General features: G+C 40.8%; 6 protein-coding genes and 1 long non-coding RNA gene across 11 annotated transcripts; 1 reads left to right on the top strand and 6 right to left on the bottom strand.

Moving 5' to 3' along the window:
* Positions 1–36,749: 36,749 nt before the first annotated feature.
* arl4aa (ADP-ribosylation factor-like 4aa) lies at positions 36,750–40,068 on the bottom strand. Of its 2 annotated transcripts, none has more exons than XM_079693148.1 (2): positions 39,929–40,068; positions 36,750–38,156 (listed from the first exon to the last, which is right to left on the bottom strand). In XM_079693148.1, exon 2 carries the CDS (start codon positions 38,050–38,052, stop codon positions 37,450–37,452), a length of 603 nt encoding a protein of 200 aa, XP_079549274.1. In that variant the 5' UTR covers positions 38,053–38,156; positions 39,929–40,068; the 3' UTR covers positions 36,750–37,449. The 2 variants fall into 2 exon arrangements, with proteins under 2 accessions (XP_079549274.1, XP_079549273.1); XM_079693147.1 differs by lacking the exon at positions 39,929–40,068 and adding an exon at positions 39,235–39,365.
* On the top strand, positions 39,503–69,809 carry vwde (von Willebrand factor D and EGF domains). 3 transcript variants are annotated; one of them, XM_079693146.1, is made up of 32 exons: positions 39,503–39,623; positions 40,737–40,800; positions 50,973–51,163; positions 52,509–52,740; positions 53,384–53,458; positions 54,557–54,786; positions 55,229–55,318; positions 55,566–55,713; positions 55,815–56,029; positions 56,148–56,221; positions 56,420–56,693; positions 56,911–57,107; positions 57,722–58,569; positions 58,971–59,107; positions 59,783–59,947; positions 60,386–60,490; positions 60,819–60,933; positions 61,591–61,841; positions 62,875–63,094; positions 63,376–63,513; positions 63,659–63,898; positions 64,483–64,830; positions 65,157–65,252; positions 65,652–65,747; positions 65,841–65,936; positions 66,642–66,737; positions 67,032–67,127; positions 67,742–67,837; positions 67,938–68,033; positions 68,243–68,338; positions 68,526–68,623; positions 69,157–69,809. In XM_079693146.1, the coding sequence occupies exons 3-32, from the start codon at positions 51,143–51,145 to the stop codon at positions 69,169–69,171; spliced, it is 5,004 nt and encodes a 1,667-aa protein (XP_079549272.1). In that variant the 5' UTR covers positions 39,503–39,623; positions 40,737–40,800; positions 50,973–51,142; the 3' UTR covers positions 69,172–69,809. The 3 variants fall into 3 exon arrangements, with proteins under 3 accessions (XP_079549272.1, XP_079549271.1, XP_079549270.1); XM_079693145.1 differs by lacking the exons at positions 39,503–39,623; positions 40,737–40,800 and adding an exon at positions 48,937–49,122 and having other exon boundaries at positions 63,686–63,898; XM_079693144.1 differs by lacking the exons at positions 39,503–39,623; positions 40,737–40,800 and adding an exon at positions 48,937–49,122.
* Positions 40,367–43,417, bottom strand: cUnh7orf78 (chromosome Un C7orf78 homolog). The gene is made up of 4 exons (XM_079693149.1): positions 42,239–43,417; positions 41,937–42,021; positions 41,667–41,809; positions 40,367–41,349 (listed from the first exon to the last, which is right to left on the bottom strand). Exons 1-4 carry the CDS (start codon positions 42,677–42,679, stop codon positions 41,263–41,265), a joined length of 756 nt encoding a protein of 251 aa, XP_079549275.1. The 5' UTR covers positions 42,680–43,417; the 3' UTR covers positions 40,367–41,262.
* A 4-nt stretch (positions 69,810–69,813) lies between the features above and the next one.
* seraf (Schwann cell-specific EGF-like repeat autocrine factor) lies at positions 69,814–73,636 on the bottom strand. Of its 2 annotated transcripts, none has more exons than XM_079693142.1 (6): positions 73,599–73,636; positions 72,331–72,560; positions 71,844–71,939; positions 71,414–71,518; positions 70,555–70,650; positions 69,814–70,135 (listed from the first exon to the last, which is right to left on the bottom strand). In XM_079693142.1, exons 1-6 carry the CDS (start codon positions 73,619–73,621, stop codon positions 70,023–70,025), a joined length of 663 nt encoding a protein of 220 aa, XP_079549268.1. In that variant the 5' UTR covers positions 73,622–73,636; the 3' UTR covers positions 69,814–70,022. The 2 variants fall into 2 exon arrangements, with proteins under 2 accessions (XP_079549268.1, XP_079549269.1); XM_079693143.1 differs by lacking the exon at positions 73,599–73,636 and adding an exon at positions 72,665–72,973.
* A 4,097-nt stretch (positions 73,637–77,733) lies between these two features.
* Positions 77,734–79,099, bottom strand: LOC307012912. Its single transcript, XR_013800765.1, has 2 exons — positions 78,995–79,099; positions 77,734–77,852 (listed from the first exon to the last, which is right to left on the bottom strand). It is a non-coding gene; the product is annotated as an uncharacterized lncRNA (long non-coding RNA).
* A 20,371-nt stretch (positions 79,100–99,470) lies between these two features.
* On the bottom strand, positions 99,471–105,927 carry tmem106ba (transmembrane protein 106Ba). Its single transcript, XM_079691844.1, has 8 exons — positions 105,773–105,927; positions 104,344–104,536; positions 103,978–104,041; positions 103,673–103,832; positions 102,918–103,058; positions 102,441–102,490; positions 102,303–102,356; positions 99,471–101,479 (listed from the first exon to the last, which is right to left on the bottom strand). Exons 2-8 carry the CDS (start codon positions 104,522–104,524, stop codon positions 101,359–101,361), a joined length of 771 nt encoding a protein of 256 aa, XP_079547970.1. The 5' UTR covers positions 104,525–104,536; positions 105,773–105,927; the 3' UTR covers positions 99,471–101,358.
* A 6,261-nt stretch (positions 105,928–112,188) lies between these two features.
* Positions 112,189–115,480, bottom strand: LOC307045857 (uncharacterized protein). The gene is made up of 4 exons (XM_079691843.1): positions 114,797–115,480; positions 114,247–114,524; positions 113,790–114,124; positions 112,189–113,654 (listed from the first exon to the last, which is right to left on the bottom strand). Exons 1-4 carry the CDS (start codon positions 114,979–114,981, stop codon positions 112,845–112,847), a joined length of 1,608 nt encoding a protein of 535 aa, XP_079547969.1. The 5' UTR covers positions 114,982–115,480; the 3' UTR covers positions 112,189–112,844.
* Between the last annotated feature and the right edge of the window lie 24,520 nt (positions 115,481–140,000).

Here is a 140,000-nt window from a genome sequence, read left to right as displayed (position 1 = left end):
CGCTTATACATCTCACTAATTAACACGTTGCATCTTGTAAGAACGTCAATGTGAAATCGAATAGAAATGCCGGTCTTTATGCTAAGATAAGATACTCTTTATTCATATAGAGCACTTTTCCACTGTAGATAAAATATGTAGGGATGACATGGCTCAGGAGATAGTGTGCTGGACTTCGAATCAGGGGGCAACAAGTTCGAGTCCCACTGCAGTCAGCATGTCGTTGTGTCCCTGGGCTTGAAACTTTACCTGCTCCTGTGGGGATTGTCCACAGTACTGTATGTAAGTCGCTTTGGATAAGAGCGTCTAACAAATGACATGTAATGTAAAAAACAACATTTGCAAAGTAATTGGGGACTTAAAAGGAGAAACGACAATCAGTAATAAATACAAACTGCATAGCAAAATAAGGTCATGTAAGGTGGTTAAAGTTACTAAATAAAATTCATTAAACAACAAATTAAATTAAAGTAAAATCATTTGTAATACTTAGCAGATTGGTTTTACCTACAGCACATACACAAAGAAAAATGCTGATGTAAGTCAGACATTAGTTAGACTGTAGATTTAAGTTATTTTGTATGTTTATAATTGATCTTTTATTTAGCATACCAACTAAGAAGACAGAACAAATGGAAACAACATTTTTAGAGAGAAAACATGATGGTCACATAGGAAATCATTAAACAAAATGTTTTGTAGGGATCTATTTTTAGAAACATGTTCATGAAAGAACAAACCGGAGATTTCCTTCTCAGTTATGTCCATTAAGGTTACTGTCTTAAAATATATTTGTTCAAGTGTTAGACATATTTTTTAAGTGGAAAAAACGAATTAGAGCCTATTAAACAAGTTTGATTAAAACTATACTGAAACTGTTTTATCAGGAGAAAACCACATATCATGTAATGTAAAAATGCAAATGGGTATTGTTTTGCAGATTTTGGTTGGTAGATTTGCATCAGTTTTAAGTTTTTTTTACTTTTTTCCAAATATTTTCACACAAACAGGTGTGTCCTTGTGAGCCTAATGAAGATCACCTGGGAGCTCCTACACCTGGTACTTGTTGCTCGTTACTGCTCCTGCAGTATAAAGGTGTCTGTCTGTCACTGCTCTGTTTGGAGCTCAGACCTGAGAGGTGCACCTTAATTCACTTTGCGGCACGCTACTTTCTGATGATTTCTTTTTCTTTTAAGTCTCTTGCCAACTAAGCAACTTCACCTTAACAGTGAAACATATATTTAATGTGGAAATTCCAACTGCAGCATGTATTTGAGTCACAAAGTTCAGAGACTATTTGCAGACAAAACAATAACATGAGATGGGAGCCTGCTGCTCTGCCCATTGCTGCCCTTGGTTAGGGAGTGGTGAGCAGCGGTGACTGTGTCCTGTGCTGATTACAGTGCTGATGGGCCTCCGTTTGTCACAGCTCTTGCTAGCTCCAGCGCCGAGCAGCAGGGTTCCCTGATTACTTAATTGCTTGTAAGAGCTCATTAAAGCTTCCTATCCATCATAAGTCGTATGGCGAGTATCAATTTCAGAGTGAGAGAAAGAGAGGGAGAGATGCTCAGAACTCTGATGAGCAATTACTGACGTGAAACGTCTTTCAATTGTTATGGCTTCATTTCTTTGGGAAATATGTGGAATTCATCACATGGATGGATGCTGCTGTGTTACCAAGTGATAAACACATCCCTAAGTTCTCTCTCTCCTACATCTCCTAAAAGTTTTTAGACTGAAGAAACCAGGAAAACTGGGCTTTCTTTTTAGATAATGAAGGATAAACTTGTGTGTGATCCAAGGAAACAAAATGTATTTTCTTTAGGCATATTCCAACAGACTGTTTTTGTATTGGTATCATATTGTTGCATCCGGATAAAAGATTCCACACAAGCATTTTTCCCCTCTGAAACCTCCTCAGCCAAATTCTCTCTTCATATCTGAAGCACATGAAAACATCTTTCTAGCTAAACGGTCATTTTCATGGTTTCCACTAATGCCGGTCTTGATGGGTTATGGACTTTTGCCATCTCTTTTTTTTATTTGTATCTGCAAGCCCAAAAAGGGAGGGGAGAAAACATCCAGTAATTTGGATGCATAGCTTAGAAGAGCTTTACAAGATACTCACAATCTTACCAGGTGCAAAATTAGAATTGGATGCTGTTCGTATTAATTGGTGATCATTTGCAAAGCGGGTGGAAAAAACGTCTTTTGCCAAGAGCAAGTCTTACAAGCCCCCAGCTGGGGTTGTCAGGGGCAGGCTTGTTGGCATTGTGGCAGCATATGTTTGGTGCCAAGAACACCATTGATTTGCATTTCTTTTATATGAATTTTACAAAGCAGAAATGCTCTTTTGTGCAGAAGTGATCCCAAAAGTGAGTGTTGCAATTAATCACAAGTGAAATTTATCGGCTGATGAAAAGCCATAATTCTACTTGCAATCTTTTTTCTTTTTTTTTTTTTAAGAAAAAGTGGCAGCATCTGCAGTGCACTCGCACTCGCTTTTTGATGAATGTGCCTTTAAAGCTGTGCAGTTTGGCTCCATTTAAAACTGGCTTGAAGGAAGAAAAACAGCAGTGCGATCTTTGAGATACTGCAAACGCCATAAGTCATAAAAATAGTTCTTCTGTCTCAAAAACAAGCACTGCATAATGTCGTCGAGTGACGCAGACTTTCAAAAGTGCTTGCATGATTGAAATGAGATTGTGACATGAGCAAATTAATATTAAGTACTATTTGAAACTTGTGTAGAATTGTCTCAATAACGTGTGTTGGGGATGCAAATAACTCTCAGCCTTCAAGAAAGCTGCATACACCAACCACACAATCCTTTCAAATATTGATTCAGATTTAATTCATAATTATTTGATTCACCTACCGCACATCACCAAGACCTATTGGGACATCTAATTGATCCAATTAAGCAATTAATTATTTGGTGGGATTAGAGACGATCAGGCTTGTATGTGTAGAGCCGGCCCTGCCAAGAGATGGACAGGCTCCAGGTTTTCGCTTCATCTCCAAGACGGCTCCAGATGGGTTGGGGGCTTGAGACTCATCCGTGGCCAACTGGTCCAAACCTCACACTGAGACTAGCCTACAGTATCATAGGCACACAGTCCCTAAACAATGCTCTGCCACATTTTCCTGCATCTCGTTGTCAATATTGGAAAATCATTATTAAATGATGCATCTCCCTGCTGATCTCTCTCCTCTCTGCTTTAAGGGCCCTATGGAGTTTACTTGTAAACAACAAACACCAAACACACTGCATGTATCCTCAAGGTCTACTGTATGAATGAATAAATGAATTTCCTTCCCAATTCAACATAAGTTAAGGCATTTTTCAATGCTTTAAACCAGTCTTTAACCAACCCTTTCCTTGGTGAAAGCCCAATGTTTTTCTGAGCCACCCATCCATCACGACTTCCTCCCTAAGCAGACTTTCACTGCGTCCTAATTCCCATACTACTAATTCTAGAAGAATGCATGAGAGAATGGGAGCACTTGATGGTTATTTTTCACCTATACTGTAGTTGGGCATGTATTATGGCTAGTTACGATAAAACCTGGAGTTCTGTCAGAGTTCAGTAGGCTATCTCTTTAATTGGGATTACAGGTAACCGGCAACCCAAAAATGTGACCAGCGCTATCTCTGTCGGTTTAGTGATAGGAAACTAAGGTGACAAGCGCATTTTATTTATTTTTCTTTGGTTAAAAAACATGCCTGTGATCTTGTTACATCTGGTCACTCGGCTTAAACAAACCTTGGCAATATTGGGAATATTTTAACAAAATGGCTGACACAATGTGGAACTAAATCTTTGAAAATTGTTTTGCATAAAGATCCAAAACGGTTTAAAGATAAACAAAATGTGGTCTGAGAGTATTCATTATGTCACATTGTTTTTCAAATTACTTTAGGTTTAGTTGCATTACAAAGGGAATAGGTATAGTGATATTAATCCCTAATATTATAGAACAAAAGTGAATGTTATAAAACTGAAAGGCAGATATGGGGCAGTAAATGACTCTGCTCATGTAATTGAAAGAACATTCAAATATTTGTGACACTTCTGAGAAAGAGTACGGAGAAATGTTGGTCCAACAAACTTTCCCAGCCTACTTTGTGTCCTCCAAGAGATCCCCAGTGATCAATATTAAAGAGGGGAAGGACAGAGTTCCACCAAGGGCTCCGTGGATAAAACTGCACCCGTCCTCCCCCACTGGAGCGACTCTCCGAAAGCCTTGAGTTATATTCCTGTAATTAGCTAAGTATCCACACCAGCTCTCTCAAACAGAGACTCCTGCACCAGTCCCTGTCGGCTCCGAACGCTCATCCCTGTAGATAGAAGATGCAATCAGAAAAACAGCAACACAGGGCTGGGGGAGCGAAAAAAAAATCAACACATCAAAAAACAAACTTTAAACAATGGCCGTACTTCTCGCCTGCAACTTTTCCCCTTACACCTAGCATTTTTTCTTCTGTCACGAGTATAAGGGGCAAGAGCGATGCATCCCTTTTTTCCTCTTCCAAGGATAATGATTTACAAAATGCCTCTCATCAAAGAATTCATTAACAACGAACGTTAATTAAAAAATAAATGAGTAAACATCAATATCAAATCTCAGCACTGTGGAAGGGAATACATTATGCAGAGTAATGATGTTTGAAAGGGGCTTTAGCACCTCTGTGGGACTCTTTTAAACCCCTTACCTCTTAGGCAGTTGCTTATTTTGCAACCCTTTGTTGTTTAACAACAAAGAGAATGGGCTCTCATAATGTTATATTAATCAGCGGATTAATATTTCAATTTGATTTGCTTTATAGTTGAGGTGCTGTTGGCATTTCCATTTTCCCTCCATATGTGCAGCGATGTTAAGTGGTATCATTACCATTTTCTACCTGGGGGTTCAAGGGAGATAACAGGCACCAGTGATAGCTCTATTCTGCAGAGGGAGAGGGGGGTTTTTGGGGGGCACTCATGCATTTTTAACGGATGTGTTTGGTGTGCCTTCACATCCATTATTCTCCAATGTTGCATGCAAACAGCTGAGTCACAGCCTTTCTGACCGCCACAGGACAACATGAAACAATAACGACCTCATATTCAAAATGAGAGTGCCCTGGTATGAAGGTGTCTAGTCAAATACCATTAATTCATTCTAAATTGTGTTTGACAATAGTGTTCCTGCAGGAGTCTGCAGATGAAGTCAAGTAATGTATTATAATTGAACAAGACACAGAAAAGGGACCCTGTATGAGTTGGTAGTGTTGGATGAGGCTTTCTGTGTTGTGTGTCTTTAAAGAATAATAAAGTTTATTTTCTGAAGTTTCAAGGGCTTACTTGTGTTTGTATGCATTGCCCATAAAAAATAACCTACAGTGAACTAGAGTCATGAGCAAGAATGTAATGTGTGAGTCATGTGAGTAATGTGAGTCGTACGTTTTCTTCCAAAGTCAAGGTGTTTCATATTATGATTTGAAGTATATCAATCAAAGTTAGTAATCCACAACTTTCGTATTTTTTCTGATATAAGAAAAAGAAAGTCGGCCACTTGTATGTTTTCTTTTCTGTAAGGTGTATTTCCAGTAACTCAGAGCTCCATGTTGTGACACCTCTATAACAATGCACACATTACTGTTGTGTTACAATTTTGAACAATCTTTTCTGTGTTGTCTCACGGCATTGTAACCTCCTTAAAAATATCATAAAGCAGCAAATTCCTCTGACTAATGACTTGGTTTTTAGTAATTATGAAAATGTGTAGGCGTTGATTTGTTGAAATAACAAAATCTTGTTTGTTTTATCAGGACGTAAATACATCAACAACCCAAATTGAACTGAAAAAACCCTCAGTAATATCAGAAAGTTTTGTCATAACAGTATAATAAAGTGTGCTCTCAGATCTTCAGAACATTCTCTCCTTAATACTGCGTTGTTCATTTATTTCCATGCTTCAACCAACTGTTTACAGCTTTAGATTGCCACAAAATGTGTACAAACTAAACGAGGATCTGGTTTGGACAATTCCAATGTAGGTATGCAAAGAGCAAGCAAACAACGCAAAAGTAGCTCCCAAGACTCAATACAATCTCAAAAGTCCGCCCTCTGCTGCTAAAGATAACCAGTATGATCAGTGCCGACTTTGCTTTACTCTTCAGCCTCCAGCTAATCACATCCTATCAGCACTACACGTCTTAAGGAAAACAGACAAGCAATTAGGACATGGATTATTTGTCATAAACACCATTCACTGCCATGCAAATGCATCATAATTGCCCAGCAGACCTTGAGTGACAAGTCATTAGATGATTGTTCACAACGGTTGATTACGATGTGACAGGCGTGTCTCACTGGATACATAACTGAAGTAAAGTGTTGACATCATTTTAAAAGGCCTCTGCACATCACATCCAAACCCTCGATAAACAGCAACGTTTCTGAAGCACAAATATTTCCTTTTCGGTTTTATTATTTGTGCAACGTTTCGTTAATCAGACATATTCAAGTTGTAAGGATAAGGGCAGTGCACATTGCGTTTGACTGTGGGTTGAACTTCTTGTTCAGCTACGATTTGAGGTTGTTCTCATCAACATTGTGATATTTTATATCAAGGTAACTTAGGTACCCAATTTTAGCACAATTCAGAAGGATCATGCTTGACTACCAAGAACCAAATATCTTCACTCACATATTGAACCACATGACCTCAATAGAAAATGTAACCTATGTTATCACATTAACGTTGGCTCTGTTCTTTTAAAGTGTTCCTGTAAGAGTGACTGAGAGCCAGCAAGCACAATACCATGAACCCAATACCACTCATTCTACTTTTCTTTTTTACTATGACATTTCGAAATGTCTTCCATGATAGGGGCCTGTCTACCTAACACTCAAAGCCACATTTATTTCAAATCCACTGTGCTGGATAAGTATTTGCAGTAGATACTGTTCATATTAAGTTAATAATAAAAAAAAAACATATAAGGTAATAATAAGAAAACAAATTAAGTGCCACAAAACAATGAATCAGTGTTCAAATAGTACAAAGTAACAACCATATAAAGCAGTAGCAAGAGCATTTCAAACCTGGAAATAACGTTTTTAAATACAATAATATAGTAAATTAAAATGTCAATCTAGGCAGTGAACTAGATTTGTCAAAAAGTTGTAAGTAAATCAACAACAATGTAAGCAGAAAATATGTGTAAACATGCATGCAGTCATTAAACAAATTATCTTTCGAATCAACTTGAAGTTTCTTCGTTCACTGTCCGACGCACACGCTCCATTTGTGTTTCTCCATCTTGATACAAGGAGCAGATGTGTGACAGACACAAACAATTGTAACAGATGATTATTTGTGACAGTTTGATTTGTTTTTCCTTATTTCTAATAAGTGTTTTCTAAAGGATTCCTCAGGGTCACCATAAACATCATCCTCCAATAAACCAGTCATTCTTACTGAACACTGGAGTGACCTCTGTGTCTACATCTATGAATATGTGTTTGTCTATGAGCCTGCATTTAAACGCCTGTGAACATGCATGTGTGTGTATGAGCACGTGCAATGCTGCCCTTCATAATCAGGGGTCTGAAAGAGCCCCCACTCTGCAGTGAATTGCTCACAGCTGTGGGCCCCTTGTCGCGCTGGCAGCCTCGGCCCTGTCATCGTGCGTCCGCCTATCTGACCTGCTAATTTGGAGCATATGTAAGTGCTCTTAAAGTGGCGGGCCTTTTGACATGCCACAAACAGCAGCTGTGGCAGCTGCCCCGAAGGAAAGCTTTATTTAATTCAATTACATCTTTTGGAGATATGTAAACGAGGAGCTAAGGGGCTGGGAGAGGAGGGAGGGGGGGGGGGGAAAGGTGGGTGACAGAGGAGGACGGGGGTGGTCTGTCCTCCCTACCTTTGCTCATCACAACCCTCTTCCTTCTCTTGTCCCTAAAAGACCCTCCACCCAGCCTCCTCCTAACCATCACCTCCTCTCCAACTTGAAAGTGTCGAGGCCCAGGTGGCTTGATAGGCAAATGATTGGGTGAGTAACTGTTGCAAAAAAAAACCTGAACACCCCTCCCCTCCCTTCTCAGACCCCCATCACCCCCCTAACTGCTCACTGACTCTAGCGGGGGGAGTCTAAGGGGGGATAATCAGGGTCAGGATCCTCTGCCACACTGATCAGTACGTCTCAACCCCCGGGCAGCCCTGCAATTAATGCACCGTTGAAAGGGAGTGAAAATATTCACCATCTGGCAATTAGGGCTCATAGGCTCCCTCTTTCTGTCTCTCCTCCTCTTCTTTCCCTCTCTGGGCTTTAAATGTAATTGTGATCTTATTCTTGTTCCAGCTCCAGTGCCTCGCACTGGCCCAAGGCCCATTTGCCGCTCTGAGGGTCTATATAGGAATGAACGAACGCAGGAGCGCAATCCAGGGCAATTCAGAAACCCCTCTCAGTCCCAAAATGGAGACATAATAACGACCCTTCTTGTCATTTTTCACCCCCACCTCCTCACTATGTGGAGGATTCATCCCATCTCTTGCTCTTCCAGCCCCAGCTGCTGCTGGCCTGAAAAGGGGCTTGAAAGAGACTGGTGTCATCATGATCAAATTAACTCTTTCTCTCTGGATGGGAGCAAAGGTTGTCAATGGTACTGTCGTCTGTAGTCGTTTTTTTTTTAACACTTTCAATGATGTTATGATTAGTCCTTTTGCTGCCGACAATGGCCGCCAAATGCGCGTGAATGCCCTTTCCCGTCAAAGAGGAGCGGAGGGCTGTTGAAAGACATTGATTTTGAGAGGAGTCAGGAATCTTTCCAGTTTTTTGTCTCCCTCCTCCTGCACACAGTCATTGTGAAATTCAAACCTAGGGATGACAAATAGAGTGATTACGCTCACCATTGATCTGGCTAGATTTGAGTTGCAAATGTGCAACCTCGAGATTTGGCTAGTGCGAACCAAGGTCTCAGAGACAATGCAGAAGCAAATTTGAGGAAGTAGTAGGTCGCAGATACCACACACAGACAGCAGAGAGAGATGCTGCTCACACAAGCTGTGCATGTCACAACCGAGGCCAAGAGGCTTTCCCATTAATCAAGAAATGTATTTGTTGTATTATCAGGACATAAGGATGTTCAAACTGTTAAGTTAAAAGAGGACCAAAAAACAAACTCCCTTTTTCCTTCATGTCTCTCATGTAAGGTCAGCGTTTGTCGACTTTCCTTGATCTGCTGACCTCAATGTCTCTCGTTTTTAATTGCAGCACCACGATCCCTACAGCAAGCCGCCGCCATTGTGCTTTCCTGTAAAGCGATAATTACTCATATTGAATTATTAACAGTCATTATCAAAGACTTGTGCTTAACTTGTTTTGTTGTAGCGCAAGGTTCCTGTGATCTCGGGCAGTCATTACTTATTAACAGACTGGATACTTTTTCCCCAGTTGCCGCATGTCGACGTTAATGACGCGCTCATCCTGTTTGCCCCCGCTTTGGCTCCGACTAAACGGCAGAAATAATATTGGGGTTACACTGAGGGAAAAAGCATTGCAAAAATGACTATTTATTGGCTCAGATGGAATCATTATCATAAAGGCAGATTAATTAAACCCGTATTTAGAATCAACTGTTTACATAGCAGAGGAGTGGTTTTTATGTGGGCCCGACTGATATTAAATGGCCCCAATTTCTTCAGGGAGATGCCCGATTACCATTTGAACGAAGGAGAACGACTAACCAGTGCATTAACATACAATATAACGCTGCCAGGGAAAGTTAAGAGTAAATGATTAACACTTAGCACTTGAGTAATGCTAAAAGTAGATGGATGGATAAATAGGTTAAAGTAAACTAATGAAGCCAAAAGTAGATAATGTGTTAAAAATATAAAATAATTGATAAATGGTCAAATAAAATGAATAAACAGTTGAAATAGTTAGCGAAAGTAACAGATATATGGTTATAATAAATAGCTTAGAAAGTTATGACTCCGAAAGTTTTAACAGCTCAAGTAGTGAGCTGAAAGTTAAGACAGTGAATTGAAGTAGCTGACATGGTTGAAATAAAAAAATTGATAAATGGATGTGTAGTAAGTCAGTAAGTAGTGGAATAAGATATAAGTTCAAAGTTTTTAATGTAAACTGAAACAAACCGACTTAAAGACTTAAAATAATCATAAAGTTAGTTTTTAAATAATATTCAGTTTAAAATCTACTCAAAAGAACATAATAGGGAGAACGGTGAAAATCAATTAGGGGTTGGAAATCACTGTAATAGAGAAAATTATATTTCAGTCACAACTCAAATGTACAATATTATTTTAGTGTGCTCAATAATTAGTGCAAATAACTAAATGTAGAAGTTTTTACCAAAGCCAGTCCTCAAACTTGGATGACCAACAACAAGTCACATTGTACTTTTATTGGACATCAACACATGTGTCAAATGGCACAATAACTTGCAGTGTATCCTCAACCATCATCTTTTTAAAAATCACGTCGGGGTGGAACGTATGACCACAGACTTTCTGTCTGCTCTTAGTTTGTCCACATTTAACCATCCCAAGGTTGAAAACAGTCTTGTAAAAGTCTGCAAGTTGCAAGGTAAAAATAAATCTTCACAAACAGCCACTCGGATTTGATTACACAAAATCCTCTTCTCTCAAGAGCATGATTCATGTAAAACTTACGACATGTGCACATGGAAGAAAACAGGCGGACTCAAAACAGGTCTTAAAGCTTTGCCTTAATTTAGGCTCTCATGTGAACGTTTGTGGACAGGTACTCCTGAAATGACCTTCAAAACTAACCACCTGGCTCTAAATGCAGCCTCATCCAAATGCAATGAGAGTATGGAAATAGAAAGACAAACATTGAGGGCAGAAACCATGACAGACAACTGTACAGGGAGGGGTTAGAAAATGGCGCGGAGGTCACAGAGATAACTCCTGGAAATAAACTGGAGCCTGGAAAAAGATGGTCTTCCATGTCGAAACAGCATATCAGGTCTGAAAGGGCAGACTGTGGCTGAGGAGCTTTCATAAGCACTTAAACAAACCGACCACACACACTGAAGGTGGGGAGGGACGCACTTCAACACAGGGCTTTTCTACACATGCAAATATGGAGCTGGTGTGAGTGGCACGCCAAGCTGCAGCCAGGCGGAGGGAGAGCCAGGCTGAACCCTCACCTGCAGGACCTCCACCCAAACCCCACAAACCACATCCACTTTGTTCTTTTATTCTCCTTTCCGCTCTTTTGTTGCTCTAAAATTTGGTGTGGACTTAGAGATTAAGCCTGATGAATGTCACCAACGATCAACAATGGAGGAATTTTCTTTCAAGTATAATAACGAAAGTGTTATCACAATTTATTTTTGGAGATGTACGCATAAAGGACAATGTCCTACTTTCAGAGTGATATGTTGTATTATACAGTAATATGTTGTTACTGATGTGTTAATATGGCAATAGCATGTTAGTGTTGTAATGGGTCATGGTGGAGATCATTTGATATACTTTAGGTTGTTAATATATTAAAAAAAAGCTAATTATTTTTCAAGCTGTTTTGCATGTTAAAATGTATCTGCAAAGCAACTATAGATGACAAATAAATGTAGTGGAGAAAAAAGAAAGTTGTTTCCCTCGGACCAGTAAAAAAGTAGAAGTTTAAGTAAGTAAATTAACTTTCCACCAACACAGTATATGATTAATATCTGGAAAGTGTTTCACTGTTAATGACTATTTATCAAAAACGAGAAACTGACATTTTAAAAGTATTACTACTTTGTAACAGAAGCTGTTTTTTAAATCCTTCCCTTTTTATCGTTTTGTCATCTTTCATTCACTCGACAAAGTCCTTTTCATTGTTTGTCCTTGGATCGCTCCTCCTCTTCACTTTTTTCTGACCTTCCGTGGTCCTGATCTTTTGTCTTCACCTCCTTTTTTCCTCTGGATCTCTCCTCTCTGAACTGCTCCCACTCCTCTCTCCCTTCCGCTCTCTGTCTGTCTCCCTCTCTGTGCTCTCCTTTGCCTGCGTTGAACAAATGGGTAATAAGCGACACTTTGTACCTCTCTCCTCTTTTAGATCCAGAGTGAAGAGTCTGATTAAATAATCATTGGAGTAGCGGTGTGCGTGCGGCTTTCCCCCTGCTCCTCACCTTGGGGACATATTGTCCCCTGTCACTGAAACCTCGGGGACAGAAGGCTCCGCCGTGGGGAGGCTCAGCAGGGGAGCGAGGGGCTGATGAAACGAAGATCGGGTAATGAAGGCATGGCCCATGGCTTCCGTGGCTGTGCCATATGTTTCACCAAATGCAAATTGCCCCCAATTCAAACAACTTTTTCATCTTGATATATGCAAATGTGTTTATAAATACTGGCTTATAAATATAGCATTACAGTTTTTAAGGAGGGAGCTTTGAGTGATTTTCTCTCTCGTGCTGCTGTTGTTCTGTGTGGCAACGGCGCAGCGTGACAGGCTTTAACGAACAGGCTCGGACCTGGCAGCGTCTAATGGTGTCCTGGGGGACAGGAAGTAAGGGGGTCAAAGGGAGGGGAGCCTTGACTGGCCTGGGAACCAATGAGAGCGGCCCTCCTGAACGCCTCATCCAATTACAATTAGCCAAATGATCATACAAGCAAATGACAAATCAAAGAGGGCAAGTTAACAAATGAGTGCTGGAGGTGAGGTGGCCACCCATTTGAACTTTTGACATTTTCACAATTTGATTAATTTAACAAACAGTAAAGCATTTTGAAGCTTTGCTTGCAACACAAAATCAATAATCTATACAAAAATAAATCTAAATAGCAAATAAAGAGTTTATTAAGCTCTGCCGAGAGCCTGTTTGGCAACACTTAGAGTTTTGTGTGTGTGTGTGTGTGTGTGTGTGTGTGTGTGTGTGTGTGTGTGTGTGTGTGTGTGTGTGTGTGTGTGTGTGTGTGTGTGTGTGTGTGTGTGTGTGTGTGTGTGTGTGTGTGTGTGTGTGTGTGTGTGTGTGTGTGTGTGTGCGTTTGTGTGCGTCGCTCAGAGCAATGAACCCAAAACATCAACATCAAAGAGGCAAAATGTTAAATAATGATAAAGCCTTGATTGCAGTCTAATTAGTCTGATTGAGCTAGCTAAACTGCTTATACATTTATATTCTGACCTGGAAAACTTTGTGGCACATCTTCATCGTATGTTGGGACAAAAACTAATTCAGTTCAGCAATTTAAATCATTTTGTAATTGATTATGTGTCAGTTATCCACTTTTGGTCGAAGACAGTTAATGTACATCCTATAGGCGCTCTGCTCTCGTGTCACATCGGGTCACGTGCCGTTCATAAGCCTCCTGTGTCTCTGTCGTTCAGCTCGGTGAGGACAGCTGACGCCGTTAGCCGCTCCTGTTGGGGGTGCAGTCAGGTGTCAGTCGCCGTGGTGATGATCAGATTGTCACAGTCCCGCTGGTTCCCTTGGAGACGGCACCTGAGTCGATGCCTGTGCCAACATCTTCATCATCAACCGTGGTAACAGCAGCTGGCGGCTCTGGGCCGGACCGTATGGCCAAGTGGGTCAGACCTCACTGAGGGAGGCAGTCCACCACCAGGCCTGTGTAGAGTCTGTGCTAGTGCATTGTGGGAGGCCTGACTGCATAGAAAAGATTGGCAAATCTGCTAATTAAAGTTTGTCCAATTAGTGTTTTTTGTTGGAATTCCTCACCTGCTTAACATGTTTCAACACCTGGCTCCCACATGTGGACCATAAGTTATCCAGACAAGTATTTATCACTGCAATTCTCAAATTTGAATCAACAGAAGTGTTAATTTGGGTAACTGTTCACACATCTCAATTTAGGATGTTAAAATACTAATAATTGTAACGTGTTGTAGGCCTATTTGTAATTTTACAAGCAAAAAGTGATCTGTTCTTTCTTAAAGGGCGATGGTTTGTGAGGCGTACACTTTGGCAACAAAAGAAACTGTGACAAAATGTCTCCGAGCCTCAATTTTAATGTCCATCAAAATTGTATTCAAGATTTACTTTGAGGTCCAATTAGTTTGAAGCTTTTGATCATCATAAACAATCTTCATCAGCAGTAAGAGTGTGCACAGTTGACTCATATTGTAGGTATTAAAAAAATTTTTTTTCTTTGTTTAACAGCTCAAGTTCAAAGTTCATTAATGAACTTTTAAACAACTGTTTCCAAACGATGTCACCATAAGGTCCAGAAGACCTGCTAAATTGTCCCAGTGGTGCGTTATTAAATTTTTTCCAATATCCTGAATGAACTTTGATCCCCTAAGGCCATGATTGTATTTGTACAGCACTGCCTATTCATTGCCTCTTCACTGAACAATATTTACATCTAAAAAACTGTCGACCAAACACCTCCTTCTGCAAACTATGAAAGTTATGGTCTTTGTAGTTATCCTTTTTTTGTAATAGAGGACAGTTAAATATAATATTATTTTTAATATTTCCCCAAACGTATATGTTTTTATTTATATTTCTTTGCTAATAATTTGAATAATTTTGATGTAGGCCACCTAGTGACTGATGTAAAAAGTAGCAGATAATGTAAATACTCAAGTACAAATACCTGAATATTTGGACTTAGGTATTGAATTAAATGTAACTAGACACTCAGGTAGCTCAGTGAATATCTGCTGACATCTTTATATCTCACACACATAACACACATATTGTCCAGCTGATCAGAGGCCTGTGTGTGTCCCTCTGTCCTCGGGTCTTGACAGATGAATTGTGCTGGTTACTGTAACCTCGAGGTTCACAGTCAGCTCATTAGCCCGAGTGCTCTGCTGCTAATTCAGGGGGGGTTACAAACTGGATACTAATTAATCACAGACAGAGACGACCTGGCATGCAACTGCAGACAAAAGCAGTGGTGAACGCTGCAGCCGTGTAGGCGTTAACGCGCAAGTGTTGTTTGTGGGCGAACACAACAAGCTTTACTGTGTACGCAGAGGAAAAGATGATACGGAGTAAACAAAGAAAGCAGCCACTGTGTGATCACAGGGAGTTTACAGGAGAATCTAGTTAAAAAGGGTGTGATTGAGGCCTTTTATTTAATCTTCATGAGAAAGTAAAGTTGTGAAATAGATCCACTAATAATGATAAATTCCCTTCTTTCAAGTTTCAAGGTGGATCTTGGACTAATTGATCCCTAAAATAGCCTTCATGCTTCAAAATCCTGTTTCGAAGCCTGTACAGTGCAGAAGATACACAGAGCTGCAATAGAGTGTCAACTAGGTGAAAGTTAAATGCATCATTAATTAACCACCGGGAAAGCTAAATGCACCAAGCTCGACATGTTTCATTATTCTTCATTATTTCAATTAATGCTAAATGAGGTTGTTTGACTTCAAAAACTTGAAAAGCATATTCGTTTTTCCCTGTCTGTCAGGGGCCGCTAGATTGAATTTATTGTTCCGTGGTTATATTACCAAAAAAAGGTTTCTGGTTTACTCATGTTTTGTCAGAGAACATTTTTTTAAAAGGCATTTATTTTAAAAGCAATATTAAATCCATTGTTTTCTTCTCCTTCCTTTTTTGTGCACAATATATAGTCTCTGTCATGTTCACCAAGTTGTTGCTAACTTTTTCTGTTGAGGGCCGTATCTAAAAAATAGGTGAAAGACCCTTGAGGTACAGTAATTGCATAAAAGGACAACAAATACCGCTTACATTTCACACTCTTTTTTAATCTAGAGGAGTGTTGTCAAATTGAAATTCAGTCACTTTAATATAAGACTGTCTGTCAGACAATAGACACAGCAAACTGATTTTAGGGATTATAAAACATGGGGTTTTGCCCTACTGTATGTGGCTCTACAATGACTTGTCAAATTCTAAATGAGAAGAACATTAACATACAAATGCGTTTCGACTCCTGCATACACTGTATGAAATATATAGGTTTTTAAACTGAAATAATGTGGAAAAAAAGATAACACGGTTAACGTTCGGTAAAGGGTTAAACAGGCGTTAAGGATGTGACAAAAAGTGGGAGCTGTGTGTTCATCAGAGTTACAATGGCTCCCTCTTGAGGGTTTGATGTGAAGGAAACAAGAGGAAGAAATAATCTTCTTCATTATTGTCGGGCATTATAACCCCCACTTTTAGTTATATATTTTATGTCCCTAGCCAAAATCTCCCTTACATCCATGCTCTTCCCATACATGTTTCCCTTCAGCCTTGCCAAAAAGTAATAGGCTTTACAGTAACACACGTTTAGCTTTTAGTGTTCTTATCCTGTGTCATACTTCAGTTATTATGCCTAACACTTAGCTTGAAATAAAAAGTTTTTTAATTTTCATTATTTTTGAAATGTTTGATTAAAGTCTTTACAAGTCGGCCTGTTTGGTGACAGAATAAAACCAATTACTAACGGTTAGACTATCTATTTTACAGTAAAGTCATTAACACTAGTAATAATATAAGAGGAAAAACATGTCTGTCATTATATTCAATGTGGCATATTAAAGATATTAACTGAGCGGTAAATTAAAGTAATTGATGGATCTTTACACAGCGGTTCAGTGAGAATACACACCTACGTGTACAGTAGTTTGTGCAAATAACTGTGTGTGTGTGTGTGTGTGTGTGTGTGTGTGTGTGTGTGTGTGTGTGTGTGTGTGTGTGTGTGTGTGTGTGTGTGTGTGTGTGTGTGTGTGTGTGTGTGTGTGTGTGTGTGTGTGTGTGTGTGTGTGTGTGTGTGTGTGTGTGTGTGTGTGTGTGTGTGTGTGTGTGTGTGTGTGTTACAGCGGAAATTGTGCGACAATGATTAATCTGGTATTAAATGTATCTTTTGAAATTAAATGAAATACAGAAATGTGCTGCTTTCAGAAAGTGCCAACAAGTAAATCATAGAGCGGGTCATCAAAGTGTACACCAGAGGGCAGCAAATAACAGCATGTCAATTTCAGTCAGGCCTGTTGGTATTTAAAAGCTTTTGTAACATGTCAATAAACACATTGGGTTTTTTTCCCACTACTTGTACTACTGCCAATATTTCAACTACAGCGAGTGGGACTATAACAGCACCAATTTACTTAAGCTCCTGTTACTGCGACAGGAGAAATAATAATGACCTATTTGCTACCTTCTTTAGCAAATACACTTACCATTTATTTAGTTTAACTTAAATTGGACTGGATCACGTGTCTTAATGTTAGAAAATAATGCATGTCCAAGCTAAAGCAGATGAGTCGTTGAGTTTATGAAAAGGGAAACCTTCTTGGCCGCTTTAGAGGAAGGTCAGAGGTCAGAAGGAGCACTTTTGTCGGTGGGGTTCATTGTTTCATTCAAGGAAACTTCAGAAAGGCAGATGCTCGTTAGACTGTAAACAAACCAATGAATCCAGCTAATGGGTTTATACTCACACCCTGCTTCAGTGGAGACGACACATGCAGTGACCATACACTGTGTATCACAAAGTGTTGGAAGTCTACAAAATCAATGCTTCCATGTTATTCTTTATCAAAGCAGTATTCATTCATTTCTATTGTTGACTTGGGTGCTAAGAAAAAATATTTTGACACATCTTTTATCACCTTTTCAAAGTGAAGATTTGACGAGTTTTGTGGAAATATTTGAATTTATCTGTAGTATTTATATTCTGTCCACCTCATGACTGTTAATCCAATGTTTACTCACCTTTTGGCTCTGCTTTGAACTCTACTAACTTTTAAAGGAAATATCAGCTCTTTACTGTAGCTGCTAAATGCTGAGCAGGTGTAAAATATTCTGTTAAAAGTTAAATTAGCTGCTAGAAGATGCTCAAGAGATACTGTATGTAGAGATGAGTGTGTCTGGTGATAATTCTCTGTGGGTTCATGTCTACGATAGACACTTTTAGCACTACACAGTTTACCCGCCAGTGAAACACAAAAGTTCTAGACAAAGTATTCTTTATTTTATAATCCCCGGCCCACAGGTGCCTTAAGTTAATACGCAGAGCCTGACTGTACAGTGCATAAATTATCCATTCAGCTTTCCTCTGCTCAGGGTGCTTAGAGGACAAGAGCACTGAGACTCAGTGAAGCGTTGGGGGAGCAGCTTTCTGCTCAGGCACTCACCAAAACAAATGTCTTGACTATCAACATCCCCCCAGTGCACGACTGCTGTTAACCCCCTGTGGATCAGGAGGCTGAGCTACAACTCTCCATTTTATTCCACACACACACACACACACACACACACACACACACACACACACACACACACACACACACACACACACACACACACACACACACACACACACACATACACACACACACACACACACACACACACACACACACACACACACACACACACACACACACACACACACACACACACACACACACACACACACACACATGCATGTAAACACAGTCACAGAGCCATGTGCAGTTTCTCTTCTCCTTTCTCACATTATGAAGAATTCCCTCCAGACACTCATGTATTAAACAACCAGGGAGCTGAATGTATGCATGGGCTGTAATTGGCGGATTATAAATTCCTACACACTTTGGCACTGTTGACTTTGCCATCTCTGATCCCCGGGTGTATTCATTTCAAAGGCCTCTATTTGTAGCCTTTTGGTGAAAAACCACAGTTTAATGTGAGTCCTGCAGCCCCAGTGTGGTGAAATACGCACATATTATAATTGGGTCCTTTTACACAGCGATAAATTATGCATGAACTTAATGGTCGGGGTTTGTGGCCCCTGCTGATATGGAAACTGCAAGGGTTTTAAAACCTCTGTGGGGAATCAGAAAAATAAATATCTACTTTAAGTATGCATTTGTATTCATTAAAATCATATGTGGTTACTTAACTGTATTTTCTTGACCATTACATTAAAAAAAGCAATGTGACATTTTACTTTCTCGCTTTTGTCAGTTTTAAATGCTAATGTATTTATCCACATGTGATTCATTTCAACACATTTACTGCACTTGGCAAATGAAACCATGCTGTTTCTGATTGCAGCCAGCAGAGCTTCTCTCAAATGTGTTCAGATGAGAATAAAACTGTAGCTCCAATCGAGCCTGACAGCGGTTACAGAGCAGAAGTCAACAAGAAATAATGACCATCTTAATTGTCATGTAAGATTTGGGAAACAAAATGACTACCCAACATGCAGAGACTTGCACACACTTCAAAAACAACCTCTGTGCCACAAGCAGGGTGGAGAAACAACTACCGGCTAAATGCTGTGAAAAATTGGCTGTGACAAGTTTTTCTACTTTACCAGCCACATTGGTCTGAAACCAGAAATTATCTGCACGCCCTTTTCACTTGTTAAAAATTATATTCGGTCATTAAAAATAGTTAGACTGCATTTGAAGATAACTAGCTGAGACTGATGGAAGAAAAAGCTGTTCCCCTGCTGATCACAGGTCACATTTTAAGGGTCTCAATAATTCCTTTTGAAAAGTGGCTGAAGAAAACTCACTCATGAAGACATTTGCCGCTATATTACACACATAATTCAATATTCATGCCAACGTCTTAAGTTCAAAGCAATTCACTGTACACCGCATGCTTACGTTGTTTATTATAAGTATGGGTGGCACCAGGAGAGTCATATTTGTGGTAAGTGCAGAACTGAGCCAAGTCTTACATGAGCAGAGTGCTGGGAAACTGGCATGTTATTTCAAATCGATGTACACAGTAGAGAAAACACATTTTGCTTCTGATGATTTATTTTAGTAAACACAAACACAGTCATCAATATCTGCATATTATTTTATTGCTGAACATCCAGAGTCTGACTAAAATACAAGAATATGTACATTTCCCTCTTTGTACCATGGACAAATTACAGTGGCATGTGATGTATAGGTTACATTTTTCATGTTTTCAACCATTTGTTAATTTTAAGAGTTCTTTGACATGATGACCTGCCAACTGTACCAAACCTTAAAAGCTGGAAAAATCGTGATTAATATTTTCAAATTAACAATAGATCAAATCACTATGTAATAGAAAGGGTTGACTCAGGGTGGCATTTGATGCATTGATTATACTCCATGTCTGATTGATGTGTTTGACCATAAACGTCAGCTGACAGTAAATCAGTAGTTATGTCAGAGACTAACCTGCCAAACATTATTACTGCCACAGAGCATGGAACAGATAGATACTGATCTGTATCTATTACTCACTGACTTAGATTCAGATTGTAATCTCATTTCAGGCATTTACTCTTGGCACAGAAAGAGGCCAGTCAAGATGTCAAATACTCCAATCTACACACATCACCTTCACTGGCATCTGCAATGAGAAAAGCCAAACAGACCTAAGCCATGAAAAAAGGCTAAATCAAAAGTTTTATAAGAGACTTCAAAGCTGTATAATTCCTGCTTCAACAGTTGACTTCAATCAAAGCCACATTTTTCTCCCAGCTGACTGTACTGTGCCTGCCTCAGTGTATTACCATCCACACTCCCCACCTCTCTCTCTTTCAACCCAGTGAAAGTGGGGGGTGCCGTTAAAGAAGGGAGGGCCACTGCTTCAGATTTACAGTGCAACCATCATGAGGTCATGGGAAGTCCTCACGTTTGACCGATCACTTGATAAGTCAAGCAAACACTTGATACGTTTATCATAATTCTCTCAGTAAAAGAAACTGTGATTCACGCACAGAGAATTACATAGTTATTTTTAAAGGAAAAAATATATAAACTATAGAATATACTATGGCAGGTTTAACATTAATCACTTTTTTCAACAAATATGGCATGTTCAGGATCTTCCTCATTTAGAGCGTTCCTGTTTGGGAGTTATGCTGTACTGCATGTGATTAACCACACACACTCACACACATACCAGTTACACTATCCTCACAGATGTCTTCGCATGAAAACTTCAAATGTAAAAAATAAAAGGTTAAAGGGACACTAGGTCTCTCTCAAGATCAACTTTAATAACATTGGTGAATATTTTATCTAGCGCCAACATCTGTTCAACACTTGAATACTTCAATTTATGGCTAAAAAGATCTGTGCAGTTGTATCCCTAACTGTACTTTGTGTTAAGTGCAAACCAACAATAAACAAAAAATAATAATTCGCTGTTATACACATGTTAGCATATTTTACGCATCTTGGCTTATATTGACTTTAACATAGTATGCAAAACATTGAGACAGTTACTAAATGTTGATGAAGTTAGATGTTACTCTGTTTTTACCCGCCCAGGCAAGAAAATAAGAAATAAATAATCATTCAAATAAAATAAGGACTATTTGTATGTTGGGTCGGATATTTGTATAAACCCCTTGGAAAACCTAGGTATATTTTGGGGATTTGCAAATCTGTTCAGTTCAGCAAGGAAAAAATAAATACTCTCTGGAGAGAAAATAGAAACTGAACTACTTTTTAAACTGACCTCAAAGCACAGTAATAGCTTTTGTACAAAAATACAGAAATTGCTGTCATTATGGTATTGCACGATCATGTGTAATGATGCACAATGACTGTTTTGGCAATTGAGACGACATCACTGTTTAAAACATATACTTAGAGGTAATACTGGTGTTGATCCTGTGTGTGTGTGTGTGTGTGTGTGTGTGTGTGTGTGTGTGTGTGTGTGTGTGTGTGTGTGTGTGTGTGTGTGTGTGTGTGTGTGTGTGTGTGTGTGTGTGTGTGTGTGTGTGTGTGTGTGTGTGTGTGTGTGTGTGTGTGTGTGTGTGTGTGTGTGTGTGTGTGTGTGTGTGTGTGTGCGTGTGTACGTGTGTGTGTGCGTGTGTTTGTCTGTGTGTAAGCAAACGGTAACCTGTTTTCAAGTTGAATGCTAGTCTCTGTCTCCCTGTCCACATTTTTAAACATTCAAGCTGCTGTCTATAAAGGCATAGATTCCCCAAAGTTAACTAATGAGTAAGTGATCTCTTGTCTTTTTCTTCTCTCTTGAAACAAATAAGCATTTTTTTAGACATCGTAGATTCGAAAATAAAATACATAAACCGATCAAGTGAAAACTAAATGAAAATTCAGTCCCATATTGATGCTCTTGGATTACATTACAAGAGGAAATATGCTTATTACAAAAAGGTCAGGAGTATATCTTTCTTGATCAGACAAAGAAAAAAAGAGAATTATTTATTCACGACAGCTGTCTTTTTGACCCTCTCTCTCAGTTTACATCTACGTGTTCATGTGTCCTGCTCATTCACATGTGGTTTCAACCCTTAGGTCAAAAACAATGATCATACATAACGCATCTTCCTCTTTTTAAACTAACCCACTACCTGTGACAGACCGGCAGACAAACAGAGCTGTAATGCTTGTTGTTGCTTGACTTCACAGCCCATAATTTAGGGTTTTGAGTTACACATTTGTCCCCGCACAGTACGTTCATAGCAACTGCTAAGAGAAACATCAACAAACTGTGATGCAGGAAGTGCTTTATAATGAGCCCAGTGGCTTTTGTGACTGTGTTTGCTCAGTGACATCATGCTAGGTTATCAAATGAGCAATGGAGCGTTGTTTGTTGAGAGGGTGTACCAAGAAAGAAAGAAGGTTAGGCTCTCAGGTATTTTAGTTTTCTTTCTCCCTCTTGGATCCATGGATTGCTGTTTGTCCACCGTTTTGGTCCACACTGAAATATCTCAACAACTACTGGAGGCGTTGGCGTACATTTTCTTTACAGATATTCATGGATCCCCTGGCTTTTCCTTTAGGGCCACTACATTTACAGTCGTGATTTCAGTCTTAAAAACGTTTGGATATATTGTTATGCAATTGTGTAGAGACATTCATGCTCCCTTCAGGTTGGATTTTTATAACATCCTTTGTTTTTCTTCCAGCAAGTACGTACATCATCGGGTCATAATGTTGAGGAGCACGTACCTGAAAAACGACATGCTTTCCACATGATTAACTCAAATGTTAAACATTAGGCTGTGCTTGTTACACATTGACATATACGCATTGTCATTGTGAGCATGTTAGCTTGTTTACTTGTAAGGTCTCAATAGGTCGCTAGCATAGACTCTTCTTTAAATTAAAAGTACTTTTAGATACAGGAAGTCTAATATTGCATATTTCTCTTAAAGATAGCTGTCTATTCTTGGAGCACTTTTCAAAGATAGTTTCCCATTTCTCTTTACTGATATATTCAGTGGTTCCTAAATACCCATCAAATTGTTTGATTGAACAGGAAATGAATACAGCCTGACCTGCCATGTTGTGCTTGAATAATTCAGGTTTTCATTTGGGGAGTCCACTTGCAATCAATCAGTAGCAGGAGGGAAGGTACATCACTATAATGAAATGCAAATGATTGGAAACTTCCTTTTATATTTTATTTGACTGACTTGATTTGGTGAGTTTTTGTGTGTGTTTCATTTATGGCATGTTTGCCAACAAGCTTACTAAGAGCACTAGACTACACAAATAATCAGACAATAGCTCTGATTAAAATGTCTTCCCATCCTTATCACCACTAGGATCCCATTATGTAATTGTGTAACCCCATTGTGTTTCCTGGTCAGTGAGCATACTAAATGAGAGAGAGAGAGTGGATTTCCCTCCACTCTCGCTTCATTAGGATGCAAGTGGGGCTGAGGTCTCCGATGGATGTGAAGGCCTTTTGTTTGGGTCTGAGTTGAAGTGGGAGCCATTTGTCCCGCTGTCTCAACGGGGACACAGGAGTTTAATAGCTGGAGGTTGACCTAGTTGCTTCGTCTAGCCTGCGTTTGTCTCCGTGAGCAACTAAGAGTAAAAAGGGGGGAGAGGGGAGAGAGAAAAAGAGAGGAATTAGGGTATGTACCATCCCCTGCTGAGTGATGGGACAGCTGAGGGCAACTGCGTGGCAGCAAAACAAACCCACATATTCTCACTGCTCCCGCTGCAGAAATAGAACAGCAGCCTCCATGAAGGCATGTGCGCCAACTGATGCTAGCAAGTGAGATGCTGATGCAATTCTTCTTACTTTACAAGCAATGGCAAATTCCATGTTACAATTACTAATCATCATGTCAGTTGAATAGAAAACATTGGTATTGGTGACATCCTTTTGCAGCTAAACACGATGCTAGAATCACCCTCTGATCAAATGAGAGTTGTTGCCCAACTCTGACCAATAGTCAGTTTTAGCGTCTTGTTTTGGGAATAAAGAGCTTTTATTGTTTTGATGCACTCTCATCGTTCTCATCAAACTTGTACTAAGTCGTAGCAAGCCCCTGAAACTCAGTCCAATTTTCATCAACTTTCACATCTATTCATTTATTGTGTTTGCCTAAAAGTACGTACGTACGTACGTACGTTGAATACCAAATATACTGGTATGAGCCTATAAACTAGGCATTTTTCTTTTCAAATAACAAACCCCCACATATTCCCACAAAACACAATACAACACAAAGGACTGAGGCTCATAGTCCTCAATTGTATCTTTGGCTCTGGAGACAAAAAATAAAATGCAACAATATGAAAATACGTGACTTTAACATGTTTATTCCAAAAACTATCAAAAATAATTACTAACAATTAAATTGTACTGTAGCCATCAGGAAGCAATTACCTTTTTTATCCTGGAGATAATGTGTTTCCCTTTAATAATGTGTTTTAAAACTTATTTCTCTTTTCTGCACTGCTAATAATGATAATAATGCATTTCGTTCTGGAGTCCTAAAAAGTGCATTGTAACATATTTCAGGTTCATGTCAGACCACAATTTTCCTCAGGTTGTTTTAGGGAAATGTGCTGTCAACTCTTAAATTCAGATGTCAAATGATGCTTCACTCTGAATTTAAAATCAGCCCCACCACTCATAGAAACGCCAACATACTATGAGACAAAAGCGAATCAAATAGGAGATATTTTGTCAGTATTCCCAGAAAGGGATTAGGACTGAGAATACAGAGAAAGCCCTACAAATGTCACATTCTGTGTCATGCCACAACATGTTGCATGAAATTATCTTGGCAGCATCATTGAGTTATGTTTTTTTTTTTTATCGCTGAAATGCAGATGTTGACAATGGCTGACGACGGATTGTTTGCTGCAAGGTTTTCCTTCCCAGAACGGCCTCTGCCCACGTGTTTGTCCACCAGAGAGTGTGCGGGGCCGGCAGTAAAGACTTCCTGCAGGCCACGGATACACCTGCTCCGTCAAACAGGTCTACACCGAGCCAAACACGTGCGTCACGGCCGTTCCCTGTAGAGAGAACTTATTGTTATAAAAGCTGCTGAACGTGTAGAACACTATCCAGTTGTCAAGAAACATTGTCACACTGTTCTGTTTTTTTTCAACAAAGCAGGCTTACCACTCTGTCTTTAAAGGGCATATCTGGACTCATGTTGTTTATCGTTGTTTTAATTAAAAAACATATGCAGTGCTTTTCTTCTTTATTTGCCTTTTGGCATCCAAGAACCTAAAAGGACAATCTATGATTTAAGGATATTCAAATTAGGTATGGATACACAGTGAATCATCATAGTATAAATGCGTCATATTACACATTTTAAAGTGCCGGAGGTGTATTATCCTTTGATGGTGTACCGCCAGGTCAGATTTGCATAAATCCTTGCCAAAAAGTACTAATTTGCTAGAAAACTTAAATGTTGCAATGCTTTGGGAGTCTTTCTCAATCATAACCTGATATACAGACTGAGTTGCGTCTGCCTATAGGGAGAAGCACATATTTATGCTCACACATGCTAAAATAACACAGCTGTAAATGAGCGATGTTGCTTCAAAAACATATCTGTAAACTATAATGTCACTGCACAGGCTACTTTTCCTCCACTAGTTTTACTTCCTGTTTCTTCATCATTCACTCTTCCTTCCATTCAAGTTTTTCCAATGTCAACATCCATGACATGCGCTGATACCCGCAGCTGGACGAAAGCAAAACTTCCCCTGAAATCCCCAGATTGAAGTTCCTGCAGCATTTTTGACATGTAGATAAAAAGCTGTTGGACTCAAGCCAGTCATTACATAAAAATAAGTTTTGAAATAATGTATTTTGTGGCTTCAGATGCTCAGGGTAATCATTGCAGTGATTTTGGGGGACCATTGAAATGTAGTGATTGCTCCTCATGGCGAACAAGGAATCGTCTGTCTTCTCTGTGGCTTCAGAGGCAGGTGGAGGTAGACACTGGCTACTTTTGAAGTCTCTTCTTTCAGTCCTCGCTGTGTCTCTGAGCTCAGGGGCCCCGCTGCAGCATATCAAACGGAGCCCAAAGACAAAGCTACTTTGTGGGTTTTTTCATGGCCGCAAAGATAGATTGCTAATGAGGCTCCAGTCTGTAACGCTCAGATCTAGCTTTGGGACTTGTCTCGGATTTCAGCTCACATTGCAAAAAGAGAGACTTTATCAGTCTGCTCTTTTTTTTACTGCGACTCAGGTTAGGCAGAGAAAGGGATTTCTAAAGCTCTTTTTGGCTGGTTTATGGTTCCTCTGAATATATAAAAAGAGAAGGCCTGCATCAGTGTTGAATTTTATCTTATGCATTTGCTTTAGCTTTGCACAATACTGTTGAAATACTCATACAAACAAAACATAAACATTTCCTCTATAATCCTCATTTCAATGTTGATTATATATAAGTCATGAAGGAATATCAATTTCAGCGCTGAATATTGATAACTACACTTAATTAATAATGGTGTAGTCTGTCATTTACTGTATTAACAATGGCTTCTTGTGTTTTATTTTACAATTTGTATTGTATTTAAGGAAAAAGAATAATTAGAGTTTATTGTATACGCATAAATCACATATAATCATAAGCATATAATCATTGATATATGTCATTGTAGCTGTATATTTCTGGATGACTATAAATGCAGAAACAAACACTAAATCAGTAGAGCAACCTGTTCAAAGGGGGATTATAACAAAGCCTTTCATAAGGGAGCAAATGTGTCTGTTAATGCAGACAGATGTGACAAACGGGTTCTGCAGAGTTTCTTGCAGATGACCTTTCTTCAACTGCCAGTGCACATTACAGGAGGAGCTTAACATAATATTAAACCCAGTCTCACGGCATTCGATTTTAAAAGCAATGTATTTCTAATGTGTTTCGTGCCTGCACCACGTCTTTTTGTCCGGGCGGGCTTTGGAAGACCAGAAGCTGTGTGGTTCATAAAAACATTTTCTTACTCAATATCTTACCCTAAGCCTAACCCCTTTTATTTTAAATTGTATAATGTCAGAGTTTTTTTTACCGTCCGCGAGGAAAAGAAATGGGGCTCAGAGCCTCAAAATACTGAAATCTGTCTTTTTTGTCATCTTTTTTCCTCCTAATTTGTTATTATTTGGTGCAGGCACGAAACATATACTACCAATAGAAATACATTGCTTCTAAAATCTTTCTATGTCAGAATACTGAAATCTGTATTTTTTAAAATCTGTTTTTCCTTCTAATTTGTTATTATTTACATTGCTTTTAAAATCGTTCTGTGTTACACGAAAAAAATGGCGAAATCGTGTTGGTGAACACGAATCAATAGATTAATTTCGTGACACGAAATGCCGTGAGACTGTGTTGCAATATTGTGAATACCTAAGCATTAAAACACAATCAATCAACTACTGCAGTGAATACGTTCTTTGTAATGTTCAAAATGTGGATTTCAGTTTCCAACATCAAATTTCAGATGTTTTACAGAAACCGCCAAGTAAGTTTCTTTAAAAAAATCACCATTTCTTCAAGGGGTTCCATATTTAGAGCATTTTAGATTGTTGAAACAAGCATGGCTGCGAACCAAAAATAACATTTTAACTATTTGTCACCAGACAGTAATTGTTGTCACAAAGCATTTATTGAGAGGGCTCTATATGGCAATCACAGACTTTGAAATGAATTAATTATGCTAGATGATTCTAAATTGAGAAGGTAACATGTCCATGGGGGTCACTCAGTAGCATGAAGGACATAGCTAATTATATGTGAAGGATGGAAGATTACTCTGCTTTAACTGGACCGTCAGTCTTTTCTAAGGAGATCAGGCAAATCTACGAGGAAGACCCTTCAGCTTAACCAAAGACTCACTGAGTGTCAGTTTATTGGAGAAGGTCACAATTAGTAATTTAAATACTTTACTGCAGCAATTCAGCAGAAAACTCCAATCATCTGACAGAGTCATTTACAATATTAAATGACTTCATTATGAGGGATACAAACCTATCTCTGACGATACAAACCTATCTCTGACGATATTTATCATGTTTTTTAGACTGTATTATCACATGTTGATGGGTCATTTTTACATGTAAGCATTGGAAAGCAGTGAAGTGATAAAAAAAAACTCTGACATGCAAGGTTTAACTGAGAGTAAGACGAACAAAAGAGCACTGTGGGAGAGGCAGTGATAAGAGGCTTAACGTTGGCTCAGTTCAGGGAAGTGAATTTACTGCCATGTGAAACAGAGTAGAAAAAGAGAAGGGAGGTGGTGCAGGGGGTTCTTACTGTAACTAAATCTGAAACAATCTGTTGTTTTAAATGGTTACAGAACAAGTTCACAGTCAGTCAGTTGTTTTCCACTGGATGGTCATATGCTCGCCTTTCTTTATACAGTAAGTCAGCATAAACAAATTATTTTTAATGTGTGTGGAATACACTTTCAAAAGTTATGCATGCAATGAAAGCTTTCCAACAATAGCTACAGTTTTTAAAAACAGTTCCAGTAAATTAGTAAAAGCTTTTGGACAGTGGCATACATTTTGGAAGGAAAAGCATGCATTTTGAAACTATATTTTTATTTTAACATAATGAAAGTTTTTCCTAAACAGTGAAACCCCTGCAACTTTCAGGTGTAACCGTCACGTATTGTAGCTAACTGAGCCAGCTTACACAATTAATTTTAGCTTGCTAATGTGTTAACTTGTACAAACACAATAATACATTAAAGGGGACCTATCATATAAAGTGTCAGAAAACACAACCCTCTCTATTTTCCTCCATACCCAAATCTCTAAAAAAAGGGGCTGCAACGGATCTGATAAAAACTGATCCAGATTTGAACACTGTCCTGACGTCAGGACGGTGGCGGTACGGTTATTGGGCCAACCCTCCACCTATCAGGGGAATGAGAGGTTGGGCCACGGCCGGCCATTGCCGCTCGAAAGCGCTGGAGACGCTGTAGTACATATGCCAGGCCTGTAAGTGGCCCTGTAGTCTGCCACAAAAGCAGCGAAGAAGACTTCCCGCGCATTAGCTGCCCTTTATTCTCCGCTGTGGCTCTTTTTCTCCCTCCCAGAGGCAAGCGTTTGCTCCCGCTGCTGTAATTCAATGCAATCCCTCCCCGTCGAGGCAAGCACTGTAATTATCTCCGGTTAGTCCACCAGCAGATGACAAACACCCACCTCTCCGCCTCTTCCAAGGAACAAGGGGACCGTGCGGCAGAGTTTCAGTTGTCCGGTAAAGTTTCAATCTTTCGGACAAAATTAGAAAAGTGCCGGTCAAAGGTCTTCTTTGTTATTTATTGAGCTTTAAAACAAATGAATAACGACTCTATATAATAATATAATAAAACACGGAGGACGGATATCTATTTTTCTCCCCCTCTTCTGACTTGATCAGAGCACGCTCCCCTCTCCTGCAGGGGGGCGTGGTCAGCTGCAGCTCACAGAATCAGCCCCCTGCAAAAACAGGGCTGGAGAACAGCAAACAGAGCGAAATGAGGCATGGCTAAAATGCATGATCTTTTTGGTATTTTGAAAACAGAAACGTTTAAATATACCTTATATAGGTATGGCCCTACAATATATCATTTAAATATAACATGATAGGTGTCTTTTAAATACATGGGAGGCGTGTGGCGCAGTAGAGCCAGTGGATAGAGCTTTGGTGTTGGGATCAGGGGGTCACAGGTTCAAACCCCACTGCAGTCAGCATGTCGTTGTGTCCCTGGGCAAGATACTTCACCCCAAATTGCTAACAAGTCTAACAAGTAACATGTAAAAATACAACTCAATACGAAAAAACGCTAGATGAAATGATATCAAAGAAAAAGATTTCTACAGGTGTAAATAAACACATCATCAAGTTAACTACATTGGAAAGGATCATCAGTCAAGCTAAACATATCATTTGTGGGTTTTTTTTGGATGATGCTAGATAACCCATTTAAGTCTTTTAATAGTTATAAGACATCCCCAAAGCCACAACATATTTAGACTACATATACACATTTAGTGATGGATTCGCAATTAACTGGTGCAACACAGTCCTGTGGACCATATGTGGCGGGGGAGCCTGCCTATAATTTATTTTTGATTTATGGCTCTGAGGGCCAGGGGGCGTAACCCAGTCCACCCCTGCCCCCCCCCTTGAAAATGTTACACCGTGTAGGAGTTAGGAGTCTTGTTCTCATAGAAAACTCCAGAGCCAGACCCATACAGCGGCAGGGGGCATTTGATAAGATTTCTGATCACCTCAAAGGTTGACTTTTTGGGTTGTTTTTAAAGATAATGACCTGATCTACGTCACACGTTCTGACACCCTGCAGCTGACAAGACAAAGTACAGCCTCTTAACTCTCAGAGGTGAGACGGGTACCTCCAGGCAGACTGTGATACAGATAAGAGGAATGCGTGCACACAGACAGCCGTGAAACCCAGACTCTCTAAAAGCCTCATCAATCCTTTCTTATCTGCACTTCACCGTATCTCAGGCAGAACACTTCTACTTTATGAAACTACAGGCTCCTGCTGTGAAGGGCCATCTCAGATCGCCATGGAAATGAAAGCAGATTGGAAAACTCTGACCAGGGGTGTTATTCATTGAGTTACATCAATATAAAAAACACAGCGCCTTCCTCATGCCTGCTAAAGAAAACAGCCCAGTTCATTATTCGGCCCTCACTTTTCAGTTAATGAACTCCTCCTGGAGACTCCTCATGTTGTGGCTGTTTAAATACCTCAGTGTTATTGCCAATATCATGGGAGTCATGCTGTTTGTACCGAGAGGAGGTCAGCAGCGCCTAGCTTCATTACACGAGGTGAGTCGAATAAACAACACAGCAGTTGAGAGACCTCTCATTTAGAGTTGGAATAACATGGAGTGTTTAGGTTTCCCTGCTGATTTGATTAAGGTCCAATGTGATTCCAATCAGAACAATTAGAGTTAGTGGTTATGTGAAGTAAGAGCAGCTACATTTGGTCTCAAGGTTTAAGTAAGAAGCAGAAGTGGAGATTTTGAGATCAGTACATTTAAATTGGTTGCACTACAGGATTTAGTTGAGATTCATTATTTACACCAACAAAACACTGTGAGAAAAATGTGAGCTTTAAGATGTGGACTGATGTGATCAAAAGGTTTCCCTTACTAAAAAAAATGCTAATTTAAACTGGGATGGAACTGAGAAGATTACAAATCATAATTCACATATACCTATATAAAACTGTAACATGTTACACCAATTCCCACTTGTTCTAAACAGCATGATTACCACTAACTCAGGAGGGAAATATTTCCTTCCTACTTTAAACACAAACACATACAAATCTAAATAACAAAGTCTAGAGTGTCCATGCACTGTGAACATTTAAAGCCACATATGACCTGGGCTGCATTTCATTTCCCTCCTCCTGACTGTACCCTCTCTCATGAGGCAGACATGAAATTAAAATATCTAAATAGAGCAGACATGTGCATGACCGCCATGTGAACCCTTTCCAAAGGCTTTTTCCTTTGCTTTGGGAATTAATTTCAGGGCTGACACTGCTAAGAGGCGTTTAGGTGAATTACAGACAGTATCTGATTTGAATGTTATTCTCACACAGGGGGAGCGTCTACTTGACACAAATGTCCAGTTATTTTTTTCTCACAAAAAGACATTATGATAAGGGTATCAGGCTGAAACAGATGCATTGCAACATTAAACGGAGAACAGATTATAGTATTGTATTATTTTACAACGAAAAAAAGGTTCCACGGCAGATTATCATAAAATGTTGTTTTAGAGACAGAGACCGTTCCCTTAAAATACACATTGATACTACATTAAAGAATATATCCGATAATGTGTAGTTGTTGTTAGAGGAAAATCAAATTATTTTGTGTTTCTTCTTTCTTTTTTTTCTTCCTTAACTCCTCTTCAAACATTTGAATATTTCTTCTAAAGGTTGTTACTGTGTTAATGAAGTTTCTGTTCCAGCAAACTGTGTTATGTTATTCCTTTCTGTTTTTAATGACACATTGAGGAACTCTAGGATCCTAAATCGTTAAACTATTCTGGGACCTCTCATCTGTTGACTGATGAAACTCCACTGGGCCCACAGCTCGCCATGAATTTCCCCATCAGTCAGTGTGTGAACACAAAGCTTTGGAGACCGCAGCCTAAACCCACCGTAATCCCTCATGCCCAAACAAGACCAAAGACAGATTTCACAGGCTTGTGCTTCACAATACCCAGTCTGGAGGGGACACGGCTCTTTGTGGACCACTTTTTTTGTCTGGACATGGTTGCGTTGTGGATGTTGAGTGGGTATAACTGTGTGGCCCAAGGTTCAAGGTCAAAATGGTATGAAAAAGTAATTTGCCCGTAATTTTGTGCACGCAGACAGAGAGTGAGAGGTGACCGAGCAATCATCACCTCAACAAAGAAGCTTTCACACAGGCTGAGCCCAGGAATGTCAATCCATGAACACTGTCCCCCATCCGTGATGAAAAACAATGTTGCAGCACACAAGGGATGTCTTGTAGCATTATTGTAATACAACTACATTTATCTGTGCAAATGATCAAAGTAACTGATCATTTGTGTTTGCTTGAAGGCCAAAGGGACAGTTTATCAGAATTCAGTGCAATGTGTCTATATTTATTATTATTTATCAAAATAGCCTTACAGCTAGTGTTGTACAGTTATACAGTAGCTGATTAGGTTACATATCCTCTTATGACCCCCTTTCACTCTGTTTTTGACACAAACCTGTTTTCTCCATTCAGTGTATCAGAGTACAAGTAAAAGGCTATAAAGTTGAACATTTGTGTGCTGACTTTTACTACTCAAATCCCCAAAATTGAGAAAAGAAACGTAAAAGATAAAAAATAAAAAAATGTGAACATTAAGTTAATAAATGACTGAATTTCCCGAAAGTCTTCTTGGACAGCTTAAGTAAAAGACTAAAGTTAAATAAGGACCTGAATAACGACCTATGAAACATATTAAGCAATGCAGATCATTTGGTAGTTTTAGGTGTACAGTACTTGTGGGAGAAAATGTTGTGCAGTTTTTATTTTTAGGTATGAAAATAAAATTGAGCAACACTAAGAGAAAAAAGTCCTACAGGCATCACAGCGCTTCTAACTGATGAAGGATCAGTATTCAGGTGAGAAAAAAACGCCTGTCTGTTTTTCCTGTGTTCGTGTTGCCACAGCTCACTCTCTGTCTCCATGGATCCTGAGGATTAATGAAACCGGCTTCTCTTCTCTGCACCAAAGAAAACAGGAGTGCACTTCTCCAGCTCCTCAAACAGCGTCTCCCTCCTCCTCCTTTTCCCCCCCTCTCCCCTTGCAGGTGGCCCCGTTTGCTACTTTGAGCGAGGCTTCAGGGCTACGGGAGGAATTCACATGTAAATAGGCCACTCGCTCTCAATAGACTGGGGGAAAAGAATGAATCCCATCATGATAACCTTGCATAATAAGCAGGCTGGGACTGTGCATATTATTGCTTTCTTCTTTTTAAGTACACATGGGATAAATCTCTAAACTCAGCAAAATACGAGAACCCTTTGGAGGTGGATTTATGGGAAAGTGAAGTTGTGCATTTTGCCACAAACATCGCTCTGACCTGGCCATGCAGATAAACAGCTTTAAATGTAAAACGTACCTAGCAACAGCATCACAACAAAACTAGCCTATTTTCATAGACAGAAAGATTTTGGTTTTTAAAGAATTTCTTGTGTCTGAGCATGCATCTCATATTTATTTAAGTCTTTTTCCTTGCATGGACCATTTAAATGTATCCAAATGCAATCCTAATTTTCCAGATAAATTCAGCTTTGAGTACTCAATTAAATATCTTATTGTCATCCTTTTAAAAAAACAAAACAATGAAAAGAGCTTAGTTTATCTTAAGCGTGGACACCACCGGCTAAGATTCATCAGATATGTTGTTGATGAATGCTAATTTATGCTTAAAAAATAAATTACACATTAAACTTTACTAGCCAGAACAAAATTGATTCTATTTATTTTTACAAGATAAAGATAATTAACTTGTTCTATGCCTTGTCTTGGTAAGGCTAAGGAAGATGCATAAATCCACATTGATTAACATCTACTCCACAATTAGTGGCTGTTCCCAACCTTATACAGTATGTGTGGGATTTCTTTTTTCTCATTCCTGTTATTATTTTCTTTATTTGAAAAGGCAATATTATTTACTTGTTGGTTGAAGCCCTTTCTAGGCTTGTTTGAACATGAAGTTCACCCGGTTGAATCACCAAAACATGTTTATACAAAACATTATTTTGCAATACTCGTTTCGTAATTTTCTATTTTGCTGAGAAGCAAAAGGTACCTATACATCTGCAAGCCAAAAGTCAACTCCAATTCCCAAGAAGCATTTGAGATAGAATCCAATCCAGGTTTACAGAATGGGTCAAAATGTTAGTTGAATTTGTGTGGTGTTTTGTCCTCAATTGAAACAAAGCTTTCTGAATCTGCTCTTATTAAAAGTGCTGAGGCAGTAATGGCTAAATATCATGGGTATTGTAGAATGAACAGCCATCTGCCAATATCATTTCCTTAAAAGGTGGGTTTAAATAATTATAATGGATGAAGGCAACATTATGTAGAAGTATACTTGAGAGTCCATCATAACTCTTTTCTATTTTTGAGTGTTTCCAGGGTGTGACTGTTGAGGAACACTGAGGATGTCATTAAAATAAAAACTTTGACGTGGAATTTACAGAGTAGGAAATCTTCTTGGACTCGTCATCCAATCCGTCATTGCTTCACACACACGTCTTCACAAAACACAAACACTTTTGAACATTGTGTACAGTATTCATCAGCTGTGTGTGGCCCAACCTGTAAAACTAAGTGCCAGACTCGATCAGGCCCTAGGCGTATCTGCAGTACAGCATGCTATCATAGCAATAATGAGAGATAATTCCTTCATGGATGAGCTACTCTAAAGAAGCCCAAGAAGACACTTCAATGTGCTTTTACTTCTTGTCAGTCGGAGACTTTCGTGCCAAGCACCCCATCTGAGGTAAATGGGTTAATGCATTGACCTTGGACACAAGATTTATTCCCCCTAATCCACCTTTCACTAAAGACATTACCAGAACATGGATAAAGGCTGAGATAAAGGATGGGACTGAAGAAAAATGTTTAAAGTTATTAAATGATCCGGTAAAGTAATTGTTTTAAGTTTTAATCTCTGTATGTGGTTTTAGACATATTAAACTGAGTCAGCAAAAGACAGGTAAAAGGCTTTTTGCTTTACCAAGCCAATAACCAACGGAAATCCTCTGGTGAGTGTTTCAGCAGATCAAAAATAATTGCCCTAAAGTAAATACAAGGCAAAGCAGGACAGGACATGTTCATTGATTTACAAACACACTAAAGGCTGACGTGGCTTTTAGAGATAAGGAAATAGTATCAGGAAAAGTGTGAACGCGCCTTTGACCTTTGAGTTTCCTTCCTTCGAAAACAAGTTAAGAAGAGGCACCTTTCTCATAAAAAAACATGATTCATAAACTTGAGAAAAAAGGGGCATTCTGGGAATCGACACTATAATCAAAGGGTCAGGAATAAAAATGTTTTGTAATGCTTTTAACTGTATGATTAAGGCGTAAAAAGCCACACAAAAAAATGTTTGAAAACGAGCGCTAAGGATATAGTTTCTATTTTCAAATGCAATAGACCCCCAGAGATACAGCACCAAAACCTCAAATCAAGGCCATAATTATCACATTTAACTGGAACAGATATTTATATGGCGAGGATGTTTGGCCATTCAGCCTGTGAGCATTGCAAATCTGAATCACAGTTATGTTTGAAAGCCAGCTGCTGCAGGGGCCTGTCGGGCTTCACAGTCATTAATTGTTTCAAAGGAATGGGAGAGCAAATGGCGTTAAAACACTGAGCTACGTATCCACCCAGCTTAGTCCAAAAATACTCTGTAATGCCCCTGGCTTCAGTGTCCTGCCCCAGCCAGTTGCATTGGGTCTGGTCTCCAGACCGCCCTGGCAACATTTCCAAGTCCTGATTCTGTATGTGATGAATCCATCGCTTAACCCTTTACACTGCAGCAACCGATGGTGGAAGGACTCGCTTTTTTACTGTGAAGAGCTTTGGGTCGTTTTTAAGTATTTGTATGGCTGACAGCAGCAGTGTAACATCTGTGTACATGTTTCTCATTACACAACATGCAAGTTGTTCCAGTTTAGTGTGTATTTTTTGTGAGAAATAAAGCTATGGTAAATTAATCTCAACGTTTCCATTACTGACACTACAGCTCTTCACTCCAGACATAAATCATTTACATGGACCTTCAGGTTGTGGGTGTGTACCCGTGTGAACATGAGCGAGCATGTTGCTTTAAAATGAAACTGAGGACATTTTAAGGATAGGTTGACTGAGCATGTTTTTTTTCCTCTGTAACCCTTTGCATTACATACACGGGTGACAGCACAACGTTTAATGTTAGATATACAGCAGCTCCACTGGGGACACTGCTGGCTTAGTGCCTTTTTTTAAAGGGCACATTGACATCTTTGAGTACCTCCTTTTTAAACTCCTAAACAACAAAGTTGACATAATAACAGCCTCCATACCGCCACATTGCTCTAAATGCTTTATTAAGCAAAACATAATGCACAACTTGTCTAATGACAATGTGGTCAAATTGGACCAACTACAGTAGCATCTGTATTTTTTTTTTTAACACAATATGCTGTATTTAAAAACTGTAAACTTCATATGAAGTAGAAATCTAAAGTGCTTATAAAAAATGATATAAGACAGCAAGCAAGTCGATAATAATGCAATAATGCACGATAATACTTTTCTTTCACAAAGAAAGTCCAGTGTAAGAATAATAAGATATAATAATTACATATTAAACGGTGAAATAAAACACTTTTCAATATTTACAAAAAAAACCTTCAACTTGTCAAAGCCTTTTCCCAAAGTATTTTTGGTGATATTGTTTAGAACAGCCATTTCTGAAACATACAGCATCCTTTAATTCTATCGCCCTTCCAGACCCCGAACCCTTAGTGCGTTTAAATCCATATAAACCTTGTATATCATATCCACACATGTCTGAAACTTTCTCATCTTCATACTGTATTCCTTTAAGTGTCACTTCCTGACCAACCGCATCATCACAAGACCAAGACCGGCAGTCATAAATCTTTTTCTTCACTGATAAAACTCAGCACTTTGAAACTGGACCTGCAGCGGATGCCTCTATCCACCCAGGACAATATCCTTCACATATAAGAGCAGTCGAGTCACATGTTTGTCTTTCAGAACCGGTCTATCTCTTTTTCCTCTGCTGCCGCTGCACCTTTCTCCTTTTAAGGATCATGTCATAGAGTCTATCCAAGCCCTCCCTTAGTCCATCGCCTATGATCGCGCAGGTTGGCTGCAGGTGCCAGGGAGTTGCAGGGCCCAGTTCTTTCAGAGCCAGTAATTTCTCAATTTCAGCAAGTCCCAAAGAGTGTCTCAAGTCCTGTTTGTTGGCTACCACCAGCAGGGGCACCCCCTGGTTTTCAGAGGTCTTGGCGATTTTATGGAGCTCCGTTTTGGCCTCCTCCATGCGCTCCGCATCTACAGAGTCCACCACGAATATGATGCCGTCCGTGCATCGCGTGTACGACTTCCACAGGGGGCGTAGCTTCTCCTGGCCACCTACATCCCAGAAGTGGAACGTTACAGACCTGTGGCCGCCCAGAGACACTCTCACCTTCTCCGCATTAAAACCTTTGGTGGGCACCGTGTTCACAAACTCATTGAACTGCAGTCTGTACAGAACGGTGGTCTTGCCTGCAGAGTCCAGGCCAAGGATGGCGATGTGAAATGACTGGAAGAATGAGACGTTTGAGACGAAGCTAGGTTGTTCAGACAATCCATTCCCCATCTTTCCTCATGAGGGAGGATTGGTGGTTTGGGAGATTTGATCCTATTCCAGTCCAGCAAAAATCCTCAGAGCTGCTGATATTCCAAAAAGGCTCCAGCAATTACCTGAAAGCAAACTGCAAGTGTTATTGTGGGTGAAACAGAAGTAGCAATTAAAGCAAGACTATGTTACTTTGACTGTGGCCAACAGTTGCAATTACAGGATAATGGAAGATCACATTTCCCTACATCCACTTGTGTCTTTTGCTTTATCATTGGGTAAACATGACCACACATAAGAGAAGAGTCATAAAGTCAACAAACTTAGAAATGAAAGTTACAAAACAACATCTATCTAAACTTTGAAAACCTAAGCCACCATCAAATTATGTTAATACTAGATCAAGTAGGACTGTCGCAGCATTAGTATAGAGGGAGATTTTTTTAAATAATCAATGGCTCAAATCCCTGTGAATAACTTGATAGTGTCTTTATTACTTGCAAAGCAAAATGAGCATTAAAATCATCATGACAGTAATATCTTAGTGTTTTTTTATGAACATGATAACATTTGAAATCTGGTGAAGTTCAATCAGATTTCACCCGCAGTTTTCTTGTTTTTGCTTTGAGAAAGGGGACATATAAGGACCAAAACAAATGGGCATATTCATTTTCCATGTCACTCAGTCAAAGTCCACAATCCACAGTTGTGCGTCACCTAACATCCTCAATGACAAGGAAAGACTTTTGAGCAATAAGCAATATAGTCTGATAACACAAAGTCATATATGCTACACAGCTGTATTAGAGCCAAATAATTAGCCAATGTACCATAATTTCACACAATGAGGAGTTAACAGCCACCATACATCGAAAATAACTTCTTCATATTCAATGTAACATTCCTACAGTAACCCTGTTTGCTAGTGTGGCAGTGTGTTACTGTCCTTTTAGTATACAACTACATCCCTAATTATATTTTAAAATAGGGCTTATTTTCCAGTCAATCTGTATTTTACCCATATGAGGTAAGACTACATCTACAGAGGATTCACACGACAGGTGAGCAAAGGCATTTCAATGTACATTCCACATTGTGCTACCTCTCAATCTGAGCCATCTGTAGAGAAAACACAATACACCTAATACTTTCTGAACAGAAACGCAGTCCTTTATCGTGTAAACACACCAAAATTCAACTCACAGTGTATTTACGCCTTGTATGTCGGCCACAACGACAGCAAATCCTTCCTCTGAAGCGGACACAACCCTCCCTGTCTGTCCTCTGTGTCCCAGTGTGAATCCAACGCTGATGACACTGCTGTCAGTCTGGATAAACGCCCACACGAACACTGCGGGTGCTTTCTATTGGTGCGTTTACTAGATTCGCCGACAGGTGATTGGCTAAAACGGCTGTCAATCACATGTCTAGCCCGGGAACTAGGATCACCTGTTGCTCTGTCTGTCCGTCACACTACTTTACTTTTGAACATGAATAATGTATCGTTATTGATCCAAGATAAATGTGGTAAGGGAACCCAATCTTTTTTAAATCGATGTTCTTTGTTAAAAACGACTGAAGAGGCAACAAAGGTACCTTTCATTTAAAAGTTGTGAATGCAAATGCTATAAAAAGGCACTTTTTACGTTGATCAGTAATGCATTGTATCACCAAATGTCCAATACAGTTGATCTGACAAAAGATGTCGTCCAAGAGCCCTGAAAACACTTCTAAATACCAGCCATTTTACAAGCTTGATCCTTCACAACATTCAGGGTATTTCTAGCCCACATTCAACCACACACGGACATTCAACTGGCATAGAAACACAACGGTATTCTAGTGGATAAGCTATCTTAATAGCCACACCAGAATAGCCGTTAAAATTAAAACGTACCGTAGGTTCAGCGTGTGGAGTCAGCGTGTTTTCCCTTTTCTGTCCGTTTTTGTGTAGAGAGAGTGCAGTGTGTGCGTGTGTGTGTGTGTCTGCAGAAACAGCGCCGCCCCATGCGTGTTTTTGTTTAAAATGATTGGTCAGAAAAGCAGGAAAAGCACCACGCTACTACGACCCATCATGCATGAAGGAATGGATAACAAACACCAGAGGCTTACATAACCTGTCTCTGTTTTTAAGCTCTTGTGTAGCCTTTGTCGCAAATTGTTTATTTTCACGCATAAATAAGTACTTTAACAAGAACATGGTCCTGTTGTGGAAGAAACTACTCTTTTAATAGTCAGAATACAACAGTGTTGACATACAAACAAGTTAAATTAATACATTTCTTAAGTTAAAAAGTATTAGCACTAAAATATATTAGAGTACAACACACAACTTATTATTCAGAATGTATATGGTCCAAGTATAATGAGTATTATTTATTATTTTAATTATTGATTAATTAATGCATTCATTACGGTATTACGGTATTTTTGTTTCTAAGCTAATTAGACATGTTAAAAATTGTCAATTTTAAGTCATACTGACCACTCTTAAAATCTTACATATAATGGAAAATAACAAGTAAGAGCTGAAACCTTTCAGATTTTGTTTAGGGTTTATTACATTGTTTTGTTTGCTTTTTCTTAAGTAGTTAAGTGCTAATTTCCTGAAGCTTACTTTATAAGAGGATTTAACAGACTCGGATTAAGTTTATTGTTTTTCAAGGATTTTTCTTAACTTTACTATCTGTGTTTTCCTTTTAAAGATTGTTCACAACTGCCAAAACACGTTTGAACGTTTGAACCTATGATTTGAACACAACAGCTCTGGTAAGTATCTTTATTTGCCATGCATGAGATGGAAGATTACATTACATTTTTCAGCATTTGACTGGATAACAGGGGATTAAAATAACACAAACACACGGCTGCGTGTGGGTCATGAGGTTTAATACAGTGACTGATATTCTTTTCATTTTATATTTAGTCTGCGAGTTATGCCCAGAGTCACGGATTACTCCTTGAACGCATATGTTCAGCTATTTCAGATATGCTTCGAACATGTGCAGGCTTGGCGTGTTTATAATTCTTGGGGAACCGGGTGAGCAGCTGTCCGTGGTCAGTGGGCGTCTTAAATGTGGTTCTATGACCTTTATGACCCCCAAAGTCCCTGCATGTTGACAGCCAGAACCTTAAAGCTACTAGATGTCCAAATATGTCCCTATTTGATCATTATCAGGGATATGTAGGCTACATATACATTTAATTTTTAAATAAGTAAAAAAGACAAAGTTAGGATCTATTTTTCCATGATCTTGAGAGTTTCTCTTCCACACGGTCCAAGAATGCACTGTACGCTCCTCTTCTGCATCTGTGTCTCTGTGAAACAAATATTCAACGTCAGTATTAAAACAGGCGAAGCCCCAAACTGTTGAAATTGCAGTTAATAATAAATATTACAATTATATTTAAATAATACAGGCAGCTTCAGTCAGGAGATCTAAATTAACAGGGCGTGTTTCCGCTTTCACCAGATACCACATGCTTTTTTGGTAGGAGTAATCAGTAGGTTAAATGTAAGTAGAGCTTTTATTTCATTTTCTATACCACACTATAAGAGTAATCTATTTCAGGAAAACCAACTAACTGACACAATTAGACATAGTATTTTTGTATGATGCCAAAACACCACTGACAGTATAGGAAGCTGATTTTGGAGGCCAGAGCAGCGGAGGGAGTATGAGCCTCGCATCCCATCTTGGCTCGGAAGCTCTATATGTGTCCATCCCTTTCTTGGTATCCCTTGAAGTTAGGTCTGACCTGGTGGTAGTGTTTTGAACTGGAAAAATGTAATATATTCATTCTTTCAGAACAGCACACATGGAAACATTCAGAATACCATATTCTTAGACTTAGATTGATCGGAACACTCGAAAAATAACAAAACATGAAGTTAATCCACTTACTAATGTCCAAGTGCTTCAACTTCAAATGCAGGTTACCAGGATCTCTTTCGTATGTAGTAACTATGTCTGGAAGGTCCTCATTGAGCTGAAATCAAAGTTGTTTTATTTACTTCCTTTTGTGTTTAGCGCCATCTTGTGGACGAATCAAACACTACACATGCTCTATTCTCAAAAGTAAGAGTATTACCCTGCCTGCTTTTTTCGATTCATCCTATGTGTTCCTCACAAATATGAACATTTAAATGTACACGAGAAACTTACAGAAGAAGTTATAAAACGTATTATTGTTTGCAGACACTTACCGGTCTGAAGTTATGTGGTTTTGGGTTCTTGTAAGGCCCACAAAGGTACTTCCCAGTCTTGACAAACATCAGCTCGGACTCAAGAGAATCGGGAGGCCTGTATGATGTGAGGAACTTTGGAGACTGTTCTCTTCGGAAACCCTCATGTAAAACCCTTGGTAGAAATGTTCCAGTTTTCCTCTGTGCTTTACTTGAAGGTGGTACTGCTGGATTTGAATGTGTCTTTCTTTCTTCCTTCTGAGGAACTGACAGAGACCTGTACAGTTTAAGAGAGAAATCTGGTGGTTTGATGCTCCACACGTCGCTGTGGCTCTCAGTCTCGGGGTCGGGGAGTTGAAACCATTTGCTCCTTGCATAAGAGAGAAGCTGAGTAGCAGAGAATTCCGTTTTTTCTTCCAAGCACACTTTGGACATCGGATGCAATAAACTGTATGGAGCCATGATTGTTGATTAACAAAGGTATTTGCTTACCTTGAATTCGCTACAGATATCTTTTGATTTGTCTTAGTTTGAATCCAGTTTGAGCTTGTATTGTTAGGATGTCAGGAACACAGTGAAAGGAGCAGACAGTGGTACAAGGGTTGATTACAGGCGCAACATATACAAAGTGCTGCTTGGTAACGAGTGTCTTTAGTCTTCTTAACAAAAAGTGGGCTGAGCCCAGTGGGACAATAAAACAAAAACGTAGCAACTGTCCAAACAAAGGCCCTCCGAATAGAAGAAATCATGGCATCTTCTGTATTTATAATCGTTCTTTCAGGCTTGACAAAATAAATCTTTAAATTTAGTTTCACTTTTACACATTGAGAAAATTATTTAAACAAATGCAGGACAATATAAAAAGATACTTACATCGTTTTAAGAAATAAAAACAAAGCAAGACATGGAAAGATATTGAGAAAAAAGATAGTAGTAAAGGGGCAATGTGAATATACAGACAATTAAATCATTTAAAACAAACAGACAAACGAGTAAATAAAAGTCAAGATAAACAAATATAAAAGCTATAGAATGACCTCAAACTGTCCTGAAGTACATTCATTATGTAGGTGCCCACAGAAAAAAGTGTGTATTCATTTGCCATTTTGGGATCCTTCCATTAGATGGCAGCATATCCTTCATTTGGTTGCAGTCAGAGTAAAGCTCATGCATTGAAAGTATAAAGAGATACCTTGAATTATTTATGGGAATTATTTATTTATGACAATGGTATTGTCCTTTTCTAAACTGTAGTTGTAAAATTCTGACTGAGGCAGAGAATGTAAAGCACTGTAAACTAGGATAGAATTAATGAGATAATTGTTTGAGATAAACTGCCCTTGTTAACTTGACCAACATCATAAGTGCTTACAGTTAGCAAAGTGCAGCGGCGGGCCAGGACTTGGCGTGTAGAGATGATGGTTCTTCCAGACTCAGGGACCGTAACGCTGATGTCTATAATCACTAGATTTCTACTGACTGACCCTCAACAAAGGACAGGGACAAAGTCTGGAAAGGAGCTTAGCTTGTATTGCCTCATAAATAGCCAAATATAAATATACGGTAAAACATTACCGTACTATATATCTAACTTTTTTACCTTCATTCTTTCACATGGTCCTTTGTTGAAGCAACCTTACCTTCTATGATGGATTTAAAATATGTTAGACATGCCTCTTCTTTACATTTCTCTGGATGCTATAAATTATTATTATCCCGTTATATATACATCACTGTGATCTTTATCAAACAGCTATGTTTTTAACATTTTCATCAAGTTTAAAGCTGTATTCATCAATATTTGTATATTAACAAAATTAATGAATACCTTTGATGGGGAACTATTGTCTTCCAAAATCAGCAATAACTTATCAAATCTAATCTATGTCTTGATAATTTTTTACAGCAAATTGTTTTGGTGTTTCTCAGTCTGTAACATTATGTTTTGATTTCCTCTCAGTGCTCTCATCAGCATCCTTTCGAGTTGTTTATCTGCCTCCAATTGGACACAATAAATAAATACTTCTTTAAATGAAGGTCACAGAAAAATGGACGAGGCAAGTAAAATAGAAAGATAAATCAGCATCAGCAATAGTAGTCTATGGTTGTGGATAAGTTTGGAATTATTACACAAAAATAACGTTATACTGTATGTAGTAAAAATATTTTAATGCAAGTTTTTGATTGCTCTATACCTAAAGTAGAAAGTTTAAGTTGCTTTTAGCTTTTTTTAAAAATCATTTTAAGGCAACATATTTCCCTTGAGGAGTCATTGTAAACGTGGTCTTAGCTCCTGTATTGGTCCAAAAGTGTTTATGATTATGGAAGAAAAAGGGTTACATCAGAGGTCTGTGTTTCACCAGAGCCAGACAGACAGTGAGCAGAGCAGCTCCCCTCATGTAAACACGGTTCTGTACCAGGCAGAGTTTTCCCAGACAGTTGTTGCAGCAGTCCCTTTGTGTATCGACTCTGACAGCTGACACACGGGGGCAAAGGCAACAGGAAACCTGAGCTGAGAGCAAACAGCGCCTGTGAAGGAGCTGACCCCTCCAGCCCTGTTAAACCAGGAGCTGCCACCTTCAGGGGCTCCTCTCGACCCCCGCCCCCTCAGCTCCGTGTCTGAAAATCTCCTACCATTGTATCCAGTGACATTTACAGCCACTGCAGTCAGGCCTCGGCTGTAACAATTACAGGAGCCTTTTGTCAGACGTTACAGGCTGAGTGGCTTCAAAGACGTCTCCATCATGTCGCTCTGACAACTCGATGGAGCCTAATTGCATTGTTGTTGGAGAAAAAGGAACAAGAGAAATCATGCTGTGACACACAGAAGCTTTTTAAAAGATGGTTATGTAATTGCTGAATAAATTAGAAACAAGCTGAAACAGATAATGCACGACTGTGCTGAGGAAACCATCTTCCTGCTTCTCTATGATGTTGTGTCAGGACCGCCATCTGTTTTTACTGTTGTTGAGCACTGTCACTGAGGCAAGAGAGGATTTTCTCTTTCTACCATTACTGCCCATTTCCTCAGATCAGAGGCTCCTTTCCCCTTTCATATTTGCTTTCATTTCGGGTCAGGCAGAGAAGAAGGTATACTGTAAATCAACGAAATGTGATAAACCAGGAAATATCATAAATGTTGATAAATCACTTCTTTTCACGTGTCATTTAATGATGAAGAATCTTCCTTTTCTTCTATTGTTTCCTCTTCATCCGCTTCAGCTTTTACTGATTTATTTTCAGATCAGGTACGTTTTTTTCAAAACCGTAACAAAATCTTGCAAAATAACAATAACAGAAGTCATTATACAGTATGTCTAGTTTTGGTTAGAATTTAGCTGTAGTTCAATTTGTTGAAAATAGTACTTTTGACAGAATTTAAAGGCACTGAAAACATATTTTCTCAATCATGAAAACAGTTTTTGTTTCACGTGATAGCTTTCTTTGCTGCCCTCACTTCCCTCACAAGTTTGAATTGGGAAGAATATTTGAAAAGATGATATATTTTGGTGTACTAATCAGAGTGTGGCAACAATCCAATAACAGTTTGTTTGCATTGACAGTTGTGTCTGACTCTGGTAGGATTAGGGGATGTGTTACTGCATCATGGAGTGTACTACATGGTCTGGGTCGGGGCATGTGGAGGGAGTCTGGAGGCTGCATGTCGGTGGTAAAAGCAGGAATAGCTTGTGTCATGACCCAGCTGCTCTCAGGTCACACTTGTCCTCTAAAGTATCTAAACACAAAGCAGCTCCTTCTCGCGGGTACAAAACAAACCCACACTGAGCAGTTCTTACGTGTGATTTGCTCTTCACAGGAAGAAAGTATAATTAAGTACATACTGTATATGTTTTTTTAAATACTGCACAATTCTGAGGTACTGTTACTTGTTACTAGTTTCTTTCATTATTTGCCCCTAGGAGTTTGGAGAAGTTTGAACCCAAGTCCAAATAATAAAGAGCTTCAATGTTCTCCATCATACGCCCTGAATAATTTACATGAGCCTTTAATGGCACTTTCAGCACTTTTTCCACCCTGTTTGATGCCATAACATCATGTGTGCGTTGGCCAAGACACAAGCATAGGAATGACTACATGTAGAAATCCAAATCTTCTCCACATGGACTCAACAAAGGTAGTAGCCTAGCCTACCGCCGCACAGAGCCTTAACCCAAAACAAAAAGCACTTTTACCTTTAACTGAAAACAGTGAACGTTATTCTTATTTTTACATGCAGATGATGGAGCGAGAAACAACAGTGAGGAAGACAACAAGGTCAAATTGGTAAAGTGTGTACATGTTGAGATACATATCTGGCATTTCGTTTTGGACCGGGGTTTTAGGGCTGATTGATCTGTACTTAAATAATGTTCTTGTGCTGTTCTGCTCCTTATGCACTTTAAAGTTGTACAAACAGTTGTCTTGTAGCGGAGGTTAGGGTAATTGCATAGAGTTTGCATTTCCTGCATCATTTAGCTGATATCACATTTCCCAGGGGACACTGCAGTGCTGCCATTACTCCCACGACGCATAACTGATTATAATGAGAGAAAATTGCACAAAATGAGCTCATGTGTAGATTATAGAATCAAACAAGCCAATCATCCCCATTTAGTCACCACTTTTCTTTGCTCCCTGGATTTAACTTGAAAGCTACAAACTCATTCATGCCATGTACTGTTTATATGGTCACTTGAAATAGATGTTTTCCATATGGGAGATTGAATTGCCGGTTGTGTAAGAGGATGCATGAGCAGACGGGAAGAAATTGGGTTTCTACCTGATGGCTATTCCAGGCTCTGAGCAGGTTGATGGTCCAGGAGATTTACGAGGGAGGGGTTATATCTCTCCTCGTGTGGGAGTCCGACAGACGAGCGTCTCACCAAGACATTAAGGCACCTCCACGTTGAGAGAAGACTGTCTACGACCTGCACAGCTGTCAGCTTACCACTGGTCCTCTGCAGACCTGCAGGAAGGACTGTCCGAAGGGTTAGTCATCGTTAATCAAAGATTATTGTCTTACTGACTTTATTGAAACTCAACAGTTCACTTAAATATTCCTCCTGCTTATTATTGGCAACAATCACCAGTCTAGGTTTTAAAGAAAGGTTTCACTTCAGCAGATTTTTGTTCTCTCTACTTTAGAGTTAGTTTCTCAGTTTGAACAAGCTAAATATTTTATTATCTTGATAAATGTTTAATAATTTCACTCTCTTTACAGGCAAAATTATGGTGCTGGTAACGGCCTATGAATACAAAATATATTCTTTCCCCATCTTTGGCTCTGGGAAATGTTGGTGGGCATATTTTCATTATTATCTCAATTTAAAAAGCAAAATGAGTAACCACAAGATAATAATAAGCAAATCAAATGTTTAGTATTAGCCCTAAATTGCTCTGTGAACATATTTGAGACAACATCTGGATAGCTGTTTATATTTGACTGTATTCTCACAGTGATTTGAAGACTGCATCTCATCAATCGTTTTAGCTTTTATATTAGCATAACTGACCCAAATAACCCATTGTACACCGTATTCCTGGCTTATTCTGCTACTCTTATTCAATAGTTTTCAACAGGACGATCCGCTCCAGCTCCTCTGGTACTGCCAGTGAAACTCTATATGTGAGTAGCCTGGATGAGTAAAACCGTGAGAAGGGAAACGAGCTGTTTGGAAAGAACCCGACTGTGATATCTGGCTTATCCAAAATCCCACTTGTTGGCTGAAGCTGTTTCCCTGAAAAATGTAGCATGTGGCCCATCTGTTTAAGTGGTTTGGAGTGTTGACTTGTAAAATATAACTCCATGATTGGACCATCAGTCTGCTTTCCCCCTTCTTGAAACATAGAGTAAACATTGCAACATGCAGATCATTTTACAGGCTTACTGTAAGTTGATGCAGACAATTGATTTTATACAAGCTTTGAATAACAGAGCACCCAGTGATGAGTGTGGAAGTTGTCCATAATGTTTGAATAGTTAATGCTTGACCCTGGTTTGTCCCTTTTGATTATAATAAAAGTATAATTGAACCTTTGAACTGTGCCGTTATGTCGTTTTTCTGTGCATGCTTTTTGACCTTTCACCTTTTTCAATGAACATCCTGTCCTTTATATTTAAGCTTTTACTTTATGTCAAATGGTTTTACAGGTAATCCAGAATTCAACAGCACATTTTGAATCTCACCAATTGATGTATTGAGTGGCTTTGTATTATAGTACTGCATCATACAATATAAGGATATCTATTTGTATAGGTAAAAAGCACTCATTATTCAAAGTATTATACAAATGAAATGCAGTCAGAATACAATATATCCCTGGGAAAACAACTGAAGTAGCCTATCAAAAAAGCATACAATGGAAAGTCAGTATAAGTATGTCAACTTGCTAAAAAATATATAGGTATTGTAAATATTGGCTACTCACTCCCAGCTCTGGGTGAAAGAGATGTTCATTTTTCTCAGATCAACAAACAGATCTATACATATTTAGCTTTTTTAATTAAACCGATTAAACATTGTGATCTTTAAAAATAAGAGCTGCATCTTCATTGTGCTGTGACCCGTGCTGCTCAGCGGCAGATGTGTGCAGCTGTGTGGATGTTGGGGCACGCGGTTTATGCCCCTCCTAACGTGTGATGCTGCAGCTCGGCGCCTCTGATCAGCCTACAGCTTCTCCGATCACTCCCACCAACAGTGGCTTCAGCAAACATCAAGTTCCCCCGGAGTTCCTCCTGCTTCGCTTGTTTCTGACCGGATAACATCGGCTGCGCTCGGAGGGTTGGAGCTGTTTAGTTAGAAGATTGCGCGCTGGTCGCATCATGACGATGGGACTTGAAACCGTTTCCAAACTTCTTACGTGGGTTGTGTTTTTACTTCCTAACGCAATGCACGCACAAACAGGTAAGCGACCACCTCCAAGTAATTCAAAGATGTAATTTTAAACCGCGGTAAAGGAGTTGCGCAATCACTATTTCCAGAAATGTTATGGACATACAATTTGTTAAACTACTCTCTGCCGTTTCCCTCGGTAATTAAAACAATTCACACCAAAAGTGGGATTACAAATCGGATTTAATTACTGTATACCAAGGAGTTTAAAGTACTGAGCTTTCTCTTTGATTTGTTGTGTCCATTTGCCAAATAGAGGCTGACACCTTCTCATCCATCATGTCATCCAAGGCCACATACCTCCAAGTCTCATGGCCACAGTGTAAGGTATTGTGCTGTCATTGGAAACAGAGGGTCGCCACTCACTGACAGGTAGACAGGATGTGAACTCTCACAGTTCCTGTACAGCTGATCAGGACTGAGGCCACCAGGTGTTGAGAAGGAGGTCTCTCCATTGACAGCCTTCACAACTCCTGTGGTGTCATTCAGTGGCTCGTCTGCCTGTCACTCAGCACTGAGGCAGACTCAGTCAAAGTCACCATTAACTTGATCTCTGAGGCAACACAACTTATTAAAAGTTGGCTGATATTTCTGGGTCACAGCTTGGATATGTTTCTGGCTCTTCGCTCTGGCAAGCTAAAACTACTGTGTTATGTCAGAGGTTGCCTTGGCATGTTCCTCGACAAAGATTTTCAGGTTTTATTTTATTGGCTGTTCTATCCCAAACAGCTTAAACTGTGTGCTTTAGAGACATTAACCTGCTGACCTCAGTTCAACCTTTAGGAATTCCTTTCACTCCATTAAAGCTTCGAAAAAGATGTCTATCATTTTGATTAGATTTTTCTGTGTAAAACACATTACTTTAGAGTTATTCAAAGAAAAAGTTTCCCTCCTGATTTAAATTAATTTGACCTCAAATTGACAAGTTAAAGTCTTCGCAACATTCCTATGACAAGCTTTAGAACGTTTCCAGCACGTTTTTACCACAACCTGATGAATACAAAGTGCCTTCTCCCCCTTAAATTACAACTCATGTGCAACCATATCTTAAACATCAGCAGTCACATCCTGCTGGCTCCCTTGTGCTGCTGTTTAAGGTTATGTTATTATATTATTAAGGCTCTGGTTATCATAATAGTTTAAAGAGCAGAGAGAAGATGGGGGGATTTATATGTTGTAGTTAACACCAGTGGACAGCAGTTGTAATACCTCAAAACCTTACCTTGACGTCCATTAGTAGACTCACAGGTTTATTTATATACTTAATGCCAATAAGTGGTTCCAAATTCAAGCAACAAGGTGTTGAGAATGAAGTCTGTCTATCGGCAGCTTTGACAGCTCCTGTGGTCTCTCTCAGTACCTTGTCTGCCTGTCACTGGCAGACTCAGGCAGACTATCACCTTTCACTTAAACTCTCAGAGCCCGAAAACGTGGTGCAGTGCACAGAAGCTCGCTGTACTTGTTAGTTACAGCTCGGCTATTTGTCTTCCTCTCTGCTTTCATCTTAATGGCCATTTGCTTTTACGACATGTTTGAACCTATAACTATAAAACTAGCTATAACTATAAATGTTACATATTTGATGGTCTTTTTCATATCTGCTACATTTTTCTCTCCTTTTTCAGTGAATGTATCCATAACCTGATCTGATAATATCATGCATTCCACAGTTCTCATTTCAGTGCATTTTATGGTCTGTGTGTAAGCTTTTCAATTCAAGATTTGTATCTTGAACACAGAGGAACTGGGCAGTGGGTTTGGGTTTCCACACTTCACTATTTGTTCTGTAGAAAGCTGTACATATATTGGTACAATATATTGGTAGTGCTTACTGTATTCTGTCTCTCTACCTGGACTTGCAGAGCTTCCTCCGGAGTGTGTGTCCGGGGGCCACTCCATCCTCCAGGACCCCTACCGCAGCACCACCTTCAGCTCCAGCTGGGTGCAGCAGTCGGCCCTGCAGGAGTTCATCTGTGACCACTCCCTCTCCCCGGGCTGGTACCAGTTTCAGATCTTTGATAAGCCAGCCAGCATGCCCACCGAGTGTGTGGAGGTAAATTATTTACATACACCGATTTAATTAAGTTTAATTCACCGTAAAACATCCCTTGGTTTTCATGCATGTATTATATTATACAAATTAAACAGCAAAGCTCTAACTACATGTTGGGCTGGTAGGTGGATTTAAAATTGAACAGAGCCAAACAAGCTGTGTTCTGCCTTTAGTCTAAGCTAATCGTACCTTTAGATGGCTTTAGCATCATATTTAGCATACAGATATCAAAGTAGTATTGATCTTCTCATCTAACTGTCAAAGCCCTGAACCACTGAATTTCCAAATATCTCTTGACATGTATTCTGCTGTTCTCTACATCTGCAGGATTTGCTGGACTGAAACTTCAGCAGTCATTTTGCTTTGTTTGTAGTTTCACCTCATCAATCGTGGGCTTAAGATACTTAGTCAGGGACTCCAAACTGTCAAACTTTGATCTACAATTTCACCTCTCTAACCCTTCAGCTGCTTTAGCTCATCATCTGCAGCGAAGATGTGGTGATTGTGACATACAAAAGGTATATTTTATGTTGACCAGCTGCAAAGCATTTCCTTACAAATGGGTTTAAAGAGAGGGTTTTCTGTCTTGCAAAGACAATATAGTCCGTTCGCTCTGATTTGTGGGACTTTCTTTTGCAGATATATTGTGTGAAATCGCACTAAATCAATTGCAAGTCAGACTCCAGGAATCCAAGTTTTTCTTAACCAACTTTGACCTCAGTAAAGGTCACACAATTCTCATGACCCCCGCATTTTGATTTAATCAAGTCAATAACTTTGGTGTTCTCTTTTTTAGGGAAGCATGTGGTGAACGAGGGCTGATATATTCCAAATGTTTGATTTAGCTTTGTTAATTCAAACATCAATTACTTCAGAATCTCTAACTCCCAATCTGTGATCTCATGTATGGAAACTCTCTGTCCTCTCCTCAGACTTTGTGTCAAAAATGTATTTGTTCGTGTTTGCGTGCATGAATACAAATGCATTTGAGGACACACACATGTATGTTTGTTTGTTTGTGAGTACACATTTTTGAAGGACAGTGCAAGGAGAGCTGGAATGTGTCTCATCCTGCGGGAGTCCAGCTGTGATGCAAAATCCATCCAAAGTGTCAGCTTCCCTCTGCCTTCCCAGGCATCGCTGCTCACCCTGGGTGATGGATAGACTCAGGAGTGGGTGAAGCAGGGGAGAGAGGATCGCTGTGGACATGTGTGACATTATAACCACCTTTGGTCCAACATGCAAAGACTACACCTTTTCCATTTGTCCTTATTATTCTAAGAACACTAAAAGCTTTAATTAATATGCCCCATGTTCTCCTCTCTATCTCTTTCTGAACATCCAGGTGAACCACTGTGGGACTCAGGCTCCTGTGTGGCTGTCCCTGGCTGAAGGTGAGGCCCTGCCGGGGCCCCTGGAGGTGAGGCAGCTGATGGCCTGCGCTGCCTGGCAGCTTTTCCCAGGCACCGGCAAAGACTGCTGCATGTTCCGCATCCCGGTCACCGTGCGCAACTGTGGAGACTTCTATGTTTACCTGCTACAGCCAACGCAGGGATGCATGGCATACTGCGCTCAGGGTATGTCCGGACAAATAGTCCATTCTTTTCTCATTATTTTCTCTTAGAGCGATAGTGTTTACAAGCTGTTTCAAGAATGAACCTCTCATTTTTGCACCCTTACACACTTCTGTGCTGTCAGACGGTTTGTCAGGTTAAGTTTGGTATAAAGAGAGAAGTTTGTAAAATACATGGAACTGCTCATAACAAGGTCTGTGGATTATCTTGAGTAACAATGTCATCATTTCTTGGAAAGAGACATTGGTGTCAAGTTTTTCAAATGTATTTCCTTGGTGCTTTGGGCTCCATGAACCAACTTTCATCTAGTTCCATTATATCAGAGAGAGGGCAGAGATCTCAACTAGCACTAGAAAATAAACTATTTGTTTCATGTTATGATGAGGTTGTGTTACTATCATTCGAACATGATACCACAGTGCCACCATAGGCAGGAAACAACATTATGCTCAACATTATCCTCTTGAGAATAAGACAAGATTAATCAGAGTAAGGCTTCAACTTGGTTTTGAGGATATACATCAAGACTTTTCAGACAAAAGAATCCTAGAGTCACTGCTCTTCAAGGAAGAAGAATCTATTATGTTATTAATGTTGATTAATACATGTAACTGATGGTGTTATTGCTTTCCTATTTATCTAACAGAGATGTCGGACACGTCACCCGCAGCGTCGCCGAGCTGTGGCCCTGACGAGGTTCATGTTGATGGAACATGTAAAAGTGAGAATCCTGCTGCTGTGTTTATGGCTTACGCTTGTCTCCTCGTGTTAGGTCAAACACCAAAACAATCAGGAGGTCAGGGAGTTGCCATGCGGTCAGGAATGCACTGGCGGCCCCTCACCGCTCCTCTTAATGAGCTGAGCATGTGTCCCGGCGTCCGCTGGGCCTCGTCTCTATGGCGACAGCCCTCAGACAGGTTGTGAATTACGCCAAGGCAGGTTTTAGGAAGCTGGCAGAGGTGGAAAGGAGAAGGAAGGTTTATTCAAGAGATGAATGAAATGTCACTGTACGTTATAAGATTCAATAACTTGTTTCATACATAATAACCCAGTTTTCTATGATTTCCTGGCTCTCTTTCTAGATTTAAATTCAGACAGCAGCGCTTTCTGAATATGTTTTGTATAAAACTGCTCACTTTTATGAATTCATGTTCCTCAGCTTAAGTTATTGTCCTCTACTTACAGGTTTGCTGGGTAACACCTGGGTCAACAACACTGTGTAACTCAAAAATACATAAACACATTAACGAAATACTGTAGACAAAGTTCTCTCATACAGTACCATGGCTATTAACATGTTGCTAAAACAGCCTCCACACTTCTGTGAAGACCTTCCTCAAGATATCTGACTCTGAATGGTGTTGAGGTCAGGGATCTCTGCAAAAAACATTACTTTGTTTAACTGGCTTTAGTGCACAATGTTGTGTTTCAACAGGGAAAAAGCCTTTCAGTTGCCACGAGGTATAACCTTAATTAGAAGTCAACTTAAACCAACTTGCATGAATAGGCCTTATGCAGACAGGGTGCCCACATACTGTTGGCCTTAACTACTGTATAGCTAAACCAGTAGTAAGGTTGGAAAGGCATCCTGTGGGTGAACATACCCTTTTATGAGCCTTGATCTTTGTTTGACATAGGAGTATGTACATTTACTATACAATGTGTACAGTACAGTATATAGGCCTTGATTTCTTAATTAGGGCTGTATTGGCTTCCTTTTCCACCTCTGTTGTGAGAGAAATCTGTGCATATGTATACTTTAAGCTAAAACATATGGTCCACTGACTCATCCACCTACTCTTTGTTCTTTCTCCATCAGCAAAGCAGCCTCCCACTCCATCAGCACCAGTGGTTGTCTCAGAGGTGGCAGGAAAGTCGGTGTTCCTGAAGTGCAGCTTTGGCAGCAGCTCCAACAGCTCCCTGGGATACGTGGTGGCCTGGTCCCGCCTCTCACCTGAGGGCAGGAAGGAGGAGCTCAAACAGGAGACCACCCTCCAGACCTTCGCCTTTATCGAGCTGGACGGCTTCAACCTCCGTCTGGGGGACAAGGTCTGGTTCAGAAGCTCAATGTGTTTCACTTGTAGTTTTAAAAGTGGACTAAAAGTCGTTTCCCAAAAAATCAAGCCCATTTATTTAGCAAAATACATGAAAAGTAATAAACAGTGCAGTTTCAGGAAAAGTAACACATATACATCAGAATGTTTATAGACATCATTCAATAATAAACAAAGGCTATTAAAGCTAATACTTAACCTTTACTCCTGAAATGGTCCTGACTTTTTTCATCATAGGATTACAACAATTAGGAAATAGGAATAATCAAGGACTGTCTTCCCTTTTATATGCTGCATGGTTACTTCCACTTTCTCTTTCCCTCTCTATTTCGCTCGCTATCTTTCTACCCCTATCCCTGTCTCTGTTTTCCCCCCTTTAAAATGGAGGCATAATTGTTTTGATTTAAAAAACGTATCAAATCCTCTCCCTCTCTTAGATCTACTGTTCGAGCTCCAGTTTCTTCTTGGACTCGCCTAACATCCGTGGTGCTTCAGTGGAAAGTCTGGAGTTCTTTGCCGGGATTAGGGTATATCACAGTAATCTCAAATTGTCTATGTGTGGTGCCTCTTGATGAACAGTATGTGTTTGACCACGACATTATCTTTGCAATATAGAGAGATACATCTGTGCACTTGTTTGTTTTTGCATACGTGTCTGTGTGTTTTAATGATATTCCTGTTAAAACCTGCCTAAATCCTCTCCCTCTGAATGTAATGTGTTCGTGATTCACATTGTTTAAGAGGGCTGATCAGTTTAATACCTGTTTTGTGCAGCTGAGACCAGAGGTGAGCAGTGTGTCTGAGGACGGGAGGCTGTATGAGCTGCTGGTGGAGAGCACAGTTCCTGTCCCGTGTCTGGAGGAGTCGTCCTCCTCTGCAGAGCCGTGCACTCTGTCTTTACAGCTCAGCACCAGCAGCAAAGGTGAGAACTCAGAGCAAGATAACAATCATAGAGTTTATTTTTCCATTTTCTGTTATACCATCATGAAAATAACTACTATATTTCCCCCTGTTTTGTTGCAGATGACGGTTTGTTGGGTGCAGATCTGTCTCTCTCATCCTGTATGGTGCATCTGTCCCGGGGCCCCTGTACAGACGGGGTTTGCAGCCGAGCTCTGATCCACTTCAGCCCCGTCACTGACTTTCATAAAGACAGCAACAGGACGACTCAGATCTCTGTTGAATCTATCGTCACACAGAATTCTCTGTGGAATGGATACTCACCTGAACCAGTTGAGGTAAACAGATGATGTTGTCCCGGTGAAATTTGAACACATGTTATTAAACTTGTGATTATTAATTCCTGAGGTTTGGATTTGTATTCATATAAAAGAGAAAATGTATTTGTCATTCCAGATAACTGTGAAGGATGTCCCTTCAGCGTTCTGCTACTCCTTCACTGATCCTCACATTATCACATTTGATGGCAGGTACATCAGTCTCTTGTTAGGTTAAAAAGGAAATTGATTTAATCTGTATTCTAAACTGTTCCACATACACTTCAATAGATTGAATTGTATGTGGAAGTTTTAAATTGTCAATAGTGAATGCATTGTTCCACAATAATATCTAAGGGTCAATACAAATTAGGGGTCATCCATTTTGTGAATATTTTTCTTGTTTTACAGGCCCTATGAGAACTACCAAGTCGGCACTTTTGTCCTCTATAAGAGCACTTTGAGGCCCTTCGAGGTCCATGTTCGTCAGTGGGAGTGTGGCAGTGTGGTGCACGCCACCTCGTGTGTGTGTGGATTCGTGGTGCGGGACGGCGGCGATGTCATCGCTTTTGACATGTGCAACGGAGAAATGGGTGAAACCAAACCTCACCTGTCGGTGAAGAACAGAGACCTGACCAAGAGCGGCATTCGCATCACAGAGTCCTACCAGGGCCGCAAAGTCACGGTGAGGACCGAGTCAGACACTGAATATAATGAATGTTAAACAGCCTCTGCAAAACTACAGAGCACTACCAGCTATTTGTTTATTGAGGTTTATCTATTCACAAAAAGTCATAAAAAATCTGACAAACTCATCCAAAATCTAGCTGGATCTTTCGTTTTGGAGAAATCACATGCGTTCTGTCTTCATTTGATTGTCCTGAATCTTTACCTGTTCGCAGATCACCTTCTCGTCAGGAGCATTCGTTCGTGCAGACGTCTCAGACTGGGGGATGAGTCTCACGCTGAGAGCTCCCAGTTCAGACCGGGGCCACACTGAGGGTCTGTGTGGGACCTACAACGGCCAGCCAGCTGACGACCTCCACTCAGCAGGAGGCGCCATACTGGAGCATCTGCCTGCTTTTATCTCAGAATGGAGGTCAGTAATTTGAACAGTGAAGTATGGGTCAGCTTACACAAAAGCTTTGATAGTTGATGCTCGGAGCAATTCTTCCAAGAATGCCTCTGGCATGTTAAAGGACAGAATGGAGAGATAGGAGGTCATTTAAGGTCATTCATATATGAATGTAAATTACTATTTATTTTTAGGTAGAAAAATATATTGCAAATTGTTAAGGGATTGTTTGTAATGTTTGCGTTTCGTTTAAGGTTGTTAATAGGATGACTATCTTGTTTCTTCGTACTTCAATTTGGATTCAGAAGTCTGGAAACTATTGTGAAGTATTAGCTCTTGAGCTAAGCACATATTTTTGCTAACTAACTTTTCAGGATGCCCTTTCAAATAGTCATACTGGTGCCTTTTACAAAGCTTTGTTCTAGCATACATCATCTCGAAAAAAGACCTAGCATTATGGTTTCTGTAACCAAAAACCAGGGGCCACAAAGTTTCAATTTGGGTCATAAATGGAATACTTGTACATTTCTTAGAGAGTCTGCCCTTGTCATACAGGGCCTCTTACTGTATATCAATCAGAGAGCCTCCTGTCAAACCCTGTTTCATCCTTCCTGACGTCTCCTCCTTCCCTCTGTCAGGCTTCCCCCTGGCAGTAGCCTGTTTGACACCGTGCCATCCCATCTGAGCACACCGAGCCCCCGCAAGTACTGTAACTGCCAGTCGGGGCCCCGCCTCACATCTTCCAGAGCCCGATCTCGATCAGTCACCTCCACCGACTCCTTCTGCTCTCATCACGGCAACGTGAACCTTCAAAGTGTCATCCCCACTCTGGACGTCACAGCCGAGTACATCAGCTCGGTGGAACTACTCAAAGGCGGAGGAAGCGACAGACAGCCGCTGCCTCCAGGTCAATCCAGTCAAACCCCCCAGGACAGAGGCAGTAACTCTCAGCCACGTGAGAGAAGTTTCTCCCTGCGAGCCTCCATAGATGGAGCTTCGATCCACCGTTACATTTCGAACTCTTCTCACCAAAGTCTCAGCCAGTCTGATCTGGAGGGCTTCTCCTACTTTTTCCCAGAGGACCACGAAGCAGCAGCTCAAACAGACTCTCCTCTAACGTGGCCCTCACCTTCTGGCCTGACGGAGCAGCAGGCCAGGACTCAGTGTCAGCAGGTGGTGGCCGGCTCCAGCATAGCTTTGGGATGCGGCCGCCTTTTAGAAGAGGCAATAATAAGCCGCGTGGAGGCCATGTGTGTTACTGACCTACAGCTGAAAGATGACCAGTCATGGCTGAATGCTACTTTACCACTGTTGGAAAATGAGTGTGAGAGGAGGCTGATAGAGGAGAGGAGTAGAGAAGAAGAGTTCGAGGATGTTCTGGCTGTCCTCAAATGTCCCAATCTATGCAACGGGAACGGCCAGTGCTCAGAGTGGGGTTGTGTCTGCTTCCCAGGATTTGGATCATATGACTGCAGTGTGCTGTCTGGTAAAATACTACTCATACACTGACACACTGGTTCTAGAGAGGTACAGTTACACACATTTTGTTTCTACTGGATTGGAGCGCTTCAAATATCTATAACAATATAATAATAATAATAATAATAATAATAATATATATACTTTAAATTGAGCTACACCTTCACCAAAAGAACATTTTAAGGCATCGCTATGTCAAATATCCTAACTGTAATACATGTATCAGTTACTTGAAGACATCTATTTTTTTCTACAGAACAACTGTAATAATAATAATAATACATTTTATTTCTAAGCGCTTTTTCATGTGCTCAAAGACGCTTTACAGTGCAAGATACATGGGTTGTGATTTTCAATACATTCTCATGTCTAACAGTTTATGCACTTTTTGTTGTTGATATTGTGAAGACCAGATCCCAGAGATCACTGAGCTGGAGAAGGAGGGTCTCTGTGACGTGCGACAGGAAGACTGCTCCACCATCCAGGTCTACGGTCAAGGCTTCAAGGACTCCTACGAGCTCAAGTGTGAGTTTGTTAAAGAAAAGGTACACAGCTTTTCAGCCTCTTTTTCCATTCTTTTTTCCATCCTTGTTTACACATTGTCTTTGCTATGCAATCATCCTCTTGTCTGAACATATTTTTAAAGCTTCAAGTTTTACAATATTTTCTTTTCTTGACACATGGAAGAACAATTGAGAGAAATTCAGTTTGCATGTGTTATTGATTCTGATTAATGCTTACAATGTTTGTTTTTTTACAAATAAGGAGTCCAATCCAGAGAGTGGGGGAAGTGTTTTTATCAGACTACTTTGTTTGGCACATTTATGCAACTTTCATTTGTCTTTTCTTCATGCATTTAATACTTAAAAGAAAATATCCCTTCAATGTAAAAATACAAGCTATTTGGATATAATTCCACTTCACCTGCTTACACAGCACAAAATATCTGGCAGTTAACATGGGGATATAAGCACGACACGGACTGAGGCTGTTATATACATCTAGTGATGTAGTGGGGATGGTACTGCGTGGAAATTCTTCACTATACAATACAATAAATCCAAATTGTTGACGTAGGTATCTTCACAGGCTGCTAACCCCTTGCATCAAGTATAAACCATTTCAGCCTTCATGCCCTTTTATCAATTCCCTATTCTGATCCTGTCATCTCATTACTTTTGCATCTCTTATAACTCCCTCCCTCTGTGTCTCCTGTGAAGTTTGAAGATTGGCAGTGGGTTCTGGACGAGCCCCAGTCAGTCCCAGCCGTTTTTCTGGATACGACAGCTCTGGAGTGCAAGCTCCCCCTAGAGGACAGCCGGGGTCCTGCAGGCCTGGACCTGGAAACAGCATCACACAGACCCCTGGCCCGCTTGCAGATCAAAGTTAGTCACGTCTCCAACCATTTCTGTAATGCACAGCACAGCCTCGAGCACTTTTCAAAACCTCAGAATTAGCATCAAACTTAAGTCATACAGATGAGAAGGTTTGCTGGAGGTCTTCTCCAGCTCTGACATGATTTAGGAGGAATATACTTAGATTAATTGATTATTTACTCAATATGATAATAATTTTACAGCAGTAAGAACATGTAAACATTTTTGGTAACATTTATCACTAAGAAGGATCTCCCTAGAATCAAATCAAGAAAAAAAAGAATCAAAGAGACATTTTTCACAGACTTTAAAGAACTGTATTGAAATATATGAGCAGTAAAACATTACTAAATGTGAGCAAAAACAGTTAATCTCTCTACAGTTCAGTTTATTTGTTTAATGCCTTTTCCCAGTGATCCACAGTAATCACGCTTCTGCTGATGGCAGGTTTCCAATGATGGCTACAGCTACAGTAACGCCAAGATTCTGACTCTGTATGACGGAGCCTGCCAGATCTGCACCCTCGACACTGAAGTCCTCTGCACCCTGAGGGTAAGACAGCCTTCCAAAAAGTGATATTAATTTAATACATTGAGCCAATCTGAGCCTCTGCCAACAAGCCATTCAAATACATTTTTGTCCTGCAGTTTATTTTTACAGATCTATGTTTTCTTCTAAATGTTTAACAAAATACTTGTAGCATGTTTAGCAAGTATCTTACAGAAATGCCTTATTATTCTGCTGCCATGTTATGCACATACGTACATATACAGTACCTATGTAGCTCACTGTAGTAGGTCTTGGTTGAGTGATATATTTTAATGTTTCAAAGAATAATAAACACTGAACACAATTTTTATTTATTGTCCCTGCCTCCCAGGAGAAAAGGTGCAACATTGACGGCCTGTGTTACAGTGAGGGAGACCCCAATCCCAGCAGCCCTTGCCTCACATGTCGCCCGGACTCGTCCAAACACACATGGTCCATAGCAGAGAGTATGTATATCGTTTCTCATCTGGTCCCTCTCACAGCACAAGAAGTCTAGAATATAATGTATATTTTAAGATGAAAAAGTTTGTGATGTGTCACTTCCTCAGTAGAGTTGAGGTTGGATAGCCATCACTGAGTTTTGTAGCTTGTATTTGCTCAGGGCTGTTGTGATCATCTGTCAGCAGCTCTGTGCAGATTGGAGCCATTGAAGTTGCTTTAGTCCCCTGGGCGCTGATATGAGGACAGCTTTACCTCATTGTTACACTTTCAGACCAACTTTGCTACTTTCACCTCAAGTAGGTCAAACAGTGCTCACTCCGTTCAGAAGAAATGACAGAATATGTAGAAGTTAAATCACTAATCTGTATCACAACGATAGAACGACACAGTGGGGATTATTGATAAGGATGATTCCAATGTTACTCCCTTGCTACACACCTGTAAAGTGTAGTGACTGAATCACTGCAGTATTGCTCCGCGATTGCATTGCCAACATCTGTCCACAAATACATACACAGAATCAAAAGATAAAAACAATCGCAGCTGCTAATATTTCCCTGGCCGATGTATATGTTTAAGCTTTGTCTGAAGGTATAGACTTCAGTGAATCCCACATTTTCAAGCTGTTTGTCACCCAGCACATCAATTGTGTTTCCCATCAGAGAACGAGCCTCCAGTGCTCCAGTCGTTGCCGTTTCATCTCCGATCCTTCCTAGGGGGGGATTTCATCTATCAGCTACAAGCTCGGGACCCTGAGGGCTCAGCGGTGCGCTTCACCCTGGAATCGGGCCCTGAAGGGTCATCTCTGTCTCCTGATGGGCTGGTGAGGTGGAGGACTGAAACTACAGACACACACACTCTTCAGTTTACAGTGACGGACGACTGCGACACTGAGACCAGAGCCTCCATACAGGTGATGTTTGTGTTTCTTTTCATTGTGTGACCTAAACATGTCTTACTTGATGAGTTCAAGTAGCGTACATTTGGACTGGATTTACGAGTCATGATTTAAATAAAATTCTCTGTTTGAATTATGTTATTATTATTATTATCTTCTGTTCTGGAGATGAATATAAAAGGAAAGATGTGGATGCTGTTTTTTCATTTGTTTTTATTATTTTATTATTTTGTTATTTTGTAATGTGTCTTTTGCAAATGTAAATTTATTTTCTTTTAATAAGGACTTAAAAAAAATACCTTTGGTCCATTAAATGAATAGATGATCCTTTAGTACAGTCAAATGTAACTTCTTATAAGCAGATTTATTACAGTCTATACTACGCAAGGGTTGAGAGTAAGTCATTTTACACAGGTATGTGAATTCTTGGGAGTCCAAAAAGTAACCCTTGTAGTCCAGAGAGCATTTGGCTCTCAATAGACAATTACTTGTAGCTTCCTCCACTAGAGGGAGCTGATGAAATGTATTTCTCTGCTCATGGCCCTTCTTTGTTTTGACAACTTAATAACTCAGTTTAAGCAGGCTTTGTGCTTAAGTAACAAAAACAAGTAAGATGTAAAAAACATTTAAAAATCTTTTTGATGTTTCATTTGTTTCATGTTAATGGGTATTGTTGTGCCACAATGCAATGCATACAGGCAATGAAAGAGCTGCTCACAGCTCCAAATGCAATTTAAGATTGGACAGAAAAGCACGAGAAACAATATTAACTCTTGAGAAAATGTGATCTTCTCTGTTGTAGAGATATGGTTTACTTAGAATAGCTTTTTCATTTTTATATTTACCCACATTTTCACCAAAGGGATATTTTTTCTTCATCTCTGTAGGCTATGTGTTCATCGATTTGTTTTCATATTTCCCTTCTTTAGTGTATTTGATTTCAGTCACTAGACAACAAGTGTTTTTTTTCTTGCGTGTGTTAGGATTTCCTCATGAGGGGTTGTTGTTCTTAGATTACAGACATGTTTATTTGTCCTCTTTCCTTCAGGTGTTTGTGCACTCCTGTGAATGTCTAAATGGAGCTTCCTGTGTGACCAACACCAACCTTCCTGCAGGCAGCGGGGAATACCTGTGTGTGTGTCTTGATGGATTTAAAGGTGAAAGGTGTGAGGTGGACGTTGACGACTGTAAACCCAACCCTTGTCGACTTGGCCGCTGCATTGACGGCTCCAACTCCTTCTCCTGTATCTGCCCTGCTGGAATGACAGGTAGGGATTACACTGCAGAGCTTTTAACGTCACGTATACAGTAACATTGATGGTTAACTAAGAAATTGGTTTAAGTATGGGTTGCATGGAGCCAGTTAGATACGGATACTGAGAGCCAAACGTTAAACTTCTGTACTTTTATCATGTTCAGGGTCAGTGTAGTAACAAGGTCATTTATTAGCCCTTCATTGAAGGAAATCTATCCCAATTTCTTCTCTTCTTTTTAAGTAATGTTATAATGTTTCAAATACATATTGACTGGTGTTTTTCTCTGCTTTCAGGCCATACATGTAGAGAAGATACAGATGAGTGCGTCTCACAGCCTTGTTTCCCTGGAGTGGGCTGTAACAACACGCTGGGCTCCTTCTTCTGTGGAGTGTGTCCACAAGGATACAGTGGTGACGGGAACATCTGCACACGTAAGTCTTCTAGCTTAAATGGAGGTTATTTAGTAGAATAAAATCATGGTTTGTTTTCATGCGTCTAAGAGCAAGAAAACTCAAAAGTTCTACTCCTGTCTTATTCTTTCTTTTGATTCATGCACATTTTTTTGTCGGCTTGAAGGCTGTTTTCATCCTTTTTGTTTCCAAGGAAACCAAGACTCTCCTCTCAAAGCATTGATGACACCAGCCAGAGTACTGAAGGTTTCATCGAGGCCAAAATCCTCGAGCCCGTCGCCCTGCTCCAGAAGGCCATGTCACCCCGGGGTTCAGTGTTTCCAGAGAACCCACGTCTCAGCGGGCTTTATCTGTGGACCGTGTCCTGCAGGTCTCCATGGAAATGGACGCACGTGCAAAGCTACAGGTAAGAGGGAAGTCATTATTTTTAAAAAAAACTTGAAACTGCGGCTTGTAAAATAAAAATGGTGATGACCGTGTATGCTCTGGGGTTTGAAATTGAACAGAAGGCTTTATTAAAAATATTTTTGAAAAATCCACAAGCAAGTTTGAAACACATTTGTTGTTTATCATATATATGTATCATTATATCTATATGTATCAATTTATGATATAGAATAGTTTCCATATATATGAATTTACATTACACTTATTTCTATGTGTAGGAGTGAAGGCTAATGGTATGCATAAAACCGGAAGAGCAACTAAAGGTTGAGAAAATTGGTTATTTTAGTTCCTCAAATTATTAATAATTTTTAAGGATAAGTAACAAAATTGAAAAAAGTCAAACAAAAGCTTTATTATGAATACTATGAACAGAAAGGGACGACATTGCTTTCCTTAAAATGGGGTAGTTTGGATGAATTGGATCTGTTGAACACCCTTCTGATTTTACAAAATGGCACGATCCAATGTTCTAATGTTGACAAACAGAGGCTAAATCTTTGTTAGATCTTTAAGTCATATCCTCTAACTCCCAGTATTTTCCAGGGCAGGGGACAATCACCAGGGGAGGAGATGGTCCTTTTCAAATCGTCAAATCAAATTCCAGCAAGGAAACAACTCCCACCTCCTCCTCTTCATCGTCCCCCGCCTCGCCCAGAAGACCCCCTGACAGCCGGAGACCAGAGGCCACCATGTCTAGTGTCAGGAGAGGTTATTTTGATGACAGAAAGACCAACCTCACCACTGTGCTGAAAGTGGAGTCTCCATCTCTCCATGTGACCTGTGCTGACTCTCCCTGCTCCCCCGGTGTTCCCTGTGAGCCCACCCTCACTGGATCCTTTAAGTGCAGCCGCTGCCCGTACGGCTACACCGGAGATGGAATCATATGTAAAGGTACCGACTGGCAACGTGAACATTTCATTTTGTGTTTATGACTATGATGTATGAACATACTTGTGCATGTTGCCACTATTGAGAAAAGGTTGTGGGTTTAAATTATCGAAGAAGAATTACATAAGCCCTCAATCTGCTTTTTTTTTTCTACCAACATTTAAAAGTGCCCACATTTATTCTAGCCACCATTGTTTGGGATTTCTTTTACAGGACACATTATCTAAAGAGGCGATTAGTTGTTTCAGTCTAACTTCTTAGTGCATTAGAGTGGAATGTTTTCCCATCGTATGTGCATTTCTACAAGTATCCGTGTCATTTGATTTCAGCTGTTTGCAGGTACCAGTGTGGGAGGAACATGGCGTGCACTCTGCCCAACACCTGCACCTGCATGGAAGGCTACACTGGATACAACTGCCATATTGGTAAGATTATGTTTATTATTGTGCTGGAAACAAATCTATCAGTGTCAATAAATGGCGATATACCGGCGGCATTATCACGCTTTATTTGCATATATTTTAATGTTTGTAGAGGAAGAGCCGTGAATGTGATTACTGTAGCATTGGGAATGAATTACGATATATTTATTGCCTTTTCACTGTGTTGCTAAATGTGTCACTAGTAGTGGATAAGGCCCTGAGGACAAAGTAAAGCGATCTGATTGTTCCACTTCCAGTATCACTCTTGTTGGCACCTCGGCAACTTACAGTGTTATGATAGTTAAACCTTGGAGCACTCTGCATGCTGTCATGGCACATTACTGTTAAATCACCTCTGAGGACTTGGCTCATTTATCTGTGTCTAATTTTGTTGCCACTCAGCCGTGTGTCGACCTGACTGCAAAAACCAGGGGAGGTGTGTGAATCCTAATGTGTGTGAATGTCCTGCGGGCTACAGCGGGCCCACCTGTGAGGAAGGTAACCTGAGCTCATATTCACACCTGTCTAACATGCTGACACGCACAGAATACTGATGTGAGTCCTTGTGTTGTTTCGTGTCGGTGTGTGTAGCAAGCTGTGAGCCACCTTGTCAACATGGAGGCACATGTTTGGCCAGAAACCTGTGTACCTGCCCCTATGGATATGTGGGACCCAGATGTGAAATCAGTGAGTTGTTATCATAACACTTTGAGTGGGTGAAACATTTTGTGATGTGCAAACAGTTTGTATTAAAGTTGTAGTCTCTGAGATTTACGGCGCTGTCTGTAAGTAGTCAATTGCATTTTTGTATCCCTCAGTGCCTGGACGGAGGCATTATGTTTTCAGTCTGTCTACTTACCTGATTCAGCTAGTCCCATTTTCATTATTGCCATACCTCAGGACAAGTGAGGCAATGTCTTCACATTTGTCATAAATATCCACTTGGCCCAAGGAGGAACTGAAAAAGATTTTGGTGTTAAATGGTTAAGGCCACTGAGAACACACAAAACACTTTTTGGCCGTACCTCCATTCATCTGATAATTTGGACAATTTCACACAAATTTCCAAGAGCATAAAATGATGAGGTGGCGGTATTTATGACATGGATAGGCATAAAACTACGAGGCAGTAATTCTAGTTTGCTGTAAATCAAATGAATTGCACTGAAACAGTCATGTTGACTTCAAAGACATTGACCATTGAGGGAATATTTGAACATTAAAGGGAATATCAAAATGTACTTTCTTATGGAGATTCAGATGAGATTAACAATACCACTCGTGATCACCTGTACATCAGCAGCAGGCTTTAATAATGTGATTTCATTTCCGGTCATTACCTTTGAGTGGTCTGCACATTTAGAATTGTCAATAATGATTTATCTGTTTCAGTGGTTTGTAATAGGCACTGTGAAAATGGAGGAGAGTGCATTTCTCCTGATGTCTGCGAATGCCAACCAGGCTGGTACGGACCCACATGTTACTCAGGTACAAGGTTACATCTGTCACCAAGTGTATATTCACAATGCATCTACATGAGGTTTCTATTGTAAAGTTTCCCTGAGAATTAACACAGCCTTGTTATTTATAGACTCCCTTGCTGGCTGGCACACCATTTAATCATAAGACAAACTACTTGCATTTAATAAAACAATACATCTGATGTAACACAGGAAAATATACAGGCTTTTTTTGGTCTGCCTTACTGTATACTTACAATTTTAAGAAAAACTCTAAACTACAAATCTGTATAATCTAAATGTGTCCTTGTGTCTTCCTCAGCTGTATGTAACCCCGTCTGTCTGAATGGAGGAACATGCATTAGGCCCAACATCTGTGCCTGTCCCGGCGGCTTCTATGGCTCCCAGTGTCAAATTGGTAAAACTCATGTTTATTTATCACACTGACACATCTGACTGCTCTGCTGTTCAACCCCAGAGAAGGAGTGTGCAGAAATCCTGTATCTATTTAGGTCAGATTATTTGAGGTGGTAGCTTGCGTGAAAAGACAATACACTACAGTAACAGTCAGCGTTAAAGAGATGTATTAGTTAGCTGATACCGGCTTTTTATGTAAACTCTATCAGTCTACCTGTGATATAATGCAGTTTCCCTGCAGCTGCATCCAATCAGAACCTGTCAATTAATCAATTTAAGAGCTTCACGTGTCTCTCAACATATACAATGTTGGTAACCAATCTGCAAAAACCATGAAGAACTTCCTCTTTCTGGGTTTGAATTTAGAGTTTGTGATAAGTCAAATATATTTAATAAATAAAGAAACTTGCAGAAGTGTCAGCAAAGTGAACAGCATACTTTAAAAAGATCTGAGACTCGGTTGCAATGCTGAGTTTACTTTCACCAAAAATACATTTATAATTGGCTGAATCATGCCAGCCCTTACTCCCTCACAGTACAGGGTCAGGGGCTTTCTTCTTGTACAGTAGAAGAGGATGGATCATTTTTTCAGTTTAATATGATTGTGTTTTTCAGCTGTGTGCAGTCAACCTTGTAAGAATGGAGGTCAGTGTATGAGGAACAATGTATGCTCATGCCCTGAAGGCTACACAGGAAAAAGGTGTCAAAGGAGTGAGTAAACTGGCATGTTTTAAGTCTTATTTAAAGTGAAACTCGTCACTGGCAGACCACTCCCAATATCTCACCCTAATGTATAAAAATGGTATTGCAGGTGTCTGTGAGCCAATGTGCATGAACAAAGGCAAGTGTGTAGGACCCAACACATGCTCCTGTGCATCAGGGTGGACAGGGATGAGGTGCAACATACGTGAGTGACTCCATGTTTTATTTATACACACCAAATATAGCAAAAGTATATTTAAAATCTTGAAATGATGTATTTAACCTGCATTTGTTACAGTTCCTTTAATCCATGTCATTGTTAAAGGCAAGCGTTCAAGTTGTGTCAGATCTTCTACCCACATGACGAAACGGCTGTAGACTGAGTTCAGCCTCACTCTGTTTTTCTCACTGTAGCTGTCTGTCTGCAAAAGTGTAAAAATGGTGGCGAGTGTTTGGGACCAAACACCTGCCACTGTCCCTCCGGCTGGGAAGGTCTCCAGTGTCAGACACGTGAGTTCATTCATGATAAAACAAAGGATATTCAACACTGTACACTCGCCCCCTGCCATAACTTTATTTTTTACTAATTTGCTTTTTGTTGTCAGGATAAACGGACAAATGTATTTGATCACTTTATTCTTTTGATTATTTTTTGTGTCACACATGTTAACTCCTGTAAAATTGATCCTCTCCTCAGCGGTTTGTAAGCAGCGGTGCCTGAACGGAGGCAGGTGTGTCCTTCCTGACTACTGCTACTGTCGGAGAGGCTACAAGGGCTTCACCTGTGCTACAAAGGTCAGAAAAGGATCCCTAATTTATACAGTACAGGTCTCTGTGTAGCCCAGGGGGTAGCAATACGAACTCCAGGGTTATATTCCCACTGGGATTTGTTAGCCCCATATTGTGTCACAGAGCTAATTAACTGTTTTTCTGAAAGATAAATGTCCAGCAATGATACAAAATCTCAAGACAGCCATCTGATGGTTGAGAGACCGCATCACAGATGTGTTCTGTGACAGGTTGAAAATGCAGTCTGAAGCATACCACTATGTTTTTGCTGGAAGAAAACACATATGTATTCACCGGTTATTCATTGTAAACTGAAGTATACAAACAAAATGAAGCACCGTGATTTTACAACGGTTATCTTTCAGAATAAACTTATGCTCTGCTCTATGGTTTCCTATTACAGGACACCAAGAAAAACAAAAGGCACCAACTTGGACTTAGGCTTCAAATAAATGAAAAGGCCACCTTAGATGTATCTTTAAACATAGCATGGAAAATCTAATGATTCTGTGTATTTATTTCTGTTTGCAACTTTACAGGCATCACAAGCCTGATGGAGGAGAAATTGGAAGATAGGAGCTACACAATGCACACAGCAAGAGGAGGGCATCATAAATGGTTGTGACTGTGCAAATGTGAAGGCTAACAGGGGGACATGATGGATTGCACTTGTCTGCTCTGTATATCACTACCTCAAGGCTCACAGTAGCACACATCTGGTAAAGGCATCAGCAGAGACTTTCCACATATGTGAATGTTACTGTACAGTATTATGTAAAATGAGTAGATGACAAATCTGTTACCTTGATAATTCATTCATAAAGTGTAGATTATCACCAATAGGTTTTTAGCTTTGGATGTTTCACTATTTAGCCGAATTAAAACTTTGCCAAACGGCACTGTTTGTTTCTCACTGTTCAAATGCCGCTTTATTGATTATGGCTCATGTAGAGGTTCACATCAGGTACTTGTTTAAGACTGAAGATATGGTGAGTTGAAATGATTTTTTCAGTTTTGCTTTCATTAATATATTGTTTGTGGGGGCTGAGTAATTACCATGTTTTGGGGATATATATAGGGTTTTGTATAAAATAAATATCAGACAAAATGACACTGTGGTACAAGTTATGTGACAAAATAAAGAATGTCCAAGTTATGTGCTTTTGTTTTGATAAAATGATCTTGATTTATGCACATCTCTTTGATTCATTTATTGGCACAAGCTACAGTACAGTACATATCATGTTTATACAGTCAAGTGAGAACACTTAAAAAGTTCAAGATTTCTTAAAAACAACAAAATATAGTAGAAAAAATTAAAAAACTACATGTTTCAGCTAAATCATTGAATCGTCGACATTTGCATAAAGCCTCTTTTTGGGCTTCCGTGACCTTTGACTCGGCACTAGTGGGACTTCTTCCTCTCCTCGCAGAGAGGGCCAGAGAAAGGAGGGCGGCAGCGGCATTTGTCTGGAGAAATACACTTTCCTCCATTCAGGCAGGACTTAGTGCACACAGCTTTAGCAGGGACAAAAGAAACAAAACAACGTGTTTAATCATTTGTAAAACCTAAGAAACAAGTATCGTAGTTTATAACTAGAGCTTGTAAATCCCAACACTACAAATCCAGAAACTGAGGTGCGAATCATTTCCAGGTCTGGGTTTGTGTCACATCTGGCAAAACCCTTAGCTAGGAATGTTACCTTAGCAGATTTACACATTTGACTTATACAGTTATCAGCTGTTTGGCAGACTGATAGCTAACATTTCTCTTCAGAGGAAGTTGAAGACAGTTAGCAGGGATCCTGCGAAAGCACAACCAAATCTATAAAGAACAAAACTTTGAATGGATGGGAAAGGAAGCGAAAATAAATCAGGCTTGTGAATGCATTCATGCATGTGGAAGTGTTCGGTCTTTGGGAGCAGGTTGAACTCACCAGTGTGGCAGGCACCACCCAGCCATCCCTCCGGACAGCTGCAGATTCCTGGAGCCACACACATTCCCCCGTTCCTACAGCCTTGTGGACAGATAGCTGCACGGGAAAGAAAATACATAGAAAGACATTCAGCATGCTGAAAAACAAAACAATCTGAGCTCACATTATCTGGATTGAGAAAAATTTCTAGAGGAATAAATCATTTGGTTTAGCCTGGCTCTGCCTGAAGGAAACAAAACCAGTCTACCCAAACCTCTAAAGATATACGATTGAACACATCTCGTTTGTGGAATCCAAACAAAAACTGAAGCATAAAAACAATATGTTGCGGTTTGACAAAGTGTGTGTTGGTATATTTCTTAGCCAGCGTAGCCGTTACCCCCATGTCCATGTTTTATGTTAAGTTAACAAGTAACGCACATCTCATTTAATTCTTAGCAAGACAGGGAATAGTCATATATCCCGACCCAACATGTGAAGACTATTTTATCTTTATAGCAAAAATATATGAGGTAAATAGGAAAAGGAACCAATTTGCTTCTTAGCTTTATTAAGTTAATCTCAACCAATACCATTGTTGGACATTTCTGCTATGCGCAACTTGAGCTGCACTTTACTGCCAATACAAATGTTTCATCCATTATTAACACATCATACATTTAAATGTAATTCATAACAACTGAGCTATGAATAGCTGGTTTCCATTCTGAAAGCAACTTGGAACCAATACCATAAGTATTTAAAATGTTTTAGTGTGCTGCTGAGGATGAATAGCTCCTGCTGAGAGACCAGCTCCATTTGGTGACTTTGACCTTTGGTGTCAACAGGGTAATTAGATACGATCATAAAATGTACAGACCATCTTGGCATTTTGAGCCGGTCCAGCTCGAGGGGCAGATACACTTGGCCACTCCGTTAACAGCGTTGCATTCCCCTCCATTCCAGCAGCCGTCTTCACACGTCACTGTGGAAAGAGACACAGATCACTGTGATAAGCTGGATGATGGTTTCACTGTCCTGTACTTAAGTATTTTGTCAACACTTATTTTAGAAATATTTAACTTAATCACATTCCTAAATCCCCCTTGTCCTGGTATTTGTCTTGCAAGCCAACAGATTTATCTCCTAACCCTTACAGTACCAGTTACTACAGGATTGATGCAGAACAAAATGCATTAAGAATAATCTTGACAATGAAATAAAAAATAGACAAGAACTTAACAACTTCCAAACAATTGTTGAACCAACAAGATATTTAAAATTACAAATAACTGCAAACAAACCCTTACCTTTGTGACAGTATCGTCCTCCATATGCTTGAGGACATCTGCATTTTCCAGGACGAAGACACGTTCCTCCATTCTTACATTTGGGATAACAATTGGCTGCATTGACACAAAATGTTGACATTAACACTCAAAGTGTGAATCTTAAATATTGTAAAAGTTAAAGTAGAATAAGTCATTATGATGAAGAGGTATACCATATGCTCTCTTTTGGTGATTTGGAAATCAAGATTCTTAAACTCAATATAGGGCTACATTCAGTATCCTGACAGAAACCTAAAATAATCTGCATTTCAGTGACATTACAGTCTTATAAAATGCATTATGTTTGTAAATTTAAGAGCATGACACTTGAAAAAACGTATTTCTTCTACTAGAGGAGGAACATAGCTATATAAAACATGTAGGCTATTGTATATTCTACTGACACTTTTCTAATAAGAGAACATACATGCAGGTAAAAAACAAAAATAAAAGTTTGTAACATCACCATACTGGCAGGTCTCTCCTTCATAGCCCTTGGAGCAGAAGCATGTGTTGTTGCGGATGCAGACGCCTCCGTGTTTGCACGGCGGTTCGCATTTCGCTTTTGGGTCAAAAACGAACCCGACCGCGACTCCTCGGGGGGCGTCCGAACCCGCGGCGGAGCAGAGAGCGACCAGGGAGAGCAGAAGAAACGCTGAACAGAGACCCACGAGACCCATGTTTAGTGTTTTGTTTCTGGGAGAGAGAAAGAAACAGATAGGGGTTGAGGAGATGGAGGAGAAAGTACCGAGAGACCTCCCCACGACGCCCCCGCTGTGCACACACGGACACTACAGTACCGGAGCGAGCAGTCGTGGGCAGGGGGGCGGGAGAGAGCGGTGAGGGGCCGGATGATGTGGTGGGGTTGGATGCGTCGTGAGTTTGGAAAGTGGGCGCGTCACACAAACATTAGTTTTTGCTAATTTAGACGCTGGACATGGGTTGCCAACTCTCATGCATCTGGCGTGTGACACACGCTTTCACTCTCAATATCCCACTCACGCTGCCCAAACTATTCTCACGCCAAATACAAGATGAACCGGCGATCGTTTTTGGTTGGTTATTTACTATGTTGAGTTGACAGCTGCTCAAGCTGTCGATCCACTCCCTTCCCGCCCCCACCACTCTTAACAACGTTAACAACAGACAGCAGAGCAGTGGGAGCCGGTTGGTCAATCCCCGACCCGTATTGCGCATGCGCAGATCTAAGATCCAGTATAAATGATACAACAGTAAAAGTCTGCTGCTTATTGTTCTACTAGGCCAAACTAGAGTCAAAGAGTATATGGGAGTGAGAGTGTGTTAATCTGTGGGTCATATATATAGGCCTCTCACGATAATTAATTTTGTTGGATACATTTTCCAGGAATTGATTGCGATAAACGATAATATTGTCGACACCGTTGTATGACCATTTTAGACCACTGACATAATGATAATATATAATCAGTGGCATTTTTATATGTACAAAAGTGGTGGGGCACAAAAAACGTAGATGTCTATATAAGCTTCTGCAGTGACGTGCAGTGAGGTTCATGGCTGGTGAGGCACTGGCACTGACTCTTCAGGTTTACAAATATTATATTTTGACCTAAATCAAAATATAATATTATTTTCAAAAGATTTTTTTGTCTGATGCTTCGATAATTTTAAACAGACAGTTCAACAAAAGGAAACCCCAAAAATGTAATTTGATCATTTAAATATTGAATTGTTATAAAATTGTCGTCTTACCTTGACTTGAAGATGAAGTCCATTTGCCTATCCTTCTGGACAAAAATCTCTATTACTTTTTTGTAAAAGTCCTCCTTATCTTCTTGTAGTTTCAAAAGTCTATCATAAATCTAATCGATAGATTTATGATTCGAAAATTATAAAAGTAGGGTCGACATGTGGATATTATCCGACGTTTCCCATAGATCTTATTTTGAGCTATTTTCTAAAATCCTATGGAGAAATCTCATTGCTTTTTTGTCGAGGGACGCCATGCGCAGCTTACTTCCGGGTTTTAGGACGCGTCACTGCACCTCTCTCCTCTCCTATTCACACACACCACACTTTTCGCAACACAGCTGATCAGCTCTGAATTATGTGAGATGACGTATGGTGGGGATGGGCAGCTCAGTGCCCCTATGGTCATTATTTTTTTGTCACACACATTAAATAGGACAATACTCTGAGCATGCGCAGTGTAGTTTTTACAGTCACCGTTCACTTAGATTCTTAGGTTGCGTTCCGATAATCCAAAAATCAGCTCCTAAATTCTAACCCTATCTCCTATTCCTTGACCTCTGAGTGAAACGTCACGGGGTTAAGGGATAGTGGATAGGAGAATTCAAAAGGACTTAGGAGAAGAGACTGCGGTAGAGAATCCGAATGCACTTTCACTATCCAACGTGTTTATGATGTGCCAGCGGACGTCATGAATGTGCGTCTGCTGCTGTAGGGAAACTATGGAAACTTCAGTTTTCTATACAACAGACTACAACATGGATGTTTAATAAGAACGAGGGACTACTGTAAACTCATCTCGAGACTCTGCACCATGCTCTGATGCTGTTGTTTTATGCTTTATGAACGTGGACAACAGAGAAACATATTCTGGTATATACATATGTTGTCTTTTTGATGGTTGGGTTGTCGAATCCTGGATTTTGCATTCATTCGTCACTTATTTTTCAGTTAATTTTTTATTTAATATATGTTTTTATTTAATTGTGACGTCCTGTCTGTATACTTGTGCTTGTACTTGTGCTTTACAATGTATTGTTTATTTTTACATCAAGTGCTTGAGGGTGAGATTAATATAATCTTTTTTATTTTGGGTGGTGCTTTTTATGAAAAGCCTGGTTGCCACGATACGCACCCCTTGCTATCTCTGACATGTGTCACATACATGAAACTTGCTCCATTTATTGGTACTAGTCCTACAACTATACCCAAGTGCTTGAGGGTGGGATTAATAGGAGCATCTTTTTTGGGGGGGCGCTTTTTATGGCAGGCCAGGGGGTGCATTTCACGACGGGGGTGCATAATTTGACACAACACCGGTACTCAGTAAGAAGTGCCGGTACCACACTGGTAAAAATCAGAAGTGCTGGTACTGCGTACTGGCGAGTACCGGCCCAATTCAAGCACTGCCTAAATAGTGAGTTCTAAAGCTACAGTAGCATTGTGAGCAGGCCCGGTTCTACGGGGGTGCATAAGGGTGCATTGCACCCTCAGTTGAGTCGTTATGCACCCTCCATTTGAAAAATGAAAAGTGAAAAAAAAATGAAAAGTGAAAAAGATTACATATATAATAACAATAATAATAATAGTAGTAGTAATAAGAAGAAGAATATAGTTGAAATAAAATAAATTGTAATTGTGGTTAAATAACATTGTCTGCTGCATTTATTCGGTCAATTTAAACGGTAAGTAACGTTATGTCAGGTGCGCGTGACCTGTGCCGCTGCGCGTTCATCATCTGCAAGGTACTTACACAGCAGTCAATGATGGACATCAGAAAATGGTTAAAACAACCAGCCCTTATCGCCAGCAGTAACACTGCATCTACTGCAGGTAATAACAGTTCAGATGATGGGGACATTACGTTACCCGCGGCCACTGTCGTGGACACTAACGCCCGCCTCGCCCACGGAGGCGGAGCAGCCGCAGCCGTCTTCGTTGGCCCAAACACCGCCACCCCTCTGCGGCCCGCAAGTGCCGGAGGACCTCGGCAAAACAGAGCCTGCCCAGGTATACAGGACTGTCTCAGAAAATTAGAATATTGTGATAAAGTTCTTTATTTTCTGTAATGCAATTAAAAAAACAAAAATGTCATACATTCTGGATTCATTACAAATCAACTGAAATATTGCAAGCCTTTTATTATTTTAATATTGCTGATTATGGCATACAGCTTAAGAAAACTCAAAAATCCTATCTCAAAAAATTAGAATAGTTCCTCAGACCAAGTAAAAAAAAAAAGATTTATAACAGCAAAACACAATCAAACATTTGAAAATGTCCATTAATGCACTCAGTACTTGGTTGGGAATCCTTTTGCACGGATTACTGCATCAATGCGGCGTGGCATGGAGGCAATCAGCCTGTGGCATTGCTGAGGTGTTATGGATGCCCAGGATGCTTCAATAGCGGCCTTTAGCTCATTAGCATTGTTGGGTCTGGTGTCTTTCAGCTTCTTCTTCACAATACCCCACATATTCTCTATGGGGTTCAGGTCAGGGGAATTTGCAGGCCAATCGAGGACAGTAATGCCATGGTCAGTACACCAGTTACTGGTGGTTTTGGCACTGTGGGCAGGTGCCAGATCATGCTGGAAAATGAATTCCTCATCTCCATAGAGCTTTTCAGCAGACGGAAGCATGTAGTGCTCTAAAATCTCTTGGTACACAGCTGCATTTACTCTGGGCTTGATGAAACACAGTGGACCAACACCAGCAGCTGACATGGCTCCCCAAACCATCGCTGACTGTGGGAACTTCACACTGGATTTCAAGCAACTTGGATTTTGCTCCTCTCCAGCCTTTCTCCAGACTCTGGCGCCTTGACTTCCAAATGAAATACAAAACTTGCTTTCGTCTGAAAAGAGGACTTTGGACCACTGTGCAACTGTCCAGTGCTTCTTTTCCTTAGCCCAAGTCAGACGCCTCTTCCGTTGTCTTGAGTTCAGAAGTGGCTTGACCATGGGAATACGGCTATTGTAGCCCATTTCCCGGACACGTCTGTGAACAGTGACTTTTGATACCTGGACTCCAGCTTCAGTCCACTGTCTTTGAAGCTCCCCCAAATTCTGGAAGCGACTCTTCTTCACAATGCTGTTAAGGCTGCGGTCATCTCTCTTGGTTGTGCAGCGTTTCCTGCCACATTTCCCCCTTCCAACAGACTTTTTGTGGATGTGCTTTGAAACTGCACTCTGTGAACAGCTTGCTCTTTGAGAAATTTCTTTTTGTGTCTTACCCTCCTGATGGAGGGTGTCAATGACGGTCCTCTGGACAGCAGTCATATCAGCAGTCTTCCCCATACTTGTGATTTAGTTTACTGAACCAAGCTGAGTGTTTTTCAAGGCTCAGGAAACCCTTGCAGGTGTTTCGAGTTAATTAGACGATTCAAGTGATTCGTTGAACACCCTACTAGTATACTTTTTCATGATATTCTAATATTTAGAGATAGGATATTTGAGTTTTCTTAAGCTGTATGCCATAATCAGCAATATTAAAATAATAAAAGGCTTGCAATATTTCAGTTGATTTGTAATGAATCCAGAATGTATGACATTTTTGTTTTTTTTAAATTGCATTACAGAAAATAAAGAACTTTATCACAATATTCTAATTTTCTGAGACAGTCCTGTATTTAAAAAAGTACCCAACTCGCCTGTACAGTGGGGTGAGGCACTCATTTTGCAGCTCATGGTTTCAAAACAGAGATTGGCTGGAATATTCCTGTAAAAACAATGCCATCTTCTTCTATGCATGTAAACATTTCGGTTCAAGTAAGTCAGATGCCTTCACCACAACTGGCTACAACAGCTGGCGCCATGCTCTTGTACTTGATAAGGGACTGGGAAGGCATGAATCAAGCAAAGAGCACATAGATCCATAGATCTCTTCATTTTGCTCTCAAAGTGCACCAGATTGATGCTTTTAACTTCAATATTTAAATAAAAATGTTGGACCCTCCTAGAGGAGTTGAGGACCCCCCAGAGGGTGTTAGGTCCACTCCCTACTTATAAAAATAGCACTTTACCACTGCACCCTCTCTAATCTCAGATGCACTCTGAGTCATTTTGTTCTGGAACCGGGCCTGATTGTGAGGCTGACCGTTGAGCGGCCCGACCAAGCAAGGAGACAGAGGCAGAGAGTTCAAATATAACCCGGTGTGGGCATTTATTAAATCATGGGCACATGATTCACAGCCTCAATATGACTGTTAACCGTGAACACAGTCACCAGCCACAAGGATCTCACCCACACTAAGAGCCTAAATACCCATAGACTAATCAAGCCAACAAGACGGGGGGGGGGAAATACAGTGTCTTAAGAATCTTGGCTTTCTCCTTGGATCTCCACTCGGTGTTTCTGCTTCCCCTTGTGCAGCATGGTTTCCTCAGAGGGTGCTGTGATGTCGAAAAGAAGCTTCTCCTTCTTCCTCTTCGGGATCTGATTCCTTTTTGCTTCTTTGGGTTCATACTTATGTTGCAGCTCCTCCACTCTGAGCTGCAGTTTGATCTTGTCACTCCGAGTCTGTCTGAGCAGCCGTTCAGATGAGTAGAGCTTCCTCTTCAGCTGAGCGGGATCCGCCCGGGACCGCTGCAGCAGAGTGGCTATCTGCCCCTTCATCTCGATGAGCTCCCTCTCGCGTTCCTCCTTCTCCTCCGTCCTGCACTGCAGGTGATGCTGTAGGCTGCTGTTGACCTTCTCCAGCTTCTCAGAGGCCGCTCGCTCCAGTTCACTCTTCATCTGGCAGTTATTCTCCTCCAGAATTTTCACCAGCTCCTCCTGCTTCGATTTTTCTTCCTCCTTTCTGGCCTTCTGGGCCGTGAGCTCTGCCTGTCGCTGTCGCTGTCTCTGTCTCTCCAGCTCCTCCAGCAGCTGACGCTCCATGATATGCTTCGCCTCCTCCTTCTGTTGGTTTTGACGGTCCTGCTCCCGAAGCTCCATACAATACTCTACTCTGCTGCATCCCTTTGTTTCCTCTTTGGGCCCGGTCCCCATACCGGACCTGTTGCTGTATCCGTAAAAACTGCTGCTCTCTGGCTGCCTGAGACTGCATGAGTAATATCATCATCTCCTTTAGTTCCTCAAACTTGCCCCTTGGTTTACCAGCCGTGGCCCCCTGGTCAGCTCCAGGCATAGCCACACCGTCATCTGGCTCCTCTCTTTGATCGCTCTTCTTTCCTCTCGTCATTTTCACCTCTTCACTTGGTAAATCCCACATCTGACACCAATTATGAAGCTGACAATTGAGCGGCCCGACCAAGCAAGGAGGCAGAGGCAGAGGCAGAGAGTTCAAATATAACCCGGTGTGGGCATTTATTAAATCATGGCCACATGATTCACAGCCTCAATATGACTGTTAACCGTGAACACAGTCACCACCCACACTGACAGGAAAAACAGAGCCTAAATACCCACAGACTAATCAAGCCAACAAGACACAGGTGAGGGGGGAGGAGACAACACAGGGCACCAGGTGAACACAATCAGTGGCAACAGACAAGACGGGAAGGGGAACACTTTTCGAAATAAAACCAGGGAACAAATCAACATACTTCGCCAAATATTAAGCTATATTATCCGTAATGGAGGCCGAGATCTATGGCCCCAGAGATCACCTCCGTTACAAGCATACACAAGGAGTTGTTAACATCTGATCAATCACATTTTCTCAGAGGTGGGAGAAGTACTCAGATCTTGTACTTGAGTAAAAGTATTCAGATCTTGTACTTGTGTAAAAGTAGAAGTACCAGAGTGTAGGAATACTCTGTTACAGTAAAAGTCCTGCATTCAAAATGTTCCTCAAGTAAAAGTAGAAAAGAATTATCATCAAAATATAGTGAAAGTAGCGACAGTAAAAGTAGTCATTGTGCAGATTGGTCCATTTCAGAATAATATATATGATATGTTTTATAATGATTGATCATTAAAGTGTTCTCAAAGCTGGTAAAGGCAGCTAGTTTGAATGCATTTGTATACTGCAGGGTAGCTTGGGAATTTACTCCAGGTGGAACTAAAGTCTCATTTAACACATGTTTATATTTCACATCATTCATCCAGATCTGTAGAGTAACTAAAGGTATTAAATACATGTAGCGGAGTACAAGTACACCATTTACCTCTGAACTGTAGTTGAGTAGAAGTACAAAGTAGCATAACATGGAAATACTCAAGTAAAGTACAAATACCTCAAAATTGTACTTACTGTAAGTACAGTACCTGAGTAAATGTACTTCCTACCTCTGAATTTACTGATATAATGTGATCATTTAATTTTCATTATTTTCAAATTCACGGTGTAGATATTTTAATAGCTAGTGATACCTGGATACTATAACTAATTTATAAAACAATGAAACAAGTTTGTGTGCTTCAACCTTTTTAGTCTTTTGTATTTAGCTATACATAACTAACCTAATAACTGATAAAGTACTGTATGCAATATTCCATCATGATATTGGTGGGAAAACACACATTTTGATGTTGCATGTTTTGAATAATATTTAAAAAATGTGTCTGTGAGAGCCAACCCCTTTGTATTTATTTTAAAAATAACAACAAATCAATCTGAATCAAACAACCAATCAGTGCGTCTTTGTGTAGAAAGTGTATCAAGTTAATGGGTATTTATACTTCTTCCTTTATTAAGCTGTATTTTAGGCCACAACGAGTCAGAATGCATTCTCGGGTTTCATTAAAAACCTTACTTTACTTCTGTCACGTCCCTTTTTAACTTGCATCAAGACATTCATATGTGTCCTAATACACTTAAGTCACTTTCTCTGTTGATTTTTTGTTTTTGTTTTATAGGAAGGGACCTGCAAAAACCCAGATAGACTTTATGATGAGGGGGAGAAGAGTATCATCGGAGAACAGCTTGATCAACATGAGTCTACAGCCACGATAGGAAAACCACACACCTGTGACCAGTGTGAGAAGAGTTTCTGGAGTTCAGGGATATTGAAGGTCCACAAACGTACCCACACTGGAGAAAAACCTTTCACCTGTAACCAGTGTGAGAAGAGCTTTAACCAGTCAGGCAATTTCAAGGTCCACCAGCAAACTCACACTGGAGACAAGCTTTTCACCTGTGACCAGTGTGAGAAGAGCTTTAACAAGTCAGGCAATTTGAAGGTCCACCAGCGAACCCACACTGGAGAGAAGCCTTTCACCTGTGACCAGTGTGGGAAGAGCTTTAGCCAGTCAGGCGATTTGACGATTCACGAGCGAACCCACACTGGAGAAAAACCTTTCACCAGCGACCAGTGTGAGAAGAGTATCACGGACTCACGCTCATTGAAGCACCACCAGATAATCCAAACTGGAGAAAAACCTTTCATCTGTGACCAGTGTGGGAAGAGCTTTAGCCAGTCAGGCGATTTGAAGATTCACCTGCGAACCCACACTGGAGAAAAACCTTTCACCTGTGACCAGTGTGAGAAGAGTTTTAGGCAGTCAGGCCATTTAAGGGTGCACCAGATAATCCACACTGGAGAAAAACCTTTCATCTGTGACCAGTGTGGGAAGAGCTTTAGCCAGTCAGGCGATTTGAAGGTTCACCTGCGAACCCACACTGGAGAGAAGCCTTTCACCTGTGACCAGTGTGGGAAGAGCTTTAGCCAGTCAGGCGATTTGAAGGTTCACCTGCGAACCCACGCTGGCGAAAAACCCTACTCCTGTGACCAGTGTGAGAAGAGTTATACCGGGTCAAGCTCTTTGACGAGGCACAAGCAAACCCACACTGAAGAAAACCCCTACTCCTGTGACCAGTGTGAGAAGAGTTTCAGGGACTCAGACTCATTGAAGCGTCACCAGATAATCCACTCCTTTGACCAGTGGAAGAAAGAGTTCAGGGACTCAAATAGTGTGAAGCTCCACCAGCCTACCCACACTGGAGAAAAACCTGACGTCTGTGTTCACTGTGAGAAGAGTTTCAGTGGACCAGACCAAATGGGAGAAAACCTTCATTAGTGCACTGAGACTGTTCAGAAAGAGTGAGGTGGACTGTTTGACACAACTCACTGTTAAAAGATGTTGTGTGGATTTTAAAAGTTGTTCAGATGTTCTCAATAATATTCAAATGAATGCACTTAAGTTGTCAACTTGTATTTTTTTCAACAGCAATAACACACACAAACTTACCTAAAGAACAAGGCACCACAGTCACTTAAATGTAATATTGTTATAAATATGTGGTCATTTAACCTGTTTAGCCAACACAGTCTCACTCCCTGATAGTCCAATAGCGACGCTATTGTAAGTGATCTCTACAATAAAACAGTTTAGTGCCTGATATTAGGAGGATAATGCAAAACAGACAAACTAATAAGGCTTTATTTAAACACTAAAGAATACTTTAGGTTAAGGTCTTCTTTTAAATAAGAAAAAAGCTTTGGGGGTATCTACAGATAAATATTAAGCCTACTTTAAGTCTAATATATTGCATGGTTTGTTTTGGAACTTGACAATCAACTTTCCTGCAATGTTAACTATGTTGAAGCACTTATTTTAACCAATATTATACATATTTATCATACTCTTATAAGATGTATGTAGATAGAATAAGAAATGTGCAGAATACGACAGTTTAATGGTGGAAGTATACACACATATTGATAGATGTCTTGTAATGTCCACTGTTGAGGAACCTGTGACCCAAGTTTTTAATTCATTGCATAACTACACCGTAGTTGTGTATGATGTGTCAATAAACCTTAGAAAATCTTGAAATCTTGAAAGGGATGTGCAAAATAGCAATTATATACACAGTCTTTAATGAACGATTAGAGAATAACGAGTAATGAATATGCAGATAAATATTTAGTCTTCTCAAGCACCCACTACCAAATATCTCACCCGATTGTTGGCACTTGACAATCACCTTCACTGAATTTTACTCAGGCGTAACTAAAGTCGGATTTAAGGGTTGTTTATATTGCACATCATTAATCCAAATCTGTAAAGTAACTAAAATAAATGTAGTGGAGTAATGTGGAGTTATTTTTATATAACATTACAAGACTGATTCTTATTATCGTGTCCACAAGGCAGTCAGTTACAGGGCTTGGTTAGATGTGGTTCAGCCACAGCTGAACACATTGCTGTCCCTTCTCATTAAACTCTGCCAAGTCCGATGTTGTGCAGGGTTGCTCCAGCAGGGGGCATATCAGGAGGTGTTGCATGGTTTGTGGTTCAATGCCGCAGTCACACACAACGTCCCCGTCATTTAGGTATCCCCATTTGGCGAGAGTGGCTTTTGCACGTCCAACACCAGGCCTTATTCTGTTTAGGCATTTCCACACTGCGTAGTTGGTGTCTGCTCCAGGGGGCAGTGCCTCGCTCGCCTTTAGCTCCATTGTTGTTGCTGATGGGAGGTTGTCAAGTCTTTCTTCCCACCGAGTGACTCTTTCATTACAAGACTGATTCTTATTATTACATGATATGCTTAATGTGCTCATGAGATTGCTATGACTATAGAATAAATAGACACAATCACTAATCCCAGGTTCTGATGGGTTAGATACCAACGAGGGGAATAGTGAGAAGAAAGTTTAGCTTGCAATATTGAAAGTAGCAATGTCGAGTGCAGAGACTGAGAGAACACAAAGAGGTAGTCAGAACAGCACATCGCACCGGCCTTGACTTTGTATGGGAGCCGCGCTCCCCCGCAAAGCTAGGAAGCAACTTTATGGTTTCCCACTATTTCTGAAGAAACGTTAGAGAAAACAAATTAGTATGACGGTGCCAGAGTAGGGAGGGACTTCCACAGGCCGGCCGAATGCTGATTGGAGGATCGTGTTGCCAAGAGACTCTATCTGAGTCTGCGCACCAACCAAAGAGAACCAAGTCTAAACCATGGTATCTCTTCAGCTAGTCTTGACCAATCATAAATGTACGGGCAACGCCCTGTGTAATAAAAATGTATTTACGCACGAGGTTCGAGGCTCTTGACGGATTTGGTGGTTACAGATTACAGCTTTGCTGCCTGTGATTCCCAAAGAAGTGATGAGTCCTTAGCCAAGTGATATATATATTTTGCTCTCTTTACAATAAATAGTTAAACTTAGAAGTTGTCTGTCTTTTCTGGAATTCTGAACCCAACAAAATGGTGACCCACGACGTGGTTCCAGAAAGACGATTGGGAACTCCCGTCTTCGAGTCCGAGGGACTGAAGGATGGCGGAAACCTCCTCCGGATTCCTATCAATACTCACAGGGCCAAAATCAAAAGGTAAGCAAAAGCCTGTTGTATAACTACCAAAATTCGCAGTGGAATAGTGCGTTGATGTTGTGATCAGGGGAGCACAGGTTCAAACCCCACTGCAGTCAGCATGTCGTTGTGTCCCTGGGCAAGACACTTCACCCCAAATTGCTCCTGTGGGGGATTGCCCACAGTAATGAAAGTCGCTTTGGATAAAAGTGTCTAAAAAGTGACATGTAATGTAATACATTGTTAAATGACCAATACTGTTGATGCTGTTTGATTAAAAGAACAGAACAAATAGATAAAAAAGTGTGAAATAAGGAGAGGTTTTGTAAAATGGAGAAGCCAGAATGAAAAGGACAAAGAACGTATACAACAGGGTGTGGCACATAAGAGAGTAATTATAAATTAAGGTTTGGCTCCATATGCTGGACATATTGTATATTATTTTAGTCATAACTATACCACTGTGTTCAAATTTAGAACTATTACATTTAACACATATTTGTATATTTAAAGCATTACACATACATAATTTTGATCAGAAGTAAAAAAGGGATTAGTAATTAATCCATAATAATTTAAAGAATCTTTAGAGTGTAAACAGATAGGGGAAAACACATTTTTACACTCAAACAATTTGCATGTCTGGATTATGAACAGGGCATTTAGATAATACGAATAAGTATTAATAATTATAATAGAAAGAAAAACAGGCCTACTCTTGAGTCAATTTACATTGTTGTGATCTGTTAGTATGCTCTCTGCTGGTTTTTACTGTTGTTCTAACAGTAGGATTTAAAATATTGGAGAATATGTGGGGATTTTCTTCTTGTGTGAAATATATGGAGCTTTAAATGTGTGAGTATTTCATTTTGTAGGAGAAAATGGTTAACTGAAAAAGTTGTTTTGAGTAAATATGTTACAAATGGTTGAAATAATTTTTTTAAGGGAGTTTTGTAATATCATTAGGAGACATTCATTGTGTTGTTAAGATGGCATTTAAGAACCAAGACAGATAGTATGATTAGAAAAAGACAGAGTGGAAAGGGTGGGATTTATTTAACCTCAGGTTGCAAGAATTTCTATAGGTAATGCGTCCCGAGACCTGGACTCTCTCTCTCTGCCTGTCAGACGGCTAAGACCCCGATCCGCCTGAGCAAACAAAGACCTAACCAAAGCAGGAGACTCCTCCTTCTCCATCGAACAGACAGAGAACCACAGCTGAACCAACAACAACAAGACTGCATCCAGAACTGCATCCAGAACTATCTCCACCTGTGGCAGCCAAAACCAAAGCTCCATAAAACAGCAAAGAGACTGTAAAGGAGGTACAAGAGCAGTACAAGAACAGTGGCATGATGGGGCTGCAGATGTAACTGGGCAGATGGCTGCCTCAAAGAGTTACAGCGGATGGATTCAAGAGCTGATGGACAAAGGGGGAGAAGTCAGAATCAGGGGAGTTGGTCGAGCAGAATGTGAGGAGGCCGGGGTCACAGCTCGAGATAAACCAGAGGAGACGGGAAGGGAGTTAATCGGAATGAGTGAGTTTGCACATAAACACACTTATTCAAATAAAAAGAACCACATTTAAAGAAATTGAATTGATACATAAGTAAAGATAACAAGATGTATTACCCATGAATTAATTGATAAATAAAAAATAGCAGTAAAGAAGAAACTATTAAAGTAAAATGAGAAAATAATCCTAAAACACACTGAAGGTACTGTGGGATAAAGGGGGAGACATGATGAAAATATTCACTACACTTTAAGCAGTGGGTGTTTGAGTCAAGAGTACAGAGTATAACAAATTCTTCAATCTTTTCATCATGTTTAGAAATTATTCTTTTAGAGTTTTTATTCATCTGTGAATTTGGTAGAGATTTAATTTGTTACAGTATCAATCTACAGTTTAAAGGGAGAGTTTTAGTAACCACTCTATAAGATCAGACAAATATTTATTTATATAGGTCATGATGAAGGGAAAAATAGTTCTAAACAAAATATAGTATTTCAATTTGAGGTATTGGTTTCACCATTGTGGCATATATTACTACATGATAACTTTTTATGGGGAAATAACTGTTGTTTGTGTTACGATATCTGAGAGGACCCAAACGCAGGACAAGACAGAGTGTTGGAAAAAGGTTTATTTTGAGGTGGAGGAGCTTGGAGAGTAATCCGGCTGGAAATGGCGACTGGTGGCGGCTGGTGATGACAGCACGGCGGCCGGAGAGTGATCCTGGAGCACAAGAAGAACACATAAGAAGAATATACTGTGTTGAGGAAAATAGCTAATAATGCTAAGGCTAAGAAGGCTGAGAGTTTTACCACTGTGGGTTAAACAATGATCTGGCGCTGACAGGTTGTGGAGCCTCCGCTGATATGGCATTCGTAAATGCTGATGGGAATAAGGTGTGTAGTGGGGGAGGGTGCACAGCTGATTGCAGCAGGTGGAGGTTTGAGCCGGGAGCCAGGAGTGACAGCCACCACGCCCACACAAACACAGACAGGGAAAGGGAAAACAAACACAAGGGAGGCGGCTGGAAGTGCACAGCCACCACAGTACCCCCCCCTTAAGGGACGACTCCTGGCGGCCTACCAGGGTTATCCCGGTGGAAGTCCCGTACCAGGGACGCGCCCACGATGTTTCGCCACGGAACCCAAGACCTCCTCTCTGGACCATAGCCCTCCCAATCCACTAGATATTGGAATCCCCTTCCACGGCGACGAACGTCCAACAATCACCTGACGGTGTAGGTTGGGTGATCATTGATGATGCGGCGGGGTGGGTGAACACTCACTGGAGGAGACAAGGGGCTGCTGGCAACAGGTTTTAACAGAGAGACGTGGAATGTCGGATGAACCTTCATGTGTGGGGGAAGCTTGAGCTTGACTACAGAGGGATTGAACAGAGTCGATGATGAAGGGGCCGACATTAAGGTGGCCTGAGTTTCTTCGACTCTGTTTTGAGTGGGAGATCTTTGGAGGAAAGCCAAACACTCTGACCTGGTAAGTAGTTGGGGGCCCGGGGTCCTGTGGCGGTCTGCGATGAGGCGGTTGCGGGCAGCGGAGCAGAGCAGGGCGGCTCGGGTGTCCTTCCACACCTTACGACAGCGACAAAGGTGGGTTTGAACGGAAGGAACCGCAACTTCCTCTTCCTGGGCACGAAACATGGGTGGTTGAAAACCCATGGCACAATGAAAAGGTGAAATACCTGTGGCTGCATTTGACAGGGAGTTGTGGGCATATTCGATCCATGGCAGATGTGGGCACCATAACGAAGGGTTCCTGAAAGCCAAACACAGCGAAGTGCCGCCCCCAGATCCTGGTTGGCACGTTCCATTCGTCTGAGGATGATGGCAAGATAACAGACTCACCGATGCTCCCAGAGCCTGACAGAAGGCCTTCCAAACGTTGGAAATGAACTGGGGACCCCTGTCAGAGACGATGACGGGGATGATCCCATGGAGTCGAACAACATGGTTGACCAGAAGATCTGCAGTCTCTCGGGCTGTGGGAAGTTTGGGAAGAGCAACAAAGTGTACCATCTTGAAAAATCTGTCCACAATAGTTAGGATGATGGTATTCCCTTGTGAAAGTGGAAGTCCAGTAACAAAATCAAAGGCCACATGCGACCAAGGGTACTGGCAGCGGGCGAAGCAGGCCAGAGGGAGATTGGCGGGAGGACTTGGCACGGGCACATACTGTACAGGCAGCAACAAAGGCCCTGGTGTCTTGAGCCATGGAAGGCCACCAGAACCGCTGTCTGAGTATAAACAGTGTGCGATGGACACCAGGATGACACGAGAGACGGGAGGTGTGTGCCCACTGCAGGACCTTGGAGCAAACAGAGGTAGGCAAAAATAGACTATTAGCTGGGCAGTTACCTGGGTTAGGCTGCGCCCGCTGAGCCTCCTTAACCAATGACTCAATCTCCCAGATAACAGCCGCCACCACGCAGGAGGCAGGCAGGATAGTGTCTGGAATGGCAGCTGGTCCTTCAGAAGCGAACTGGCGAGAGAGAGCGTCCGGCTTGAGGTTCCGTAACCCTGGATGGTAGGTAAGGGTGAATGAGAAGCGGCCGAAATACAGGGCCCATCGAGCCTGAGGGAGTTAAGGCGCTTGGCAGATTGGATTTACGCCAAGTTCTTGTGGTCCGTCCATACAATAAAAGGGGGTTCAGCTCCCTCCAGCCAGTTCCTCCACTCCTCTAGGGCGGCCAGCAGCTCTCTGTTACCCACGTCATAGTTCTTCTCAGCTGGAGTGAGGCAGCGAGAGAAAAATGCACAAGGATGCAATTTTTGGTCTCGTTCCGAGCGCTGGGAAATAACTGCCCCTACCCCAGTGTTGGAGGCATCGACCTCCGCAACGAACTGGCGAGAGGAATCAGGGTGGATGAGCACAGGGGCAGTGGTGAAGAGTCTCTTTAGCTCTGAGAAGGCTGCATCGCACTCTGGGGTCCAGGAAAAACCAGTTGTAGGGGAAGTGAGTCTGGTTAAAGGGCCCGCCACTCTGCTGTAGTCCCTGATGAAGCGCCAATATAAATTGGCGAAACCAAGAAACTGTTTGAATCTGTTTAACTGAGGTTGGTTTGGGCCACCCTGCCACCGCTTGGATCTTATCAGGGTCGGTCCTAAGCTTTCCTTCATCAACGATGTAGCCCAGGAATGAGACTGTTGACATGGAATTCACATTTCTCTGCCTTCACAAAGAGTCTGTTTTCCAGGAGTCTCTGCAGCACCTGCCTGACATGGATAATGTGCTCCTCCTTGTTACGAGAGAATATGAGGATGTCATCCAAGTAGACAAAGACTGAACGGTTGAGGAGGTCACGGAGCACATCGTTCACCATCGACTGAAAGACTGCTGGGGCATTCGTCAGTCCAAAAGGCATCACCAGATACTCGAAGTGACCGAGTGGTGTGTTAAAGGCCGTCTTCCACTCGTCCCCTTCTCGGATTCTGACGAGGTGGTAGGCATTGCGGAGGTCCAGTTTGGAAAAAATGGTGGCTTCCTGGAGGGGTTCAAAGGCGGAGTTTAATGAGGGGTAGTGGATATTTGTTTTTTACAGTGATGGCATTAAGACCCCTGTAATCAATGCAGGGCCGCAGTGAGCGGTCCTTCTTGGAGACGAAGAAAAAACCAGCACCGACCGGGGCGGAGGATGGGCGAATGACACCGGCAGCCAGGGAGTCATGGATGTAACTCTCCATGGATTTTCTCTCAGGGCGAGACAGGTTGAACAGACGTGAAGAAGGCAGAGGGGCCCCGGGAAGAAGGTCAATGGGACAGTCGTAGGGTTGATGAGGAGGAAGAGAAAGAGCTCGCTGTTTACTGAACACCTCTCCTAGGTTATGATATTCAGTGGGGACAGATGACAGGTCAGGCGGCTCGATCTTGGGTGGTGGAGAGGCGGCTTCTGCTGGCGGTAGGGCAGACTGCAGGCATGAGGATAAGCAAAAAAAACTCCAACTAATGATTTTGCCAGTTACCCAATCAATCTGGGGGTTGTGTGTTCTTAACCAGGGATGGCCCAACACTATGGGGGCATGAGGTGAGGAAATTAGGTGAAACTGAATAAACTCACGATGGTTTCCAGACAGAATGAGGTTTACTGGCTTGGGCCAGGAATTTTCCATTTAGAGCATTAGCATTAAAAGGTGAATCTAACACTTCGCAGGAAATTCCTGACTGAGCTGCAATGTCAATGTCCAAAAAGTTCTCTTCCGCCCCCGATTCCACTAAGGCGAGCAGGGGTAGGGACTGTTGGTTTGCAGCAAAGCACGGCTTCTAGCTGCGTTCTGGGTTGGGGGTTGAGAGAGAGAGAAGGGCTCGCCAGAATCCCCACAGCTACTGACGAGCCTGACCTTTTGTATTGGCAGATTAGGAGAGGAGGAAACGAGATGACTGGTTTGGCTGCAATAAACACATTCCCCAGCCTGGATCCTTCTAGCACGCTCAGATGGTGAGAGGCGGGCCCTTCCCACTTGCATGGGCTCATCTCCAGGGGGCGAGACCGAGTAAGGAGTCGGGAAGGATCCGGAGATTGGGGTAGTGGCAGTGCCAATTTGGGGATCAAGTGAGGAGTAGCTGGGATTGGGGTGACGGTGACGGCTATTCCTATTCCTACGTCTCTCTCTGAAGCGATTATCAATCTTGATGGCTGTGGCAATTAAATTATCCAAGCTAACTGGATCATCCCTAGCAGCTAGCTCGTCTTTAATTGCTTCGTTCAGCCCCTGAAGAAAAACATCCTGCTATGACTCTTTATTCCAGCCTGAGTCGCCAGCAACTGTTCTAAACTCAACTGAAAATTCGGCTACACTACGGGAGCCCTGCCGGAGAGAAAGAAGGCGCCTGGAAGCGTCCCTCCCCCTTACCGGGTGATCAAAAACTTTTTTCATTTCGGAAATGAAAGTATCATATGACCAGCAAATTTGTGGCTGGCTCTCCCTAATAGCTGTAGCCCAATCTAAAGCACTCACCCTCAACAGACTCATTACATATGCTACCCTAGCCCCATCTGTGTGATAAGTACTAGGCTGCTGCTCAAAAACGTACACTGGAACAAAAAGGCTCTACAAATACCCAAATCTCCAGCGTCTCGCCCCGGTGTGGGAATGACTGCCTCTCGTAGCTGATGGAGGGGTGCGGCAGGAGGGGGGGGGGCTGTCGGCCGTGCAGCGGGCTGCGGGGGAGAAGACTGAGGTGAGCAGTTCTGCTTGCGTGCTGATCCTTTCTACGTTAGTGGAGAGGTTCCGGAGAGTCTCCACTACTTCACGGAGAACCGCCTCGTGATGCCCCACGAGAGCGCCTTGATTGGCCAGGGCCTGGCTGAGTTCGTCCGCAGTCTTTGACCGGTGGCCTGTGTCCGCTGGGTCCAGATCGTTCTGTTACGATATCCGAGAGGACCCAAACGCAGGACAAGGCAGAGTGTTGGAAAAAGGTTTATTTTGAGGTGGAGGAGCGTGGAGAGTAATCCGGCTGGAAATGGTGACTCGTGGCGGCTGGTGATGACATGACCGGAGAGTGATCCTGGAGCACAAGAAGAACACATAAGAAGAATATACTGTGTTGAGGAAAATAGCTAATAATGCTAAGGCTAAGAAGGCTGAGAGTTTTACCACTGTGGGTTAAACAACGATCTGGCGCTGACAGGTTGTGGAGCCTCCGCTGATATGGCATTCGTAAATCCCGACGGGAATCAGGTGTGTAGTGGGGGAGGGTGCACAGCTGATTGCAGCAGGTGGAGGTTTGAGTAGGGAGCCAGGAGTGACAGCCACCACGCCCACACAAACACAGACAGGGAAAGGGAAAACAAACACAAGGGAGGCGGCTGGAAGTGTACAGCCACCACAGTTTGTCGTCCAAAATGTAAAGTTTAAAATACAATTAAAAACAGCTAATTAAATTTTTTAAAAAGCAATATAATTGGGAGTAAAGAAATGTGGGGCCTTGGATCACCCATTGTAAAGGTGCATATTATTGACAACCAATAAGGAGAAGGGGTCACTCAACCCGCCCTGCAGTGGTTTTTAAAATCTTACTTGCAGCTTCACAGGGAGCGCACAGCACCAGATTATGAGTTTAAAAGACAAGCGTCACCACCTCCTAATGGTCATCCATTTAATTAGTAATGACCTGAAATTTAGAGATGTTAAAAAGTAAAAACATACCTACCATAAGTGATAATTCCTAAATTCAACTACAAACCATTGATGAAATGACTTCTGTTTTTAAATCCTTGATAAAGGACGGATTGATTGTTACATGTTCGGACACCCAAGGTTCCACGCACTGTTAGGGAGGTTAAACGTTTTTCTTTAAGTGGACCAGAATTGAAGATAAATTAATATAATGAGTTATGAAATACATAGCAGAGCTTTACAGATCCTAATAATGTTTTCACTCAAGAAAATAATTATAGTGTAGCGACCCTGATAGGATGATGAGGGTGTCACTCAGGCATCCCCCGTCTCTCTGCCAATCACAGAGCTGCACAGTGATGCTGGTCTAGGTGCGGGCCTGTGGTTGGGGGAGCAGACGGGGGAGGGCAGGAAGTTGTGACGTAGTCTGGGTTATAAATAGGAGTGTGTGTGTGAGTGGAGTTCGAGAGTGTGTGAGGTTGAACCAACAAGCTATCCCTGTGATCATCTAGAAAATAAGAGTTATTAAAGCCTAATAACTGGAAGCCTGTTTCCGACTCCATCTGTGAACGTTACAATATGCACAAGTTTCTGAAATAGATCTATTAGACATTTTAATATAGATTAGGTGTTAATAAACTGCAGTAGTAGTTCTATAAGGAAGTTACATTTCTGGCTAACAAAGGAAATGTGGGAAACAGCTGTCCCAATGAAAAGTTAGAGATATCTTGAAAATTATAGTTGTAATCGTGAATTAATAAATGATGGCGCTCCATATATGACAGATTTTTGTAGACAAAGGATACTGGCCTATGCTGAAATATCAAAGTCTCTGCAGAGCACGACACATGGCCAAAAAGACTGAGACCAAATTACCTTTGACCCTGACCGACAGTGTTACTTGGGAAAGGCACTGTCAATGACTGACTCTGGGGTGAACCTGACAAACTTGACCTTACAACCTGACAGTGTGAGTGTGAATGTATGTCTGTATGTGATCAGTGTAAGTGCATGATTTAAAACAATGACTAATCAAGCATGTTTTTGGACTAACACATTATTCTGGGGCTCTGTGGGAAATGAGAGGTTTCGTAAAATTCCACAAAATTGGAAAACCGCACATGTGACCCGTTTCTAATCTACTTGATGCTATTGTAATCCCACAGGCAGTGGCGGTTTGCAAAAGGTGAAGCTCAAACTAAAAAAATGAAGATTGTTTCTTTTAGGACTGAAAGACAGAGAGAAACACTTATTTTCACTGGAGTGTTTACTGTGGAAAATAATGGATGTACATTTGTTAATAATGTTTGGTATTTTCTTATAACCAATGATTACTTGAAGGTATTCTTCCAATACAGGATTTTGTTAAACATGAGTTCATGTGTAAAAATGGGGAGTGTGTGTATAATGTATTATATCAACATGGCTGTCAAATTCACAATCTACCTTTTTCATTTAGGGATTGAAAGAAACCTGCCGCCCCAACTCGGATGTTCCATCTGACCATTGATTGACAGTTTTAGAATCTACCTGCTCCATGTCTATAAGATACTGTTTGATGAATGTTGACCTGTTTCTAAATATTGATTGAATTATAACAGGTAACACAGATGCAGAAGCAGTGGCCAAGGGGCTACTGTGAGAGATGTAAGTCCAGAATGGGAATACCAAAGAAATTGACCTGTGATGAAACAATTTTGTAATGTGGATATTTTAACAGATATTAGAGTAAGTGGGGTTTGAAATGTAGAACCAACATATTACAGTTAAGCTCAAACATAGTAATGTAATGAGACAGAATTTTATTTAGACAACATTCTTTCTCTAGCCTGGTAAATAATTAGAAGTAAAAGCCATAGACTTTATTGTTTAGGTCATTATGGGGATAGAAATTAACACAATAATAGTTTCACAAGGGCAATTAACATTCATAATAGAAAGACATTTGATGACAGTATGTTGGAATTCTGAATTCATTTTTTCAGCTTGATAATGTCCAAGCACTGACAGCTAGAAGCAATATCACCAGGAAATCATTCACTTTGACATTATCATGATTTTAGTTGTTTTTGAATCCATAACATGAGTGTGTTTCTTTACCAGAAACATTAGTAGCTCAGTATTATATTTAGATTTTAAATAGGATTTCAAGGATTTGATTTAAGAATAACGCAGATGCTCATCAGAAATTCAGAGCTATTGAAATATGTGATTTAGTTCACCTAAAGGCAAGGCAAGTTTATAGTACTTTTCTGTATGCGACAGCTAAAGATGTTGAGGTTTTATTTTGTTGGCACAGTCCAAGTATTAAGATTCTGAAGCTGCACTGGCAATTAGGAGGTCTACAATTAATTTAGAAAACATTAACATTAGAAATAATAAGCACACCATTTATAATCTACAGAGATAAGAAAAGACGTGGTTTAAACAGAAAATTAAGATTAATAGAATGTGAGATTTAAAGAGAAAAGTGTAAATGAAAGAGCATGTGTTTGACATGTGAAAGTCTGAAATGGTACTAGAATATCTAATGAACAGTCAAAGGGCTGTAACTCAATCTTAAATTAAACATACTCGCAGAGCGCCCCACAGACAACAGAACTAAAAGGTCCAAGGAGGGAGTTTTTAAGCTAAATACAGCATTAGGTTGCCTCCTGATGAGTTTAAAGATAGAAACCAGATATCAGCAGGTTTTGAAGTAATATTCCTCTGTCCCACAATCAACAAGGATGTGGATGGGGTGACCTAAATCTAGTATAACCAGCAGAGATTCATAAATTACGACAGAGACGCAGTAAAAAGAAAAATAGACGTAGATTATATTCACACCTTAAAAAAGGTGTGAAAGGAGGGATTTGTGGAGTCTATTTTTAATATAACATTACAAGACTGATTCTTATTATTACATGATATGCTTATTGTGCTCATGAGATTGCTACGACTATAGAATAAATAGACACAATCACTAATCCCAGGTTCTGATGGGTTACAGAACTTCAGCCGCGCTGAGGTTCGAGGCTCTTGACGGATTTGGTGGTTACAGATTACAGTTTTGCTGCCTGTGATTCCCAAAGATGTGATGAGTCCTTGGCCATGATATATATATTTTGCTCTCTTTACAATAAATAGTTAAACTTAGAAGTTGTCTGTCTTTCCTGGAATTCTGAACCCAACAGTAAACATACCAGGTTAACCTTAAAGAAAGCCCTCAGGATTATAAAAGACCCCCATCGCCCCAGCCACAAACTGTACCCCAGCATCCGGACTAAAACCACAGGGACAGTTTCATCTCACAGTCAAGACTAAACACCTGAACTTTGAAACAACATCCATAGTGCTGCGTTCAGACCGGACGCGATGCGATGTTTGGGGCGGCGTGATTACATGTAAAGTCAATGCAGAGATGCGGACAGTCGCGAATTCGCTCCGACGGCGAGCATGAAGCGGTGGACGCGGCGCGAATCACGCGATTGAACTTTGCCGCGTCAAACGCGAGAGTTCAATTTTTTCAACTCGAGCGTCAAATTCACGTGACGCGTTATCGCAGAAGCCAATCAGCGGTGAGGATCTCAGCCTCCCGTTACTGACGTTCAACCAGAAAACATCAGCCATTAGCTGTTAGCAGTTAGCACACAGAGATCACAGCTCCTCATATCTGTTCAGAAACTGTACAAAAGTTAAACAAGTACAAACCACAGACTGTCTGTGTCTTAGCGAATACAGTCGCTGGTTTATTTATGTCTGTAGGCCGTTGTTATGAGTGTGGAGTGAGCATATACAACGTTAGCTTAGCCTGGTCGACCCAATCTCCATTCAGAAAACAAGCATTTAAAAAGGTTTTTCGCCTGCCGTCTTGTCTGCAGACTTGTCAAGCACTAATTCATGGTTGAAGGCTTGGACGCAAAGAGCTATACTGTGCTGCCCTTTTTATAGACTTATCCAAGGCATTTGATACCATGGCATACAAAGGAGGCGTGTGGCACAGTGGATAAAGTGTTGGTGTTCGGATCAAGGGAGCATAGGTTCAAACCCCACTGCGGTCAGCATGTCGTTATGTCCCTGGGCAAGACACTTCACCCCAAATTGCTCCTGCGGGGATTGCCCACAGTATTGAGTATGTAAGTCGCTTTGGATAAAAGTGTCTAACATGTAATTCATTCTATGCCAGAAGTTATCCCTTATAAGCCTGTCTGACCAAGCTGTTTGTTGGTTTTCAAACTATCTTTCAAATCGCAAACAATGTGTACAATTCAGCGGTGTCTCCTCAAGCTTTCTTAATGTGCCCAGAGGTGTTCCTCAAGGTTCGGTCTTGGGACCCACCCTTTTTACAATTTATATAAATGATGTGTGTCAGAATATTGATGCCTCTGTACATCTATAAGCAGATGATACTGTTTTATACTGTTTTGCTAGCACTGTTGCCCTTGCATTTGAACATCTGCAGTCTGCTTTTGACACATTTCAGTCACACCTGTTCCACCTCAGGTTGGTGTTAAATTCAGTTACCAACTGTTCTTCCCTGCATCATGTCTGCACAGCATAACCCCATTGAAGCTGTTAACACCTACAGATACTTATGCATCACTATAGATGAAAACCTCTACTTTAATCTTCATATTGACTATCTTTTAACAAAACTGAAATTAAAACTGGGAAAACTTTTTTAGAAACAAGGCCTGCTTCTACACAAGTGCTAGGAAATGGCTTGCAGCTGCCACATTTTTGCCGCTCTTGGACTACAGGGATGTTGTGTACATGAACGCCTCTGCTCACTCCCTTCATCTGCTGGACGCTGTTTACCATGGGGCTCTGAGGTTCATAACCAACTGTAAACCCCTCACACACCATTGCACGCTGTACGCTTTAGTTAACTGGACATCACTATCAATGCGCAGATCTCTGCACTGGTACAAATGCATCTATACAGTTATGCTTGGACTGCTGCCCCTCTACATATCACACAAACAGTACAGCTATAGACTACGATCTCAAAATGACATCACTCGCACAAAATAGCCAAAGAATTACACTTTAGATAAAGATGTTCTCAATGTTGTTATTGAATGAGACAACTGTAGAAAACCAGAAGTTCTCTGCAACAACAGTTTGCACCTCTTTCACAGTTGCAGGGTTTTGGTACAACAACCAAGGACTATACCATACCAAAGCAATTTGAGGTTTCTATCACTGAATTATTTCTTTTGAAATGCATACTGTAGTCTCTGGTGGTGACTAAAATGTTTTTAGTTACACTATTATGATGTCGGTACCTTCTGGGTGTACCACTGTTTTGCAGTGCAGCAATCTCCCTCACATTTAACAGTCTGTGAGAGCCACATCCTAAAGTGACTAAATGTTCTCTTATGTAGTTTGCTGACTTCGTAGCAATGTTACAACTGGTCAGGGAAAATACAAAATCTTGCATTTCTCTGCTTGAATCCTGGAGTAAAGCATTTTTCTTTTCTTACAACTTTCTGATATGAAACAAATGATTTACCTGTGAATAGTTGTTCTCCCTGTTGAATGTCAACAAGCTAACTAGCAAATTATTCTAAAAGATGTTGCACAACTGAGCAAGGGTTGTCCAAACTTTGTGAAGGTGAAGTTAATTCTGTATTTTTTGTAGCTAATTTTAAAGAATGGCTCTTGTTGACATCTTGTTGACATCGCTTCCTAAAATGAATAAGAATCATGTTACTACAGGTGTTAGAAAGCAACTCAGTATATTTTAATACAATTACATTTTGTACAATTTCAAGGTCCATGGACTTTATTATTTCCATTTATGCTAAGCCTATTTCCTACTCTACACCACATAATCTCAGTGAAAATCACACTCACTTCTATTGTAGTATTTAATTCTGAGTCTATTTGAGCCTTTTTGTTTGCGATTGTTCTCCCACCACAAGCAAAGAAATAGGCCTAAAGGAAGTTTTTTTACAAACACAACAATTTACTCAAAGATACAACATAAAGCTTAACACAAAGTTCAACAAAGACGGAGAAAAAAATCTGCTATAATTGTTCATCTTATGTAAAAACCTTCACAAGCGCACGCTGTGTAACAAACACTTTGTCAAAGTAACAGAAGAGCAACATTCTTGTAAACTTGTTGATGTGTACATTGTTTGTAGGGTGATATCTTGTCCATCATATTGTAGGATCAGTTTTCACCGTCTATGGTTTGCACAGGCAAAAGAGGTTCAGTTTGGAGCCAGCTAGATTCTCTGTGACTTCAAGAAGACATGTGGAAAAGCCATTTCGTTTGACCTGAGAGGAAGTGCTGAGTCTATACAAAGTACAGGGCGAGGGGGAGGTCTGCTTTAATGGCAATAACACAACCAGATCAATAGCGGATGTGGGTGTCCTCTTTGCTGGGTCTCTGTTATGAGAACTAGCAGTTAATTAGCTTTCCATACTATTCAATTTTCCTCTGTGAAAACTTTAATGTTCCTATAAGAAAACTATGAGCCTGAAGCACTTTGCATGCCATAAACTACAATGGTATTTGATACAAAGTTCTGTATGCTGCCTGACAATTTGCAAAACAGTCAGGATGATCAGCCCATAACTTTAAAGCGGCATGTTACATTTCCACAGAGTTCACAGGCATATCAATTCAGCTTTATTTAATCTAACTATTAAACTGTTTACCTGTGATTAGTTCATTTTCCCTGACAGTGATAACCTATTATTAGTACTCAAAAAGACTAAAATAACAGAATATAATTGATTGCAAAACTTGGCGTATTTGAAGATGTATATAAATAATGAAAATATTTAAATGACTATATCCTATTCTGCTAATAAAGAGAACAAATAAATGTGATATTGTTATATAAGCTAACTTGTATTCAATAAACAACAAGATGCTGGGCAAACATCTCTCACAAGTGTGTGTGTGTGTGTGTGTGTGTGTGTGTGTGTGTGTGTGTGTGTGTGTGTGTGTGTGTGTGTGTGTGTGTGTGTGTGTGTGTGTGTGTGTGTGTGTGTGTGTGTGTGTGTGTGTGTGTGTGTGTGTTTGGCAACGTGTATCCCAGTGAAGCTCCGGTCCAAACCACTGAGCTGGATCTCAGAGAGGAAGTGAACTGGTGTTTTAAATGAGCGAAACAGATGTGAACATACCGTGATACACTGGGGACATCTTGTGCTTCTCGCTCCAGCATGGAGAATATCAGAGTCACAACACAGCCATAATGGTGTAGTGAAAGAAAGAAAAAATATATAATTGTTTTACGATGTTTAAGTCCTAATCTGCATTCTTTTTGACATGTGAAGGGATCAAATAAGTCAGACAAAAAACAAACCATAGTAAGTCAGTAAGGATTTCAAACATAAAACATCAGAATAGTGATCAGACTTGTATATTTGGTTATCATATTTATCCCCCCCCAAAAAAAGATTTAAACAGATTTTTCTTATATCATGTATGGCATTTCCATTTCAGCCCTGTTACTGGTAAGAGTCTTGAATCAAACAATATTGTCAGTATCTTGTATTTTTCAGTCTGCAAAATGGTTATTCATAAACTAGCATTGAAACAATTACTTTTAAAATAGTTTAGCCAATTGACATATATTGTATCTGCAATTACTTTGATGAATGATACACTTCAAAAACTGGTGTTCTTTTCAAGAGAAATCAATGCCCACAATTCCCTGGTTTTGTCTTTTCAAAAGTAAAGATTTTCGGTATTTACTCTCCTTTTTAATGCACTGAACGTATGTGGATTTTGTATTATAGATGAATTGTCCAAAGATTAAACAATTCACCAAATGAATAGGGAAGTAATGAAAAACAAAAATACTAGTTTCATCCCTACATTAAACATGCAATTATATTACCGGATCAACACAATTTGTCTCCCTTTAAAGTTGTAGTAAACTGTACTGTAAACAACATTTGACTAAAAAGTCAATTTAGATTATTTGTTATAGCTACCAGTTAGTTGAGTAAAACTGTATTAGCTGAGACCACATGGCACCCCCCAGTGTGTACAGAGAATAACAACATCCAATACATTGAAAGAGCTTTTAAAATGAGGCATGATTTTATTGTTTTAATGCATGAAAAACACAAAACCCCTTAGTAGAGGTTTTCAAATATACACTATCTCATCAAATATAAAGAAGGGATGGGTGATTACAGATTTCTTATGAATCTAGAAATTGTAGTAATAGTTAGAAAAACTTGCATTATGGCATTTTATCATATCTGTCCGATCACAAATTAATTACTGTATAATCAAAAACCTTTAGATACTTCACATTTTGAGCTTTTTTAAAATTTTAACACAAAATGATAACATTTGACTAAAAGAAACCAAAGAAAACGTGGGCGTGTGGTGCAGTGGGTAGTGCGTTGGTGTTTGGATCAGGGGAGCACAGGTTCAAACCACACTGCAGTCAGCATGTCGTTGTATCCCTGGGCAAGACACTTCACCCCAAATTGCTCCTGTGGGGATTGCCCACAGTACTGAGTATCTAAGTCGCATTGGATAAAAGCGTCTAAACAGTGACGTAATGAAAACCAGTCCACTCATGATACAAGTTAAAGTGTGTTAGAATATTAAACACATTATTGCAAATTACACCATAGCCCACAAACATAAAACCACAATGAAAGGGAAGAAATTGCAATGAATCCAGATAAAGCATGTTGGGAAGCAAGACAGATGTGACATATTTTACATTTACACAGTTCAGCATGTTTATAGACCACTTTAATGCTTCACGTTAGCTATAAATTAGCTTTTTTATAAATCCCTTTTACAGTTATCTTGTTACCTTGTAACAATATGTAGCAGTCTTCACAGTAGTCACATTTGCTTTTAAATCACTCGGGTGAATGCTAGCGAAACATAAGAAAATACTTACAGTACCTATACCCAAGCTAAAGAGCTCTGAGCAAAAATAACAACTGATACAATATAAAACATCATCTATTTAGTGCTACACAAATAAAGAATCATATTTCTATAAAGCAAAATAAAAGAAGAGAAAGTGACAGCAAAAAGAGAAGCAGCAAGATTTTTTTTTTCCCACTCTTGAACATTGGTTGTATTTTTCATTAAAAGTGGTATAGAATACTAGGTGATACTCATTCTACATTCATTCATATCTATAGATATGGACCAGGTTAAAGTTAGAGATGCACCAACTGCACATTTTTGGTCGAAATCTTTTTTAAAGTCTGACCTATTGGTTTAGATTTCCTTTCTATCAACAAGAACTATAATTTACACAAACAGCTTTGTAACTTTCCTGATAATAAAAGTTGGATTTAATGTTTACAATACATATGTTTACCATTAACTAACATGTCCTCCAAAACTGTGCCCAGTTACAGTTCAACCATATCTGTATAATAACACACTTTATGTCATTACCATAAATAATGACGATATGATGTGAGTGTGTGTTTGTGTGACCATAACCTAGCCATTATGCGGCATGTTTGTAAATTTCAAAGGCAAAAAAATATATGACTTTGGTTTCGGCCGAATGATTGGTGCATCGCTAGTTAAAGTGCATCATATCTGAAACTAATGCTTTCTGAAATGTAATTGTTCAGGAATCACAGTGAAAACATGATGGGAATGTTATCCATTTATGTGAATGTTAAATGGGGTGAAAAATGGGTGAAAAATGACAACAAACCTTGAGGCAAGTCATGCAAAATATGTCTTCTCTACTTTTAACAGCCTGTTTGACAAGTTTCAACCCAAAGAAGCTCGTGCAAGTGTTTGGGAATCGTAAGAATGGATGAGCCAATGACTAGTTTAACAAAAGTTATGTCCCTATGCATTATTTCATTGTCATTGTGCAAGGATTTGCCTCGTGGAAGTCAGCCTGTTTTTCTGTTAGACCCTCAGCCACAGCAGTGTTTTAATGCTTGGGCTCCTTCTGTTTCTTTTTATTGGTAGACCTGAACATGACCATGCAGGGACGTGGTGTTCCCCCCACAGTCCACGTACTGGTACATCTCCTGGGAGACCTGCTCCGTGTGGCCGAAGTACGAAGTCGTCACCGTCACCCTGAAAAACAATTACAGCGTCAACAACGATACATCAGATAACAAGGTGAGACACGCTCAGGACGAATGTGACCTCTGAAGCCTGCAATAGTCTAGTTTGAACTCATTTTGTCTCCTTTGCTAACTATTGAGCTATGTAGCTTAGACTGCTTCATTTCTTAGCATTGGCTTGCTGTAACCGGTGCTGAAATTATGAGTAATTCAAAAGAAAGATAATTATTGACTTGCATTTCCATATTTATGTTATACTGTAGTTGTGTTGCTTTCTGTTAAAGCCAGTTGTTAGACTCATTCTCCCAAAAATGTTAAGCATCAGACAAAAGCAGTTTGTGTTTTGTTTGAATAAACACATCTTCCATTGTTAAATGACTTAAAGGGAAGCGTGATCCTCAGGGCTTTATGGTCTGGATATAAAACCACTGAATTGCAAAGTTGGTGTTATGGTACCATTTTTACTGGGATGCAGTCTACTGTTAATTGGCTAGAAAGCTGTTATTTGGCTTAGACCACAGAGGATTAGGTGGACTAATAAAGATTATTTCTGCCTCAGCCAAATGTTTGCTTTGCAATCTGTTTGAAAGTCAGTGTTAGCGTGTAATGAGCAGTGCACCCAAAGGCCCATGTATCTCCTGTTGGACGCTGTTGTTTCTGGGCAGTTTTTCAGTATGTGTGGGAGTCTATGTAAGTGTATGGAGGCAAAGTTGTTGAAATGGATGTTGATGTTTGAAAGGATAAAATACACAATACGTTCAGTATGATTATATGTAAAGTAAAACATCAGAATGTGGCATGTGATACAATAACTGTATGTTAACCATACTTACTGCATCATGACCACAATGTTGTGAACTTTGATGGTTGGCAAGGTGCAGTAGTCACTGTAAGAAAATATTTGGTTTGTGATTTAAAAAGGATCAACGTGTAATCAGTACATTTCTGTAATGTTCTATACAGATACTTACAACATGTAACTCATCTCATCGGCAATGGTGGTGGGAACTGTGTAGTCAATCTGCAATAACAATCAAAGCCTTTTAGTTGAAATCAATATGACACATTAACCTACTGTAATACACATTTATGTCAATTAAAACAACGTTTCAATTGTATAGATTTGACGGTCTCACTGGCCAATTGTCTAGTAGAAAGAAGGTGTACCATTATTTGTAATGTCACAAGACAAGACAATGATGCTTTAACAATGAGGAAAACATTGGTGTGAGGCATTTTTACAGAAACAAAATGTATGTTAGTTGTGCTACTGTATGAGATTTCTTGGTATTGTGACTTTAGGCATAACAATAAGCAGTCGTATAAGCAGCTGTCATAACTTAAGGACATCCAAATGTCAATCAACCTTTTTAAATCGATAATAATAATAAATAGATTGTCTTAGCTTTGCTTTCTGTGTGTGAATAGTCAAATGTATTTCAACCCACCTGCCGCTCATCCAGTGGTATGATCATTGAGCTGTTGTTCAACTTGGCCTTGCCTATCACCGTCTTGGAGAACTGCACTTGGGCTGTGATGTTGGTCACAGATATGGTGTAGTAGTTATTATTGGTGATGTTCAGGGTGCTCTGGATGGAAGAAGATAAAAGGCTTGAGATAATGGCAGAATAGTGGTTGATTTAAAGAGCTACACCATTGACTTGTAGAGATTGTAATCACTGCCATTATAATAATTACTATTAAACATAACACTTACATATTACCACATTTTAATTGAAATTGCAATCTCTCCATTGAATTTGTTTCTCCACCAACCCCTGAGGGAAGTCTCTGGTTCTTGAGATGAGAAATACTCCACATTACTCACCGGCCTGTTGCTAGCTTTAACGGTTTATTTTTGGTTGTTGAACCAGTAACATGCAAAGAGGAGTTCAAAAAAAGGCTTGTGCAGCCTTATGGTGCTAACACTGCACAAATAGGATAACAAAATTGTGTTTAAATCTCGAAGCATGCTCTTCTCCTACTTACATATTTTTAATGAAGGTACTATACATACATTTGGCGTATTTTGAACTCATTTGCAATGTGTTGTTTACATGGTGCTGTAACAAAACACATTTTCCAATTTGGATTAATAAAGTACATCTAATCTAATCTATATAATGTTAACCTAAACACAAGCCAACGTATTGAACCATCCTAGAATGTTTCTATTAAGGTGAATATGCTGACACAATCTTACTGTGATGTTGAGATAAACGATGCGTTTGTCCAGGTCATAGGAGACGTAGGCGGACTTCACTCCCACATAGGAGACATCAATAGAGCGAGGAAATAGGAAGAAAACAGCGAGGCCAGACAGCAGCAGGCAGAGGACCACTGATATCGTGACATACTGCTTTCTGCATGAGAAGGAAAAGAGAAGTGAAACCCTGAATCCAGCTGAGGACTTCAATGTGTAACATGCTACTGTGTGTTCTTTTGAGTTTCATCACGCATACAGCCAACACCGTTAATATTTAAGAAGAGCGCAGAGTGCAGACTTACGTCCTGCTCGGCCTGAGCCTTTGGTCGCTGTATGGAATCAGAGCCACAAGCTGATTCTCTTGACCTGTTTTAAAATGCAAAGAAAGGAAATCAAAGGAAAGCTATATCATTCGGCTGTTTGAAAAAAGGCACTTTTTTGTAAGATTTGCACTTTGAACACTACTAGGAAGAATCACAGATATATCTTGCAGCTGACTTTTTCCACTTAAAATGTAATCTTAACCCACCAATACAGACAGCTGAATGCAGTATTTTTTAATGCAGTGATGAATTAATTTCCTCAATTAATTGTTCAGAACATGAAGTGATGCTGCCTTTTTAGCTTTAGCTAGTTTGAGTTGAGTTAGTATATCTATAAAGATTTACCTCGTGGTATACGGCCGGTGCCCTGACATGTCGGACATGTCACGCTGTCCCGTCCAGTGAACTCCACGTAGGGGAACTGAGAAACGTCTCCATTCTTTCCATCCTCATCCCCGTCAGAAGCTGTCAGCGCGTCCTGACTTTCGTCTTTTGGGTTAGCCATGTGAGAATGGAACTTGCCCATATTTGCAGCCGTCTGTACACAACACAAAAGATAGCATGAGCCGAGAGGAACCGCCATGTAGGTACAGCAGGAAATGCTGACTAACCACATGCCACACAGCGGTCTGAATGTGAAATGGGACCTGGACGAATTCCAGGCCACGTTTTCCAAGAAAAAAGGCTCCTGTAAAATGACGTAATACAACTGAAATAATTCTGTGATGCTCAATTGAGACACATATGTTACCTTTACTTAATGTACATGTGTTGAATCCTCTGTATACAGACTTTTATAGGGTTCTGTATTGGCAAGAACTTGGCATCAAAATGGTAATGCTTTAAGTTTTAGCTTATTGCGATATAGGCTAGGAGGCAAAACAATATACTGTAATTTTAGTTTTTTGTGTCCTTTCAAAACGTTTTCATAGCATTGTTAGTTGTTTTTTTTTCACACACATACATATGCGTTAAGGACTTATATGACCATATTTTGGTACTTTAATTAACATTTTGAATGTAAGCCTTTAACATGTAACAGAGTATTTCTGCACTTTGGTAATATTTTTTAACTTTAAAACAAGATCCGGTACTTCCACATCCAACTTAAACACAGCAGTAATATTAACGCAACATTATTTGGGAGGGGTGATGTACAACAAGCCGGTGATTGTAAAATGCACCATGACAAATTCTTACATCACAATGAGTGCTTCTACTTAATATACTTAGTAGATTAGGCTGATAACACATAGCAGGGCCTAACTCCACAAGGCTAAATGCAGGGCTTTTACTGGTAGTGGATTATTTTCACAGTATATTAGTGCGTTTACAAGGATCTGAATATTTCTTCCACCAAAAAATAGCTTCTGATACATTAAGTACGAGACACACCGTGCAGATGATAATAAGAGATGCCTCCGACAGACACACAACACGCTGTCACTCAGTACAGGATGTCTGTTATGAGTCTGTGAACACAGGCCGCTGGGCTGCAGAGACTCAGCAAGAACACAACGTACCGGCCGCATGAACACTGCTAAAACCTATCTATTCTTCCTCCAAAAGGCGATATTTGGTCTCTACATTTTGATTTCAACAGCATCATCAATATTGTTCTTAATTTCGTCGCGTAATTCTGATATTTAATGAACACATCGTTCGAATTAATGGCTTCGCAACAGAAGAATCCTTATATATATCGTTACCCTGGTTGTTATATGTTGTGCAGTCAGTAAACTACATATTGTTTTCCAGTTAGCTAACGTCTTACCTGTTATTTGTTTTACTTGCTTAACATTCGTTGTCGTCGCTGTTTGTTGTGGTCCAGCACAGCAGTGGAGAATGAAGCCGATGGGAACGCCCCCCTCGTCTCCTGATTGGTCAGACTCGTGTATGTGGTCATCGTGCGGACCCTACCACAACAACACAGGGGGGCAATGACAGTTATTGGTTGCAGAATTATTCTGATCATTTACTTTAAAACGATACTAGTACAACACTGTAAACAAAATACTCAGTGGTGGAAGAATAATTCAGAAATTGTCTTTGAATTATAATAAGTGAGGCACTCCTGTGATATATTGCTAAGATATTCCTTGATTAGCTCCTTTAATGTTGCAGTTGTAAAAGGAGGAGCTTATTCTATTAACTTTGTAATGCTTGGTACCTTGATAAATACTATTAAATTATCATTTATTAGTTGATTTATCATTTTAAAAGATTTTTAATTTAAAAAAAGACATGTAAGTGTAATTTGACCTGTTGTTGAGTAAAGAAGGTACATTTAGGATCGTACTTCAATATTCTTAAATTATTCTTCATCAGCAGCACTGGCAAAATCCATGACTAATAAAAAACAACAACTTTTAATATTTGTATTATAGTAAAGCCAAAGATATACAGGAAAGGGGAGGACAGATGGGATGAACCCAAACCAAGGCCAGGATGCAGTTGCAGGAGCCACAACAAACTGACCATCTGCCCCACCAGGTACACACTGGTACACGCATCAGATACATTTTAAACCAAAGGAATAATAAAAAAGACAAAGCATTATGAACGTTAGGCCATGATATTCATTATACTGTTAACACAGTATGAAGTCCAAAATTAGACTGCCAGCATTTGGAAACTTAGCCTATAAAAGGTGAACCAGACATTTTCCCTAGATGTTGGACTGCTGCACTTCTTGGAAAATGTTGTCAGCTGACAGAAAAATGTCAAAGAAGTTCCTTGAGGCAGTACGTTTTTCCACAATCACCACCATTGTCACCCTCGATGATCTAGAATTAACCATATTATTCCATTAAGCTCTTTTAAACAGATGTAGAGCCTGAGTCTATAAATAAAAAACAGATGGCAGGAGCTAATCAAGGAATATCTTAGCAATATATATGTTGTACATGTTTTATAAGGAGCATTGCATTTTTTCTCACATGAATCACATCTGCTGCATCTGCTAAAACACTGACTGCATTTCATTGTGAACATTTCATTTAAGATTACCTGAATGGGTTGAACTGTACACAATTGTTGATAAGATAAGTTGAAAAACTAAAATGTATTTAAGGGGTCCGGTTATGACACGCAGCTGAGAGTTCGGGCGGGACGAGGCTCCGACGAAATTAATATATTTCTACCATATTTAGTATCCAAATCGAGCTACTTGTGACCGAAAACATTTGCCAATATAGGCTTTATTTCGGATAATGTCGAAAAATCGAGGGAGAAGACAGAAAGACGATAAAAAGACAGAAATTGGAACTCTACACGAGGACATCACGGACGAACAGACACCTAGCGATAGCACGATGCTAGCCCAGGTGGACTATAGCCAGGATGAGAACCAGATCTTAGCAGCCATACAATCCATGAGAAATGACTTTTCTGGACAACTACATGAAGTGGTTTCTTCCAACCGAGAGATAAAAGAAGCTATCGGGGCATTTTCTGAAAGGCTCACAGAGGCAGAAACCCGCATTAGCACAGCGGAGGACCAGATCGCTTCGCTAGCAACCCAAGCTAATGCTACGCAGAAAACAGTCCAGAAGCTCATCTCACAGATGGAAGAGCTGGAAAACAGACAACGCCGCACCAATCTGAGGTTGGTTGGACTACCCGAAGGATCGGAGAGTGGAGATGCCCGTACATTCCTAATGACATGGCTTCCCAGGGTGTTGACATTGAAACGGGACAGCCATTGAATATAGAGCAAGCCTACAGACTGGGGGAAACGCCGCAACAGACCCGGGAGCAGGATGGGTCGGATAAAACCCGACCACGGATTCTTCTGGTGAAATTCCTCACATATCGAGACAGAGATCGAGTAATGAAAGCAGCACGTCTGAAAGGAGACATCACAGTTGAGGATAGCCGTGTCATGTTTTTTCCTGATTTTTCCACTGAAGTCCAGAAACAACGGAAACTTTTTGATGGTGTGAAACAAAGTCTGCGCCAAATGCGCAAGGAATATGGATTTATGTTCCCGGCAAAACTGCGAATTCTACACGACAAAAGATGGCACTTCTTCACTTCCCCATCCCAGGCTGAAGAATTCATCCTAAAGATGAAGAAGGTGAATACCAATCCAGACGTGTAGAAAGAGTCGCCAGCTGAAACGCGCCAAGAAGGGCTTTCAGATGACTTTGACTGAAAGAAATCGACATTGATCTGTTCTGGTAAGCTTTAAAATGGACTGATTGATGACGAGCTTGGAAATTGGAGTATAGAGACATTATCTGTCCTCTCGGGCTAATAATCAAAGACTGATACAAGGTCACAAATGAACATTGTATTTACCATTCGTAATATAAATATGCATGTAGTCGGAACGAGCTCCGACCTTTTTCTTTTCTTTTCTTTTCTTTTTAGTGTTATAACAACTACTGGTTGCTTGCTTGCTGCTCCTCAAGAGGATCAGAGTTTAGTCAAATCGGAACCGGTACTTGGGAGGGAGGGGAGATGTGCTTGGTTAGCTGCACAGGGTTTAGACTAGGTCTACTTGTTGTTGCCTCCTTTAGGAGAGGCCCCTGTTATTCCCTGTTGTATTTGTTTGTTCTAAAGGCACACTTTTTATTTTTATTTCATTATAAGGCATGGTTAATAAGGTGGTTACACAAGCTTAGTTTACTGTTTACATCATGAGTGGTCATACTAAAATAAATATGATTTCATGGAACGTTAGATGTCTTAGGAAGCTAGTGAAATTAAAACAAGTAATGTCTAGGTTGAAGCAGCTCAAAACGCAGATAGCTTTTATTCAAGAAACTAATTTACTTTCCAGTGAATATATTCCATTAAAAAGGAGATGGCAAGGTCAAGTCATATCTGCCTCATTTTCCTCTCAAGCCAGAGGGGTGGCAATACTGATACACTCATCTGTGCCATTAAGGGTTTATAATTTCATACAAGACACTGCAGGCAGATTTGTTATCGTCCAGGGCTCTTTACTAAATCAAGACATTAATCTAGTATGTCTATATGGGCCTAACAACGATGATGCACAGTTTTATAATAACTTGTTTCTGACTTTATCAACATTACATGGCCACATATGTATGGCAGGGGACTTCAATTGTACTCTAAATCCGAAACTGGATAAGTCATCAGGTATGGACACCTCACATATGCAGAGTAGGAAAACAATACAACACTTTATGAGTGAGTTAAATCTTTGTGATATATGGAGAAATAGGAATCCTTCCAGACGGGAATATTCATGTCATTCTACTACACATAACTCTTACTCCCGCATAGACTACTTCCTCATTTCTAAGCCTATGATAGACAATGTTAATGACTCAGTGTATAAAAGCATTGTCATTTCTGATCATGCATTACTACTAGTCAATTACACTGTAAAAGCAGCTACCAGGGGTCTAACAATGTGGCGATTAAGCCCACGATGGTTACATGACAAACAGTTCTTAACCTTTGTCGGGGACAATACTGATATTTACTTTAAAGTGAACACTACTCAAACATCAGCATCTACGAGGTGGGAGGCATTCAAGGCCTATATACGCGGGCAAATGATCAGCTATACAAGCAGTATCTCTAATAAACAGAACCTTAAGCTGTTGGAGCTAGAAAAAGATATTAAAGAACTAGAGATAGAAATTAACCTTAATGATACAACAGAAACTAGACAGAGACTGGCTATTCTAAGAGCACAGTATAATGAGCTGTCCTCAAATAAAGCATTAAATAGCATAATGAAACTGAAACAGACATTCTACGACCAAGGAGAGAAGGCAGGGAAACTACTAGCCTGGCGTTTAAAATCAATGCAGAATGAAAGGTCAATTTTAGAAATAAAGTCAGAGGAAGGGACAACAATTACTAATCCACAAGAAATTAATAGTTCTTTCCAAAAATTCTACTCTAAATTGTATATGTCAGAATGTCCAGCCTCAGCTCATAATCTTCACAGCTTCCTAGATCAGATAGAAATACCAGTCCTGACAGAGGACGCAAAAGAGGAGCTTGACTCCCCAATCGTAGCATCTGAATTGTCAGAGGCCATAGACAGTATGAAAGGAGGGAAAGCCCCAGGACCGGACGGTATTCCTATTGAAATCTACAAAAACTTCAAAGACATGCTGTTGGTTCCGTTATTGAACATGTGCGAAGAATCGCTTGAGAAGGGGGAGCTGCCGCCATCATTACGGAACGCACTTATAACATTAATATTAAAACCAGGGAAACCCCCTACAAAGTGTGAATCCTATCGCCCCATTTCTCTGATTAATAATGATGTGAAAATAATAGCCAAAGTCCTTGCCAGAAGGTTAGAGAAACACTTGCCATATATTATTGCACAAGATCAAAATGGCTTCATTAAAGAAAGACAAGGCTCTCACAATATTCGTAGGTTAATGAATATTATACATGCCAAACAAGAAACATCTGATATGGCTGTGATAGGACTTGATGCGGAGAAAGCCTTTGATAGGGTCGAGCACGAATACCTATTTGAGGTGCTGCAGCGCTTTGGAATTGGCAGATATATTCTCAAGTGGATTAAAATCTTATACCATGACTCAACAGCTTCAGTAATGACCAACTATATGGTATCCAAATAGTTCTCTCTGTCCAGAGGTACAAGACAGGGATGTCCTTTGTCTCCCCATCTTTTTGTTATGGCCATCGAACCTTTAGCGATTGCAATTAGAAGCAACACTCAAATAACTGGTATCAAAATTAATAATATTGAGAATAAAATAGGATTATTTGCAGACGATATAGTTATTTTTTTGACAGACTTGAAACAATCTATACCTATATTACTAACTTTAATAGGAACATATGGCAGCTTCTCAGGCTACAAGGTTAATGCATCTAAATCTACAATTCTCTTTCTGAAAAAATCTGAGAGACTGAATCCGCCACTAAGTACTCCTTTTAGGAATATTACGGACAGCTTTACATACCTTGGAGTTAAAATCACACCTACAATAGAATCCGTTATACCAACTAACTATAACCCAGTGATTGAGTCAGTAGAGGAATCTATTAACAGATGGAAATCTTTGCCACTCTCAATGATAGGACGTATTAATGTTTTGAAGATGAATATTCTTCCTAAGTTCCTGTACCTTTTCCAATCCATCCCACTCGCTCCGCCTGATAATTTCTTTAACAAAATGAAAAAACTTTTTTGTAATTTTATTTGGAACAATAGACGCCCAAGGCTGCGTATGACTCTGTTGTACTTACCGTATGAAAGAGGTGGGTTAAAACTCCCTTTCCTCCAAGGATACTATTGGGCTGCCCAACTAAGAGCAGCCTCATATTGGTTTGACCATCAGTCACCACTGCACTGGATAAAGATGGAGGAAACAACAACTTCTAAAGGTCCCTTATACCTCTACATTTATTCTGCAAATTTAGCCACTTTGAAAAGGCACACCGCAAACCCCTTTGTTAGAAATACACTGATAGTATGGCACGAAGTGTTAAATTATCTTGGGGAAAATGCTCCACCATCCCAATTCTCACCTATTTGGGGGAACAGAAATTTCACGCCAGGTACTAATGACCTTGGTTTCAAGTTATGGGCAGACAGAGGGATCAGGAAGATTTCAGATCTGTATGAGAATGATACTCTTTTAAGTTTTATGGAGATCAAGCAAAGATTTGGCATTGAGCCTAAACACTTTTTCAAGTATCTTCAGATAAGAAGCTTCATAACAAAGACACAGAACTCTTCCCTCACAAAACTCTTTGGAAAGGACAGTCCTGAACCAACATGGAGCAGCTGGATTAATTTCAAAATTTTACCAGATTATCATAGATGCAACAAAAGAATCTTCAGAGGATAAAAGATTGGCATGGTGTTCAGACCTTAATGAAGATATAACTGTAGAAGAATGGCAGGATATATGTGACCTGCTCTATCATTTTCAGTCACATTGACCCTGAAACACATTTTGAGTTTGATACACTGTTGGAAAGATGAGATTCTTAGCTTTCTAATGATATCAATATTGTTTTTGTCCTCCAAATATTAAGCAAAATACGTCACTTTACATAATGAATGTCATCGAACCATGATTTTGAGAAAAAGGCCTTCAAAGTTTGCAGTACTTTCTTAGGTATTTATTCAAATGAACCATACCATAAAACGAATTCATCTAGAGCTGTTTGCACAAACACACACACACACACACACACACACACACACACACACACACACACACACACACACACACACACACACACACACACACACACACACACACACACACACACACACACACACACACACACACACACACACACACACACACACACACAATATACTGTTCTCTTGTTGTCACTTTCATACATCAATACATGGAACAAAGGCACTCACATACACATGCACGCCGTACCAACGTGCACTCCCGTACACTCCCGAACTCACGTGCACGTTCATCAATTTATGTATGTATTTTGGTCATGTTTGAGCACATGCTTATGCGCACACATCTATTCCCATGTACATGGCCATGTGCACACCCAGACCACATGCACACCCGTACTCACGTGCACGCCCGTACTCACGTGCACACCCATAACCACGTGCAGAATCATCAATATACAATTTTTATGAAAAACACTATGAATAAATACTTAAATGAACTGATTGCATGTTAACCTCTAACAACATTAGAATCATTTGGCACAAAAGCTAATTTAGAGAAAGAAGCAAGCAACAGAACAGATAAATATACTACACAATATAAAAATAGCAAACAATCAACAGAGTAGCTAACAGTACTTAAAACCAATTTGAAATATATATTTACAGCATTTATAGAAGAATGACATAGTGTTGATGTATTATGCACTCTCACTCATTAAAGATGAGGTGTTAAGGGTTTGGGGCAGGTGATGTCTTTGGTTTCCTCAGTGCAGAACTCTCTGATCTTCTCAAAAAGATACCACTGCCGTTTTTCATCAAGCCCAGGGGGAGTCAGTTCAGTGGGACGTGCCTCCTGGTCAGTAAAGCACCCTGTGCATAGCAGCTTGAAGGATTCTTCTTCTTTACGTTCAAACTCCTTGGCGTAGACCACTCCAGGCTCGGCACTGGTGAAGCGTAGGTGATGGTACCTCTTGATACCTGGAAGCGGTCTGAAGCTGGGGGCAAGGAAGTTGTGCCAGTCGTCTGTTTTGACGAAGGTCTCCCCTGACTCATTGCCAACCAGCTGGGGGATGTTGACTCCAGTGACGGTACTGGACCTGACAGCCTGGCTGATGTCCTTCAGGCAGGACACTGGTGTGCGGCGGAACTGCTGCTTAAACAGGCCAAAGCACCAGTCAGGTGCAAATTTGGTGTGGCCAGCAATAAGAAAGTTGAGGGAGATATCTTCATGGAGTCCCACCATGCACCGCCAAGCAAGGTACCAGAGGAGGTATCTGTTTTTGTTCTGACCAGAGCAGTTGTCACAGTGCAGGTGAACATGTTTCTCCCCAAGCCCATACTGAGAGAAGAAGTGGTGGAGGTAGGCAATGACAGCATTGGAACCCTTGCTGCTGCAATGAGCCTCATCTATGAGGTAGTTTACCTGCTGAGGAACACCTTCACAGCAGACACCAAACAGTCCACACTTCCTGGGAACCATAAAGTAAATGGGCCCGGGCTGGAGAGGGTCACTGGGGTAGTGAACCTGTAACACCAGACCAACAGATGAATTAACTAATGAGTGATCTATACTCTAATTCTAAAAATGTGTGAATATTCATATTGTTACATTCCAAACATTCTGGATTATCACAGCATTCATCACATTCACACACCTCACCTGCTGTGCATAGTCAAAGCTGTAGTGGATGGTGATGTCTCTGCTACAGGGTTGGTTGGGTCCTAATTTGACACCCAGCTCTCTAGCTGTTTCTTTACAGCTGGCGACCATCTCCTGGTAAGCCTGACGCTCCACCCCCACGGTGCGGAGGTGTTCTTCCTGCTTCCTGAGCTTCGCTGACTTGACACAGTCGGGAAAGTTGGAGCTGCGGTAGATGGCAATGTTGTTTTTCTGACAGAACCAACATAGGTCTGTCATCGGCCTCCCAATAATGACACTGGGAGTCAGCTCCTTCCACAGCTTCCTAAATGTGCTGTTGCCAGCAGCACGGTGACCTGGAAAGGTGATTAAAGACAAAGATAGCATTGTTAGATTACTCATCATTAGTTTTCCATTGAGGTTTCCTCGTGTAAAAAACCCCCAAAAAAACAAGATTAAAATATAAGAAAATACCCACCCTTCTCCTGCATCTGAACCTTGTATTTCCGCCACACAGAGGACTTGGTCTCAGTTGTTGGTAGAACACTGATGTCCGTCCTCTTAAACCCTGGAATCCGTCCAGGAAGTGGCATGGCAAAGACATCTGCAAAGTTGGTAATGAACCGTACAATTCGCTGGATGTCTTCAAAGGACAACACCCTTTTGGTCACCACACGACCACCACGTCTTATCCTTGAGGCCAAGCCATGTTCCTTGAAGAACTTGATGATACCTGTCAGCTTGTCTTGAGAAATTCTGGAATGGTTTAAAACATCAGTCTTTGATTGTTTTTTATGGCTTTCTTTAATGTATGCATTGTAGTATATACATTGTCGTTGTATTTTTTCATTATGTAAAAGCATGTATATATATATATATTTATTTATTTATGTATTACTATTGCTGTAAATTCTGCTTCTATTCAGTTATTGTCAAACTCAGTTCAACTCATGCATGGCTTATTACCACTTCATTTGAAAATAGTAACACTACCAAAAGTGAAGTAGCCTTTTCAAAATCAAACTCACCCATGTAGAAACTTGAAAGTCTCCCGGCAGATTTTGTGCCCATCTAAGAAATAGGACGTTCTCTGCTGTTTCCGCTCCTTTTGGTGTCCTCTCTTTGCACAAGCGGTCTCTTTGGAGAGGTTTATGTTGGAGCTTATCTTTCCAAGTAGCACCAAATGCTTTTCACCTGGAAAATCATATAACATTGCATAATGTGTTGTGTCAATCACTCATCACACACAACTTAAATCTTTAACGTGTAACAGAACACACAGGCCCACCCCCCACACATTGCCTATAGTATTATGTTAAACACACTCCCATACACACATATTCTATCTATTATAAAGGGTAATAATAAGTACAGGCTAGTCTGGCAGTGACTCCAGAGTAAACTGCTCTCACATGAGATAATACATTTGTAGCTGCCTATCTCTGCACATCTTTAGATAATTAGGCTGGGGCCACATGTGATTTAAGGGGTAGCCAAAAAAATATGTCTCCCCATGTGGATAAAATGTAGGGTTGAAACATTTATGAAAATGTTCACCACAATAATTTTTCAATGAGTATTAGCCAACTTTAAGTTGTAGGTGGTTATGTGAGCATTATTTTAATTGTTGTTATGTTTTTAACACTAACCCATACTCACACACACATCGTTACCACAGTCAAAGGTATTTAAATAATATAAAGTTATAACGTTACTTACCATTAGTCATTTCATTCATTTGGTCTCATCTCTTGACCATCTCCTCAGGGGTGTAACGGGTGTAACAGGGAACTCCATCATTAAATGTACAGCTACACCTGTAGTCACGGGCCCTCTCAATCTCTTGAGCGCTGTCCTCGCTCACATAATGCCGTACGGACTGAAGTGTCTCAGCCACCGGGTCGTTCAGCAGTGGTTGTTCCTCTGTGGTGTCCTCATCCTCTTCAGCATCCGTGGTCTGAGGGCTGCTGTCAGTGTCAGGGCTGTCTGACTCTAAATCGGAGCCGGATAACGGGGAAACTTCAACCGGTGCCGTCAAAAAGTAATCAGTGATCAGCTGAACCCATTGCTCATCAGAGGCTGTCCCTCTCACAATGTTGGAGTTCAACAGTCTTGCGATTTGATCTTCTCTGGAATCCATCGATCTGATTAGCGGCTAATAAATTGTCAAAGTACGGAGGAAAAATATTTTCGTTTTACTGGGTGAAGGTCGCGAGGAATAATGTTGGTTTATATAGTGTGTCTGTGTGTGTGTGTGTGTGTGTTTGTGTATGTTGCGTTTGTGTGTATTGTGTTGGTTTCCCGGGGAAAACCCTCACAAGAAACACCGGCTGTTGTTATGCCAGCTGTGACGTTACGTTACTCCGTTCTCCGCTCGTAATGATGCCTTTACAAGCTTCAAAGTTGTATTTATCATCTGAATTTGGCAAAACAAGTTTAATATTCTGAAAGCCAAGACTTTGTTTATTTGAAATCAGATGAAAATAAACTATCACGGACTCTGCCGTGTTATTTATGATTACTATACGCTTTTCATTCATAATGTCAGCCGGAGGGAGGGGGGGCAGCGCTGCGGAAGAGCAGCGTGAGAGCTGTCATCTTCCCATTACAAGCTTCAAACATGTATTTATCGTTTGATTTTGGAAATACAAGTTTCAGATTCTGAAAGCCAAGACGTTGTTTATTTGAAATCAAACAAAACACCAAAACCCCGAAAAACTAGTTTTTTACTCAAATCCACGTTTATTTTGAAATGAGCCGTTGCGACTTCCGACTGATTTTGATAGAGCGGGTCACATATGCTTCCAATGCCAGGTGCAAACAATAAATACAAGGTTTAAACTCCTCCAGTACAAATGGTTGATGAGAACATACTTTACTCCAGAATTATTGCATCGCATTTACCCCAGTACGCCAGATACTTGTGTCAAGTGTGGTATTCATAAAGGTAGTTTGTTTCATTGCCTCTGGGAATGCACCCTCATTGAAGTGTTTTGGAAAGAGGTTATCACAATTGTATCCATCTTTATTAAGGAACAACTTCCACTCTGTCCCAAACTTTGTATTCTTGGTCGTTTCCCAACAAGCTGTACGCTTAGCAATAGCTGTAAGAAGATGGTCATATTCTGTCTTCTTGAAGCTAAACATAAAATTGCACTATCATGGAAGTCTGTTCATAGACCAAGCAAACGAATTTGGATTGAGGGGCTACTGCAATGCCTTGCATTGGAAAAGCTTACATATGCCATTAAAGGGAAATATAACACATTTGTAAAGATTTGGGGCTCATTTATGCAGTTTCTTGAGGGGGATGATTTCGTGACAGCTTGGTAGTCTGTTGTTCTTGCTTTATTTAGTTTTGTTGCTTTTTGTTTTGTTAACAAATCACAATATGTATTGAGGAAATACTTGTATGTGGGATACAACTGATGTCCACATGAACATGTGGATGCTTGTAAAATGTTTTTCATTCTTTACGTTTCGTAGGAAAACACAATGTAACAGTTAGTTATCAAACCAGCACTATACCACTAATATCTGCATTTTTTTTTCAAGTGCCTTATATGCCTATTGTTGTGCCTATTGATGTGTTTTGTTTTGTATTTTTGTACTGTAACTGAAAAAAGACAATAAAAACATTTGTCAAAAAAAAAAAAAATGTATTTAAAATAATGCGAAACACAACTCCCAAAAACAGTTCTCTGTGTGCTCTTGTTTTAAGAACATTAACTTCATATCTTTAACCATAACTTTTTTTAATTAAAGGTCCCATGTCTTGGCCATTTCTACTAATCATAATTCCATTGTTGAGGTCTACTAGAATAGATTTATATTGTGCAATTTTCCAAACTCAATTGGTTCTATATCGTATAAGGCTTCGCCCTCTAAGGCTATCGCTATTGGGTAATCCCTCCTGCACGTGTGCAGCACTGACAGATTTAATCCACGCCCACCTATGATGTGGGCCCCACCTCCGGGCTCACTTCCGTATAAATAGGAAGTAGGCCCTACTATCTACTCCCACTTTTCTTCAGCACTCCGTTGCAGAAGCATTGTCAGGCAAAAACAGTTCTGTTAAGAGCTACTTACCGTAACACAAGCATTCCTCCTAAAAAGCTTCTGTTTTCCGGTAAAATGGAGACTGGACAGGAAAGTCAAGGCTGTGTCAGGGATTGCCTCGTATGCGGAACGGACTACATTATGAGTTTTGACAGGCACTCACAGTGTGAGTCCTGCCTGGGATTAGAGCATGCGAACGCTGCTCTCAATCCCGGGGTGTCTTGCTCGCATTGTGCCCGTCTCCCGCTGGCCCTCAGACAGCAGAGAGCGGACGCTCTCGCTGCTGCGGCCGCCGAGGACGATTGGCACGTCCAGGAGGAGTACTCCGGGGACAAAGCCCTTGATTTCCTGGATCCGAGTGGAAGGCACGAGTCGGACGACTACGTCCCCTCCATTCAGGGATCACCGGGTGATTCCCCCATCATCTCTCCCCTCCGGACGGAGGAGACAGGTATGGGGCCCGGTGCAGGGCCGGTGTACGTCCCAGTGATCCCTATCTCCGGCGCCACGGCGTTGCCATCGATCGGTGGGATCCTCCTAGAACTTCCGGAGATTATATCTAAGGCGGCCGCCTGGAGAAATCTCCCTGTTCCCCTAGCTCAGGAGAGCTCACCGCCGGATGATATGTCCGGGGTGTTCTCCCGGGTGCACAGGGTTAGGACTCACCCGATCTGGCCACGCTTCCCGGCCATAAGGAAGTACCAGGAGGGGGCAGCGAGGGACCCTGGAGCAATGAAAGCTCCGATAGGGACATACGTGCCCCTCACGAGAGTGGAGGGATTCACGGACGTGAATTTCCCGACCGTGCCTCCTCTAGAGCCGAACCTCACGGCATTCTTTGGGGCTAGGCAGGCCAACACGGTTTCCGGACGGCAACCCATGTTGGCTGCCGCCAAAGATCGGTTTGTCGCCCGACAGACTGACCGCATGCATCAGTGTGCGTTCCAGGCGTCGGCGGCGGCAAACAATATAGCGTTGCTGTCAAATTCCATGGTGGAAATGTCAGAGCAGTCTAAAACCATGTCCTCAGTGGAGGCTGAGGAGATAGGTAAGGCGGCTAGTACTGCACTTACCCTGTGCGCAGCAGTCGCAGTCTCGCAGGCGCGGATTGCGACATGGGCGACACAGGTTCAACGGTACCTCTGGCTACAGCAGGGGAATATACCGGAGGGTGCAGGAAAGGAGCTGCTTGAGGCGCCAGTCAGTCCGGACGGACTGTTTGGGCCACAGTTCCACACCATGGTGGAGTCTATGAAATCTGCCGCGGAGCAGGCAGAAGACATAAGGCGTCACGCTAGCTGGCTTCAGGACAAACGTCCTCAGCAACAGCAGCGACAGCAACGACAGCACCCGCAGCCCCCGCAACAGTCTCAGCGAGGGCAGCGCGGGCAACGGCGAGAACAGCAACGGCGTCAGAATCGCCCTTCGGCAGCTGCAGGTCTCCGCTCCTCCGCCACAGAGACAGGATCTGCAGGCGTCGAGTCGGAGGGGAAAAAGGAACCCCCGCTCCTGGTCTGCTCCTCCGAGGGAACCTCCGAGGAAACAGAACCGAAGATGACTCTTTGGGGGGGTTATGTGGGAAGAGAGAATTTTGAATAAAAACGATTCAAATCTCAACAGTGTGTCTGTAGCAACTGTGTCTCACATGTCCCCCACACTAGTCAGGCCGGCTGCCATTAATCTATTGGTTAAAAGGCAGCGGGACTTGTTGCATATTCCATCTGTTTTTTCCTTTTCGGGTAAAAGACAGAAGGACTCGCCGTTTGAGCCAGCTGTTTCTAATCTGTCGGTTAGAAAACAGCAAGGCTCGCTGTATAAGCCTGCGGTATTTAACCAGTCGGTTAAAAGACAACAGGGCTTGACATTTAAACCGGCTACTTCTATCCTTTCGGGTAACAAGCAGCGCAGTTTTTTCTCTGTTCCAGTTGTGCCTACACACAGTCGTATTAAGCCTAGCGCGGCTATTACGCACGAGGTGAATAGCACTGCACACACCTCCACGAGTTGGAGCATAAACCCGCCTCAGGGTCCTGTTGATGAGTCTTCTCCTAAACAGAGACAGGTTGAGAGCCGGTATGTGATGCAGCGTGTGGAGACCCCTTCAAAGCCCTTTAGGGCGGGGCCCCCCTTGGGTTGCTTCACGGGCAACGGCGGCAAGGGCTCTGGCATGGCTTGTCACCATGACTACCACAACACAACAAAAACAGGTACGCCCGCTCTCAGAGCGGTGCTCAGAGTGGAGTGTTTAATGTTTATGTCTATGTTTAATGGACGGATGGATGAGCAGGCTGATCAGCAGAGGGTACTCTCTGCAATTTGCCTTACCCCCCCCGCAGTTCGAGGGGATTCAGGAAACGCTCCTGTCATCCCAAGAACAGTGTTTTGCGCTCCAGTCAGAGCTGCGGAAACTCCTGTTAAAGAAAGCAATTTCCAGGGTTCCTCAGGGGAAAGAAAATCGGGGGTTTTTCTCCCGTTATTTTCTTATCCCGAAAAAGACCGGGGGGATGAGACCCATCCTAGATCTGTCAGCATTCAACAGGGTGATAATGAAAAGACCGTTTCATATGCTGACAATCAAACAGGTAATGGAGTGTGTTCACCAGGGAGATTGGTGCACCTCCATAGACCTGAAGGATGCTTACTTCCACATAACCATCATCCCAAAACACAGGAAATTCCTGCGTTTTTCATTCCAGGGAATAGCGTACCAGTTCAATCGACTGCCGTTCGGATATTCTCTGGCTCCACGCACTTTTTCAAAGTGTGTAGAGACGGCGCTGGAGCCGCTACGCAGAAGAGGGATGAGAGTGTTATTTTATCTGGACGACCTGCTATTGCTGGCCCGCTCCAGAGAGGAAGCTGCTTTACAGACGGTACAACTTGTATCTCACCTGTCAAGCCTGGGTTTCATAATCAATTGGGAGAAGAGCTGTCCTCTTCCCTCCCAGGTTATCATATATCTGGGGGTGGAATTCAACTCAGCCCGCATGAGAGCACGACTCTCACAGCGGAGAGTGGAGGATCTGACAGCTCTCCTCGGGCGCGTCACACCCGGCAGGGTGGTGACAGCCCTCTCCGTGATGCAGCTGTTGGGCATGATGTCAGCTGGTCACGTGGTGATCCCCCTGGGTCTCCTTTACATGAGGAGACTTCAGAGATGGTTTATTCGCCTGCGCATCGACCCCGTGCGTCAGAAGAGACGCATGGTGTACATTCCTCTGTCCGTAGGTTTAGATCTGACCTACTGGAAAAATCCCCACGTCCTGTCAGTGGGGGTTCCCCTCGGCAGAGTGACGTCACACACCTCGGTGTTTACAGACGCATCGCTCTCAGGGTGGGGAGGAACATGCATGTCGCAGGCAGTGGGGGGACAGTGGCCGCCTCACATGTCCCTTCATATAAACGCGCTGGAATTACTCGCCATATGGAAAGTAATCCGGCACTTCGCCCCGTTGCTGTGGAATCATCATGTGTTGATTCGAACGGACAACAAGGCAGCAGCAGCATACATAAATCGTCAGGGAGGTGTACGATCAGCGCAGCTGCTGGACACAGCCAGGAGGCTGTTGTGCTGGGCGCGCACACACGTACTCTCTGTCAGAGCAGTATATATTCCCGGCGAGCTGAACAGAGGGGCAGACCTCATGTCCAGAGGAGGTCCTCGACAAGGGGACTGGAGCCTCCACCCCGAGCTGGTCTCCCAGGTATGGAGCAGGTTCGGAAGAGCGGAGGTAGATCTGTTCGCTGCACGCGGGAACGCGCAATGTGCTCTCTGGTTCTCCCTGAGAAGGCAGGATCACCCCCCTCTGGGGGTGGACGCGTTCGCACACAGACCTTGGCCCAAGGTGTTACTGTACGCTTTCCCACCAGTCCCTCTGATCCCTCGGTTCCTGGACCGAGTGCAGGAGGAGCGGCTGATAGCGGTCTTAATAGCCCCGGAGCGCACGGGAGCGTCCTGGTTCCCCTGCATACAGCGGATGCTGTCAGGGAGACCGTGGGAAATTCCGTGGCGGGGGGATGCTCTCTCCCAGGTGGAGGGAGCGATCCACAGTCACCCAATGTTAGGCCAACGTTTGTGGGCATGGCCCCTGAGCGGGAACACTTAGAGAGGCTGGGCCTCTCTCAAGATGTTGTGAGTACTATTCAGGGGTCTAGGGCCGCGTCCACCAGGGCGTCTTACACAGCCAAATGGACAGCGTTCCAGAGTTGGTGTGTAGGGAAAGGCTTGGACCCCGTTACGTGTCCCCTGCCTCACGTGCTGTCATTCCTCCAGCTGTTGCTGGACAGGAATTTGGCTTATAGCACGATAAAAACATATGCCGCTGCCATTTCTTCATGCCACGTAGGTTTTGAGATCAGCACGGTGTTCAGTCACCCTCTGACAAAACGTTTTCTACGAGGAGTACAGAGACTCAGACCGGTGTCACGCGCTTTAGAGCCTCAATGGGATTTGGCTTTAGTGCTGCGCGCACTGGGTAAAGCTCCTTTTGAACCATTAGATCAGGTTCCCCTGAAGTTTTTGTCAGTCAAAGTAGCTCTGCTCTTAGCTCTGACATCAGCTAAAAGGGTGAGTGACTTGTCTGCTCTCTCGGTGGCTCCGTCGTGTCTCCAGATCCAAGGAGATGGCAGCTCAGCTGTATTACGCCCGAACCCGGCGTTTATGCCAAAGGTGATAACAAGCTCTTTTAGATCAAGAGTGATAACCTTGAAGGGCTTCTTTCCCCCTCCTCACATATCGGAGGAAGAAGCCACTTTTCATCTCCTCTGTCCCGTGCGCGCGCTGGCAGGCTATATTGCACGCACGGCTGCTTTACGCAAATCCCAGCGTCTGTTTGTACATTATAGAGAGCGCTCATTAGGGCAGCCTCTATCTACACAGCGCCTGTCACACTGGCTATGTGAGGCGGTGTCACAGGCGTATGTCTCCTCTGGGTTGGATCCCCCGGAGAACATTAAAGCGCACAGCACCAGGGGAGTTTCAACCTCTACGGCGTTGCACGGAGGAATGACAGTGGAAGACATTTGCACGGCTGCATCTTGGTCTTCACCCTGTTCTTTTATTCGTTTTTATTTGAGGGATGTCTCCCATTCCTCTCTGACACATTCAGTGCTGAATAGCCTGTCAGAATGAGTAATGTCGGGGTTTTTTAATTGCGTGTCCTCTCTCCGGCCGGTAGGCACTTAGAGAGCTGCCCTTTTTCCCCCTCTCTTGATCGTTTTATTTAAAGGAGACTCGGTCTCTATCTCTTATAAACGATAGGTAGCATAAGTAAGCCTACCCTCGTTCCCTTATGGAGAATATTCATTTTTTAAATGATATATTCCCTGGGAATGTGATGCTCCATTTTACGCAGGACGAAATGGACATGGGTTATTAACTGAGTAGGTGTGTTTTGTGCTTCTGGTAACGGACGGAACCAGTGGGGCGTAGACTACATCCTGCTTCGCCCTTAACCCAATAGCGATAGCCTTAGAGGGCGAAGCCTTATACGATATAGAACTGGGGTTACGTAATGTAACCCAGCTTCTATGAGTATAGGCGCAGCCCGCTAAGGGTCGGGCCCCACTGGCTCCGCGAATAGCTGAAGAAAAGCTGTTTGTGTGGGAGTAGATAGTAGGGCCTACTTCCTATTTATACGGAAGTGAGCCCGGAGGTGGGGCCCACGTCATAGGTGGGCGTGGATTAAATCTGTCAGTGCTGCACACGTGCAGGAGGGATTACCCAATAGCGATAGCCTTAGAGGGCTGCGCCTATACTCATAGAAGCTGGGTTACATTACGTAACCCCAGTTTCTCATACAGCATCTCTGTATAGTATGTGTATTCACTCTCTATCTTAAACGGCTTGTTGGAGCTCCTGCCCCACCCCCCCCCCCCCCCCTCCCTATGAGCCCAGTGGCCTTCTGCGAGACAGCGAGACACAGTGAAACCCAGCCCGAAACCAGCCCGAGCACACACACACCCGCAGCCTGGCTGGGAGTTTGTGTGTGTGCTCACACACCGACTCACAGCCTCGCTGCGTCCCACCGTCTCATGTAGGAGCTGCAGCTGAGAAAAGATTGAGTGTGTGTGTGAGGAAGTCCGCGGATTTGTCCATTTGGACCAATCCACGGAATTAATGTAACGGCTCCGCGGACGTAACGTAATGGTCCATTTGGACCAATGGGTCCATTTAGGTATGGACACGTCACTGTACCCAGGAAGAAAAAGATAAATCTCCAACAAGGCGTTCTGGGTAGCATAGATAGGTATTTTCTGTGTTACGGCCCGTACACACAGCGGCGTGCATTGACGCTTCACCATTCACTTTGAATGGGGTTACGTCACTTTTCGCCGAACTGCATTGTGGGAAGCGACGCGGAGCGTTGCTGGCATGGCTCGCTGCAAAAGTTGAGCAATGTTCAACTTTTCACGCCTCGGCAGAAGCGTCAGCCAATCGAATCATATGCCAGTACAAGCTCTAGCCCAGTGGTTCCTAACCTGGGTGGCGCCAAAGTTCGCAGGGGGGGCGCCAGGCCTCAGATGATTTGAGGCCAAATATCATATTTCGACTTTTTTTTTTTTCTTTAATTTTTTTTTTTTTTTTTACATATAATTGTAAAACAATACATGATTGTCACTAAAAGCCTTGTCTCTACATAACAATAAAATATAAAAAATAATTGATTAATTAATTTGAAAAACAATTCAAGTTAGTAGCTATTAAAAGCATAAAAAGACAGAAATGTATAATTCTTTCTTCAATAGAAATGTTTCTTCTGCCCGTAAAGTGTCCAAACCAGGCTTTTCTGGATAAGCGCATTTTTAAAACATAGTCATTGTTCATGCCGGTTTCAGTTGGATTATTTGTCACAGTTGCTCCGATCAGATCGGTCTCCTCCATTTTGTAGATTATTTGCGACTTTTGAATCCACATAAACACATCAGCAAAATCCGGCTTACTTTGAGCATGTGTTTTAAACAGTTTAATCCCTTTGTGAATTGTTTTCACTTGTTTTCAATTTTTTCATTCAGCGGGAATCCAAATTAATTAATCCTGAGTCCAATAACCATCAAAGTCACTCCAATAGTGCTCCTTAATTACGCTTTCATCCTCCTTTAACAAAATACTTCACATTCATCTAGTTTGTGACAGTAGTAGTAGCATTTTTTGAGACTTTTAAACTTTAATTATCGCTGTTGCGACCCTCCCCCCCCCCACTAGTGGGAACCACTGCTCTAGCCAATCAAACCGCTGCTTGTGTGTCAGGGGCGGGAGATTCATGTGATTGGTTGGTCGAGTTTCAGACACGCCCGCCGGCAAGCTTCAACGCACGCCGCTGTGTGGACGGGCCGGTAGAGTTTTACTCGCTACAGGGTGTACTTTGAGGGCTTGTGACTTTAAAGACCGTTTACATGCAGAAAAACCTTCATAACACACAAGGGAACGGGTAATAACCAGAAAAGCATGACATGGAACCTTTAAGAAAAATGTATTCCTTGAGTCTAACTCAGTAGATTTTAAAGTACATCATATGAAACCCCTCCGTTACTGTACTTGCAGTGTTTCTTCATTGAACAGCTTGAGTGATTCTTCTTGGTCTCTGGCTGTTTGCATGTGCTTCCAAAGAGCCAGAGGATGGCAGTGTGCTGCCATGTGTGAATGTGCTCAGAGCACTCAGGCGGTGAATGCTTCTGACAACAGCAACATGGTCATTAATGCCTATGAGCAAACACCACATTATAGAGATAACAGATATATTTTAAATCTGTTTCATCTTTGTTAGAATTCAGAGGAACCACTTTGAATAATGCACATCTTTATAAGCTGAGGGAAAAGTATTCTTTGGAAATAACCTTTTCCAAAATAATCTATAATGCTTTCGCAACAACTGTGCTGAAAACTGACTTTGGTCAAGTTAGTATTTATAAAAATCAATTTGTGTTGGTTTGAGTGCCAGAGAGATCTGGGTTAATGAGGGCATTATAGATCACTTCCCTGTGAGGCTTCTTTGAATATTTGTTCTGAATTGTGTTCAACAACCATCTAGTAGTTACATCAAAACTGAATGCTGTTTGACACAGGTTGTCTTTAACAAGCATCCTAAACAAGTTTTTCATATGGCCAGTGCTAAATTACAGAAAACAGCACTAACAATGGCCCTGAATATCCCCTTAAAATATGATTTGCAACTGTAGAGAAAACCTGTCTTTCAAATGATGCATTCCCAGTGTATTTTTATATTTATGAGCCATCAGGTTTCACATTATTAAATATAATACAGTCCAAGAAACAACACTAAGTTGTGGTTGAGCCTAAAGGAACAGAATATGTATCCTCGAAAGGATTCATTATGCAGATCTGCGGCTGCTGAATTGAGATCAGAATACTTCCTCTTCTATCATTAACAGGGTTGGAAATAACCACCAGCTATATAGCAGCAGTAGGTGGTGGTGGTGGGTTTGTCCCCTCGCTAGGCACTTGGGGGAAAACAAGCCATTGTTCAAAGCTCCAGTAGCATCTAAAGGACGCCATCACTGCTCGTTCTCTCTGGTTTTCCAGCACTCGTGGCTTAAAGATGCCAACATCCCTCATCCTAAAGCCATTACAGCTTTTGATTGTTTCTTGCAGTTAGTTTGCATCATAATGACTCCTAACAAACCTTTCTGTGTCAAATTTCGGAGGGAAATGTGCTGTCAACATTCTTGTTATGAACCTAATGAGGGTTGCGGATAGTCTGTTTCCCCTAATCTCACAATCCTCTCCTGTCACTGCAACTCACAAAACCAATACAGTCTGTGTAGTACACTGCGAGGACTAATTCATTTTGAATTATCGTGAGGCATATGAAAACTCCTTGGCACCAGTATGGAGACAGGTTAAAAGAGGCAGCTGTGGTCCGGTCTTCTGTGTGAGGAATCTGCCTGTGTGTCCCCGATAAGAAGGACTGAGTGGTGGGGACACGTCAGCCTACTTCAGGTGTCAGCACTTCAAACCAGCAGCAGGGCTTCAGAGGGAATGTGTAAAACTCCATATTGCAGAGGTGAAGTGGAGGATATTCGGAGTTTGTTGATGTCTGGTGTCAACTTGTTCTTCACCTACAAAAAAGAAGATAAATGAATCCCCAGAGTGGTGACTCAATGAATTTCTGCTCTTAAAAGCTTCCTGCCACTGTTTTCTTTATAAAGTGTTGCTCAGCAAAAGCATGCACTTCCTTTTTTAATTGACAAGTCTCTTGTGGTGTATTACAGCAATTTACTGCATTGCAGTGTAAGGCCACTTGAGTTATTAAGAAAGATCAAAGAAATGATAGCATATAGCACCGACTACGGCTGTTCCATTTAAAGGGGGACGGAGCATCCTAAGAGGGCTGATAAACCAACAGTGAAAATGAACAGTAATGACTGAGCTCTTAAACACAATATTCAAAAACTCCTTGCAATGCACTTTTTTTTAACTGGGAGGAAACTATTTGAAATTATTTCCTGATCTCATAGACATTTTTATCTTTGGATGAATACATAATAAAGATGAGAATCGATAATGATGTGACTTGGTCAGTGACAACATAAATACCACTCGTTATGTGTTCGGTCAACGCAGTGGAATAATCCCGATATTTATCATAAATTGTGATTACACAACACAAAATCTTGCTGTTTGGAAAATAGATTTTCAGTAAAAAACAAAACACACCCCGAGACTGCACATAAAAAACTGTTTCATGGAAATAAAGCATATTGAATCAAATTTACCAGATTCATCATGGTCTGACCCAGCAGTGGAGGGATTTAAGAATCATCAGACATTTTACGCAGCAGGGAAAAGAAGCCAGCGTTGAGAAGAGAAAAGGATAACATATCAGGCGTGTGACTGATATTGAATTCTGCTAAAGATGTAGAACAAATTCAATCCTGAATGTGCAAATGAAGGGTCTTTGCTGTTAAGTGAATGCCATATGCTTTAATTGTGTTAAGAATGGCTGCTGTTTATGAGTGTTGATGAATTTTTCGGTTTATATTCCATTATATTTCACAATGACATAGAATACAATTACTGTTGCACCTTTCAAATAAATGGTTACAGGGATAATTTGAAAAATGTAAAGTACATTTTTCTACATTTAAACAAATGCTGCCCGCAATCTGCTCCCGCATGGCACTGTTGATGCTTCCGGCTTTCTTGTCTTGCGATTGTGTATCTTTAAATAGAAGAACTCCCTTTCTTAAAAGACAACAAATCAGTAATAACATAGCAGCTCTTTTTCTTTTTAAAACAAAAGCAGTCATTCTGTCTTGTAGAGAGGTTACAAATATGAAAACACAGTGTGCGTTGGATGCAGAAGAAATGAATCAGAGGGATGATATCCAGCAGGGCTACTGTATGCTTCCAGGCACTTAACCAACACTCCTCACTGGCTGTGCTGTCACACTTTAGGGACCGGAGAGACCCCAGCAGGGAGTCTGTCAGATACTTCCAAGCAGATCTTCATGCTCGGGCAGTTTGCAGGCTCCCTTTAGTTATTGTTGTCTCAAGCAGCTGACCTGTGAATTAACTCGCAGCTCACATCTGTCCGTCTCCAGAAAACATCACACGCTTCCTCCTCACACACGCTGTTGGCTTTGGTGTTAGTTTGTATAAGAACCAAAATGCGACTGGTAGATGGTAAGCAATAATAAGATAATGTCTCTAACCACACATGTATTCTAAAACTGTCCACCCATTTTCAATATCAAAGATTTTCTGAGTCCACATTTTATCACATAATTGTTGGGTGCCTGACAAAGTGGATGGTTTATACACGTACCAGATTCTGTTAGAGTTTGCCAGCATTTTTTCTAGAGGCTGATGGGTATTTATTTCCACCCATCTTATAAAGCATGTCATCTTTTTGAGCACCATGCAGCATTTCTGATTGACTCCTGCTGGAATCCAATCTGATGCTCTATTTAAAAAAAGAGAACACTAGCAAGAAAATACGAGAGGAGTTAAAGTGAGTTACATATAAAAAAAGACGGGGAAGATTGATGAGATTCGAAGTTTATTTTCATGTCTGCAAGATAGAACTTAGAGTGTCTTATTGTAGTATAAGAATTGTCTAGATGTATACAGAATTCTTATATATACTAGATAGTCAGCTAGAAGTTAATGGTGCACCAGCTAACATTTGATATCATTTTTCTGCCTGTTAGCTTTTTTTACTACACTTGGAAGCTTTCCGATTGCTTTCCTGTCGGCTAAATCCTCTGCAGATTTGTGGTGTAATTGAGCTCCCACACAGGTGAAGGTCAATTATCTAGGCAATCATCTGGAGCAGATTTTATTAATCTTGCTCTGGAGTCTGAACAAACGACCCTTTGAACTGGAAGACTGATACCAGAAGGTTTAAACTTCAATTAAACATTTTATATTACACTTTCTGTTTTTGGAAGACTCTCATAATGAGCACCTAAAGTTTGGGCCGTGTTATACTAGCTGAATAAATGGCCTACAAGAAAGTTAGTTCTGGCTGAAATAATAACTATAGGAATAGGAATAGGAGGAATATGATAACATGTAGTGTAGCCCACATGTTAGAGTAGATAGGCAGATCCCATCAAGACATTTTTGTACACTTTGTATGTGTAATGTTGAATACAACGCTTTTTATTCTGTCCCAGAGGCAATTCAGGTGTTACCATGGCAAATTGGAGATAACTGTGCAGTATAGCTAATCTCCTTGATCACCTACTTTACCAAATTAAAGCCTTATTAGGGAACAAGAGAGCACAGGGCCGTGGCAGAACAGGAAATTGATTCAGAGCTGGCTGGGTGATTTTCGGTCATTTTTCAGCATATATTGACCACCCAAAGAGGTTCTTGTTTTTTGAGGGCTACGGTATTTGTATAATAGTGGCTGTAGAGGTCATCATGCAGTTCATTTACATGTTACCTTGTTGTGTCATCCCTGTATTGGAACAACATGTTTTAAAAACATCATGTAAAGAAGAAACCCACGTCGTTAATGATGATACCAGGCTTAGAAGATTGTAGGAATTCTGCTGTGGAGTATTTTGCTATTGTTTTAGTTCTGCTGGATACAAATTAACATCAATTCTCGCAACTATCGGTATTTCTATATAAAATGTGCAAAAAATACTGTCTAACAAAAACTGAGAGTGAGATACCGCCTTTAACTGGAACTGAATGTCCCCACGTGGATTGAGGAAGTTCCATCTTAATCTTAGTCTTAAATAATTCTGTTAAATGTTCTGCCCTGTTCCACTGCATGGTAGGCCTACGGCACAGCTCTACCCAAACCTAACGGCACATTTTTTGATTTCCATTGGCAGAAGTTGCGGATATTTCCCTTTAACTTATGCCAATTCATGAATAAGATTTAAAGCGGCGTTCTAGGATCACAAATAAGTTATCTACCAGATACTGTAGGCTACCTCAAATAAAGGCTGGTTGTTTAAAACACATTTATATTAACGCACTAGTAGCCTATTTGAAACACTGGGAACTCACTTACAGTGCATCCGCCATTAATCAAACAAAGGAAAAGAGTGATTCGGCCCATGACTCGATTGGGGCCGATTATTGATCAATATCCCCATCAACCCCTCACAGATGTATCAGAGTTTTGCTTTGGGACAAGACATTTTCGAATATAAAAGTCTCTTATTGCAGTAATGAGGTGTTTCTGTGAAAAGTAGAGCTTCATTTAAGTGTCACACACGCACAAACCTTAATACTTGAGAGCGCGAGCACTAAGGACCGTCTCCGCTCTCATTTTTGTTTAAGTCGCTAAGAAGCACAGCAACGGCACATTGAGGAGTTAATGAGCTTTACACACAAACACAGACACGCATGCTCACTGAAACACACACACTGTGGCAGGTAACATGCACGCTCAGGAAAAGTACATACTCTCAATGAAAACACCCACCTACACACACACATGCACATTCTTGCCTGTCAAATCATATTAACATCAGGTCAGGCTGCTTTTTTGAGCTGGTTGCTATGGCAGCAGAGAGAGAATAATGGCCGTCTACAGGTCGTTCTTCCATACGTCTTCAACAACGGGGCTGCAGCAGAGAGATTGGTGTAACAAGAGATTGCTCCCCTCCTGTGCTTACTGTAATATGAGAGTGTGACTATAAACAGCATGAAGCGCTGAGGTGCTGTTGATATGAAATAACTGCAGTTTTCCATCGAGAAAAGGGGTCAAAACTTTTTAGGGATTCACATTGATCCATTGATAGCATTGTAAAAGCTCCACAATGAAGTTTGTGCTTTTAATATTTCTCATGAGGTTAACGAGGTGATCTCATTACGCACCGAATTTGTTTACTTCCTTGTGAAGATGAAGTGCTTAAATCTTCTCTTAATCCAATTTCCTTTGTAGCTTATTTTTTGTAATTTTATATTTGGCTCATTACATAGCTAATACATATATTGTAGTAATATGTCCTCTCTTGCATTGCACCACAGTCCTAAGCTAATTGCTTTGCTGTTGGTCCCAATCAAATCTCAATCAGTGTTTTGTGTTAACTTTATAAAGTCACTTGTAAAGTTCCTTATCTAAGTTATACCTTCAGCACTTCACGATTCTAACATAGCTTCTTTTGGCAGATCTCAAAGCTATAAATACCTTTTGGTCAGAATTTGGAAATTATTTTATGCATAAAAAATCCATGGTGCCAATTATTCTTTTCTTTTTTTCTATGTCGTACGCTGTGTGGCAAACATATTTTGTCAAACCCAAGTAAATGCTTACAGCAAAGTGAGCACAATCAGAAAGAAAAAATCCTTTCATTAAATACAATAAACAAATATATTGTACTTCCTGTGGGCTGCATCCTGAAGATAGTGTGAAACCCAAGTTCACTGTATGATACTTTTGCCAACTTTAAGCTTGCTCGGTCATATGACCCCACATCCAGCTCTCTGCTTCGTATGTCATTTATTATGGGTTATGTGATGTATTGATTTTCTATTAGCAGCAGATTTTCGTTGGCATGCATGGCAGGGAGGCAGAGATCGACATGTGGCATGTAGGTTAGGTTTTTTTAATTTCCCAAATTTGCAGTGGCTGGGCAGAGCGGCCACTAAAAAAGCAGCATGATCTGACCTCGTTCTGCTTCAGACCCTTTTGGTCGCTTTTGATAATAAAACTGACCCATATTTGCTGTGACGGATGGTTAAAGACACACATTTCATTTATTTTTTCCATATAAATATATATTTATTGTATACAGGAAGAAATGTTTACTAAAATAGATAATAATAGCTTGAAAAAGTGAACTTGATATTCTTCACAGTTCTGTTAGATCTGCTTGTTAGACCAACAAAGTTGACAATTGTGCTGAGCATTCGTAAATCAGCTGACTAGTGAAATGGGACAAACAGCTTGCAGACTGTAATTTCAGAGTGCAGGTAACCGTTTAAATTGATTAGATTTGTGATTGTCAGGGACAGCATTGTGCATGATGGCAGTTGATGTGGGTTTACGCCCAAATGAAGCAATTTTAAAGTGAGTGCGAATTTTGAAAGTGTCAGACAATCTTGTTTGCAAATCAGACGTACTTTTTAGACACGCCAGAATAAACATCTTTACATTTTATGAAACTCATTCGGAAAAATGTTGCAAGTTATTGGATTAGTTTGTCCTTTTGAGATAAGTCTGTACTTAAAACAATGAGAGTTTTTTCCAGCAGTTAAAATTACCCAAGAAAGCATTGATTCATTGATTCTGAATTATTATCCAAGCATCTAGAAAAAACACGACTTAAATTCCTTTCTTTACGTCGCTCTGCTCCACTCTCACATTGTCTCATTGACCCTCCTCACACCTAAATGCATATTACTCACCGACATTATGTACAAGGTCATAAACAAAAACACATCTCATAGATCCGATCAATAACACCGAGCTTACTCTGCATGTCACTGCGATGGTTTTCTCCTGAGTGCTGCAGGTTTTTAGTAATTTTATGTTGCTTTTTTTCCCTTTTTCTATAAGGTGTTGCTTACATCCTTACTTTAAGGTCACATTAAATTCCCATTTGACAAGGAAAAAGAGGATGGGTTGACTTAATAAAAAATAAAAAAAATGTCAGACAAGGAATTTACTTATACCTGTAATTATTGTTTTAACATTATTTAAATTACCATATTTAAATATGTAAAAATGTATTGAAATGCTGCTTAAACAATGGTTATATGTGACATCACATGCAAACTTGGTATTTACTAGCGTGTTTTTAATTCTAGTAGACTTAGATGCATATACTATATTAGGAACTATACTGTGAGAGGATAAGACTTGCCTCTTTTTCATTAAGTGTCTTTCCAAGCCATGTAGAATATTTAGATCAGTAGTTAAAAGTCTAAAAAGTGTACAAATATTCAATCACAGTACTGCATTGAAATGTTTAGTGACAGACATAGCTAAATGAGACTGTATATTACTATTGGTTTAGTGTAGTAGCTAGTCTATGCCAATACATGTAAAGTCATAGGCTTTTAGATGTAGTACACATATTATGTTTTGGACTAAAACCTATACATATAATCAAGTAGATGTATAAAGTAGCAGTAAATATACATTTGAATCTAAAGAACAATAAATATATAAACTGAGAGTATGCCCTTAATCATCTAAACACAACAGATTATTGGTTGTATAACATATTTATCATTGACTGGTGCTAAGTATTTATTTCATCTACTGAACCACAACCTTTTACTTTGTTGTAATGGCCAAAATGTGAAACACACTCACTTGAGAGAAAGATACTTATAGTTGGTAAATATTTTAGGAATATCATAGCCTATAACATCATAGATACTCATTTATTTAGCCTGGTGTTATGTTTATATTACAGCAAGTGTACACAAATCATTGTGCTTGGTTTATGATAAAGAGTTAAGTGAATGTCTTAAAAGCATTGATTGCATTTTTACCCAGGCAGTCATAAATACACATTTTAACATATTAATCAAGGAGTTCATCAGTTGATTACATTGCTGTCACTACGATTAATCAATGGTAGCCTAAGAAAGTAACAGCCCTTTTCCCTGTGAAAACCCTCCGATGCTAATGAAGTGTGTTCCCGTGTGTCATCAGACTAATTGGCTTTGGCTGGTGACCTCTTGATGAGGTCGACGGGGAGTGGTCAGCTGAAGATTACACCCTTCATCTTATGGATTTCTCGCACCTAAAGGTCTGGTTCTGTGTCCCAATTACACACTTGTCTATCCTGTACCCTGTAAGACTTGTAGGCTGTATGTGGGGGGACATTTATCTCGGATTTTATTTACTTAAAGTGCCGATACAATTTTTTCACTTAAAGTGGACCTATGCTATATTTGAATAACATATTGTAGGGCCATATCAATATAAAACATGTCTGTGAAGTTTTTTTTTCAAAATACCAAACAGATCATGCATAGCATGCCTCATTTCGCTCTATTTGCTCTTTTCCAGCCCTGTTTTTGCAAGGGCTGATTCTGCTTTTGACCACCTACAGGCCGGGCATATGTACTACAGCGCCTCCAGCGCTTTCGAGCGGTTTCTCATTCCCCTGATAGGTGGAGAGTTGCCCATATAGGCGGAGCATCCCTTTTCTGACATCAGAAAAATTCAAATAATAATCATCTCCGTTGCAGCCCCGTTTTTAGAGATTTGGGTATGGAGGAAAAAAGAGAGGGTTGTGTTTTTTTGACACTTGGTGAGTTCCCTGACGCACCGGGGACACATAGTATAAAACACGTACAAAAGTGCATTTTGCATGATAGATCCCCTTTAAAGTGTCTTTTCGTGTCATCGGGCTACACCCGCGTGATAATCTCCACGATGAAATTAGAGTAGGTGGATAGCAGCAGCCTTCGGTGTATTTACACTACAGGTTTTAGGATTAAAGGAAGTGTGTGGGTTCAAAGAACATATCTTGATGTCGCTGCGCAGAAGTTTCAGGTCTGCTTTTTTTAACCTTTTAATGAGCACTCGCGAAACAGAGGGCCTCATTATATAACTTTGCGTGGGGCCTCAAGTTGACCGGGGACGGCCCTTCGTCTACAGGTCGTTCTTCCATACGTCTTCAACAACAGGGCTGCAGCAGAGAGATTGGTGTAACAAGAGATTACTCCCCTCCTGTGCTTACTGTAATATGAGAGTGTGAATAAAAACAGCATGAAGCGCTGAGGTGCTGTTGATATATATGAAATAACTGCAATTTTTCAAAGAGAAAACATTTTAGGAATTCCCATTGATTAATCGATAGTATTGTAAAAGCTCCAAAATGAAGTTTATGCTTTTAGTGTTTCTCACTGAGGTTAACAAGGTAATCTCATTACGCACCCAATTTTTTTAACTGTCTTGTGAAGATGAAGTGCTTAATTCTTCTCTTTATCCAATTTCCTTTGTAGAACAAATACAATCCATAGGTGCTCTCAGAACATATAATGCTGAGAGTGTGTTTCACTAAAAGGTCACCATTCTGATCCTGCTTAGGGAGGAACCCACATCCGTGCATGTGTGATTTTGTTTGTGTGCTACTGCTAACTACACTTGAGTTATATCTCACATAATCTCTTTCCTGCCTAGTGTGTGTGTGTGTGTGTGTGTGTGTGTGTGTGTGTGTGGGGGGGGGGGGGGGGGGAGAGTGACAGATTGAGAGACATTTGCTGCCTTACTATAGAATGCATGCATATCTCAGTCAGAGAGCCTGACAGAATTAGTGTTCACATCCTATACAGTAGCTCGCTGTGCATGCATATTACAACATGGTTTCTGTGTACCCGTTGGAACCATAGACTGTATATATAAAGGTTGGAACCCAAAGTAAATATTTATCTTGCCATATGGCTTTCAGACAAATGTTTAGAAATCCCTGCAGTTCTATCCCTGTTGGCATGCGAGGGTCTCTGATCCACTGGAGAGACTGCTTTAAAGACTTAGAAGAACTCTGACCTCTCGGTTGATCTCATAAAGACATTACCTACCCAGCTTTTTTCTTTAGGATGGATTACATGTCACAAATCAGTGATCGGAGAGGAAATAGGCTAGCCACTCCAATCCTGTTACGGTATACTAATCTTTGTTTTTAATGACTCACCTTTCCCCCCCTGATGTCCTATCTGAGGCTTGTTACTGTTGTACATTTGTTTTTGTTTTTATTACATGATTACTGACTTGCAAACAGTACAGAGACTCTATAGGTAATGTCAACTGAAAAGGAAGTAAATGTTGAGTTTTCCATCTGGATGTTTGTTTATCAGATTTCAGATTAAGTGAACAAAATATAGATAAAGTTAACAACATGAGATGCAGTGTATTTACCAGTCTATTATTTTGTGGTGATTTGAAAGTCATACTAGACCATAAAGAAACTGGTACCACTGGCTATATAGTTTCAATAAGTTCAAATGACTATTTGCAAGAGTTTCTAGTACTCATTGCTTTCTCCAGAGGCAAATCCTTCATCTTTATTCCCCTTTCACACAAAGTGATGCTGTAGTTGCAAATATTAAGCCCCTCTCTGCTGAATCATCTCGGACTCATTGTGGTTTTGGCTAATACAAAATACTTCTCTCAAGAAATGCCCTCCATGACTTTGGTGCTTACTGTTACCACCAAGCAATCAGTACAACAGTTTTGTCTGAGGGAAGATGTATGGGCCCCATTTCACAGAATGCAGCATTTAATCAATTCCATAACATTGTGGTCAACGAATCAAGCATGGCTTCCCTCCCTCCTCCGGCTGCAGAGGGAGCAGTGCAGTATTAAATCCATTGGGTGAGCCAATGGTGTGTAACTTGAATCTCATGTTGTGTTACTGGAAGAGAACTGTAGGATATATACTGTAACTGTGAATGAACTGTGGGTACAAAACTAAATGTATTTGTAACTGCATAACTACTCTACCTATCTAATAACACTAAATGCACAGACCTGGAACTTTTACACATTTTAAAAACAGCTGTATAAATGAAATGTAGTTTTAACCAACCATATCCAACCAATAAAGTTATATCTTATCTTATTTTATCTTATCTTATCTCCATATTCTCCTGCTGTTTATCAGGGTCAGGAGAATGCTGGCAACAGAGGTCTGAATGACTCAGAGGTTGCTGGGAAACATTCTCTTTCAGAAATCCTTGAATTAATTCACTATTGTAGGGTTTCTGAAATTAAGCATTCTCAGTTGTTGTTTGTGAGCGTGGTTTAAGTCTGAGATCTAGAGCAGTAGCACAAACCTTTGTCTTCAAACACAAACGAGCGAATAAAGCTCCCTCCCAGTAACTCACATTTCACTTAGAAGAGAACTGAGCTTTGAGTATCTTATAATATTGGTAGCAGGCAAATTTCTGATCACAGTCAGGAGAGCTTTGCATCTTGCCATACGCCCTGCTTCAAATGGTGTCAGCATTGGGGGGCTTTGCTGGACAGCTATCTGTGCAATTCTGTTTAGGCTTCCTTTATAAAATGTACTCTCCCTAGAACTATAGGAAACCCTTCACATTTATAACTACATGAAGGTTAGAAGTTGTTGGAAAAGTAGGGGAAACGTATATTTATATTCATCTTTTTTCTTCATGAATTTACGGTTCAAGTAGTAGTAGTGCAAAAACTAAAACTGCTAGCTCTTCCTGCTAGTCGTCCGCCATGTTTGTTTACTGTAAAGTTTCATTTGATCGTGAAAGATTTAACGATATTTATATAGAGGCTGAATTTGCATGAATGGAATCTGTTGTGTGCTGTTTTGGCCATATCACACACTGTAGTAACATTACTTTCACATTTATCATAACATGTGCTTTTGTAGGGTTCTCTCATGTTTCAGTATCTGTTAAGATATCACATTTCTTCAGTGGGGGCCAGCAGTTGAGCCTTCAAAATCTCCTTTCCAACGTGACAATCACACTTGTAGTACACATCCTCACAACATGTTGAGGGGTTACCACATTGATCTGGCAAGCTGCCCTGACATTTGATGTATGTTTCAACCATATTGCATGTCTTTTGATCGTTTAGATTCATTCTTGCTCCAGTCCAGTGAATATGACTTTCGATCTGATAAGAAAAACACAATTACAAGGCTCCATCATCAGCCCCACGTTCTTCCAGAATTTTTTTTATTTTGGCCTATGGTTAGATGCAAACATTTTCTTTTCTTTGCATGTCTGAGTTTCTCTGAGTTAACTAGCCTATCCTTCTGGGACAAGATCGTAAATCTGCACACCGACAGTATATGAACACAAGCAAACATGCATAATAAAAAAACAAAAATGAAACGTATAAATACAAGGGATACAACAGATATCAAGGCGTCATGGACTCAAACAGCTATAGATCGGGTATGGATGACAATGGTTATGATCTATTTAAGTGAATTATATGCTTAACCCAATTGGTTGCTGCCTCCACAGTTTGACCATTAAATTGTAATTTCTGTTCATTTTAAGCTGTTCTACAAACTTACTGTTGGACAATCTTTTATTTTGATAATAAAATAGCAATGACATGTATATAAAGAATGATCCCAGTCACAGTGAGACACACAGCTTATTAATTAAACATTGGTATCAATCGGTCCACTGTCTCTGTCACACATGGAATGAAAATGTCAAATCAGCCCGTCCTAATAAATACTAGATATATCTTTTACCAAACCAGCGGATTCAACAGCCTATTACATCGTGACTTGACAAGGAAAAGGCCGTTTTTATTGTCTGCCGTAAAATTCATTATTAGTTAGTTGTATCTTGCCAGCAGAGACTTGCTCATTCAGCTGTTAATCATATTGTTTCATGAAGGATCAGAATACAGCCTTGGTGTGCAGCACAGTGCCAGAGGTGCTTGTGTTGTCAACTTTCATAGAGTTTTTGTTATTGCATTTTTCATTATTGTGTTTGTATCACTTCGCCTCAGTGTCTTATCACAATGTAAAGTAAATCATCTCAAACAAACAACGTTAGGAACATCCCAGAGCTCTATCCTCTGGTGCCCTGGCTGAAACACACTGATCTCATTGTGTCACAAGAGCTGCATTCATACACTGGAGCCTGGTCACCAATTCCATGAGGCACATTTGTAAGGGTATGTTTTGACTTGAGAAGTGCTAATGTAGCATTGTGCCCCCTCTCCACCACATGAGTCATTCTTTGAGACCCAGTTTCAAGGCAGTCCTGGGCTAGCTGTGCGTTTGTAGTATTTTAATTTTTTTAATTTTAATTTTTACAAATCAAGACATATCCTGACATACAGTAGGACTTTTTGATTCAAATGACAAATAATAATATGGTAAAGAGAATAGGAAATAAATGTCAGTAAAACATGAAATAAAAAATAAAGTAAATTAGTTACAAGTTAAAGGTAATTCACTTCAGAAACACTTTTTGTTACATTCAATGGAATGCTCTTAACATCCCGATAGCAATGAATAAATTAATTGCTTTGTAAATAAATATATACAATATTTCATCTGTGGAAGTCGTGTCGCTGTAAAAAGCAAGTCCAATTATCTGCCTCGGTCCACGGCAGATAACTGGATGGCCTACCTGCCTGTCAGCCTTCCATCTCGTGCACAAACTTATCTCGTGCCCTCATTGGTCATGTGCGCGTTCGTGTGTGTTGGAGGAGGGGCTCTGTAAGGAAGTCTGAAGGAAGGGGCAGATTTTTTTCGGTTGTGTAATTTCTCATTCTAGCTTACTCGAGCTGGTTTCTCCATTCTTACCTACCCCACCTTTAAAATAAGGAAATAAATAAGATAATTCTAAAAATAAATTAATAATACAAATAAATAAAAGCATTTTACACAAGGACATCTTTAGCAGAGCAGGGTCGGTTACAAGGTTACACGGGGACATTTTCCATAATCTTCTTTTGAAACTCAATTAAGTTAAAACAACCCTTTTCAACTAGCTAGATATCCAGGTATCTTTTAACATCGTTCCACCTTTTGATAAGGAGTCCATTCTCATTTGTAGACTTGCTGTCATCTTTTCCATTGTGTAGACCTGTTTGAGTCTTGAGTCTCGTTTGTAGTATTAATGCCATTGTCATTGTCCATCGAGTCATGCTGTCATCAACAGGAATTAAATGAGAATAATATTAATCATTATTATAATGTATCTTTGTACAATTCCATAAACAACAGTTAATGGCTTAGCCCACCTACAGTATTTGCCTATAGTTAAAG

Source organism: Notothenia rossii, assembly GCF_949606895.1.
Source record: "Notothenia rossii genome assembly, chromosome: 7".
Classification (NCBI taxonomy): Eukaryota; Metazoa; Chordata; class Actinopteri; order Perciformes; family Nototheniidae; genus Notothenia; species Notothenia rossii.
The sequence above is the reverse complement of the archived record's forward strand: the minus strand, read 5'-3'. Positions and strand labels throughout refer to the sequence as shown.

Excerpts from the sequence above, each read along its gene's own strand:
- seraf (XM_079693142.1), bottom strand. The coding sequence starts at position 73,621 with ATGGACTTCATCTTCAAGTCAAG. Across the intron at positions 70,651-71,413 it reads CGGCTCAAAATGCCAAGATG|CTATCTGTCCACAAGGCTGT; the intron begins GTCTGTACATTT and ends TTTCCCGTGCAG. Across the intron at positions 70,136-70,554 it reads GGGTGGTGCCTGCCACACTG|CTGTGTGCACTAAGTCCTGC; the intron begins GTGAGTTCAACC and ends TCCCTGCTAAAG.
- tmem106ba (XM_079691844.1), bottom strand. The coding sequence starts at position 104,524 with ATGGGCAAGTTCCATTCTCACATGGCTAACCCAAAAGACGAAAGTCAG. Across the intron at positions 103,059-103,672 it reads TCGTTTATCTCAACATCACA|AGCACCCTGAACATCACCAA; the intron begins GTAAGATTGTGT and ends TCTTCCATCCAG. Across the intron at positions 102,357-102,440 it reads GATGAGATGAGTTACATGTT|TGACTACTGCACCTTGCCAA; the intron begins GTAAGTATCTGT and ends ATTTTCTTACAG.
- arl4aa (XM_079693148.1), bottom strand. The coding sequence starts at position 38,052 with ATGGGGAATGGATTGTCTGAACAACCTAGCTTCGTCTCAAACGTCTCA.
- cUnh7orf78 (XM_079693149.1), bottom strand. The coding sequence starts at position 42,679 with ATGGCTCCATACAGTTTATTGCATCCGATGTCCAAAGTGTGCTTGGAA. Across the intron at positions 42,022-42,238 it reads AACCACATAACTTCAGACCG|CTCAATGAGGACCTTCCAGA; the intron begins GTAAGTGTCTGC and ends CTTTGATTTCAG. Across the intron at positions 41,350-41,666 it reads CAAAATCAGCTTCCTATACT|AGACACAGATGCAGAAGAGG; the intron begins GTCAGTGGTGTT and ends TTTGTTTCACAG.
- vwde (XM_079693144.1), top strand. The coding sequence starts at position 49,041 with ATGACGATGGGACTTGAAACCGTTTCCAAACTTCTTACGTGGGTTGTG. Across the intron at positions 57,108-57,721 it reads GCTTTTATCTCAGAATGGAG|GCTTCCCCCTGGCAGTAGCC; the intron begins GTCAGTAATTTG and ends TCCCTCTGTCAG. Across the intron at positions 63,514-63,658 it reads TGACGGGAACATCTGCACAC|GCTGTTTTCATCCTTTTTGT; the intron begins GTAAGTCTTCTA and ends GTCGGCTTGAAG.
- LOC307045857 (XM_079691843.1), bottom strand. The coding sequence starts at position 114,981 with ATGTTATATGATTTTCCAGGTGAAAAGCATTTGGTGCTACTTGGAAAG. Across the intron at positions 114,525-114,796 it reads ACTTTCAAGTTTCTACATGG|AATTTCTCAAGACAAGCTGA; the intron begins GTGAGTTTGATT and ends AAACCATTCCAG. Across the intron at positions 114,125-114,246 it reads GGTTCAGATGCAGGAGAAGG|GTCACCGTGCTGCTGGCAAC; the intron begins GTGGGTATTTTC and ends TCACCTTTCCAG.